Source organism: Erigeron canadensis, chromosome 1 (genome assembly GCF_010389155.1).
Source record: "Erigeron canadensis isolate Cc75 chromosome 1, C_canadensis_v1, whole genome shotgun sequence".
NCBI classification, from domain to species: domain Eukaryota; kingdom Viridiplantae; phylum Streptophyta; class Magnoliopsida; order Asterales; family Asteraceae; genus Erigeron; species Erigeron canadensis.
In genome coordinates, this window is record NC_057761.1 from 42,827,884 (window position 1) to 42,972,062 (window position 144,179).

Consider the following 144,179-nt stretch of genomic DNA (forward strand, 5'->3'; position numbering starts at 1 on the left):
CTTATTAAGTAGATAATTATATTTAAAACTATACCATAAATCTTTTTTTATCGAAATAAAACTTTTTATAATTTGAAAGGTAGATAATATCCTTAAAACTCTCCTAATATAAATCTAAATTATTATATATACAACCTTAATTTTTATTTATCATTCTCATTCATATTATTACTAACCTTCCTATCTTTAAAAAATCAAGTTCGCTAAATTTCTCACAAAAACCCTTAAAACTATTTTTAACCCTAAAACTCTCTCCTAATTACTTGAAAGCTTTTTTTCTTTTATATATATTTTTTATTTGCTTATTAAATAGATAATTATATTTAAAGTTCTATCATAAATCTTTTTTATATCAATTTTTTTAAATTTTAAAGATATATAATATCTTTGAAACTCACACAATATAAATTTAAATTATTATATATACAACCTAAATTTTTATTAATCATTCACATTTATATTATTACTCTCCTTCTTATCCTTAATAAACAAATCAAGTTCTGTAAATTTTTAAACAAAAAAAAAACATACAGTTTATTTATAACACGATAATTTTATTTTTGGTATTTTGTTCGAGTTTGATTATTATTTGATATTGAATTGTTAGGTTATTGTTATTTTTCATCTCTTTTAATTTAGTTTATTGTCATTTGTAGTTTGATTATGACTTATTTTACTACTACAAAAGGATTTATTATTTTAAATCTGTTTTGTTATTATTATTTTAATATATATTGTTGATATATATATAAGTGTCCGTCTATCGAACGAGTCTAAAGATTAGTATTATTATTATTATAAATAAATAAATAAAAAGGAATCAATACACAGTACTAGAATTAATATTAATATACAGTACTAAAGCAGCATGGTTGGATCAGTAGTAAACATCCTTGTCTCTGGAGAAAAAGGTCATGGATTCGATCCTCATCCCATGCAAAGGTTGGAGGGCCTATTCTACCAATAGGTAGAAACTGGAAGCAGCCTCTCTACTTAGCTAGAGGTAAGGTATGCCTACATCTTAACCTCACCCGTACACCGTCGAAGTATTGGGGCTCAAAAACCCGCAGTAGATGACACTGAGCAGTTACTTACTCTAATACTAATCAAGATGATTAAGAAGAGATAATTGGCCCACTAAAGCTTTCCGTATAAAATTAGAATGCAATTATGGAAAAATGAAACAAACGAAAGTGGAGCCCATGTACGCCCGGAGCATCGCACGCCTGCTCAGTAGACCGGGACCCACCTGACCCATGAAACTACGCCTGGGCGTGGAATTTTATGCCCCTGTTCTTTTGGTCTCCAACTCACTCCTTATTTTGTTTCATCTTCTCCAAGCTTATTTTGGTTTTGGGCTAGAATCGAATGGATATGATGGTTGACATCATTCACACAAATATCTTACAATAATCGATTAATTAACTCGAAATTAATCACTATTAATCTTACAAAAGAAATATAATGAGGCCGGACTAAGTATCCCTAAAGACATGCTTATTTGTAGGTACTTTTAAATCATATATATAGTTAATGTGTTATATAACATGAAGATACAGCTTTTTGTGCATTGCAGCATATATACATGCATGCACACACATATATAGAGAGAATTGTTCCTAGTCTACAAATATATATTATTCCACTCTATTATTCCTACTAAATAATAATAATGGTATGATAAGCTAGCTTTATTGTATTAATAAATTAGCATATATATATAAAATCTGATCACAAATTACAAACTACAATAAGAACGTGCAAGGCATATTTGGCTATTTATAATTTTTAAATAAAGAAAAAGAAACTGGAAAGCTGGAACACTTTTAATTGAGGTGAAAAGTAATCTTTATTGAGTAAGCTTCAAATTTCCTATTTTTCCTCTATATGCTTGCTTGGCCTTTTTGATGATCTTTTTGTAGTTTCCAATTGAAATTGTCGATGCCTTTATAATCAACCAATCATAATCATAATTTTATATGCATGGGTACATGGTTTGAATTGAAGGCCAACTTCATATTTATTTATTTAAGTTGAATAAAATAATTTGCATTTTTTTTTTACTTATATAAAAAAAATAAGTATATATATATCTCAAATATTTATTTATATGAGTTAACTGTTTAAATGGCTTGAAGTTAAATAAATCAATATTTACTTTACATATGAATGAAACAAAACTAGCTTAGAGATATCTTACATGAGTATGTACATATCTTAAACATGTCTCATATCTTTCCATATATGATACTAGTCACTCTAAATTATTGATAATAATTAAGAAAAAGGAAGAAAGAGGCCATGCATGATTTTTCATTTTTAGTTAGCAGAAGACTGAAAGTGGTGTTATGATTTTGTTCATTCCTATACTCCTCCGATCCAATCCATGCCCATTTTTAATGTATTGATGATCATCATCATGATTGCTTGTAGTATAGTATATATTGCCTTAATTTCTGCATAAGTGTGTATTGTTGCTGCCCCTACCTATATATAGCTACCTACATCCACATTCACACTCGATTTATGCATATATATATATATATATTGCCAGTCATTAATTAATCCAATCAATTGGGATATATACATACATTGATACATATATATGGTGCCCCATTATCCAAGGCCACTATAAACAATGATCAACTACTGTTTAGTCAAGTCTTTGTGCTTGAGCCATGATGATATATAGATGCATATTGTTTCCAATTCCATGCAATGTAAAAATTTATCAGTATGATAAATAGCAAATTATTTCATCTACCTCGATCATGTTAATATGGTACTACTAGTAATTAGCATGTACTCAGCATATTCAATCATATAACATAATTTTTCGTGTTATTATTAATTTTTAAAAAATGACACATAAACTTCTTTATTTAACTCTTACGTGACCGATCTGAAATGATATACGAGTAACATATATATATATATATAAACTCGTTTGGGATTGATTGATGATCGAGATCAACTCATTTCAATTCAATCAATTTAATTTGACCCACTAAAAATAAGATATATACAATCCTATAGAAAGAAACTTGGTTTTTACAAAAATGGGTATAGCATTTTGTCATATCCTTAAAGACTGTGATATATTGTCCATATTCATATAGTAAAACTTAAGATATTTGAAGGACATAATGTTAGATTGGATACAGTAGAACCAGAGAACATCCCCTGTCCTATATATGTATATCTACTTTCATGTCTGACAAAACTCCATATAACATGTAACACGCCATGCATCAACTACACCAGATTGATATATACTAGTAATTATTATTTTTTGTGACTGACATGCCATTCCCATGGATACTCATTATACCCCCACAACCCCACATGCCATGCATTCCCTCTCCACTCTTTCAATTCAACTCCTTTTATTTATATATTATTATCTATTTTTATTATATTAATTCTTAATTAATAGTAAAAAGTTAAACTCTAGCTAACTAGTCATTAATGTATATTATTTAATTAGTTAGTGAGTCGAATGATTTTGATGGATTGATTGAAGTTATTATATGCGATCATCATAATCATCATGCTACCATCATCTTCACACCAACACTAATTGACTAAAGACGTTTTATGGTTTTTCATCCTCACCATTATTGTATAATTCAACCTAATTTATACATAAAAAATTCAATCTAACTATAGAACGATGAAATGTGAAATAATTAATAAACAAGATTAATTTTGCAAAAAAGAGTTAACGGTATTCATGTGTCAAATCTTAAGATATTTTGTTGATTTTTAAACACATATATAATTAATTAAGTTGATTGATATTTTTTCCTATTGTATGCAATGATATATATATATGTAATGATATATATAATCTAGAGCTTTTAAGTATTAACTCAAGATGTTTACAAAAGCTCTTAGACGTGTAGGCGAGTTAGTTGAGTATGCAGTCTCATTACGAGACATCCTAATTAACAAAATACGAATATGGTATCCGCGCAATGCGAAAACGGTAACGGCGACGACGGTTTAGCGGTGTTGGTGACAGATGGTGATGACATCAGCAATTGGTGTCTAGTGATATAAATTGATGTAAAGATAATAGTGGAAATATATTATAAAATAAGGACTTATAATATTTCCATTATTATCGTATGTAATTATTGTGTAACACTTTATATTTTTAGAGGGTGGATAATCTTTATAAAGGAGTATAGATAAAGGTGTGGTGTTCGATCCTTATGGACTGTTATATATGGTCGACAATCCTGTATTCGTTGACTGCTCCCGATTTACCTCTCACACGCACGTTGATAATGGTACGGTCTAGCTTGAGTGGCCCAAGATTATTTAGCTCAATGATAACATTTTAACCAGATGTTTATTTTTTTTAGAACAACAATATATTAAATAAAATGACATCAAGCAAATCACTAGATGTCCGGAAGAGTACAACAAAATAATACAATTACAATTATAATACACCGTGCTTAAAAGAGCAAAGGGCATTGAAGCCACTCCAACCGCGAAATCCGCTTTTGCTTGCATTTAGTAGCAGAATACCACTGATAGGATTGTGCAATGATAATTAAGTTCAGTAATGAATATACATTACATAATGAATATTATACCACTGATATAATGATTATATGAGCAAACGGCAATATATTGATGCTTATACATTACATAAGAATATAGATAAAAAAAAAGAAAAGGGCACTATTCTAAAAATTCCACCTGTATCTCTATTCCTATTCATAAATTAATATAGTTTAATTTAATGTGATGCGTGTGTGTATGTGAAAGAGGATGTGCTGACCAAAAGAGAGATGCATAACTTTCTACGATGGAAAATTATGCACCGTTCGTAAACGCTATCATTAACATCATTAGGTGGGTCACTCGTAGGATTTTCTTGTTTACTAATTAACAAAAAGAAGAAAACTTGATTAGCAGTGATTTTTTTACGGAGAAATCATTACGTACATAGAAGATTTAAACATATATATCCTAAATTAAAAAGTTTATTGATTTCTTTTGGGGATTTGATTCTAAAATATACGATCAATTTTTGTATATAAATGCTTTTATACGTACACAATTATGAAAAGGGCAAATTAATGTGTAATTTCGGAAATCTTGACCAGCCAACGTCAAAACATCCAGACCTAACACGTAAAAGGTAAATCGAGCTGATTGAGCGACAAGACGTATTAATCGGTGATGAGTACGTAGTTAAAGAAGTTAGATAGTCATTTATAATAAGTCGATCAATATAATCAATACGTATCCTTTCAATTTAAGTGATTATGTATACCCTAATTTAGTTGTCGGGACGTTTGACAGACTATTAAAGCCTTAGGGGTTTTGATGTAATCTTTGTGATGACAACGGTCCCAAAATGAGCGTATGAACCTTTGGGAATGAACGGCTCCACTATCAAATTTTCAAAAATATATATTGGGTTTATGATTTGATACAACCAAAAAAAAAAAAAAAAGATTAGTAGAGCATTATGAGACATGTCGTTGAAGGATGGAAGATGCCTTTATAGCATATAAGTCAATTGAAATTCATGTCCAAGTTCATGCCCATGCAGTTGCACTGTCACCAATGCTCACGCCTACAAACCCCCCCTCGTACTTTTTTTTTCCTCCAAACACTAGCTCATCATTATTTTATTCATTCATCTCTAAATTTGTCGTACATATTCTGATATTGATAGGCAAAAAGAAATACTATATAAACAAACAAACAAAATGATAGTTTGAAGGTGAAGTCAGTCAGTCAAGGCATGGTCTGACTGGTCTCCCCCCACTCCTTCCACTGTTTAGTTACATACAATATAGTTATGGTTATGGTTCAACCACGAGCCACTCCTACAAAAACTTAGATATACATATATATATAGTATATATAAATAAAATATAATTTAATATAGTTCTACGATGCTAGATACTTATATAATTAACTACTCGTATAAATGAATACATATAATGCTTATTGAAACAAATATAGATCCGTAAGAAACCGGAATATTTGTTTCTTGATGTAATCTATTTTTGTTTTTAAAGACTTGTTAATAAGGGATACAAATTAATACAACAAATTAAAGTTATATGCGTTTGCGTTGCATAAAGTGTTTATGCTGACAATATATAATCCAACAAGTTATAAGAATTCCCAACTTTAACATATACGAGTAATAATTTTTTGTTGAAATGTCGGAATGAGAAAATATGAAATTACATGTAGAAAGATATTACAAATGCGGGGCCACAACTTCAATGACTTTTATATCAGAATCTTTGTGTGAAATTCAACCATAACTTTTATATAGTGATGTCTCATTTTCTTAAATGCACATCTTACTTTACAATTTATAGTACTACTCTATTCTGCAGGAGTTCCACTGTCGTTAGCACGTTTTTATAGTAGCTCTTGGGCTAAATTTCCTTTTGTTTTCGCCCTTTTTAATTAGTACATTAATTAAGCTTAGAATTACGTACGTTTATTTGCCAATATGATTTACAAATATTATCGTCTGTTACAGCCGTTAATGGATCGAGAAGGAGTGAAGGACACATGTTTTTAAGGGTAAGGCAGGGTACGTTAAGTTAAACAGATTTGATGTTACCTTAGCTTTTCACTATGGTCATGGAAGTTTTGATATATATACAAAGTATATAAGTATTTATATTTATCCATTAAATATCCTTTCAGAAAAAATTGATCCAATAAGATACACAACATTGCAGTTTATAATACTAGCCATTTGTAACATGTACAGTTAAGCTTTAGATGTACGTGCAAGTGTCTTGTTACATCGTATTAATACGTTAACATTTGAAATGTTACACAAAACATACTATCAATAATGGACAAAGATTCTTTAAAATCAGGGACAACTTTATTGAAAGTAAAAATGTAATACACATCTACGAATATGACTGATAATGGGTTCGAGTTGGGTTGACTGTTTGAAAATCTTTAACATTTACTCAACCTACTAAAATTTTAGGTAAGCAACAACCCTGACCGATGTCCTGACCCAAACCCAACCCCACCAGTCTGAAAAAGTCAAGTTGGCGGGTTGACAGGTCGAGTTTTGGGTCAGCGGGTCAAATGAGTCGTGGGTTGATGGGTTGGCAGGTTAATTTCAAGTCAAACAAATCACATGGGTTGTGAGTTGACAGGTTAGTGGGTAGATTTCAGGTCAAATGGATCATGGGTTGGTGGGTCGACCTATTCAAAAAAATTTTATATAAACTTAAATTATTTTCAGGTTGACGTATCGACCTGTTAACCCAAAGAGTAAATCCCAACCCAACCCGAAAAAATGAGATTAGTGGGTTAACAGGTCCAGATTCCACAACCCTAAATTTATTTTTTTTCGGGTTGGCCAGGTTAAGATTGACAATCCTATCTATAAAATTTTTCCAAACAATCGTATACTGTTTGTTGACCCATGTGTAAGTATACATCAAAAGCATCGAGAGCGCAACCATGCGCCATTTCGTGCATGAGGGAAGTCCACTTTTGAAAATGTTAAAACTTGGTAAACAAGTGTAGTTATCACTTTGATGAAAGTAAGTAAAATATGGAGGTTGTGGTAGTTGGGTGTCTGAATTTATACCTTTACATGTATAGAGAAACATTTTTTGTTCGCATTCGATACAATTCGGCACATTAATAACCCCACAAACGATCGGTGGCCACAAAGGATTTCATCTAAATAGTTAAGATTTAATAATGAGCATTGTATCTAGGGATGTGCAAATGTCCCGACTCGCGAAAACCTGGCCCAACCCGTGATGGTTCGGTTCGGGTCGGTTCAGGCGAGTCGTGGGCGGGTCACGGGTTTCCTTCACCTTTTCCGGGTTTTTGGCTTGACCCGACCCGACCGACCCGCGCAACCCGTGACCAGAAAATGCAACAAAAGCTTGACCCGTGACCCGGCCCGTTAGCCCTTCGGGCGGGTCGGGTCGGGCCGATTCTGGGTCGGGTCACGAGTTTCGGTTTTTTTCTCATCCCTACTTGTATCTAATCAAAAGTCATCGTCACCGCCAATCGGACTTGTAAGTGAAATCATCAACACTAAATATATTTGTAGTTGTGAAAGTGCGAAGACAAATGGTATGTGTATTTTTGGGGTTAAAATGTTTTAAAAAAACTAATAAGAAATAGAATATAAACACATTACTGTCATGAAAATAACTTTTTTTTTACTAGCCACGGTTCTGAAGGACCCACTTGCTTCGTCTCCACCTTGTCACCAAATCCCTGGAGCACCAAACTGACACCCTTAAGTTACTAGCCAGTTGAGAGTGGTTTAAAAAATCGTTTAGAAGAATTGAAGTTATCCGTTGAGTCGTTGAAGATGATATTGAAATACCTCTAAACTTCATTAAATCTTTTCAACCAAAATTAGCTTAGATTTACTCATATTAATTATCGTGCCTTCAGGCATAGGGGTTTTTTTTTCTAGTAGGTATGAGTGAGGGGATTTTCTAGCGTGGATCCAGTTAAGACAATATGGTCTAAATATCCTATTGTGATATTTAATCTGTACCTTAGAAAAATAAAAAGAGTGAACGTGTTTCATTCATGAACTTAAAAAAATAGTAAATTTTTGTTGATTATGGATATGCATGATAAGTAAGGGAGTATTACAAACTACTTACAAAGTATTACTTGACTTTTTCTTTTATAATATTCTTCAATATAAAATAAAAATAAAGATTTTTTTGTCCAATTTATATGAACAGTACAAATTTATTTACAAGCAATCAATCCATTTATAACTTGGCACCTAGTTCATAAATTTGATTGATTTAATTATAGCTAGCCAATTATAGTGAGGTCATGCCCTCCTAAAGCCTTTGTGAGATTGTTTAGCACATTGGTTGTTAGCTTTACATGCTTGAAAGCAAAGGACATAGATACCCGGCCACTAGTCCTGCAGAAATATTTCAAACCAAAAAGTTTTGAAAACGGAAAGGTCAGACATGTGTGTATGTTTGCTTGCAAATAGTAAATCAATACAAAAGAATTTAGACTAATAATGATACATGAGGTGTGGTAAATTAAAGAGACTATTTTTCTTCTAAATGTTTGGAATAACGATAAACAAATAAGTTAAAAGTATATCCGAACTTTGGTTAGTCATTTTTATAGTCAAAAACGATTATAACACCCTGTCCTGTTGGGTTGTTGAATCAATAAATAATTTTTGTTTACTTTTTAAATCAATACAATAGTTTAATTAAGAGAATTTAAATATTCGTAGTTTATTACAAGTTACTTTTAAAGAGCTTGTATAATTAGTCGTCTTCATGATAAATGTTTTTAGTTAATTAATTTGACTGGGTTTTTCATATATGTTTAAAAACGAGTGATTGACCGCCTCTAATATATGAGTAACATTTAGACAGAATTAATGAAGAATTATATAACATTAACAATTATCTAAATATAAATTAAATTAATAAAAATACAGACCACCCATCCATTTTATCATTTTCAAGAATATAACAAGGAACTTTCTCGTGGTCCATCATCTCATCTCCTAATAGAAGAAAACAATTATAAAAATAAAGAAGAAAACACAAGAGAACAAATAGAAGCAAACTAGCTAGTAATATAAGATCTTGCTACAATTCTTATTCTCTTTTTTTGTCCTCCTATCTCTCTCAAAACCTCACCATATCCAAAAAAATCTTATTCATCGTCAATGCGTTTGTTTCCAAATTCGTTCTTTCTTAATGCTTAAACCCTTAATCTAAGATTTCCAAGACATCTCTTTTTATATGTATGGATTTCTTTCATATCTTGAGTGTTCATAGATCAATAGTATCCATCTACTACAAGGGAAGTCAGTTTCAAAGATTGATTATCACAATATGATCATGTTTCCTACTCAATTATCATCATCCTCAAAGTACATAAATAATGGCGGTTTTTCGGAAGGTGGGTATGACTGTTTTATTAGTTTAGGAAAAGGGTTTTCAGATCTAATGGCAGAAGATGAATCAAGAACCGAAACTAGTATAAATAACAACGAAGAAGCTGGATCAACCGAAATGAATACACACGAGGATTATGATCATGGTACATGGCTTCAATTAAGTTTAGGTGGTGGACGCATGCAGTCCACCACCACCGGTATTACCACGAGCCATGGTCCCCATGTACCGTTGGCTCGTCCTTTAGTTGACCTGGATTTATTGCCAGGTGGCGGTGGTGGTAGCTCGTCAAGACAGATACAGCGACAACTACCACCACCACCCCAGCTTGTTTTTCAAGTACCCGAATTTCGGGGTCATTTCCCGACATCGAATACTTTCTTTTTGCATCCGCAACAAGGGGCCGGTTCTATTAATTCTGTGCCAACCATGACTTTACAACAACAGCAACAACAACAACAAGAGATTAATTATAATTATTTGCAACTAATTAGGCCTTTTCCGTCAAACATGATGACACAAGTTCTTAACCCTCCGGTTTCTTCTTCCTCTTCTTTATCGGGTTCATCGGAGCAACACGGACGTCATCAGCATCATATTCACCGGCGACTAAATATAGCGAGAGTTGTGAACCCGCCAAGAAGACCTCATTCGGGTGTATGGTTTATGCTCCAAGCCTCTCAAAACCAGTTAGTATTCCCAAAACCCTATTTTTTTTTTTTTAATTTTATCTTTTAACTTGCAATTTTGGAAAAAGTATATATATAGACCCCATTCATCATTGCTTATTTGCATGGGACTTATGAATTTAATCTTTCTATTTTTACTTTTGTGATGATTTTTAATGCAGAGCTAAGGAACCATTTTTGCCACAAATACCAAAGAGCTATCTAAGAATCAAGTAATACTTTTAATTAATTATTGTTACTCTTTACCATCTTTGTTGTCTTTAATTAACTAATTACGAATGTTTGTATTGTCTTTACCTTTTCTATACTAGTAGCTAGCTTATTACGTATTTTGAAATGTTTTGTCCTAGCTACATATTATTGATTTAAAGCTTATGTAACTTAATTTAATTATTACATAGGGACGGAAAGATGACTGTTGGATTGTTAATCAAGTATCTGGTTAATAAGCTTGAACTTGGAAGCGAATCCGAGGTATGTATGTTAAACTTTACATTACCTCCACCACCTTAATTAAAATTCTCGATATATATATATATATATGATTGTTATAATTTTAAGAAATGTAATTAGAGTAAAACCTACTACAATGCCATCTTTGTTACTTCCTTTGTAATTAGTTCATGATATATGTATCAAATGAGTACATAAATGAATGGATATGGGATTTTCCTACACTTTTCTCATTGGTTCAACATATACACATCAAATTATATATATATATACAACACTAATTAAGAGCAACTAAGCTTGAGTATGTATATACTCATATATGTACACATAGAGACATGCATATATATACATACCCATGTATGTACATGTGTTTTTAGGATTAATCTAAATATGGAAAAGCCCATCAAACATATGTAATAAAATGGTTGGTGAGAGTAATTGAAAGAAACGTTGGAGCAAACCACAATGTGGATTGAGGCTATTATATATTTCTATATATTCTTCACATCCTTAATTAATTAGCTTTGAGATATTTAGAATTAGGTGGATCGGAGCGAGCGTATACATGTAGGTACGTAGTTTTCATAATATGGTACGTAATTGTATATAACTAGTATTTGGTTATATCAAATCGGGTAGGGATATGACACCCACGTTATACATGGAGAAACACAAATTAAGCTTGAAAGATAAAATCATATGTAGGCCCCAAATGAAAGACAAACGTTGAAGGTAAACCCAGAAAACTACGTGCCACCATCATCCATATATATCCTCCTCAAGTTAACACAAAACAACACCTAGCCTTTCCTTGCTTCATGTGTTAGTTACCATATACATCAATGTAGGTATATGATACATACATATTACATAATAATTTAACACATATACAAAGAGTATCTATATCCATAAGATCACATCATGTTCCTAGCTAGCTAGGTCATCATCAATTAATCACTTCATTTGCTATTTACGAAAGCGGCGATAATTTGTTGTGGAAGCTAGTGTTCCTCGGTGTCTTTTACAAAATGAAGTTGGATGGCGAGTTTTTATCAACATTAATTTATATGAAGATAAGATCTAGCTAGCTTAATCCTGTTCAATTCCTAGCTTAGAATATCACCATTATCTGTGTTTGCGTACTAGCTAATAGCCTAATATATATAATATATGCTATAAGTTATGATTCATGAAAAAGTTACAAGGAAATATACTGAAAATACCTTTACATGCTAAATTGTCAATAAGCTTAGGGCATGAGTTTGCTTGTTTGATTGAAGATTTGCATTTTGTTGGTAATTAATATAGCCAATGGAAGCTTGATAAAGTTAAGAACCACATATATATTACATATATGTCCAAGTCGATGATCGATAAATACTTGATAACCTTTCAATTAGAAGCATCACGACCTCTAATTAATATGTATCTAGTTATCTAGCTAGTAATCATATACTCGTATATCATAAGATTGAATTTTAGCTGACATGACAATCATATAAGTTCCCATGCCATTTAAAACGCAATCAAGACCGTCACACTTGAGCTATCTACATGTTTTAAGAGTAAATAGCAAAAATCTTAAATATGATACGTTATACATACAATAGATGTTTCAAGATCAAGTTAGATATATCAAATATATAATAGGACGTGACGAGTGAAAAATATTTTTTCGTACAATTTTCCCCAAGAAACCAAAAAATAAAATCTATACTAATGTGACCAAAACACACATTTATTATATATGTACATATATTCGTTTGTTTATTTGCTATTGATCATGATGTTAAGCCAAGTTTCAAGTATATACAGTACATCTTTATTAGATACAAATTGAATATATAATTAAGCAGTGGAATCTCACATATAGGGACCTAGTGGCAACAACATGTAGCCTCGATCGTATGTTTTCTTTAGAAAGGCTTTCCATTTAACCAATATTTACAAAGCGGATTCCTAGAACTTCGGGAATCATGTCACGTCTTATTCTACTATTGTATAGCAAGTGTGTAAAGCTCATATATATGATCTTATGGAGTAATCATCATGAACATACGTACTTTTGGTACCTATCAGATATACAAACAATATTATTGCTAAAGCTGACCATGCATCGAACCCACCTTTTAGTACGTTAGCAAGAGTAGAGATACGGAGTAATTGATTAGCAATTAACACGAATTGGTTGAAATTGAAATAAACTACTTTTGCAATTTACAAGTATGGATAGGCGTATTAATTTTTGTCATCATAGATATAGAGTACATCTCAAATAACAAAATACGTACAGTGGTTTATGTGATTGTGCTATATATATGTTTTAAGAGTTGGATATAAAAAAATAACCGAACTTGACAACACTACAATATATTTCCGTACAATCCTCCCACCAATATAATGAATAAATTTTAACCAAAAATAAAATCTCTTTATATTAGAGTTACCTAAAAACACATGTATATGTAGTAATTTTTTTTCATTTGGTATTTATAATGTTATGCGAAGTTTCAAGTATTTTTGTTTATCTTAGACTTATATTTTAAGTAGCCGAACCCCGTATAGGGTTTTGGCATTAATATGTAGCCTCAGTATGCTAAAAAGCAACTCAACAATATATACAAATTCCCGACATGCATATTTAGAAAGTATCCGCAATGACTTGAACTCACAATCTTATATATACGTTGTCATCATACATTTTCACAAAACCTAAAACTTAAGGATGTCGCCTTGTATTGTCGTATGTTATATTGAGTTATATATATATATATATATATATATATATGGATTGAGATCTTCTAAAGTTATTATTAACTTTATAGGTAAAGTTGATGATTTTGACCTTTGTATTAAAATTAATGGTCAAGATTCAAATATCAACTTTGAATATTAACCTTTGATTTTAATTTAAAGGTCAAAATTCTCTCAACTTCACCTATGAAGTTAATAATAATTTTAAGAAATTTTAATCCTATATATATACATTTATACTTACCGTATGGTGGGGTTTAAACATCCATCATTCGAGGACTATCTATACATTAATACTTTATGTATGGTACGTTGACTTTTTTTTTTTATCAAAGTGAGTATACTTTCCATATAAGAGCACACTCGCGTATAGTGAGTATTTATGACGAATTGGTAGGTGTATATAGAGGTTCCCTAAATAAATATACATACTATTGTTACCTATATATAAGCAGATATACAATATTATTGTTAAAGCTGATGACCATCGAAACTAACGTATAGTACGTTAGCAATAGATCGAGTTTACTAATTAGCAACATGATATTCGTTGAAATTGTAAAACAACTTTTTGCATTGCACTGGTATGGATATGCGTATTTTTGCCATCATAAAATAACAAGCAAAACAGAGGTTTGCATATGTGATTGTGCTATCCATGACATATTAATTGATGATCATCAAATCAAAGATACATACATATATATATTTATATATTTATAATTATAATAATATTAATATAGATAAACTAAAGTGTTTTATATTATAAGGTAGATATATATATTCAACTCCTTAATTACACTAAACACATTATTATTATTATAAAAGTATAAACATACACGTCAAGTAACTACTATTATTATCGTATTTTAAACTCTTAGTTCATACATATATGCCACGAACTTAAATAGATTGTCAACGTAATTATTCTATACTCCTTTCATGAGCTACCGTATCTTGTGGAATAATTAAGAATAAAAGATCTTAACATGCAACTAACTACCAAGAATATCCCTGTCTAAAATATGTATATATTATGTAGCCGAAAGAGTGATATGCGTGGTTGTTGGGTTTATAAACATTCTGTTTTGTATAAAGAACTAATTATGTAACAGCATATAGCATATCGAAGGTCAACCTTATGTGCATATATGTAAGTATTTGCTCTTGGAAATCATTGATAATGCCAGCTACTAATTTATTTAGCTATATATATATTTAGTTTGCTTTTACGTGAAGAAATCAAATATCCCATGTCATTCCCACCCATGCTACAAAACCAAAACTTACTATCCAATCATTTGCTTATTCCTTAATTACAAGCTAGGTACCTTAACTTACACTATTCCACAATCCACATCATGTATATGTTTTATGCTCTCTTTTCCTCTATAATAAATGCACCATTACATGTACGCATGTGTCTAAATGTGTTAGCTAGGAGAATTGGATATGTGACACGTTATATTTACAAATGTTTACAAACAGACTTGGTATATGCAATAATTTGGAAGAAAAATAGAAAAATACTTTTAAACGGTAATAATATGTATTTAATTTGTGGTAGATATTATAGACGTAACATTTCTCCAAATCTTATGGAGCATGTTCTTAAACAAGTTTCTTGTCGGTATACAAATCAGAAGAGGATATGTGTATATATGTATGTGTACGTGTATATATGTATATATGTAGTAGGCTTTTTTGACATTTGGCAATAAGATTGACGTGAAGCATAGAACATGGTCCTTCAAATCCCATTACCATATTCGGAGTTTTATCATGCATGATGATTTTGTCATGCTTTCGCATGCTTCAACTCAATTCAACAAAATATATATATATATATATTATTGCATATATTGATTTATTTATATATAGGTATGGAGGTGGCATCATGGCTCTCTCCTATCAGGGTCCACTACTCTTTTTGTTTAAAAGCGGTTCTCTATCATAATACGTTGTATATAAGTGCTCCACTTACATGAAGTAAAGAAATATATGGTGACATGTTGGAGTTCATTTCAAATCAAAATTTTAGTCAAAAATAAAGCTTAAAATCGAAAAAAGCTAGTATATTTTTACTTTGAAAGAAAGCAATGCATGCATATGATGAAAATCTAGAGGAAATTAATCATGAGTCGGTAAAAAGAAATCAATCCCTATACATATATTGTGTTTGCATACATTTAGAAATGATGATACGTGAAAATTATTAGCACGACGATAAATGATAGATTTGTGTATATACTTTTAGTGTTAGATATTAAAGGTAAATTGTATCATGGGTTTGGCTTGATAGCAAAGATTGTGGTGGGGCTAAATAAGTCATAATTAAAGGGGTATTGTTTTCTTCCAATCGTGCAATCTCTTTAACCTCATGCTTGTATGTATAGTATATAGCAATTTATAGCTTTCATGGGATTAAAACTTCCATTTACATAGCCCTACTAATGATGACATGTTTACTCTAGTGTTACGTACTCTTTGTTATAGCATATATATGAAAAACTAGACCTTATATGTATTCAATTACATGTATGTATATCCATCACTCTATAATATGTACACTTGATATTTAATTTGTCAATTACTGAAATATATCTTACTAATATTGATTTTGTTAATGATTGATATGAAAAACAGATAGAGATAACATGTAAAGGACATCAACTGTTGTCATTATCGACGCTACAACATGTAAGAGATACGATATGGAATAACCCGAGAAATGATGTTGGATTAACTTTGGTTCCTCAGTCTTCAGCGACTATCAATCATTTGATGGTGCTAAACTATGGTAGGATCGCGTAAAAAATTCATAAAGATGAAGAAATTTGTTGATGAAATTGTTTCCATCTACTTGACCCGCACGCCTGCCTGCCTGCCTTGGATGATCTTAAGTTAATTAATGGGAAATTTTTATCCCCTTATGTTATTGTTTCCCTTCCAACATATGTGGGTTTGGGTTAATTCTTTTGGTTCTTTAATTGTGACTTAATTTGATATGGAAACAGAAACTAATTATTTTGTTTGTGTACAATCATTAATTGTAATTTAACTTCAGGGTAGATTACAATTTACATGCAATAGTTATATCATTTCCAGCTTGTAATTTTTAACCATTTAGCTTTTAGCGTGGGTGCGTGTTTGGAACTATTATGGAACTCAATCTTGTTCATGTCGATGCAATATATGAAAAGGGTCAATTTTGGGCGGGTCCATATTTATACTTATACTGGTTCTAATACTGGTTCTAATACTCGTATGGTGTACGGTAGTTATATAAATTCTATCATAAAGAAATTTGAATATACCTCGTAAATGATTTGTGAGATTGAAATAAAATTATGGTTAAAATAAACCAATGATCAAAACTAAGTTATACTCCATCCATCCCATATTAAATGTTCAATTTCGACTTGTCAAGTCTTTTGCTTGTAACTTTGACCATAAATATAATTTTTTGTGTTATATAATAGTTGGCGAAAGTTATATCATTGAAAACTCAATCGGTCCATATATTTTATATGAACTGTTATATAATATAGACAAATATTTTCACGGTCAAAATTTAAAGTAGAAGACTTAAAAAGTCAAAATTAGACATTTAATATTGGACGAAGAGAGTAATAAACATTAATGATAAATATAATATATGTTTAGTTAAAGATTTGGATTTACCTTATATTTTAACAATCACATCAAAATCGGAACTTGTAAGAATAATGAATGACGACAAATAGCCTTGTGATTTCGGATCGTAAACTCAAAATTTTGAAGTCTTAATGTTAATAAAATATTATAATTAATATAAGTAATAAGAATTGACGAATTAAAAAAAAAGAAACAATTTTATTAATAAAAACGATTAATCAAATAATGTTATAATATATTTTGTATTTATAAGCCAAGAGTTAGAGTTTAATTCTAAGTCTAATAAGGAAATTGAATTTCTATATACAACTAAAAAAACAAATTTAATAAAATTAATTAATTAAAAGGACACGTGTCGATCAAGGATTATGATAGTGTCGTTTCAAGAATATCTCAATCATGCTTTAGTTTAGTGGTAGATAGTCTTGATTTCCAATCTTTAATATGTATTAAGTTGGATTTGAACACAAGTTTTCGACTAGAGTTGGTGGACCACATATACTCGTATATCCTTAGAAAGTGAAGCTTAATTAACGAATCGATAATCTGCCTGTTGCCTATATATATATGTTACACGTAAATTGTGATTTTGGAGTTGTGAAAGTTACTATTCTAATTTTAATAGTTATTAAATGTTTCTTATACCAAATGAATGAATGATTCTCTTTCTTTTAATGGAACGTTATACTGTAGAAGCAAACGGGCTAAAACTCCAGCGTTATCCATGCCTTCTCATGAAGGGGTTCCTTCCTGTTAACGCATGTTCGAATCTTGGAGGGAGCAAAGGTTTTCTCTCAATTAAGTGTAGTGCCCTTGGGCTGCTTGGTTGGGGATTTTTCCTCCCCCGTGGTTTTCTGACGCACAGTCGCTGTTCCTTGAGCACATCCTATCCGGTGGGTGTAGAGACCACATATACGGTCTAATAGGCTCTGAGGTTTAAAGGCAACCGTCCCATTAACGTAAAAAAAAGAAGCAAATAGAGTATCATGCCTCTAAAATAGCACCTTGGACAAAACAAGTCCAAACTTTAAACGAACAAAATAAGCCTGTATACTATAACATCAAAAATTAGAATAGTAAATTATACTTACAATTAACGTCGCTAACTCTATTCAAGTTAACTTTATTACGAATAAGTCAAGTCCTAGATACAAATGTAAATATATGTTTGTTATTACGTTTGATAATTATTTATATCTATATCTATACTATATTAGTATAAAAGGAATAGCACTTTATTATTAGAAGTGTTAAAAAATATATAATATTTTCACTTAGCACATTTTAAAAAAAAATCACTTACACCACTCCTTAACATTAATGATTAAATTACACTATCAATCATTTATCTTTTAATATGCCCATCAACTATTTACACCACTCGACGCTTGATCTACCACCAACATTCTCCCCCACCACAACATCATCACCGTCACGACCACCGCCGCATTACGTGGGTAACATGCTGGTAATTTAAAAATATTGTTGTTGGGTTTCCTATTGTTATACATGCTAATTAAATGGGCTCAAAAGTGAATAAAAAAGCCCAACTTTCACTAGTAAACGTATGGGCTTGATAAAAGCCCATGTGGGCTGCCATGAAACTCTAGGGTTTTTACGAGATTTCTTTCAGCCGTGAACCTCTCTATATAATACGGAGTAACTCATATCTTTCGTCTATGCGCAAGCGCGCAGCTTTCATGTTGAGGCTGGTAACCTGTAACAATACTCTTTGAATTCTTGTATTATTTTGATAGATTTAACATATTTTTAAGCTTATTTGAGTTTGACTTATTTTTAACTAATCTCATTTTTTTAAAGACCGAACATCACTTGTAATTGCTGTTGAATCATTTCGACTTTTCAGATATAGCAGTATAATTAATGTTATAAATATTTTCATATATTCAAAGATATGTAATTTAACTTTTGAGTTTAAACTTGTTTAATGGGGTTGCAGATGATGAAAAAATCAACAAATTTTTGGGCTGATTTAAACCATGAGGCACCAAAATCGAGCTTTTTAAAACTGATGCTTTCCCCTTTAATTCCCTTTTGTTTCTTTTTTTTTTTTTTATATATAAATATGTATATTTTTAATATTTCTTCAACTCGAATCCCTTTTTTGGATTTTTGTTTTTACTCAGTCAAGAATGTTTTGCCTACTCGAAAAGAGTAAATGAAACCTTCTGCCCAACATAAAAAAAATTGTAATACTTTTTTCCGTGATATTAATTAAGTGGCTCTTTGGAAATTTCTAGATCCTCTTCCTGAGTAATACGAGTATATGGTAACTGCCGCTTGTGAGATCATCTGGGTACTTGAATTTTATTATGATCTTAATACATCAAATTCTTTACCCATAAAGTTGTTTTCTGATAGTAAATTATCAATTCAATTTGCGGCAAATTCAGTTTTTCATGAAAAAACCAAACACATTGCATTTTATTAGAGATTTTCTACAGGTGTTTTACAGTATATCAAATATAATTTTGCAGAAAATGTTTTAGATATATTTATGAAAAGTCTTGCAAGTACCCAGCATAGTTGTATCCATAGTAATTTTGAAGTACGTGTTTAATTTATGTGGTTGATTTAAACTTTTAAGTTTAAACAAGAGTATCAGCGCGTAGGGTGGAAAGATGGTGAGGATCATAGGTAGGTGATATGTGATAGGTTATAGGAGGTGATATGTGATAGAGTGTCATAGGCAAATGTCTGTATGGGCTCCGCCCTTAGATTTAAAAATTCGTCGAAAGTATATCAAATGACATCTCTAATGAAAGAGCATGAAATTTTAAAAACACTCATATAATTTTTATAATTTATTGATTACGGTTTTTGAAATAAAAGATTTTTAAAAGGTTGAAGAATAAAATCATTTATGGGGAGAGAGAGTTTTAGGCTATGATGTATGGTACATCATGCATTATCGTTTGTACATTGTTAGAAATTGAAAAATTGAAAGTTGAAACTCTATTTGCTTTATAATATAGTATAGATAAATACTTGTTTTTTGAAGAATTGAAAATGTTTTAACTATATTCGAATCTTTTATCGTATTTTTAGTTTCGGGTTTACCGAATCAAATATTACGTAAATAATCCGATATGAGTCTACTTCTTTTGAACGGGATCCATGGGAGCCTTTAAATTGTGATACTTGAATTGCAAACCCAAACCGGAAAGAAGCGCGGATCATGTGACTGTGTTATTTAAAATGTTTTTAAATCTATTCCAAGTTGAGATAGGGATTATGTTTAGACAGACCATTATTATTTCAGTAAGCCAATTATAAGTCTTTAAATTTGAAAATTATTCAACCTTTGAATGGATTTAGATTATCTTGGGTTAAAATTAAAATAAAGTTAGGAAACACGCGTTTTATGTGTTATGATCAAAATCTTTGAAACTAAACACAATTCATCGAACCCAATTGGTGTTTTTTGTCTTTAGTTTGCGAATGGGATCGTCGAACTAAAAACGAATATCATGGGGTTAAGAACTATAGAGGACTAGAATATAAAATAATGGACTATATAACATCAATTTAGGGCAGTGAGTGAATGTATGGAAACCTAAATTAATCTTATTTAGTGTATTTTATAACAGACTGTAAATAAAAACCAAACTACAACTTAAAAATAAAGTTAAACTAATATTAAGGAACACGAATTATTACTAGTTGATATCATATATGTGAAAACTAGTTGATATTATTACTAGTTGAAAACTAATAAATATATTAGTTTTTATTATATAGTCATTGATAAAAAAAAAAAAGTATAATTAAGATTGATGTATTCATAAGAAGACATTTATGATTAAAACGAGTAATTAATTTTATTAATAGATGATTTTTACACGTAATACATGAGAAAAACATATTAACTTTCATAATAACATAGTTAGTAGTCCTAGACGGAACTACGTTGAAAGTATGGATAGGCTAGGCTACGAGATCGATAAATTGATAAAGTGTAAGTTTTTCGATAAATAATGTATTCTTTATTAATGCTACGGGTCAAAGTAATTCGGGATACCGGTCAATCTAACTAACTGTAAACTTTTAAAAGATTTTCATCACAACCAATCTTATAAAGATGAATGTGTGCAACTAAATGAAAAATAGAAACAACCAAATGCCAAAAAACCCTTTAAAATCGTTAAAAATAGCCAAAAATTTAGTAAATGTTAAAAATTCTAACAAATCTAATCGGTATCGTTACTTAAAGTCGATACAAAAGTTAGTGATAAAAGAATTTGTGCTACGGGTCACTTCGAATCTTGCTTCACCATTGTTAGTACTTATTGTTGTTAATGCTATAGCCCTACGGGTTTCTTAATCTTAATAAGGAAACCGACATAACATCAATTGACCAATAACAATTCTTAATTTTTTAAAATTAATTAAATTAACACATGTCTAAATTAATTTACACTTTTTGGTTTTCCATAATTAATTTACACTTTAAAATCTTTTTCTGAAAATAATATATTTATTAAAATAATATGGATGAAATATAAATGGGGAAAATATACGTATTACGTGTATTACCTAACATAGGCAGTGCTACTCTCACAGACCGACGACTTAATATGTACAATTTATAAATTTCAGGCGGCAAAATAGCTTATTTTTTCTTCACAATGTTGTAGTACCTATCATTTTACAAATATAAATCTCATGTTTATCCCAAATATTCAACTAACTTAATAATAAAAAATACCTTTTATATTAACAATAAATTAACAATAAAAGAACTTTGGTGACAACATGGTTGAAGTTTCATTTTAATCTAATGAAGCACAAGCTGATGTAGGACGTTTGTTGCCAAAAATCGGACTTATAATACTAAAGGTTAGACGAGTTTTTGTTAATCTGGTTTTCCGAAATGGTCAAATATTTCGTTAACTGAGAAATGTTTTAACTTTTAACAACTGAGTTTAACGTTTGCAATTATAACATACTTGCTTTCAGATGGGCCAATCTAACAACTGAGTTCAAGAACTATGTATAGTAAGGCCAATCTGTTCAACTATAAGATACTTGCTTTCAGATGGGCCAAAAGGCCCAAAACAGATGACATTCTTTAGTTAGATATCATGTTAGGATAACATAAGTAATTTCAAATTCATTTCCATCATTTTCTTACAATATTTGAACCAAATGACCCCTTAGTGGTCAAATCATGATAAGATGTCTCAGTGTTTAAACTTTTAATATGCTATATGCATGTTTACCCGTTTATTGTGACTATTCAATTTCAATCTATAAGAAAGAAGATACAATATAGCTTGTATTTTCATTACATTAACACTAAACAAAACGGAAAAGTTAAGAGATACTGTAACTCATTCTAGCTTGCATATAAACCAAGTTCGTTCATCAACTCTTAACTCGTATATAGGGCATCTAAGTTGATAGCGTATGATGCTTAATGGATCATCACTCGAGCAACTATTTCGTTGTCTTAACAAGATTATGCATTGTCGTTTAGTTTATCCAAATAAAGTATATTTAACATCTTTTTCTCTTAGCTTTCACGATGCGCATTGATTCATCCGTAAGATGTTATATTCATAAACCAATACAAAGACTTTGTCTTTTATTTGACATTCATAAATTCAATCATCATTGGACACTCTTTTAGAGTCCATTAATATTCAAATCATCAAAATACATGAAACTTATCTCGTATTCATATCCGGATTTCTTTATAAGTTTCAACCACAATAATTTCATTGACAAACAATATATTCTCGAGAAATTTTCACACGTGTTTCAATCATTTTAAATCACGAGACATGCTTCATGCATTTTATATCCCTCATGGAATCTCAATATCAAATGAGCTCTTTCCATTTCTATAGACGCAAACCAAGACTTTCTCATTTTGCCAGACTTTTAATTTAATTGCTTCCACCTTATAGTTTCTGTAATTTCAAGTGCTTGGTCTTCATATCCCAAACTATTAGCGTCTTTTCATCTTTGGACAATCATCCATATCATATCATATCAATATTATGTGCATGCATGCTTTCAAGATCCTCACAATTATACATATTTTTAGCGTATATTCAATCAATTTCGAAGTTGTTTTTATTTATTTTTTGATTCCACAAGTATCTACACATGTCCACAAATCCTTGAGATCTCATTATTTTTTAGTTACCCGGGGTTTTTCAAGAACCTTCATGTCTAGATTTTCATCATCAATCTCTTATGGGGTCTTTATACCTCGACTTTGACCATCTTAACTTTATGCTCCTTTTCATTCGAGGCTTTTTATTTGAAATCGACTTTTCTACCACTTTCAAATGTGCGTACACTTATTACCAACAAGAGGATTAGCAACTTTTTTAGTCAGTTTACATTGTTGGCAATTACTAAATCATGTGAATGAATTATCCAACAAACTTTAAGTTTATATTCATTGATGTGATAATCTTTGATAATTCAGTTTTACTTATTTCAACACCTGCTTTCCATTTTCCCTTAATGTTGGGAACATCTCCACCTAATGTTGGGAAAACTACATGTCAATGAGAAACTTAAGCCACAAACAAATCTTCCAATGATGGCTATGTTGAATATGTACACCTCTTCCATGTATTAACTTATACCCAAAACAGTCATACTAGTGTCTAGTCTAATCAGACAGTTTTGAACTGAATCAGAGCATAAGCCTATACACTTCCAAGATACGTCTATTTTCCCAACATTATTTTCAACATTTTTTGAAGTCTCATCTTTGTGCATTGTAGTGGACAACTTAATCATATATTGCACATTCAAAACTCTTATTAGACATATGTGGTTTCTGACCATAAACTAATTTCAATGGGGAGGAACCCTATTGGCATGATGCGAGTTCATATTATTGCATGTTAAATAACATGGTCCAAAATCATATTCATTTTGCTCTAAATAATCATTATCAAATTAATCATTATTGCCAATACAATATGGAACATGCTCCCAAGCTTATAAGAAGAGCAATTAATTACGCAAACATCATGTTGTGACTTTGATTACCTATTTAGATGATGCATCGATTTTAAACACTAAATGGTCTTTTGATAGATGTATAGGCCTATATACATTTCTTTCTAAAATGTTCCATATAATTAAGGAATTTTAATCCTTACCATACTTGGCAATTTGACATATACATTCTTATAAAGCAAATCACCTCAATTTTAAATAACCACCTTGAAGAATCTCTTGACGATCTTCTATACATTTCGCATCATCATTGATCCGGGATAGTCTAACCGATCATGCCAATTAACCTTGAAGTCTATAAACTTCTTGTTTATTACCATGTATTTTGATACAAGCCACATAATTCAAAAGATATTAGTGCATAATCACTTCAAACCTTTATTCTTTATTGTAACATTATATGAGCTTTCTTAACCCAACGATATGTCCATCAAGATAGCATTGAAAGTAAGAAACATCTTATGCTAATATTTATTTGGGTCATCAACTATACATGCATACACCGTCTTTTTTTCCGTTCTTATGAAGATACATAATAAACTTATTCACTTACACATCTTGTACAACCATTTATAGAAGAACGACAATGCATAATTAAGTCATCACTAAAACAGCAGAGGCCAAATGAAAATCAAATCGAAATTAACAATAGGGGACATATATGATTAATTAATCATAAAAAAAAAATAAAAACAATTTCATTGAAATAAAAAACCAATCCTAATGGTAGTAGCTTAGTAACCATCTTAGCCTTCTTTTGTTTTCAGTTTTTTAGTTCACCAAACTCATCCTGCAAAACCATAAACCACAATATTTTTTTTGTTTATATGTCCTGTTTTACTTTCACTTAAATAAACTTACTTACAGAGTTCTTATGGGACCTGCTGTGTCGTGGCCTCAAAATGGGTCATGTAAGGGAATTTCTTGCTTTTTGACCAAAGAATCATTATTGTAGCCTATATCTTATTTGTACCATTATTATTATGTAAAACTTTCTTTTTCTAGATATAGTTCTTTTGTAATACTAAAACATGGGTTTATGACCAAACATTCTTATCCCTTATATGACATAAAGCAAGAAAGAGAAAGAAATTAAAAGAGCAAAACACAGTACCTCCCTTTGCGTTTCTTTAAGAACCTCTGTAGTGACTTCTTGCGTGCGATGGGTAAGTCCGTACATGAATCATCAAACTCTAGCTTCTCTTCGTAGCCAAATAAACGAACGCCTTATTATATATTGTATAACAACCGTACGTATTAACCTTTCTTAATTAAAGTTTAAGGAATTACTACTAAGTTATAAAACAAAGTAGGAGATCGAACAAATAAATAAATAATACCTTGGTCAAGTGTATGGAGTTTTTGAGATGTCAGTCCTTCTCCAAGTGCAAATTTCATCACGGTCTCTGCCTGATGAAATTTTAACGTGTCTATAAATTCATCACATAATAAAAACTATGTATATGTAAAATTATAACGTATAATTAATACTACGAGTATAATTAAACCGTATATAGCTAGATACCTCAGATGGAGAAACATCAAAAGTCGATACCATCCCATCGTAAAAGATAGTTAAAGGGGCTGTTGCAGGCATACTACTTTCACCATATATATATATAATTGCACGATTAATTAAAACCCATTATTACACTTTGTATAAAAAACTATAGTAAATATATATGAAAGTGTAAAGTACCTCAAGGGAAGAGAAGGCGAACGCAAGCCAAGTTGTAAAACACTACTGGAAGTGAGTGGTCGTTTTCCTGATTCGATCACAGTCTTCACAACCTTCGGGTTCATCTTTGAAATAGCACCTTGTATATCTTCACACACACACACACACATAAATGCACTTATAATATTAGAAAAAAAAGAAGTTAACTTGTTGGTTCATAGTAACGTGGAACGTACGTACCTTTGAAGCTTTGACGTCGATCAAAGAACTTCTTGGTCGGGGGAGGATGATCGAGGTCCAATGCCGACGACATGGTTCATATGATGTGTTATTGAGAACGATCGATCGAGCCAAGAATTGAATTGAAGGTGAATTGAAAATGAAATAATGAATAGATAGATAGAGGTGGCCGGTGATATAAAAGAGTAGAGCTAGCTAGGATAGTACAACTACTCAAATTTAACGTCTTTCACGGGTTTCTACCTTCCTTTAGTAAGCACACACATAAATCGTGCTCAACTTTATTTATACATAAAGATATAACCTATCAATAATCATCAACTACTCTACTAATTATTACTCGTATATAATAAGTATGAGTCACTCAATTATGTTATGAAATAAACCTGTTGTGATGGTTTTGTTTTTTGTTTTTACGCTAGTGAGCAGTATATGTATGCAGTATGCTAAACAACCAATCTAGTATATGGTCGCGTGCGTAAAATCTATTGGATAAATAAAAATTTTTTTTTTTTGCTTTCATCATTATTTATAAAAAAAAACTTAGTTCGTATTTTTAAAAAATTTCTTATAACTTTTTCCTTTTTCACTTAAATGATTTATGACATCATCTATTAGTTTAATTTTTGATTTTTATTTCTTCACTAATATACAAGAAATTGGATATAACTAATTAGTATATGCATTATTCACAAATGTTTTATTATTGCAATACATGACATATAACAAACATTTTTCAACATATCAAAATAAAATTTTCTTGATTTGTCATTGTAATACGCGAGTTACTCAGCTAGTAATTAAAAAAAAAAAAAAGCATTTATACTATACTAAAAACTTATATGAATGTACAAGTAAATTATGAGCAGAATGTACAAATTCGTATAGCACATAATAAATTTTTACCATATTTCATTTTTAACCTTCTAAACTTTCTATCTTTTAAATTTTGCCTCACATTAAAGTTTTTATTTTTATTTTTTTGACACTAAATTTTTGAGTTCTCATGTATTTATCAAATAATTTTTACCTGTCATTTTGTTTGTTATTTAAATCTAGCATGTGTTTGCTATTATGAATATGAATTTGTATACAATAATAAAGCATTTTGTTTGTTATAATAGTTCCGTGAACACGCTTTTTTGGTCCCACAACAAGTCTTTTATGTTCCACCCAACCACAAAAAATCAATTCATTCCTTCACCCTTATGTTAAACGTTTTAAATTTAAAGACAAAATATAAATATCTTGCCAAGTATCCCGTTTGTCACTTTTATTATAATAATATTTTAGGGCTATATACCATATTCCAAAAATGAATTTATTTATTTCAATCTAATATATGTATAAAATAAAAGTTTAATAATGGATCTAAAATGTAGCTAAGCGAACAGGTGTCCTCTTTTTATTTTATTTTATTTTTTTTAAAGGTGAATTTTACTAGAATTTTCTTGTCGTAATTTGACAGCGACAGACTAGCACATGTTGTCTTAACCGAGTCCATGCTAGATAGATCCTGAGTATAAATGACTATTTCAAATATCCAATGGGGAAAATCCCTTATTAATCCGCTCGAAGACACGACGATTAATAAGCTAAACTCTGTCCCTCAGATTTGAACCCGGGTTTACCCAAGCTAAATACTCATAAAGGGACTTTCTATGTCCTCTACAAGGCTTGAACATAATACTTCTTGAATGGGAGATGGTCTTTCAATCATTGAGCTAATGTTCAGGGACTGTTCTTTTTATTTCATTATAATAATAAAAATATGAGTTGTAATCATTTGAAAAAATAAAATTTATGTAAAAACAAAAAAACTGATCAAAACACATTGTAATCTAAATTTAAAAACACTGTGTATGAAATTTCAAGTCACAAGGAATCTGACCAGTTTTTTCCACACGTGGTAACAAAAATAATGATTTGAAATTTAACAATGTGTTTTCTTTAGAAAATCAAATCTGAAAGCCCAAATAACAGGCCGATACACAATCAAGGCCAAGTTACATATATAAATCAACACAGGACATACACGGATTGACCTTTCACATGACTTGAAATATATATATATATATATATATATACACACACATTAGGTTTTTGACCCGCGCGATGCGCGAGCTGTATAAAAAACTATATAATACACTTTATATATGAAGAAACGATAGCGAACATACTCCCTCCGTCCCATTTTAGTTGTCATGTTGACTAACTTTGACCGTAAATAACTTTGTGTCATGTAACATTTGATATAAAATATATGAACGGATTGGGTTTTTAATGTATTTTTTGTTCATATAAGTTTCATCAACTACTATATAGTACAAACAAAGTTTTTTACGGTCAAAGTTAGTCAACATGACAACTAAAATGGGACGGAGGGAGTATTTCATTAGAATTACGTGATGTGAATTATATAAATAGTTTAGTAACATATAAACATATGGTTGAACAGAAATAGATTCAACCAAAAGCTTGACAAAATATAAACTTAAAGAGATAGAAGGACTTAAGCTATTAAGCTATACTTTAAATTATCATTAAGAATTTAGTAATATGTTTTTCTTATAGTAATTCTAGTAATTTGCCTTTTGTTGCCACTAAATGATCTACATCTAGAACATGTATCATGTAGTTGTCTTGTTACAACAGAACTCAAAGACATACAATTTGATCCTTAATGTAGAGTGATAATTCCATTACATTTCTCTCCAAAAAAGTTATAAGTCACATGAAAAATTACAATTGACTGGATATATAATTTAAAGAGGATAGAAAGAAAAGAAAAGAAAAGAAAGGGAAAAAAGTTAATGAAAAACTAATTGGATAGTGTTATTAAGATAGAAAGAAAAGAAAAGAAAGGGAAAAAAGTTATAATTTTACAATTATGTCTTTTTTTCTATAAAGTTGTTATTATAAGGATAAATTAGTAATTATACACATAACTTAAAAGTTTTCCATCCAAATCTTCCCAAAAATTGGAGAAAAGTTTTTACATCAAAAACACCCTTGTTTTCTTTTCTTTCCTTTTTCTTTCTTGTAAAAAAAAAACTCCTGAATGCAAAATAGAGAAATTTTCTAAACCTTTCTTTTCCTATCTTTTAAAAAAAAACTTGAAAATGCACTCTTAGGAAAACATCTCACCTTCCTTTCCTTTTCCTAATCCTATTTAGTTTAGGAAACCCTCCCACCTTCCTTTTCCTAATCAAAAACTAATTAAAGTTTAGGAAACCCTCTAGCCTTTCTTTTCCTAATCAAAAACTAATTAAAGTCGATTTAATGATTTTTATCTATTTGTGTTAGATCTAATTTTTTTTATTAGCGAAACTCGGATTCACCCGATACATACGAAAGCGATTCACCAATATGGATCTTCACTACACCACGGTGAAACTACTACGACTTTGATTCTTTCTTGTTTTATATTTATGATGTTTATGTATATATTTATTAACTTTATTCATATTTATTTGAACATTTTGTTTCGATTTGGCTTTATAATAATTAAATAACGTTTCATGTTCTTTGTCTATTGTTAGATCTTGAATGATAGTGCAGATGGAAGATTCAAAAAAAGTTGCCCTTTGTATGAAATACGAAGTGAAGATGAGATTAGACGAGAATTAACATGTACTAGTGAGAGAGACCAGTAGTCATAGAGAGTCTCTAAAGTCTAAATAACTGGTCTCCATAGTGGAAATTTGTACTAGTGAATATTTATTGAGAAATGATTAATCTTCCAAACTAAATAGTCTAAAAATCTTCTTAATCATTAGATGCTAACATGTAGAAAAATCATGAGTAAGATAATACCACATTTCACCTTTTTATAGTTTTAAGAATATTTTTAAGCTTATCTTTAAAAGGATTTATCATTTTCTATATTTATGACATATCTAACCAAGCTAGTTAAACTTTTAAAACAAAATATCTATAACTAATCAAAAGTGAAGTGGTAAGATTAATAACTATTTAGTTATTTTTCCTTCGAGGACATCTGATAAAAGTTGAAACGAAACAAAAAAAATTAACATGATCCTCTCATAATTTGAGAAATAGTTAATAAACAATATAACTTAATTGATAAGTGATAGAATTAAACAATGCATGACCCAATATGTAATTACATAATTTCGAAACTTTTTGTCTTGTAACAGTTATCTTTTATGTTGCACACAACCTTTAAACCATGAAGATGAACAAGCAACCAACCACCGGTGTTGTAATTACAAATTACTAAATAGTAACCATCTTTATGTCTAGATTTGTTTCATACAATATCCTGGGATTTTGTTCTTTTATCAAGATGTTAAGTACCCTGTTGATAATCATTTTGCTTTTTGTTTGGTTTGGTTTCCTATTGATTCAGTTAATGACTTAATGTTTTACTCTTGTTGACCCCCCTATTGGCATATGAAAACGCCCTTTTGGCATATACTTTCATGACCAGTTTCTGTCAATTACTTTTTACCATTGGGTAATGTTTCCACTTATTGTTTTTCAAAAGTACATGTTTATTGTTTGTTATATGTATGTCTCTATTAGGCTTTTGATTTCTGATAGTTCTCGGTGGGAAGGCAGAGCATGAGGGGCTCTAGTGTTTGTTCGACACAGTATTATTGCTGCATTCTCCTAGCGAGGCAGTGACTAACCTCTCCACTATCTTCAAATTTTGTGGTTATAAATATGGGTTCCTGAAATCCTGGTTTCCTTTTCCAGTAGGTATGGGTTTTGTTATTGTATTCATTTTTGCTATCTGTTGTATTGCTGCCATCTGGGCCCTATTCTTGACCACAACGTTGTTTTAAACAGTGGAATGTGTAGCGCCATGTTACTTCCCATATTGGTATTTACTATCGTCAATATTGTTTCTAGGTGTTAAACAGAATATTGCTTATCTGGATTTTTGTTATTAGATTTCCCATGAGTCCATGACCCTTGCTGCTATCTGCATTTTTCTCTCTCTTTTGGCTTGTAGTTTTCTTGCGTTATAATCTCCATCGGCCGCCGCTGATTGCGCCATTGAACAGGCAAGGATTGGCCTTTATATGGTAGATATAGCTAGTTGGGTTATAGTCTTCGCTGCAGATTGGCAAGCCGTCTGTTATGGTGGCAATATGCGGGGTATGGATGCATTACGTGCTAACTAGATGGTTAACCAGGTATTTGGTAATAAAGGGTATGGATGCATTACGTGCTAACTAGATGTTCCGTGTATTTCTATTACAGGCTGTTCAGAACCTCGGTTTGGTTACCGATCGAGACCTTTTATTTTTCCTATCTGTGTTTACCTTGAAAGGTTGTTGGCACATGCGATATGCCGATATTACTTCATGACCAGTTTATATCAATTGCTGCATGCACACTTTTGAATAATGCTTGCTTTTGCTGATGTAGTAACTTCACTTAGTAGTCCATACGCATTGACATCTTGTCACACTTTTTCTTTGTTTGGAGGTGATCTTGACATCTCTTGTTGGGTTTAAGGTTTGTTGGTTTTATTTCCAACAACATCTGTACTTGATTTTTACCTTGGGGTTGCTGGTTTAGCAAGAAGTCTGTTTTGTGCAGTTTGTTAATCTTCAAATTAGCAGTTAAGCAACAACTAAATAATTGCTTTCTTGTCATCATTTATGTGTCATGATTAGCAGTTAGTTTTGTAGGCTATATAGAGACATGTGTGCAGATAGTGTCATTTTTGAACTCTTTGTGTGCTTCCACCTCTTCTTTCTCATGACGCTTCTAATTTCTCCTTTGTTTGTTCATGTAATGTTATTATCTAATTAATTGTGTTATTATTGGTGGTAATGGATTGGTAGAATTATAGTTGGTAATTTTGGTAATTCAGCTTTGTTTAATGGAAACGGGGTGCATGTGCTTCTTTTTCCTAGAGCCTTGTTTTTGTAGTCTGGGTATTAGTCATGGCTTATATGATACATAGTTTAGATGACTTGGCTGGATTGTAACTTCTTTGGGTTATATAATGATCGGGTTTCTGGTATCTTTTTGAGAGGCAACAACCATATCAAGTCGATCCCTGGTAGGGTGATTGACTGGAGGTATGATGTTGTTATTATAAGTTTCTAGCTTTTTCACTTTTACAAATTGCCCCCTCAAATCTACCTATAAATCTATATTCTGTAGTTCACATAATACAGCCTACCTATGTGCAGTTTCTCTTATGATTTTAAATAGACGATTAAATTCGATTCATCTTTGTGACGCATAGATTCAGCATATTAGTATCAGTGTTTTGAGTGCAACTTTCTTTTTTGTTTTGTCATGTTAATGGGATTGCAAATGATGAAAAAAATCAACATATTTTGGGCTGATTTAAACTATGAGGCACCAAAATCGAGCTTTTTAAAACGGATGCTTTCCCCTTTCTCGTATACATTTTTTTTTATCCTGCTGTCAAATGTTTTGATATTTGTTTTATTAAATTAGTTAAATGTATTGAGATTGTTGTAATTTTAAATTAGTGTTTATGGCATACAAATGTAACCACCTATGACCAAATGATTATATAATGTAGTGACTTATTCATGTGGCTATGTAATGTATGCACTTATGTTTTATTGACTATACTATGTAAAATATGTACGGACTTTACATAATATAGCAAAAAAAAATATATAGGTTCTTACATTGATTGACCCAAATAAAAAGAACCTTACATAGTATAGCCAAGAAAATATAAGTGCATACATTACATAACCACCTGAATAAGTCACTACATTACATAACCATTTGGTCATAAGTGCTTGCATTCATATGCCATTATCCCTTTAAATTAAGTTAAAAGTCTTTATTACATTTTATCTGCTTTAGTTAGAGGCATTTGTTGGATATGGATTTAATAAATGAACTGATTCATGGATTGAACACGAGTTGGTGTGTCAATTTGTTTACAACCTTGGGCTGCTGATTTTGAACTTAATCATTTCGATATTTAAGTTTATTATTGATTCGACTTGCTTTCTGTTTTTGAATTTTACCTCAATTTTTAAAACGTAACATTGCTTTCCGATTCGGTTGGTTTTTAATTGATCTATTTGATGTGATGGTGTGACAAAAATATACAAAGCTATATAGTCCCATGGGGCTTGTATCGTATATACTTTCAAGGATCAAAGGGATATTAAGCATTTGTTGGACACCAACTTTTATTAGGTTTATCTGAAGTTGATCTTGAAGTTGCATCTAACAGCCCGGGATAATTTTGCGATAAAGAAAATTGCACACGAGATATAGGATGATAACTTGTTTGTAAGCTACACCACCTAAAGATTCTTAGATTGTATCAACAAAGCAATGTATAATGCTATGATCCATAGGCAAACATTTTAAGAGAACTATATACAAAAGTGCGTACATACATTTGGAAACAAGAGTAGCCATAACTTAGCACAGCAGTTTTTTCTTATTATACATCCAGCTGAAGTACATAACATGATACGAGTTTATTAGCTCTACCAATTGTGGAACTAGAACAATCAGTAGCGGTTGCACAAGCCGCAACAACAAAGGGCTGCCAAACTGCACCAACAATGATAAAAGTTATCACTTCCATAATTCGGTTCAAAAATATCAAACTCAATTAAAATAACTTTCTTTCAATCCATAATTCCACAAATAAGTAGTAAATCCAGTAATCCAGTAAACTACACATATCTAAACTTGGAAAAAAAACACCTAATAATAATTTTGTCGGTTTGTCCTTACTTCTAAATAGGTTCTCTAATTGGGAATGATATTGTTACAAGAACATTTAGCCATTTACAATAATACTTTATACAGTTGTACACTTTACAATAAAAAATTTCCTCTGTTATGTTGTAGCAATATAACTACCCGTCTCTAATAAGGATACAATGATATAACAATCATTTAAGTTCTCTAATACATTTACACTGCGCTAATATGACATAACTGAAGATAAGCATATTAAATAGATTAATAAGTATAGCCTTACGCTTATGTTTATGTCTAATTAAAAAAGTTATTGTTAAGGTTAAGTTTATTTTTAGATACGACATTTTAAGCCGTGTTATAACTATTCGAAATTCTTAAATAACCGAATACGTAAACAAAACAAAAGGTAAGCCTCGTTAAAAGAAAAAAAAAAAGTTAACTGTGACAATTACATTATTTCTTTGAAAATACAAGAAACATACCATGCAGCAAGCAGGGGAGGACAACCAGAATTATGATAAGGCTGGTCGTAATAAGGCCGAGGTGGCGGTATCAACGGCGGCTGAGGGTTGAAGTAACCTTGATACGGCCGAGGCGGCGGTGGAGGGATGTGATGATGTTGGACATGTTGTGGCGGTGGTGGTGGTTGATGATGAAAATGAGGCGGTCCCATTGCCATTGGATTTGGTGGTCCCATATGTCCTAGTAAAACCATTAATTAATTAATTAATAACTACACTTTAAACTATAATCAAAATTCAAAACCACACAAATCTGATTCAGAAATTTAAATTCGCAACCTAAGAATATACTTATAGTCGTACCTTTATTTTTAACGGAATTGAATATTGTTATAAACTTGTAACTGTTAATAATATACACATAGTCTGATATTACTTACCTGGAGGATGATGTTCATGACGGTAACTCATAGCTACTTCAGTTTTAGTCAAATTCTGAAAGAAAAAAAAAAAGGAATATATAAATTTCGATGAGGTGTGTCGTGTGAAGTTGATGATGACTAGAGTTTGAGAAAATTGGATTTACCTGTTTTTCTAAAATTCTAGTCGGTGTGTGCAGGAAAGAATCTCAAGACTACTGTTAATGGGCTGGGCTGGGCTGATCAAGTTGAGTTTATCACTTTATCCGGGCCTGAGCAATCATCGTATAATTTGTTACACAATCTTGAATTCTTGATGTTTTAACAATTGACAAAATATTTTTTTTTTAAGAATTCGGGTTTCAACTTCGCTAGGTAAGAATACTAGCTAGAAATTTATATTTTCTCGATAACTTCTTTTCCTTGGGGGTGGAAATGCAAAAAAAAAGTATTATGTAAAAAAGTAAATAATATTTGTGCCGAGTATGAACATTTGATTTTGACACAATTTTATAGTTTTGGTCATGTTAATGATCTATAACTGGAAGAGAAATGATTTATTCTCGATCAACAAGGACATATGGGGTTAATCATGAGAGGAAGAGGATACAAAAAATTAGGGTCGTCAAACACCCATACGTGTAGCCAGCCATTTCTACAAAATGAAAAGATGACTTTTGAAACGAGCATCGTCCGCACCGTCAAAGTACTCTAGTCTAAGAACACATGATAAGTAAACTCTCACCCCGACCCCTTACGTATGGATCAAGAAGTTTTGTCATTTATGGTTCATTTGGATTCGTACCCTTTTAGAACTTTGCGGATCGAGAGTTAATAGGATTCACTTCTTTTGAATCTACTTGCATTAGGAAGTGAGAGGCTTTTCTAGTTCAAGGATTCCTTATAATCTTAATGATTTGCATTTCCTTTTATGGGTTCAATCAACATTGGCAATCTAATGAAAATCTTTGATAGGCAGAGGTGCTCACACCCTTGGAATCTAGCAAAAATAGCATAGTAGATATACAAACGTTGTCTACTTCGACCACTAGTCAGCATCCATACACAATACAAATTTTCTTTACAGTAAAATGAAACTAGTGAGTAGTGATGCCAAAGTGTAACTTGATCAAAACTCAAAGTAGCATAAAACTTTTGACATTACCAAATTGTTGGTGGATGTCTTTCTTTATCCATTGTAGCCAGTTTGATTCCTTGCTATTTTAATAATGCCCCTGTTTCTATATTGACTCTGCATTTTACACTGCATATAGACACACAAATTTTTGATGCGCACTGTAGAGTTATAAACTGAGTCCTCATGTGGACAAAGTTATTCATGAATACTGTGACGAAACCTTATGGCTATAACACCACCAAATCTGGGAATGGCTCAAACTTCAGCAGCATTGGTGCGGTTTCAATACTCTGCGTGTGTATGTTTGCAACCAATCAGCAGCTCAGTGTAGCCATTAGTAGAGTCAATAACGTGTTATTCTGATGTAAAACTCTTGCTAGAAAGCATAGTCTAGATACTTGTATTTCCAAAAGTAGCATCAGAATCATGTAACCAACTAAAAGTATATAAGAACTTTGATAACTAATTGCTATGTCTATATATCACCAACGTTTAAGGCCTTAAGGCTCGGTTTAACAAACGCAAAAATTTAGTTTCACAATAACTTATCAAAAGGAATCTCATAGCTTATTTCAATACCCATAAAAAGCAGCTAAACTTGCATCATCAGCATAAGGATAATGACGAATCTCCGCCTTCCTTAAACTCTTGCACCCATTGAACACATAGTGAAGGCCCGCATCACTTTCATCTCCATTGAGCACAGAAAGCTCTTCCAATCTTTCTGCATACATTCCAATATAAAGAAAAACATCATTGGTTACAAGTCCCGAGAGTCCCAACTTCTTGAGGTTCTTGCATGATTGTACTATTGCCCTAAAACCGTGATCAAATGCTTGAAGAGTCATGTGGTCTGGCATTTTGGAAGTAGAAATAATTAATTTGAAGCAGGTAACATTTGGACTATTCTTGGCAAAAGTTATTAGGGCATCATTCGTCATTCGATTGCAAAATAGGATTAAAGATTTAAGCTTTTGACACCCTCTGGATATCGCAATCAAACCCACTTCTGACACACCAGTAATTTCTGTATCATGGTATACCTTCAACTCTTCCAAGTTTTCACAGCTATTGACCACAGATTTAATACCTATATCTCCAATACAACCTCGTACCTGAAACTCAAATTAAGTTATGACCACTGGTATAAGCAACAATTAAAAAAAGTAATGAGCTTTAGGTACAAATGCAAACTTACAGATAAACGTCTAAGATTGGGGCATTTTGAAATAAACTTGACTTGCTCGTTAGGAGTCACTGCAGAATACCTCAAATTCACAGCAACCAGATTTGGGCAAATTGGATAAAAGGCATGCATTAACTTAGTGGGAATCAGGTAGAAAAACGAGAGGCTTTGAATGAATTGACATTTGCCTAATGCTAACGATAGCAGAAAATAAGGTAGAAGAATCTCCAAGTTTTGATTAGCAGATCCAACACCCAAGTGCACAAATCGTGAGTATTGACTCAAGATTCTTTGAATAGTGTTAGCGTACACTGTTTTGTTTAACAACAGAGTCGTCAACTTTGGACATCTAGCAACTAACCGCTCAAGATCTATCGGATTCACTAATCCTTTAACGCAAGATATATTCAACGATTTAAGTGAAGTCAAAGTCTCTGGAAAGCTACTAAGCAACCGGCTGGTGTTATCCATAACATTACATCTGTCCACTTCAAATTCCTCAAGAATCCTACACATATTATAATGGTAGTACAGATAACATCAATAAAACTACTTTTTATCACTATAACACAAAAAGATGATACATACATATACCCATATTGCGATATAAGCTTTAAAATTACCAACATTTAGAAAAAATTTTCCCTAAAACGTAATCAGAGTCAACTTTTAATATCCCCCTGGCCCAAAAAAAAAAAACACAAAGAAGGTTGTGATCCTTTGCAATTGACTCATTCTTTATTAATATATTAATCACATTCCTATATCAATGCCTGACGTTTATAAATTTAATACATCATGAAAACGTGAGATAAAGGTTGTGGTGATTGGTATTTGGTAACAATATTATTATGATTTGTAACAAAACACAAGAACTATAGTACTCTGTACTTTACAATAATAAATTTCCTATAATATTAGTATGATCAGTAAAGGATCTTGTTATAACAAGGGGGAAACAGGAAATTCTACATCCAAGTATATCCAAGTTACTACTCTAATGCATCGTGTGACTTCTAGATAACTATACAGGATACATACAAGTATATTCAAGTTACAACACTAATGTATTCGTTCCCGCTGAACAGGGTAGCACCCAAAGACTGCCCGGTGGAGGCGTGGAGCTGGTCCTTGGGATATGATCCGAAGGACCACAAAATAAAAGTTTCTCCGTCCTTTTTCCAAGATAACATATCACTAATTGAACAACCTACTTTGTACTATTATATCACACTAATGGGTAACTTAATTTCCTCAAATGATTGTAACCTAAGCTTATCCGGCTAAAATCACATAAACCTTATTCTAAAAGATTTTTAAAGTCACATAAACCATATTCCAAGATAACAACTAACAAAAAACCGAAAAGAGTAAGAGAGTTTACGAGCAACTGGAAGCAATAGCCGAAAGACCAACAACACTAAATCCACTGCACCAATTCAACCTCAACGACTTAAACTTAGCAAACCGAATCGATATCATAACAAGACTCTGATCAGAAACACGCGCCCTCTTCAACCAAAGTCTCTCCAACAACGGACAGTTATTACACAAAACATCAACCCATGGATCAAACGATGGATCGTGATCAGGGACTAAAATCGGTGGATACGACAAAACCCCACGTTTGTGTTTCAAGGTAAGTGATCGGAGGTTTGGAAACCTGTCTATCACTCTTTGTGGCGATATCGCGTTACAATTCGATACGTATACAACGCGACGACTGTATCTATCGACCGAGTACCATGTTTTGTTCACTAAGGATGCCGAATTGCGGTCGCTGTTGGTTGTTAGGTTGTTTATGATCGTTTCTACGACTGTTTCTGGCAGATGAACCATTTTTATGTTTTGGGAAATCGAGTGATTTTGGTGTTTGACGAATGTTTTAGGGTTATGGTCTTCGGAATTTGATATTTTTGGTTTGTGGAAAAATACCTGACAAAGATTATTTCGTTGAAATTGAGGATTTCGAATGTTTCTTTATTATTATTTCATGATGATTGCGTCAGTAGGTGGTAAATCAAAATTTACCTGTACGGATGAAGAAAATTTGTAAATGGAGGAGGTTAAATTATCGGCCATTTTCAAACCCTAACGAGGCCATCGATCGATCACAACAATATTGATGGGTAGGGATTCGATTTTGAGACATTTTTGCTACATCGATAACCACCAGGGACGTGGGTTGATTATCGATTTACGTCTTAGTTAATTTTAATTTTTATCTATGTTTGTATTGTATGGGCCGGGTTTTAATTTGATTGGGCTAGCTATCTCCTATGAAAAATTTGTTAAAGAGTTGATGTATATGTGTACATTTATATTGAATTAGAAATGTGTAAAAAAATTATCCATACAAAAAATGTGAGATTTTATTCTTGTGACAATGTGAAATTTGTGCCACAAATATGAAGTGTGGACGAAAGTTGTGTGAGAGACTAAATATGAGTTCACACTAAAAATTGTAGATTTTTAAAATTCTAACACTTTTTTTAATGGATAAAAGCGTGACAAATTTTTATAAATTATTCATCTTGATAAAAAATATGGATGGTTAAAATATTATTTATATTGATTTAATATTTTCCTAAAGTTGAGTTACGTAAAACACAACTAACCTGAATTTGTCAGTGAGATTGAGTTTATTTTGAGTTATTGTTAGTAATAATCACAAACTAGTTTTTAAGTTATTTAACTTGATTGAGTCTGATCGATTCTATATGATGGGGGATAAATTTTTCTATGACATAAAAATATGATAAATCCATATATGAAAGATATTTTAAAATACTCATAACTTATCATTTTCTAGAGTATGATCATTTGGAAAACTAAAATTTGTGTGAACGCACAAAATTGGACAAATACACTATAATTTGAAATTAACACAATGTATTTATAGCTGCCCACCACAACCACCATCATTGCCGAAAAATTTGGATACGTGATAGTTAATCAAACGATTGTGTCGTTTTGGGGGCTTCGCGCTTCTCGATAGCCTACCTCGAGGCATTTTTAAAGGGGTTGAAAGTCAAACACATATGAGAATGGTGTGGATTTGATGGGCGACAATCCAATATACAAAGTGGGGGATTGATAAGGTACGGGCGTTGCCCTTATTGCCATAGCTCTGGCATGGCGTCACCGAATGAGAGTGAGCATAGAGAGAGATGATGGTGGTGGTGGTGTGCAACTATAAACACATTGTTTTAAGTTTCAAATCATAGTGTGTTTGGTCCTTTTTTTGTTTTCACGTAAGTTTTAGTTTTAAAATGAACATTTTACTCATTTTTTTAACGTGCGCCCTGGATGTGTCTCTAGATTTTCTTCTTTCTCTATATGGTAATTACTCAGCATACTATTTATGATAGGATTCGAACCCATGTATCATTGATGGAGATGGTAAGAGTACCTTGACTACTGTTGAACGAATGGATTGTCATGAGTTATTGAAGGAAAAATATTTGAGTACTCCTTTGCATTGATGCTACTTGAAAACAGAAAGGCATGTTTCTACCTCAAAAGGAAATATGTGTTGCTATTTTAAAACATGCTCACATTATTATTTACAAAGCTTGAATTCTAGCTTTTTGAAAGGGAATTGGTACAAGTACCACAAAATTCGATTAATATACAACATTTGTAAAAGCAGATTATGCCTAGTTATGGTATATTAATCAAATCATGCGTTACATTTATCAGATTCTTTTTGAAATGGTTGGTTTTTCCAAGCTATTTGCCAAAGCTTGAACCAAAATAAGACTAAAAACAATCGTATAGCCTGGGAGTCTGGGACGAATCCGAGTTTTGACTTTGACCCACTTTAAACTGAGTTTGACAAATCCAAATTTTGACCTGGACCCTCTTTAAGCTCGAGTTTTGCAATAGACATTTGGACTACATGTTCTCCTGCAATCAAAGAGTGCTAATCTCATAAGTACGAGTAATACATAAATTTATCAGTCCAATGGACTTTACCCATCTTGCATCTTGTATTATAAATAAAGTTCAGCTTGGATAAAAATAAACAGGGAATTCTTCTTCGTCTTTAACCCCCTCTCTCAATCTTGGAGATCCTAAAAATCACACATGCATGTTTATATGTCAAAAGGATTATAGAATGTTCTTAAGAAAGTTTGTCTACTTGATTCTTAATCATTTTGTGGATCAAATTATGTGTTATTCGTATTTTAAGACCGGTATATTACAAGTTTCACACATATGCTAAGTTTAATTTGCTGACTAATTTTATTGAAATTATATACTCCGTATATATAGAACTAATTTACTGAAATTATATATATTTTGTAAAAATGAAAGCGCATTAACATTGGGATTTATATTATGGTCATCATCCAACTAAAGATTTGCAGGGTAATTAAGCTTGTTTTTTTGGAAAGGGGGTAATTAAGCTTGTTCATCAAATAGAATTTAGAATTGAATATATAGCACAGTGAAACAACAAAAGAAACATTCTAGAATTTGGTGGATACTTTGAATGAACAAATAGTATAGTATCAAACACTATAGTTAAAACCAGAAGCGCTGTTCAATACCCAGAGTAGACATGCACCAATAATTGACATGACACAACTTCAAGAATCATCCTGCCAACCATCACACCAATTCTTTCCCGGCCTTTTGCTTTTCTATATCGACACAAAGAACACGTCTGAATATTATGGAATTTTTTTTTTTTTTTGAACAGCTGAAGTTTTATTAAAACAAAATTTTGGCAAGGTGCCAAAGTACAAAAGGAAAAGTTACCATTACAGTACAAAATATGGACTCATCGCCCAAGTTGACCATGACATACTAGATTTATTATCACCAGTGGAAATCCAAAAATAAGCTAGAGATACGATAGACTGGAACACATCGTTGCTCGATTCTTCACTTGCTTGGTGAATGACATGGTTTCGATGTTTCCAAAGTGACCACCAACACACAAAACAAGTAGCTTCCAGGAGACGTGCGAAATTAATTGATATTTTGTTATTTATTATCAAATAATATATGTTGTTGTGATGCCTTCTCCTTAGAGAGAATTACACTGAAATATGAGGCTCCTTCATCCATGTATATATATATATATATATATTTAGATTCGGCAGAAGCATATATAGTAGACTGTAGACGTTACGCCATTTTCAAAAATATGTACTACAAAAATTAGTACCCAAACAAGACTTCAACTACAACGATCTGAAACTATCGCATATATACTTCCGTTAAAACCAACTCTCTTTTTTATTTCTTTCATGTATCAGAGAAATCTTGTGTCTTGTATATTTAATTACAAGTTCTGATTCCATTAACTAACTGATTGTATTAATGAATGAATAAACAGATAGCTAGCTAGATAGACTCATCGATCAGTGTTCAAAAAAATAAAAGATATATAGACTCATCAGTGGTTCATAAATACCCATCTAAGATGACGAGGACGACTTTACCGATCTAACTAATAGTTTATAAGTCCGTACCAATATATCCACTAGCCAGAGGTGTTCACAAATACATATGAGTAGTACTCCATGTCTTTTACTATACCATATGACAATTCTGGAATAGTATAGCTATTAGACTGGTGTTGTTTAACAACAAGATAATTACTGTAGTTAATTACACATGACAAAATCAAAATATATGACGATGAAAGAGAATTATATGATTACATGTATCATAAATTGTAACCTTATAAGGATTACTCGTATTAATTAAGAGGATATGCATGCTAATTAGAGGATTTATCATTTACATTGTTTCATCAGTGCCAATGTTTACACTTTTCTTCAACGTTTCGTACATTAACCCTTTTTTATGCATTCTCCTACCCACACAATAAACCTTAATTTGTATTTAATTATATTTTGGAGTAGTAATGTAGTATGTGTCAAATGTCAATTATACTTAAGTTTTTCGGGTTATAGATGCTCTTAAGTTGGAGTTCTCCATATTAGTCATGTTGAACCATGATTAATGCATGTTTTAAGGTGTTTGATTGTCTCTTAACTGTTTGGTTCATAAGCACGCGTCGGATTTGGTCAGGGAATGGAGCGTTTGATATCTGTAATTTGAGACCTCGAATTGAATTAAATAGCAAAAATGGTGAGATAATCCGAATTTCAAGAGTCAGCCGTGGTGTTTTCATTGAAGATCAGCTTGGAAGGTGTTCACATCGTGCGACAAAACATTTTGGTAAAGATCATTCCATTGAGCATTTTTTTTTTTTTTGAAAGGCGAATTTCGCTTGAAAACTTCGTGTCGCGATTCGACAGCGGGAGGTCTAGCATACGTTGTCTTAACCGGGTCCACGATAGAGAGCTCCCTTGAAGTAGAAATGCCTATTTCAAATACCCGATGGGGGAAAACCCCCTACTAATCCGCCCGAAGGCACGACTATCAATAGAGGTAAACCTTGCCCCCTCAGACTTGAACATGAGTATACCCAAGCCAAGCCTTCATAGGAAGACTTCCTATGTACATCCCAAGTCTTGAACCCAAGACCTCTTGCTTATAAGGCAAGTGCTCAACCATAGGAAGTACATTCCATTGAGCATATATTAAGCTTTTCTAGACAATCACATTACTGCTTTTATCAGCCAATTACTAACTGGAACAGCTGATGCTTGAACCTAGCTTTATGATTAGTAAAATTTAGACACTAATTATTTCTTGAATTTAATTTGCATGGGAACAATTAAATCAATGAATGGTCCAAACTATATATAACTAGGTATATAGCTAATGATAGGTCGTCCTTCAAACAATGACAATATATCATATAACTTCATTATTCAAATAATACATATAAGTACAATAATTCTTTTTATACAACACAGCTTGATGAAATCAAAGTTTTTCATACAAAGGAAAAAAGAATATAAAGGTTTTGACCAAGTGATAAAGAGATGGTTATAAAAATGAAAAAAAAGAGAACCTTTCACAAACAGCCAAAGAGGAAGGAATCTATGCAGAGAAAGGCTTGTACGGTACTACTGCAACTCCATCACTGTTGGATAGAGATTGATGCTGTGTTTTTGGTGCTGTCCCCAGTACTTACATAACAAACACAAACAACACCCCTATTCCCTCTCCCTCTCCTCTCCTTTTTTTATTCCTTCCCATTATCACTTAATTATGTTGTTGATTTGTATATAAACTACCTAAATCAAATGTCAAATGACTTACTTGCAAATCAATCATGTTTTTATCTTCTTCTTTTTCTTCTTTTCTTACCATATATATAAATTCTTACTATATCTATACTATCATATCATATAATTATCATGTTTTTAGCTTCATATCAATTTAAGTAAAATATTGATTTAACCAAATAAGATCTTATCTTTACTTTGAAATGTTCAAAACTTAAAAATTAGGGAAATGATAAATGAATAACGTGCATAAAAAAACTTGTACCTTTCATATTAAAAGCTCACCTTAAATTTTATGGTAAATATACAAATAATAATTTATGCACCTTAAATACAGCCCTAAAGGTTGTATTTAACAAACCCCTAAAAATTAATACTTATTTCAAAACAATGAAAATAACAATGTGAATAAATATTATGATGATATGCACTAATCATATAATAATAAAATGAAAAACAACATTAAAAAAAATGGTTAATAAAAGTTGGCATGTCTCTATCATTACTCTTAAATGATTAAATTTGTATTTATTAGGGTGTTGACTTTGATATCACATATTAATCTCTAGATACACTTGATCATTGAAACTTAAATGACAATTAACACAAATAATATACAATTAAAAGCCATCACAAGGTTTGTTAAACTAATAGAAGAAGCAAAACTCATGAATGCACAAAAGAATTAGTACCATAAATTAATCTCATTTAAAAATCCACACAAGAAACCTCGATCCATAAGAAAACACCCAAATAAGATGATTGATATTCATCTTTAATTTTTTTTTTTTTCTTTTTCATTATCCCTCCACCAACCAAAAACAATGAAAAGAAAAAAAAAAAACACAAAACAAAAAACAAAGATTAGTTATCATCGGATCGGTCAAAATGTAGTAGTTGACCACAACATTTAGGACAATCCTCAACTTGTTTTGGCACCATGAAGTACATGAAACATCCCTTACATCCAGCCACTACTAACACATTGTTCCCACCTATCCTACTACTTTCGTCTTCCTCATTTTCTTTTTGTTTTCGTGACGATGAAGCAGCGGGTGAGGACTCAACCGATGACTCCTCCTCGCTTCCATCGTATGAGCTTTCCTCATCTGCTGCTTCATCGTCGTCATCATCATCGCTATAAAAATAGCCCGAAAAGCCGTCATCAACCGTTCTTGGATCATCCTTTGTTTTCATCCCGGTTCTCCAATTTATGTAATACACTTCTCCTGTCTGTTTAGTATATTTTACCCTTGGTCAATATTTACAAAGTTTAATTATACCAAAAAAAATAAGTACATTATAAAAAACTTAGCTATCACGGGTACCTATAAAAAGTTTTTAGCCTTTTGCTTTTTTACCTCAAATGTGCTCTTTTTTAGGGTTTCAAAGTTTTTAGCTTGTTTTGAATTATGGGACACATAGACTATTTTAACAAATTTGGGACGTTAAAGTTAACCACTTTTTTCCTAGAAAGTAACAAACATAAAGTAATTGGAAATTATGCCAAGATCTATGTTTCAAAATTTTCTATCTAGATTGTAATCCATAGATTGATAATTATTATACTATTTCTATTGTTGTCACACATTCAATATAGACTCAAATTTAACGTGTACACAACAAAATTTAATCATAATTGTAGTATATTTTATGTAATTATTATACATTGTGCAAAATTCCATCAATATTTGTTCTATATAATTTAAATATTAATTATTCTGTACATGTAAAAAGCACTAAATAAATAACATGTTACTAAATATGCCCTTATCACTAAATTATACTCAATTATATATAAAAAAAAAAAAAAAAAAAGAATCATAAATTCATAAGGAATTAAAGCAAACCTTTAAATCGAGGCATTGTTCCCAATGGTAAGGCAATGTAATATTAGAATTGAGTTCCAGCGTGGCATCGTCGGAATTCGAAGAGCGGTGGCAATGGGTGGTCGGAGAATCTTGGCTGGCGGCGCCACTTGTGGTGATGATGGTGCTATGATGGTTTAAAGAAAAACTTTGAAGAGACCTTTCAAGAGATGCAGTGATCGCCGCCATGTTTGGTGCTGTCATTCTTTGATTTATGACACACACCAAAAAGAAAAAAGCAACAAACAAACTTTTGATGGATAAAATTTAAAGAGAGAAAAACCAAAAGAAAGAGAAAGATTTGATAAAGGAAACTTTGTTTTAATAAAGAAAAGAGAGATATAGAGAAAGAAAGAAAGAGTAAAAAACTGTAAAGTATGTTAAGGATTTTTGATGATGAGTTTGTGCAAATAAGAATACTTGCTTCCTTCAAACCACATAAAATAGACCGGATTACAGAAGTGGTCCCTTTATTTTTCATGCCAATGTTCTTTTCATCCTCCCACTTTTGATTTTACAATAACGATCTTTATATGGAAGTCTATGACTATGGCCTATCATCAAGTATCATAGTCATGTTCATCGAATCTAATTTCCATGTGTCTTAAAACATATTAGACAACAGTTTAAAAGGTATCATAGTTTACACTTATCATATAGTTGGGATTTTAAGGTTTTGGGCTCGGTACTAGAAAAATGTTACAAGACTAAAAATAAGGGTTATATCTCAAATAATCAAATTTCTTTGAATTGGAGTTGGGTATATAAAGTTATATTGTCGTTGTGTTCAAATTTGCTAGTAAAAAAAAAAAATTTGTATATACTTTGAGACCGAATCTGGTTTATATGTTCATGTGAGTTACAATGGCTACTTATTAATGAGGGTTTTTCCTTTATGTCAGTTGATGTATTTTTTATGATCCCTTGAGATGTGGTTATATTATCATTAACTTTGCTGATTTTTTTTCTTTTAAATGTTTTGTCATAATACTTATAACGGCTCGTGCTCAACATCTCGTTGTCTAGGGTACGTGCAAGATTTCACTATTATACGATGAGGTTTCCCCGATGTCGTATAACGACTGAATGTTCGAAAAAAAATGTTTTGCCTTACGGAAAAAAAACATACATATATTATTATCATTTTTGTACATTTAATTCGAGTATATAGAAAAAGTTTTTTTATGTAACGCTAGTTTGATTCTACTTTAGTACGTTAGTTATGCACTTTAGGACAACATTGATAATTTGATATTCAACTCGGAATATCGAGTCTAAGCATGTCCTTTATGATAAATGAATTCGTCAATGTCATTTTACATTATTGTACCACTATATGTACTCTACTACTCTCCACGTCAACATTGTATAATCTTTTAGACACGAGGTTGATCTCTATCTATGGATATGACTTCAATTAATTAAACTTGCATCTCTATTTTCTTCTAAAGATGTTCACGAACTAAATTTGGAATTTCTCAACAACTTAGACTTTCGAATTATATTGTTATTTAAAGAATATGTGATATGATTTGGGGAATATATAACACAAGAGGTTATAAACTAAAGAGCCTTGTATGATGGAAGGCATGTTCCTTGAAAAGAATAAATACAATAAACAAATATATGTTGACAATGCATATAAATACAAATGGTAGGTTGATAATGTACAAACTAATATGTAATTGTTGCATGATTGTCCTATCATATATATCAGTTAATAAATAATATAACATTTTTATTTAATTAATCAAACTATTTACCCAAAACCAAATGGATTTTTGAGTTTTTGAGGTAACAAATGGAGTAGAGAAACATAACGAAAGAGACAGAAAATCGGATAAAATTAATGATATGAATATAATATAGTTGTGTAGTAGTGATAGAAGAAGAAGAAGGAAACAAGAATTGGGGAATCTAATTCTAAGATGGACAGAAGAGCTGGCCAAAGTTTGTCTCGCATGACATGACAACAACATTACCCAGCACCACCTTTTGGGTTTTGAGTGGGCACATGCAAGCCACGTGACCATTTCCCCATAAGTTCTAAAAAATATGCAACCGGCCCCTATAGCTAAGCTTCTTCTGGCCTTTGGCCTTGAGACTACCAAGAAGAATGTGGAAAATTTTTCCCTCCACTTGTTTTAAACAAAGACATTTTTTAAGTTTAACAAAGTTTGAATGATAACGCACACAAGGAATGTTTAATTAAATGATAACATACACAAGGAATGTCTTCATTTAGTTGCACACACACCACCGTCGTCGATGAGAATGTGCTGCATTTTTATAAATAAAAATATATATATATATAAGTAAAAACGAAAAACAAATTAAAAATTGAAGTGTTGAAATTAAGTTTGTCCTTAAACTTTGACCAACATTTTAAGCCCTCATTTTGATTCTTGCACAAAATCCCCAACGTACACTAGTATGGTAGTATTTCATAAGAGTATAAAATACATACTCTTAGATCACAAGCACCTTGACCAATATAGCCATTGGTCATTGGGTGAATGTGCTTGATATATCAATGTACATAAAAACTTTAACATGACTATTAGGGTACACGGAGTCGAGAGGTGAGGGAGCCGGTACCGGTGTGCACACTGCTCCGACCTCCCGGTACCGGTGGGGAGGGGACGCGTCTGGGCACTGTGGTGCCGGTTCTCGTGTCGCTGTTTTTGACCGTTAGAAAAAAAAGAGGGGGGCCCACAAAGTAACGTCTCTCTCCTTCCTTCCTTCTTCTTTCTCTCTTCTTTCTTTCTTTCCTCTCCTTTTCTTTTGCACCGATCTGTTTCTTTTTTTTTTCTTCTTTCAACACAAAATTCACACACACAAATAACACACATATATATATCTATATTTTCGAAATCATGAACCCTTTCTTCAACAATCCTTTATTTCTTGACAATCACGAAGATCTTAAGATGGATCTCATTGACCATATTCATCGCACATTCATCCCGGGCATCGATCGCTAGTTTATTTATGTATTGTGTTGTCGTTTCGTTTTAATATTGTAGTTTGATGTTTGGATTTGTTGTTTTATTTTGTTGTTTGTTTTATTTTTAATATTGTAGTAGTTTTAAATTATTAAATAAAATGTTTTAGTTTTAAAAATAAATAGAAATGAAATTAAATAGAAAAGGGTGGCGAGGGGATGAGAGGGGTGGCGAAGTGCTCCTAGCAAAAGGGGAGGGGAGGGGAGGAGTTGGCAAGCTCTCCCCCACCCTTATGTCAAAAACTTATGCTCACGTTTTTTTATTGTCAACATTAATAAAAAGTCTGATAATCTCATCATTTTGTTCCCCCGTAGCCTAAAATTAATAGTTTTCAAAAAAGTTTAAGTTATATTTTTGTTCCATTATATCTAAAGCTAATTGGTTGCTCGTGTTTTATCCTCGTTATTATAAGATGGATTTTTTAAGTTTTTATGATCGATATACTTTAGATTGGATATAGATACATGTCCAATTCATGGAGTGTATGGATTATGATTCATTTCATTTTTTCTATTTTCATCATCTTATAGATCTTAACATGTCGTTAATCATTTTAGGTTTATTTGAAGCACACCAATCAAACCTATAATGTTTGTTTCAATTTGGTGAGGTGGGGAGATAACAAGCCTAAAAAGATATGTGTTATTTTTTCCTTTTTATTTCATATCATTCATGCTTTTCAAGTCGAGGAAAATGGTATGAATGTATCATATCAAATTGTGTAATGGATCTAAAGGTGGGGGAGTACCTCCCCACATTTTATTCTATCCTCCCCGTCATTTTCCTATGAAATACCTTCCCACTCCTCTCCACTCGACAACAAAAAATTATAAAAAAAATTGTTTTTTTAAAATACAAGGGTGAAGACGGAACCAGGAACAACCCACCCCACCCTCCTCCTTGCCTATTAGGTACCGGTACCACGAAGCGGTGTTACGTCCGGTAACCGACCAATACCGGTTTGGTCACCGGCATACTCCTTCCACCCTAAGTGTCTCATCATAACTTTGACATATGTCAAAAATTGACGTACTCTAATTAGATTCCTAGTTATATGAATTGAGAAGGCTGGTCATCATTTTTGATATAATATAATACTCTTTCTATCCTATTAAATTTGTCTAATTTTAAAATTTTAACGTCAAATTTATCAACTGTAACTATTAATATTTTTGTTTGTGTTATATAATAATTGATAAAAGTTATATTATTGAAACATACATTTAAAACACAATCAATTCATATGACTATAATCTATTCATATGACTTTCATCAAATATTATATAATACAAACAAAAATATTTATGGTCAAAATTCATAAAATTTGACTTTGCAATTTCAAAAGTGGACTAGTTTAATGGAACGGGAGAGTAATTAGATTATTATTATAATTATATATGAATCTCTGAATTCTACATTTCACTTATACATATATTTATTTTATCGTATAGCAAAAATTTAGTTTAGTAAGGTTTACATATTATATCATTTTTCTCTTCAAAAAAGTTACATATATGAGTATATATTATATCAATTAGGTTGATTTAATTATCCTATATAAAATTCAAAAATTAACTTTTTTTTGTTCTTTTAAAACAATTGTGTAAGCCTCATTTATTTATTTGAAAAAAGTAAAATATGTATAAAGGTAGATTTGAAGCGATATGCCGGGGGGAATGAGTGAGTTGAGGTCTTCCAAATCCTTTAATGGCGGAGGCTCCGATCCAATACAATCTCTCTCCCTCCCAACCCCTAGTATGTATTTTATTCATTCTAATCTATCTGTACCCTAGTATAATAGATTGTGACTGCCCATGCAATCAAAGTCTTCCACATATCAACTTCTTTATTATTTTTAGAAACATGAAATTGATTGTTGGTAAAATAAAAAATAAAAAACATAAAAAAATTTAAAAATCACATTATCGGTATACACATCTTAAAGGTGAGATAAGGTTAATAATTATAGATTGAGATCCTCTAAAATTATAATTAACTTTATAGGTAAAGTTGATGATTTTGACATTTAGATTAAAATTAAGGTCAAAATTCATATATCAAATTTGAATCTTAATCAAATAATTATAAGGCTTTGAATTTAAATCTCACAAAAAAATCTCCAAATGAATTTAAATCTCACAAAAAAATCTCCAAAAAAATAGGATTTGAATAGACACTTAATTTTAAGAAATGGTTAGAGGACTATTTTTTTTTTAAAGTTAGCACTTCAAAACAGCACATTAACATTCAAAGAAGTGGGATTAAAAACTTGGTAGATTTCTCCAACGTCTAAGACCTTACCAATGAGCCAGTAACCTATTGATTTATATATGACTACTACATAATTCATATTACATTTTTAACATTTTTTCTTTCACAAACTTATGAAGATCCAACTTTGTAATAGGGTAATTAAATAAAAAAATGATAAACTTATATGTTAATTATGAAGATAGATATTTAATAAAAGATGAAATAAAATAGAGATGTAGACATTAATATGAAACGGATGTAATAAGCAATACTCTCTATGACCCTAGTAGCTGTCATTAGCAAAACTCATCATGTATTATGACATTTGTTTTGTACACATTCTTTTTTATATATTCATCGAATATGTTATCACATTTTTATAAAATTAAATAAATATTTGGAGGGATTTATACATGTATGTTTAATTAAGCCTAGATATAAGACAGTAAAGTGTAGATATATAAACTACATAATCGTGATAAATTCTCTCTATTCTATTTTGACTGGTCAAATATTTTTATTCCGACTTTGACCGTAAATATCTTTGTTTGTGTGATATATTAGTTGATGAAAGTTATATCAATGAAAATTACATTTAAAACTCAATCGATTCATATATTTTATACCAAGTGTTATATAACACAAGCAAAAATATTTATGGTCAAAGTTGAAAGAAAAGTATTCAAAAAGTCAATTAGGACACTTAAAATGAGACGGAGGGAGTAATAGTTAATAATTACTAAGACTATTAATGTTCAACCTAACTCGGAACCATACCTGAAAAACCGAATTAGTGTTGTGAAATCTTGATCTCCCAACCTACTAACATGATTCTTTTCAGGTTGGGTTTGAGTTGCCCTTTATAACTTTTTTTTAATAGGCCAACCCACTAAACAATTTGACCTGACAACTCACGACTCATTTGACTTAAAATCAACTCATTCACCCACAACCTATATGGCATGTTTGACCCGATATCAATCCGTTAACCTGATTTTTTCGGGTTGGTGAGTTGGGTTCAGATTGACAGGTTGCAGGCTAGAGTTGAAATTCCTGATCTAAAACTTTTAGTGAGTCAGGTAAGACCAAGAGATTTTTGACTAGACACCCCAAACCGATTCACAGAGCTAATATTTACGTACTCACAGATTTTGATTACAAATTAATAATTAGTATCTCCTGATGTAATAATTAAACGTTAATGTTTTGATATGACAAATTAAAGCCTCTTAGCTCCCATCTTAAACTAATTTTAATGAACCATAAACTCCATCTTAAACTTATATTGATGAACCATAAACACATTGGTTCTAAATGGTTAATTTAGTAGCTAGTAAAATCATGTTAGAAAAAGACGAGAATAAAAGAGGTGGGGAAGGCGGTTGTGGGGAAAAGTAAATTCGACAAGACGAATGCGTAGGGGAGCGTGCAGAGAGCAGTGAAAGAATATATAGATACAAAAGGATGTATGTATAGTTAAAGAGAGATGGGTATATATTCGGAGAGGCAGGAGAGGCAGAGGGTTCACGAGAGGGAGTGGCAAGAAAAAGTATCAACATGTCTGTATGATTGGTGTGCCTTTCTCTGATGTGGGAATCTCATCTGACCTCTTTTCCTTCCAGCTTCTATACACACACCAAACCACATTCCTTCTTTCTATTTTTTTCTCTCGCACATACAACCGTATGTACATTTTTTTTTCCTTTGAAAGGTAAATAACGGGAAAAAGCTCAACTAATCCGCGCGAAAGTACGTCGATTGGTAAAGATAAACTCTGTCCCTTCATACTTATCTAAGTCAAGCCCTACAAATAATTGGATAAATAGGGATTTAAACATGAGACTTATAAGTCACTATAGGAACTCCAAACCATTATATCAACTCATCATTGATATCAACCGTACATATATTCAACCCATATACATAAATCTCTCTTTAAACCATCTTTAACAACCCGATGATAAAGGTTATAATATAATATAGATTATTATATATATAATACTATCTATATTATATTATAAAAAGAATAACATTTTATTTTTGAAAGTGTTAAAAATATGTAATATTTTTATTTAGCACCCCTTAAAATATTTTCACATACACTATACCTTTAACTATAATGATCAAATTAAAATCTTTACTTTTTAGAATATACATATTAACCTTTTACATTAATTACTTTTTAATCAATTATCTACACTACTTGACGCCGTCTCCACCATTAACAGTCATCCTCACCACCACACCTTTGTCGTAACGACCACCGCCGCATTGCGCGGGTACCATGCTATAATAGTATACAAGTATTTGTGAAAATATATATAGTATTATTATATGTTAATAAATTTAACTAAAAACAAAGTATTATTGATTTAAAATCAAAATTTAAAGTATATATATATATAGGTTTAAGAAAATTTAATTAAATAAATTATTTTTTACTCATGAGTCGAGATGTGACTCGTTTCGCTTCGGAGTAAGACACATTATAAAACAACGGTACCAAATCAATTTCTTTGTATGAACTAGTAATACTTTATTATGCATGGTTAAAAATTGTAAATCTTAACTAATAAATGTCAAATTAAGACAATATATTGATTCGCTTAATACATTTGCTAGTTATCTACCAATATATATATAACAAGGTGATAAATTCATTCCTAAAAAACAAGAACCTTTAGATGGATTTCATCTTTGATTTAGAGTCATTAGATCAAATTTAATTATTTTATCTTTCTTAAATGACAATATTAATACTTATACTTTTATGATTATACAAAAAATACCTCTTTAAATTTAATTTACACTTTTTGATTTTCCATCACAAATTTACACTTTTTACCCAATAATTTTAATCAAGAAATCAAAAATAGTAGTTAACATATATATATATACCCCTTTAACTTTAATTTACACTTTTTGGTTTTCCATCACAAATTTACACCTTTTATCCAATAATTTTAATCAAAAATCAAAAATAGTAGCTAATATTTATATATCTAATAGAATAATTGTTAATATTATTATTTTAATATATTATTATATTATATATATTTAATGACATTTTAAATTTTATAATATCATAAGTTGACAAATTTTAACCAGGTACGAATTAAAGCACTAGAAAACATGAAGTTATATTAGTCGTCGATTAGATTCCTCTTTACAGTGACCAGACACTTTTGTAATAAACCTTAGTCATTGTTTCTCATATATATTTATGTGTTATTTAACCACACTTTTGAAAAAAGAGATACATCATCTATCAGAGGTCTCGCTAAGTAAAATTTTTCTTTTTTTTGGATAACTTCTATTCATCCGGATATGTCTGCATTGTCATTGCACTTGTGTTTTAACGTTTTGCTCGAATAGTTTAGTTATACACTAAAATTTCTAAGCAATTTAATTGTCAATCTATATATTCCAATAAAATAATAGTCAGCATATTTTAATTGAAATATTTGAGATATGTTTCGTTTAAAATATATAGATCAACTTTCTATAAAAATAATAAGCTACTCCCCCCGTCCCATCAAAAGTGTCCACTTTTGAATTTTTAAAGTCTTTGTCTCGCAACTTTGACCTTAAATATTTTTATTTACAATGTATAATATTTGATGAAAGTTATATGAGTTGATAGAGATTTCAATATGTTTTTATTGAGTATAAGTTATCAAATATCATATAATGCAATAAAAAAATATTTGTAGTCAAAGATACAAAAGAAAGACTTTGACAAAATAAAATTGGACACTTTTAATGGGATGGAGGGAGTATATTTTAAACCATGAAAAGGTAAAATTGAATATTAATAATGTTGTAACACCCTGTATCTACAATATTATATATATATAATGTCTGGTTTAGACAAATTATCAACGGCAGTGTTTAGAGGGCCGAGTTTAGCTTAGGTGAGTGACAACTTTGAGAACATCAACTTTTAACATTGATCTGCAATTTTGGAGCATGTGGTGACAGAGAAGTTGCACTCTATTAAACAAAATAAAATAAATTATCAAAATTAATGATATATAATTTAGTTTGTAAATATGCGTGACTATTGTGATTAATATTATAAAAGAATTTGAAAAAAAATATAACGTTTTTATCAACAACTAGATCATCAATGTATAGTACATTCACCCAAACAAAAAATAAATAAATTTCCAACCTGTTTTTTTTTCCTATTCTATTAAAAATCAAAACAACTTAAAAATTTTGCTCTACCAATAGAGAGGTTTATCTCAAGACTATTGTTTCCAACCAAGTGATGTACTACTTTAAAGAAAAGACTTATGACAACAAAGTCAACGTTTGTATGTATTCTTTATTTATTAATATTTTGCAGGAACAAAATTACAAATATACCCTTAAAAAAGTTTAATTGTACAAAAATTGGAGTCGGACTACACCCATGGTTATATTTCATAAATTTTGCAAAGTTATTATACAATAAAATCTAAACTCAATACTAATGCGTTGTCTATGATGGATTCTAACTCGGCAATTCAAAATATTTATGATATATTATTTTTCTTTATTTCGATTGATAAAGATCACAATTTCATTTTTTTTGTGGAAGGGATAAGGGAGGAGGGGGAGGGGGGGTCGAACTCGGAAAATGAAATGTAATGGATCTACTGGAAGACAATTGTCAGGTTAAAAAGTGAGTGGTTTAGATTTTGGTGGTCTAGATACTCTTAATTTAGCATTGATCATGTGGTTCAAAATCTGAATTACGTTAGATTTAAAATCATCAATGTCATTCATGGTTCTGAGAGTCTGCGTTCTTGTATAAAACAAATGGTAATAATATATGAGCAAATATATGTTCCTCATTCTCTGAGACACCCTCGATTGCTAGCCCCCTTAATATGTTATTAAAAAACAGTTGGGAGTGAAAATAAGACAAGATTCACCAAGTTGGAGTGGGACTCCATCCAAGGTTATATTTCAAAAATTTTACAAAGTTATTATAGAATAAAATCTAAACTCAATACTAATGTGTTGTCTATGATATATTCTAACTCGATAATTCAAAGTATTTAGGATATATTATTTTTCTCTCTTTCGATTGATAAAGATCACAACTCCATTTTTTTGGTGGATGGGGTAAGGGAGGAAGGGGGGGTCGAACTCGGAAAAGGTAATGGATCTACTAGAAGGCAATTGTCAGGTAAAAAAGTGGGTGGTTTAGGTTTTAGTGGTCTGGACACTCTGAATTTAGCATTGATATGTACAAATGAATATGACATGTGGTTTAAAATCTGAATTATGCGAGGTTTAAAATCATCAATGTGATTTGATGTTCTGAGTCTGCGTTCCCGTGTAAACAAATGGTAATAATATATGGAAAAATATATGTTCCTCATTCTCTGAGACACCCCCGATTGCTAGCCCCCTTAGGATGTTATTAAAGAACAGTTGGGAGTGAAAATAAAACAAGATTTTGGAATGTTCATTGGCTTGATGGTGGCAATCATGCAACTCGGTTTAGAAGATTGTATGCCTTGGCACCATATAAAGAATGTGTCATGTGTGATATTTTTTATGATTTGAAATGAAACTTCGAATGACATTGAGATATTTGTGATGACATGGATAAGCAATAACTTTTGGCATTGAATAATTTATTTAATCAGTAAGACTTAATGAGCAACACAATAAGTGTTTGTGAAATTATCAAGGTAAAAAAAAAATGTTAATAAAGTAAAATTGAATATTTTAATTTGTTAACTATTAATTAAGAAAATAATATTTTACATATATATAAGTATAAAAATATATTTACTCGCGTATTACGCGGGACAATAATCTAGTCTAGTATATATATATAACAAGGTGTTAAATTCATCCATAAACAAATAAAAACCCTTGGATGAAATCTATCTTTGATTTATAACCATTTGATCAAATTTAAGTATTTCATCTTTGTTAAATGACAATATTAATACTTATATTTTATATAGTTTGTCAAAAAAAATACCCTGCTTAATTATTATAATATACCATACCATAAATAATATAAAAATAATATAACTATTATTCGAAGTCATTAAGATGTTGTTTGTCGTAAATAAATTAGATTGTGATGTTATCACAAAATTGTCAAATTTATTGTTTTTCTAATTAACGATTTAGTCATTCAACGAAGGTTTTTTTATTTTATTTCTATTTAAACTTTTTAAATAATTAACGATTTAGTCAATCAACCAAGGTTTTTTATTTTATTTCTATTTAAACTTTTTAAATATTTAATCAACTTTAACTAAATTTTATATCCGTGTCAAATATACGGATTTTACAACATTATCAATATAAGAATTAACATATAATTAAAAGAAATACGAATACGTTAATATGTAAAAATATACTTAAGAAATAATTAAAATATTCAAATATAAATACTGAATTTTAAATCATATATCAAATTAGCCTAAGTCATTTGACATATTTTTATCTTACTGGGGTGTCTTGCCAGAATATTTAGTAACACTTTCGGTTGAACAAATATAACTTATTTAAAATTGATAACATTGTCATTTTAACATCTCTTATTTATATTTATCAAAATATTTGTTTATCACATATTAACATTTAAGTAGAATTATAAGTATTGCTCGCGTATTACGCGGGAATATAATCTAGTTTGCATATATTTTAAGGTGATTTTGAGTGTTAAGTGAAAGCGATGATCGATGGCTTTTATTATTTGGAATGGGTTGTGCACTTGTGTGAACTAAAATGGGGAGGGTAAAAATATTTCACTATTGATATCGTGTTATTTGTAGTGGAGCATATAATATTCTCTGAGATATGGTATGCCCATAAAACATAAATCAGTCAATTTTACAGTAATAATATGTCATATTTTTCTCGTTTAGTTTTGTCGTGTAGATTTTATATTGTTGCAGTTTATTCTTTGTCCACTGTTTGGGTAGTTATTCCTCTTTTCCCTTTCTTACTACCAGAGTACCAGCTTTTACTACGAGTATTATCTAACTAGGGTAAATTCTTTTGATTTTATTTCGACATGCAAATATCTTTTTATACTTTTGTGTAATGACGTGAAAATTTTGTGTGTTAATTATTATGTTACATTTGATGTAATTAAGAGAGAGGGATAGATAGGCTATATTATCAATCAGTGCAATGGTGTATTGCAATGAAATGTGATATTTGAGTATTATCATCAATAAGTATAACAGTGATAGTTTTTCATGATTGCTTTAAACCAAAACTATCATTTTAAACCATTTACACTACTGCCTATGAATGATAACAGTGGTTTGCATATGAAACTATGAATGATAAACTAATAAGAAGACCATGTTAAGGACACTATGAATAGGACGGTTAATACTCAACCTAACCTAAAATTGACCCGGAAAAAATCGGATTACAGTTGTGAAATCTTGACTCATCAACCTAATAACCTGATTTTTTTTTTCTTGGTTTGGTTCCGATTGACCATATAGGTTAACAAGGAGAGCCGCCAACCCTAAAATAATTTAAGTTTATATAACCTTATTAATGGTTGTTCTACCAACCCATTTGACCTGCCAACCCATGACCCATTTGACCAGAAATCAACTCATTTGACTCTCCAACCCAAACTTGACCCGTCAACCCATTTGACCAACATACCCAATCTTTTTCAGCTTGGTGGGTTAGGATCGGGTTGAAAGGTTGTGATTCATGATTGAAATTTGTAACATGAAACTTTTAATAGGTCAGATTATGATGAAATATTTTTTGACCTATCAACTCGTCAACCTACCTAAACTCGAATCCATTAAGAGCCCCAACTATGAGTACTTTACAAATCTTAAACTTTAAAGATAAAATTTATGATTCAGAATTAACCATAAAAGATACTTTTTGTAGTTTACTCAGCAACGAATGCAAAATTCAAAACGAGTAAAATCATGTAATCATCTCTAAAGATTTTCACAAATTTTCATATTAAAGATGAACAAAAGGGAAGCCATGAAAAGATGGGAGTTTTCCGCTCCTGTAAATTCTAGCCCACAATAAATGGAAAAACCTCAAGGCCCAGAAAGTAAAGCCCATATTGTGCCAGGTTTTAATTTTTAAACCGGTATTATACTATCTTTATCTTTATCTTTATATATAATAAAGAAAAATTGTTTTCTAAGATTATTTATAGAAAAAGTATTATGTGGCAAATCTATATTTTTCTTCAAAATAGTTTTATTTTATTTATGATGTCATATGTCATATTTAATATTGTAATATATTTAAAAATAAATAGCTAATTTACTAAATGTTTATTTTAAATTCTTACTTTTTGATTGTGAATTCCTTTTTTATGTTCTGTTAATGCAATAAATACTCATACATATGAGTATATATTATATTAGCCAACTTAATATCTCCAAACCAAGTTATGATATACCAGTTACAAAAACTACATATATTTTTTAACTTTTTTTACGATATTATACTGTTATTCTTTATTCATTTGTTACGTTAACGTTAATTTTTAATTATATCCCAGTCATCATTTAATTGTTAATGATTATTACTTTTGGACTGTATGTCTAAAGGTTCGAATGGATGATGCATAGATATCATACTAGATTTTTGACATGTGTATTATATACTGGGCTTACAGACTTATCAATATTTGATGTTAATTTATTATAGTTTAAAATTTAATATACTATTTTGAGTAATCAAAAGTTGATCAATATATCAAAACTTTGAGTTTTATATTGAAATTTTTTCTAAAAATATTTTCATCGTAATTGTTTACCTGACATGTTTAACGATCTTGAATATTACAAAATATAATATGTTCATCAAAGTTGTAAACTGTGACATACTTAGCGATATTTGACCATTAAAAAAAATCATAATAGGTCACTATTTTTTTATTTGCTTTATTGTTATATATGGTGTATTACATTCTTATTTTACACTATTAGAAATAATATTTTATCTTTAGATGAAAGATATCTTAAATATTTCAATTAGAATATGATAATGGTATATGTTTTTTCCTATAATGAATTATATTTTTATATGTTTTTTTTATATGCGTCGTGACAATTACTAAACACTTTAATAGAAAATAATAATATAGTTATTAATATATTTACATTAAATTTCATCTATTTTGAATTAATTATTTTTTATTGGATATATATCAGTTATTATTCTATCGGATACTTATAAGCTATTATTGTATCGTATATATATTAACTATTATTATTTACTTATTATATTAAAATTGTTGGGTAAAAAGTGTAAATTTGTGATGTAAAACAAAAAAGTGTAAATTAAAGTCAAAATTGAAAGCAAAAGTCAAATTTAAGAAATCGAGAGTTGTGATTGGTTGATAAGTTATTAGAGCAACTGTGTTTTAATATAATAAAAGATTATCATCTTAATAAAAAATTTGTTTTGAGGTTTCTAGAATGAACGGTTTCTTGGAGGATTTCAAATTTGATAACTTACTAAACAATAGCAAATTAGCAATGCAAATGGGCTAGATATAGTTGGTGTTATAAATCTATTCAATAACACCTATTAGAAGCTTAATTTACTTAGTCTTTTACTCATCCACATATATATTCCCCAATCCCCATACTCATAAGTCATAACTAGTAATTTTTTCGCCCCGTGTTGCGAGGCCTCAATCATCTTATTGAAACGGTTAAGTTATTTTTAATGTTGAACATTCAACCGCCTCATAAAAAATCATTTTGTCATAGATATGTTTGTTTAAAAATGTACAAAAGGTTCAATGATGTGGACGAATTTTAACTCGGCCAAGTTTTATAAAATTGTGTAAGAAACCAAGAAGTAACTCATAGTTAGAAAATCCGAATGCGTTGTGATTTGACAAATCCTCAATATATATCAATTGAGAATTCAAGCGGGATGCAATGGAGCAAAATGAGAATAGTGGTATAGGGTGTGTCACAAAAAGATTGGATGAACGAAAAGGAAATATGTGTAAAAAACCAAAAGATAACCCGTAATAGAAAAAACTCGAACGGAATACAATGCGGTAAAATCCGAATAGTGATACATGTTATAACGTGAGCCAATAATAACGCATCACGTGGGCGGTTACTATACACATTCCTTTATTTTAATGAAGTGTATATATATATATATATATATATAATATTGGTCTTGACTTTGTTAACCATGGAGTGTGTGCGTGAATGAAAGTGAAAATGAATGAAAATTAGTTTGGATTACGTGTTAGCTATACTTATACATTAAATACTAAGGAAGTACTACAAGAAATTCACACAATACGATGATTGTGGTGGAGGCCGCAGAGTAAAAGTATTTGTAGTGAGTACTCTAACTAATTGATTAAAGGTGGATAATGTTAAGTGAGTAGTCTTCGTAAAAATATATTAACGGTGCTAAATGAAAATCTTACATCTTTTCAATATTTTTAAAAATTAAAAGTCATCTAATCTTAATATTGGATCATAAAGCTGGGGGTATATCAAAAGATTATCAGATGGCTTAAATATATCCTTAGACCAGCAGTAACAAGATAAAGTTTTGTATAACGAGATGCTAAATATAGATTAATGGAAGTTTTTATTTTATTTTACATTAACCCAATTGTATAATTTATCTTAAAGGTTAGGGCTTCTCTAAATATAATTGCCTAATATATTACGTCATGTATCGATCAATAATATAAAAAATGCATGTAGTTTCATCATTCAATATTGTACATAAAATCACTAGGTAATATCTTAGTGGCCACTAGCCGTCACTTTTTAGGAGAGGTCATGGGTTTGAGTTTTGCCAAAAACAAATTTGAGATAATCAAGAGATTATTAAATGGTTGAGATTCACCTGGACACTAGCCGAGTTGAAGAATTAATAGGTACCAATGGTATATAGGATCAGGGTGTTTCCATCCAATTACCCTTCAATATTGTACATAACCTCCTAATCTTTTAAACAATATTTTCAGCTTCGTATATATGTATTTTTTCAACATTGGACCATAACTAAGTAACTAGCCCGGTCAAAGTGTTAAACAACATCTTGGAGAGGTTTCCCACCAGGCCACCATCTCGAGCCTCCTCTTCAAGACGGATTGAGATCCTTTAAAGTTAAAACTCAACTTTATTGGTGAAGTTGATATCATGACCATTGGATTAAAATCAAAGGCCAAGATTCAAAAATCATATTCTAATCTGAACTTTAATTTAAATCCAAAGGTCAAGATGTGCTCAACTTTATCTATAAAGTTGAAAACAACTTTAGAGAATCTTCATCCCTTCAAGACACACTACTAAAACTAATTTACAATCGATCATTAAATCGGATATACTACTACACGTAGCCATAGGTGATTTTCAAGGACAACTCCTTGCGTCAACTCAAACACGAATCGATCTCTCGAAATTTTTCTTTATTCTAATAAAATTTATGTCATCACGTACAATTCCTCTTTTTTTAAATATTTAATATAGAGATAGAGATATGTAAGATAAGTCTTTGAATATTTTTTTACGTGTTAAACTGTTAATCACGTGAGTGTTATCACCAGCTTTCTTTTATTCAGTTGAGTAATTAACCTTCCTATCAAAATCAAAATATAATTTAACCTAGTCTTGTTTAATTATTGATCTTATTAAACTAGATTTTAGACCCGTGTCAAATACACGGGTTTTACAATATTATAAATATAAGAATTATTTTATTTTCGTTAGCCATGGTTGTTAAGAACAATAAAAATAGCGGCTGGTTCGTGATGTTTTCAAAGTTTTTATATGTTGTAATTTCATATGTTCAGTTTATATAAGGAGAATTTGTATCATAAATATAGTATGATTTCAATTATTGATAACAACAATGATTATCTTTTACAACAATATTTTAGTTTGATTATAATTAATAATATAAAATAAAATATTGATATAAATATTAATTTGTATTAATCCACCTATTGTAATTTCTCTATCTTTTAGCTATATTATGTCATTAGATAGACATTATGCAATAAAGTATTAATTATTTTTGGATTGAGTTAAAGTGTAAATTGGTGATGAAAAAACAAAAAGTATAAATTAATTATTTTTAAATTGAGTTAAAGTATAAATTAGTGATGGGAAATCAAAAAGTGTAAATTAATTATTCTAAATTGGGTTAAAAGTAGTGTAAATTGGTGATAGAAAGCTCAAAAGTGTAAATTAATTTAAACACGTGTTGATTTAATTAATTTTGAGAAATTGAGAGCTGTGATTGGTCAATTAAGGTTAGGTCAGTTGTCTTTTAGTATATACTAAATTTTAGACCCGTGTCCAACAATGGATACGGGGAATACGATATTATCAATATTAGATTTCCATACATTTAAATCATAAAAGCTTATAATTTTGAATATATACGCTTCTAAGTATTATACTTCGCAAGTTGTAGTATAATAATCACAGGTTCGTCACTGTCATTATTAGCTGAGACATATTGATGAATATATTTGTCATAGTGATACCACAAGGCACATACTACAATAGTTAATCTATTATGGAATTTTTAAACCAGTTTTACTAATAATGTGATATTATTATGAAAGATAATTAAGAATTAAAATCATCTCAAATTGATGAGGAAAAATATATATAAATTAAGTATTTAGGGGTAAAAAATATAAATTATTGTTGGAAAACAAAAAAGTGTAAATTAATGAGAGTTTTTCTACAAATTAATATAAATACTAATATAATACTCATAATATATTTGGATAATGATTATTAGGATTTTTTTATTTATAGTTAATCTAAATGATGACATAAGCGATAGTCAATTTGATTAAATTGAGCGATTTGATTGGTTAATAAGTCATTAGTTCAACTGTCTTATACTCGTAATATATATTAAGATTAAGATTAAGATAAAATTAAGATTAAGATTAAAATTAATAAGATTAAGATTAATATTATGTCGATACTGATACTCTTTCTATTATATTCCCTAGCCAAACAATAAGTCGTATCATTAGTCGACTACTATTTTCCTCACTTCAATCTTTTATTTTAGTTTACTAAACTAGTGTGTACACGATAATCTATAATATAACTAAAAAAGAAGGTTGGGGTTACATTTGACATCCCTATTTTTTTTCCCTTTAGTCTAATTCTTCTTCTTAATTAATCTTTTATTTTTTCTATATGTTTTTTAAATTAAAACTTTGCTAGGCCGACCCATTAATTAATAAAAAGTAAGAAACAAAATATTTTTATCCTTAAATTCTCTCAAAAATTTTTATATATGAAAAAAGAAACCCTGGTATATTCTCAAAGAAAAAAAAAACTACGACTATGCTCCACTAAAAAAAAGTTAGACTACAAAAATGTTTTTTTTTTTAAATATATTTTTGTTTATGTTTAATCATTATTATTTGATATTGAATGTTTATATTATTATTATTATTATTATTATTATTATTATTATTATTATTATTATTATTACGAGGGTTAAAGACCCGTGCTACGCACGTCGTGTTTTAAATATATTGTTCGCATATATTTTGTTGTCGGTTTTTAAAAAGGTATTAGTAATAGTTTCATGAAATTATATTATTCATCGACTTGTAAATAAAAAAGCATAATAATAAGTAGAAAAGAAATTTCAGAAGTCCCTAAAATTAAGATAATGAAGTATTTTAATTATTCTAAATCCATTAGGATTCAAAATAATTCATTAGGCAAGATCCCTACTGCTAAATTTGTGTTTTGTTTTATCCCACATGTGGTACTTTTGAAAAGTTCCAACGATATCACAATACCGCTATGTGTGGTTCTACCTCACGGCAGAAGCAATTATCCTATATCGACACATGAGTGATTCGATGCAAGTAAGTTTGATTTAATATAGTCACATATAATTATATTATTCATAACATAAAGACTTACATTGAACATTGAATAACGAAATAGCATAAATAGTATTAGTAATTAATACACTCAGATTATCGAAATTAGTTCTAAAAGAAGTATATAATTTTTTACTCGTGTAATGTAGACTTGTATAAGAATTTATTGTTCTAACATGGTTGCTCTTTTTGAATCTTATCCAGCTTGCATTTGTTTTCATAACATTGAATTTACTAAAAGGAGATGCTAGAGTTTTTCCATCTTCAATTTTCCCATTCTTTTTCAACCCAAAACTAATTAATTTCTCAATCCGGCTTGTAGGTTTCAGGCTCCACTAAATTCACTCAAACAATGACCCACTTGATAAATCACAACCTGACTTGACCCGTACTGGATACATACACAAACCTGAACCATCAAGATTAGTTCCAACATTTCAACCCTTTGAACTTGATCTCTGCACTTTGCCACATGCCTTGCTCTACGAATCACCTGTTTCTTGTTTATAGACAATCTATTTCCTATCAATTATGAATTCTAAGAGCCTCTCGCATATTAGTTATAAAAAGAAGTGCAAAATAGACGGGTTGGGTAATGGGTCAAAATTAGCCATATTTTGTAAAGTCAGGTATGAATGGGTCGAACCAAAACACAGCTTTGTCTAAAAAAAGTTAGTGTCCAAATATAAGTACCAAAGTTGTAATTAAGTTTAAAAAATGACGTGGGATGTTCTATGCATCAAAAATACACTACGAAAAGAAACCTACCCATTTGACATGTTTCAGGAACAGGTGACATAGCCAAGATCAACTTCACAAAATCAAATTAACTCTTTTATGAAGTCATAGTTATAATCTCTAACTCTAAAGATGCTCCAAATATATTATCCGAATAATTGTCAAGCTTAACAGAGTCATTACTCTCATATATATCAAACCATGAATCATATAAAATCTACGCTTGCATTTGTTATGTGTCAGCATGTTTAGGCATGAGTATCAGAACAAACTGAATACAAAATAGCCTTTGCGCTATTTACCTCTATCTCAAGTTTCTCCATGTTTGGGAACTCTTCATCAAAAGATCAATACTTGGCAACCCATATTTGTGAATGAGACTTGTATCCTCTATAAATAAGTATTTTAGGTGGATCAATGTAGTCAGAAGCTCTTCTGGAAATCTCTATTCAGCAAAACACTTGAACCATAGCGATATAACGCATAAAGATGCAACAAATACCTTGCGTGTACGTATTCTGGAAATCTTATTCATAATGAATATGTGTACAAAGGGCATGAGATGCCTAGAAACTGTACCTGTTAGATCATTGCTTTCATTACTGAGTTCAATTGTAATATAGGTGTCACTAACTATGGACTTGTTTCCGATTCTATTTCGATATAAAAATGTTGCTTGCAGCCTTTAAGACATATCTATATAAACCACTACTCTTTTTTTTTGCCTTCCCAAGTCTGCTAACTATTCCACCACATACATACCTCACTTGTAGAAAGTAGACCTCTGACTCACAGCCATCGCACCTGGAGTTGCGGTCTCTGCGTGAAATCCCCTTTCTGACTTTCCAGTGGTGCATGTAGACAATTACCAACCATTTTTAGTTCAGACATCAATAATCTCTACCTTATACCTAAAAGTTACTACCTGCAAATTGTAAACAAACCAAGTCAGGAAACGAAAACAGTAAAGGATCCAATAGATGATGTGGAAAGCCAGGTTTTTGTCACATCAATCGCTGCTTAACTTGGATCACATTTACTACAATAGCTCCACATATAATTTAGGGGTGTTAGCTTATTCCACATCATGGTGCGTCACGAAGTTTTTGAAAACTGGATAAAATGTAAATATAGGCTGGAGAGGTCAATGCAACTGGCGTATGCTATAAAAAAATTATAAATTATTTTATTTATGATTCATTAAATAAAACACAATAAAAGGAAACAAAGAAAGTGAATAGCAAGTTGGCCCGACTCAGTCAACTTTAACCCACACCCAATTTGACCCATTTGGCCTAACCCACGCTTCTATTAACCTTGAGTATAGGGATCTTTCACCTTTTGTTGTGATACTTACTTTGTGAAATTCTAGAGTCTCCCCTCTAAATCTGTCAAGCACAGGCTTGGTCACATCTTCAAGAATGATTGCAGCCTGCCTATACTCTCCCGGTTCAAACTTACAACCATTACGCTTGAAAGGTCTCACACTTAGCTAAACATCGTCAACCTATTCTAATTCTTCACCATAAATTATTATCCAAAACACCATAAAGACAAAACTAAATTATAACATGGAAAGGATTACCATTAGGTTTCGCTATTTGTTTCTTATTCAATTTAGATAGTCGGTGTGTTGATAGCTTCCTCGCCATGATTATTTTATATCGTTGGCAATCTACTTTAAAAAACCTATCTGAACAAATAATCATGGCAATGTTTTTTAATAGCAATCTACTTTATAACAGATAGGTTTTTTAAAGTAGAAAAATGGATATTTGAAGATCTGTAATTACCACCTAGTCACTCATGGCGTTTTAACAATGTAAACGCTATTAAAATAATATATGCATACAAAAGACACCATAAAAGGGATTAACTTTATTCATGGTTAGGCCTGCAATTTGCATTTCACTAACCATCAACCGCAAGTTGTTTGTTATTTTTATAGTAAAACAATAGGCTTCCAATATAAATAACACAAACATACATAACCGGCAAAAACCCTTCACCACTCTGCAAATTATGCTAACTGGCAAGCCATACACATACCTCGCCCCTGAAAAGAACACCCCTGTTTCACTGCCATCACACCAGAAATTGTCATCCTTCCGTGAAACCCTTTTCCTGCACTTGCGAGTTGTGAAAGTAAAGTTGTACCAACTATTTTTATTTTGCACATAAACAATCTCAATGTTACACCTGAATGTCACAACCCGACGATAGGTCAGAAAGTGTTGCCATAACGGTTTCAGCCGATGAACCTGAATCTTTCTTAGTATTCTATTCTACATTTTCAGCTCAAACATGGTGTCAAGGTTCGAGCCATCCAATCCAACAGACATAATCTCACTAATATAAAGTTTAAGCGTATGGAATCGATAAGATCAAATCTTTATAGCAAAATAGTTCATTATTTAGTGTTTGGACTACGATATAATCTACTATATCCCAAATTAGTTCTTAACTTTCATATCTTACTATCCTAGAGTTAAAATGTGATATGCATATCACCAATATCAAATTGAAAATCAAATTAATTATCTCAAAAAACTTTGAGAAAGTTATGCTTTTTCAATACAAAATGCTTGCTACTTTTGCTCTATTTCAGAGAGAAAATAATGTATTCTATAGGCACCAACGTTATTTCACACGTAAAAAGACAGTTTATAATATCCAATCCTAAACACCTCCATGATTGAATAATAGATTGTCACACAGGTTACCAACAAATGTAATCAGTAACTGCATCATACATACACCATTTTTATTCGCTAGCATATCAACATTTAGGATCATAATCGCTCGTACAGTCGTACACGTAAACAAACAATCACAATATAAGGTTGCAACTAAAAACAAATAAAAGAATTAACTATATACAAAGTTAAGCAAACAAATTACCTCATGTTCCTCAAAGACTCATACAGCTCAAGTGAATAAATATTATCGTCATCTGCAAAATTCACAATGGCATCAAGCTTATGATGTTCAATATGTTTCAAGTGCTCTATTCAAAACAAAAATTAGAGACAAAGAATGTTGTCTACCCATTTTCTACCAAATACAAAGTTCTCATCAAACATGTAGTCTGCATAAAATAAATGATGTTTACAAAGCAAACATGTAGGAAGAAAATTACTATTGGAAATAGAAAGGAGCTAATCGAGAAGATAACAAACTTGGGGTTTATAAACAAATACTATAACGTCATATAATAACAGAATTGCCCGTTGAATATTAGCTCTTTTCTGCAACACCTATAAATCTCGGCCATCAACAAACTCCTCAAAAAAAGAAAAAAAGAACACACTCTTGAAAATAAACAAAACTTTGAAATAAATCTCGGTAATCAGAATTTGTTATCCAAACATTAAAATCAGAAAATTGAATAATTTTCAGATATATAGATACAATTGTTATAGATATAATTTCTTTTATAGATACAAATGTGTGTGTCTATATATATGGAGAGATGGAGAAAAGGATGGACATTAGTAACTCAAAACATGAAGAAATACTATATTTGGAGGATAAAATAAGTGGTTTAAGAGGAAGGAATACAAAAGATTTAATCAGGTGCATCTTGATTAACCATGTCTTCTCCACATGATGGTTTTATCATTATCATCAATCAATGTATTAACAACCTAGCCCAATTTAATTAAAAATCAACCGTAAATGGCTTCTCAACCTTTTCAACCCCCCACCAAAATTCAAGACATTAATTCTAAATATATCACAAAAATATTAATGATATCAGCTGAACCAGATATATGAACGGAGGAAACTCAAGGGGCGCACCTCATTCAATCCATTGACAGACTAATCAATTCATTCATATATACACTTCGATTAACCTAATTACCACACAAATAAAAGCCAAACATTAAGAGAAGATTAATCTATAGGCCAAGTAAAATCATAATTACCAGTAAATTATTTTAAACCACAATTAATCCTTCAGCATTGATTCTACTCTTACAACTTTAGATATATATATATAAGATTATTATTATTATTATTATTCATCTCTTTCAATTTAATTTGTTGTTTATTATCGCTTCTTCTTCAACTATAAAAAATAAGACCACATTAGTTTATATTGTAGATCTTAACCTAACACATGTTAACTAGCATCTACGACTCTGTCTTGGAGATCAAAACATTCGAAATGGTCTTTGTTGATGAATTGATATGTATTTTTATAATTTTTTAAAAGTTTATACTATACTTTCATATTTGTTTTTGGACTTTTTTCTAAACATGTTGTATATTCGTTTTTGACCTTCTTTTATTTCTTTGGACACACATATAAATATATAACCTAAGAAAAAGGGGTAAGAATTTGTATTTGGTTACAACTTCATCATCTAACACTTTTTCTTCTTTCTTTTTTCACACTGCAAATTTTTTATTTAATTAATTATTACAAATTAATAAACAAAATTAACGAATTTGTCAATAAAAAAAAGTTGAAAAAATGAGTTAACTGAAATCAACATTGATATGGAATTAAAATTCATATGTAACGTTCTTTAATTTATACTTTATCTATTTGAATTTTATTTACTTTTAATTTAACATATTTTTATTCTTTTTAAAAAAATTTGATTTATATATTTTAAGACTACCTGTCAAATGGGCGGATAGTCTGAAGACTAGTTAATTATATATATATTTTGTTTTGTTAGGAAACTAGAGTCCAAAATGCACATGTATTTTGGATTGGGAATATGGGATTCTATAAACAGCACCACACACAAATAAAACACGGGGAAAAAACCTTAAAAACACGATTTACATGTCGGTGTAATGTACTCGCTTTAATCTACGACCACTGAAAATTTATTCTATTAATCACGAGTCACGAACTTGATTAAGGCTTATGCTCCTAAGACTAGTCACAAATCTCAACTATAAAATGATCGTAATCACATACAACATGTCTATATATTGTTTTCGCAAGATAACCCGTTTTTTAACTATTATGGAGTAATTATTATCAACCCATCTTGAAAGTTAACGTGAACCTAAAGCTTATTTTTTCTTATTTAATGACACTATTATTTCATTTCACCCAAACAATTATTTGACTCAGAAAACCGATTTTTTATATCAATTTTTATACATTTAAGTTAATACTATTTTTTAATACTCTACACAAAAAACATAGGGCCCAATTATTTGTTCAAAATATTAAAATATTAGCACTTTTTACCCAATTTAAGTGTAATAGTTTCATAATCAATTTTTCCTTTTTTTTTCATACATGTTATAAAAAAGAAAGCTCTTTTTATTACACGATTTTTAAAAAGATGAGCTAACAGATATATCATTATTCATTTTTATTCTTATGTATTAGGGATATATCTTAAATTAATAAAATCCTTTCTACTTAAATTATATATATATATATACGAGTATATATACCACTGGTAGAAGAGAGACAAAAAATAAATCTAACTTTCGATCTGGGCCATTCAAATTCATAAACAAATATATCTTGACCATTAAAACTAAAAGTCAAATTTTGACTATTTAAATATGGTAACTCTCTTATTTTATTTATTATATACTTTTGTAATCATGGTAACTAATTTGATACATGATAATTACTAGCAAAACCATATTTAATTTTACGGTAATAAAATTTTACATTGAATGTTTCTCTTGGATACCACATGTCCATAACCACTTGGTCAAATTATATATGGATTAGTTTGTGTGACTGTGTCTATCAGTTACAACACATGCAAAACCGGATTTTTAATGGTAGTGGTGGATCTTGAAAATTTTAGTGGTGGCGGCCAAAAATTTTTTTCCTCCGGTATCGTTATGTTTCGGGTATTATATTAGGGTTATGCAATGCATAAAATCGGGTCGGATCAAACAAAAATATCACTAATTATCTAAGTTTTCCATTCAAATTACCAATACATAGTTTCTAACCAACTAAACTACAAAGATTTATGAAAATATCAAGAGAAATGGTGTGGATTGTGGGAGAAAAACATTGTTACGTAAATTGTGGATTGTGGGTTAAAACATAGAATTATGAATGGACTAAGTGAATCGCAGGTTATAAAAATTAAAAATGTAAATTTTATTTTTTTCTGGAGCCTAGAACTCAAAAAAGGGAAGAAGTCCTTGTCACGTGGATTGTGAATTGTGGGCTAAAACATAGAATTATATGTGGGCTATAAAAACTATTTATTAAACATATCAAAAATTCTTTAAAAAAAAATCCATTGAGGCCGACTTAATAGATATAAAATCTTTTGAACGAAATACGCATATATTAGTACTACTAAAGTACTAAGTGAAAAAACGGCGGTGGCCCATGTCCCCACTGGCCCCAAAAGAGAACCGTCCTTGCTTAATGGTAATCAAATCTTAAATAAATAGTATATGGTTACGAAAGTAAAAAATGCATAGTTAAAATTATATCTTGTGTAGATAATTTACACTATATCAATATATAAACACAAATATGTTATTCCATTAAAAATAAGTTAATTAAAATTAATATGTAACACTTTATGTGTTTTAAGTTTCATAAAATCCATTTATTTTTATAATGTATCTTTCATTTAATTTCATAGTTGAAATTAAGAAAATATAATTTACACCAAATAAGTTAATAATATTTTGGACTGATTGTATAAAGAAAATACTAGACGCGTACTCGTGCAACACGACGACAATGGTGGTAAAATGGGTTGGTGAATTAATTTTACTTCAAACAGGTCATATGGGTTGGTGGGTTTGTAGGTTGACAGATTGATTTCAGTTCAAACGGGTTATAGTTTTGTGGGTCATATGGGTTGATGGGCCGACCTATTTAAAAAATATATATATAAGTTTAAAATATTTTTTGGGATTGACGTGTCGATTTGTTAATCCGAAAGGTCAACCCGAGTCGAAAGAACCAGCTTGGCGAGTCAGGGGTCAAACCTGGTTTTTCACGTTGGTTTTGGGTTGGATTTAATATTGATAGCCTTAGTATGTTATAATAAAAATTATGTAAGTGTTAAAAGTTTATAATAATATTATGCTCGATTTTATACTAAAATTCATCTTTATATATTACAAGACTTATTCTTTTTTCAATTTGTGATGTAAGTATAAGGTTATTTCTAACCTGGTTATATTAATTTAGTTGTATTTAAAGGAAAAAAAAAATTGATCAGAGTTAAGTATAAAAAAGAGTTAAGTATAAAAAAGAGTAAAGAAGTGATATGATTGAATACGAAGATTTCAATTCTAACACTCCAATGAAACGAAATCAAAACCCTTCCCAATGAGGAAACCCACAATCCTACATACCCTTTTTAATTAATATTTTTTTCCTTCAACACACCATTGACTTTCTAAAAATAATTCATGGCAACCACCCCCAACGCCAACACCAACAATAATGGAAACGACGTCGTTACACTTCCTTGTGATTACTGCAACCACCAGACAGCCGTCATATTCTGCCGTGCTGACTCAGCTAAGCTCTGTCTATTCTGTGACCAACATGTTCACGCCGCCAATGCTCTTTCAGGCAAACACTCACGTTCCCAGATCTGTGACGGCTGTCGGTCCGCTCCTGCCTCTGTCCTCTGTTCCACCGACAGCCTCGTACTCTGTCGGGACTGTGACTCGGATGCCCATGGCAACTGTGCTGCTGTGTCGGCTACACATGACCGTACGCCTATAAATGGTTACACTGGCTGTCCATCACCATTGGATCTTGCATCCAACTGGGGTTTGGATATTTTGATGAAGAATCAAAAAAGGAAAAGACCCGTTAAGGATTCGGGTCGGGTAGATACGGGTATTTGGGCAAACCCGTTTTCCGACCCGAATTCTTGGATGCAAGATCTTATGGTTGTCCCTGAAGAAGAAATATCAGATTTTGAGGAATCTGATGATATGAAAAAGTTGACATTGACTTGTAATGTTGGGAAGCAAAAAAATGTGATTTTGAAACAGTTGAGTGAGATTTATAATAGAAATTTGTTGTTGGTTAATGATGATGGTGGTGGTGGTGGAAGTGGGGTGAGTGATGTGCCACGTCAGCAGGAGGAGGATGAGGTGGAGGGGGAAAGGGTGGAGTATAGACATCAGCCTTTTACGACTCTTTTGATGATGCAAGGGCCGGTGGGGATCGAGGCGGTGAATGATGGGAATTTGGAGTATAATCCGGTTTGGGAGGCTAAGCCAAAAGAGCATAGAGGGACTCAGGTTATGTTTTTTTGTTTGTATGCGTGTATACAAATTGTGTTTTGAAGGTTATATTGTGGATATATTGTGCATACGAAAGAATGTTTCATGTTGATGGTTTTAGGGTGTTTGGTATTGCTTTGTTTATAGTGCTTATCTGCCTATTGCGTTTTTAAGACATAGGTGAGGAGTTTGGAATAGGTGAATTGGGAAAATTTGTTGATGCTTATATGTTTATTTTAGAGTCAAATAAGTCGTTTTTATCAAGGGAGTGTTTGGCTTAGCTTATTAAGAAGCTTTATTGGCTTATTAAGAGTATTAGAAGCTTTTTTTTACTTTATCCAAACAACTTATTAGCACATCTATTTATTAGCCTTAATTAGCTGATTCATAAAAGCCAGAGATGTATAGTTTTTCAGATTGGCTTATTAGCATAAGCCTTTTGCAAATAAGCATAAACTCAACAAAATAAGCTAACACAAACATCCTTGGTATTGAAGAATTTAAACTATCACATGCTTGAATAATGAGTGAGCTAACGCAAATCATACCACGACTTTGATGAGATTGGGTAAGCAACAAAATGGTTGATGAGATTAGCCGTTTAGCTCCTCGATCAAAATCTTAATAAGTGAATCTGTAAGTTGTTGAAACTTAGCGAATTAGCTTCTTCTTTTTTTATAATTAAATTAGTTTGATACTTTGATAACCATCTAAGTGGGTTGCAAATATGATATTGACTTCATTGTCCAAAGATCCATTGTACTAGGTTTCTGATTTTGGATTTCCCTAATTCTCTGGGGCTTTTCACTGTTATCTCGTTTTTTCCAATGTAAGTCGTGTAAATCGGAAATTTTCATCTATCACATGCTATCTTAGGTAGAAAATATTAGTTACTCGTATTTAGATGCATTTTCTAAAGTTTGTGTTTTTAGTTTTGTGGACTATTCTCGTGAGTCATCTAGCGGTTAGCCGGTTACATTTACTCTTAATATCCGGAAAATACTTCTCTCCAAATTATATCTTGCCTATCCATTTTAGAGTAAGTTAAATATTTAATCCAAAAGATTGATGTTCAAGATTGTTAAATCCTTGTTTACTCCAAAGAAGTTAGATATCTGGGATCTCTTAGGGTACAACCACTTATCTCATCGTGTATTTTAGATGGAGTTTGGGCAAGAAACTAGATATTTTATCTTATCTTACTTGTTTTAGAGTGAAATAAGTAGTTTTAGTTAAGTTCCCCTGGTCTCGAAGAATTTGGATTAATTACATGATATGATATTCGTGATGCTTGAATAATGATAATCGGCATATCAAAGCCACAAAATTGTTGATGAAATTAACCTTTTTGCTTTGTTCATTGAAAATTTAATGGTGTTTTCTAGCTAGGTGACACTTTGTTGATTGGTTAATTTTATAAGTTAGGTTTAGTATTGAACTGTCTATCGTTTCTAAGTGCGATAAATACAGCTGTGATATTAATTCATAGTTCCATTGTTCCAGGGCTCTCATTTTGAACTTACCCTATTTTTCAATATGTTTCCTTTTTGGTTCTGTTTGTTTCTTGTGTCAGTCGTGTGAATTGGGAATTTCCCTCTATCACATGCTATCTTGGGTAGGAAGTTTTTGTTATGTGGATATGTTATCTGAAGGTTATATATTACCCCTTTTGTGGACTTGTATCCCGTGTTGACTAGTGGTTTTAACTCTTATCATATGCCGAGCAATACTTAACTTTAAATAGGTCACTGTCAATCCTTTTAGAGATATTAAAACAGTAAATTAAAACATTGATGTTCAAGATTTGCTTACTTCTCCATATGAGATAGAAGTTTGGTATATGGGGACCTTTTAGAATAAATTAACCACTTACCTCTTATTTTATGCAACAAAAAAATGGCACAAAACTGCATGGGATATCATGTGTATATAATAGGTAGCAATGTGTGTGTGTGTGTGTGCTTTCATAAACATTAATTTTTTGTATATCTTGGCATCTTGCAGATATGGGATTTTAATATGGGCCGATTGGCAAGACCAGAAGAATCTGATGCAGTAGACTCTGCAGGGTATGGTACAAACAATGAAGGATTCATGATGAAAACATTTAGTGAAATTTTAAGTGAAGCATCAATGGCAAATAAGACTGGGTTAGAAGATATATACGGGTTAAATTACTCCACTTCACATACTGATATTACAGCTTTAAATGTAAATGTAAACCACTTTTCACTTTTATGCTGTTATGTCTTTATGGTATACCATATACAGTATTAGGGATGGATATACTTACCAAATGTTGACTTTCTTAGTTCAAAATTCAGAACAACTCGAATGACAGAAAATCCACATCAACTTTCGGAACATCAAATGGATATGGCGCAACTGATATCCAGTTCACAGAGCTAAATGTTACGGCGGGTGAAAAACTGGCAACGCCATCAACTAAAGCTGATATAGAACTTTTGGCAAAGAATAGAGGTGATGCAATGCTGCGTTACAAGGAGAAGAAGAAAACACGAAGGTAAGCTTTTGCTTCTTTACATTTAAAGGTGGCAAGATTGGTAGCTTGGGTAATGCGTCAAAATGGGTTATAATAAAAATCTAATTTGTTGGCACCTGTCGAAATGCCACCACTTTTCTCAATATGCCACCAGTTTGTGCTTTAAGATGTTTTATGTGAATGTGATGGTGTAAAGTATGACTTGATTATGTATCACCTCCCAATGCATATCATCAGTTTGTGTTGACCCGAAACACTGTTTGTCCAGATTTAATAATTTTTTGGAAATAGCTAGTGTCAAATATGATTACAAAAATAGTTATTACAAAAAGATGCATAGTTTCATTAATTAATGATACAGGAAGTCTTGAGTGTTGTGTAGAGGTGGAACAGTTGACTATTCAGGTCAAAACATTTAAAAAAAGTCATTTATATGAGTCAGACAGTTAGGTTGGGTTGGCCCAGAACATATCTTGTCCAAAAAGTAGTATGCCGCTGTATAAAACTAGTGTGTGATGTGATCACTGAAGTTATATTATGCCAACAGTAATCTATTGTTTTTGATTTAATGATTTAGGATGTTTATCGCCCAAATATACAATTTGGGCATTTTTCACCCTTTTCATTTGTAGCCATTTTTTGAATTGATCTGTTGGAGATAAAACATTACCTGGATCAGCCTAATTGTAAGTACATAGGTCGACATATCCACCTTTCGTGAGTGTAGCAGAAAATACTTGAGTAAATTTTGATGATAACATATGTATGTAGATATGACAAGCACATTCGATATGAGTCGAGGAAAGCAAGAGCTGATACTAGAAAGCGAGTGAAGGGTCGATTTGTGAAGGCTAATACCGAAGATGGGGCAACTTGACATGCTGTTCGGAGAAAGTGTTGTGTATTTATGTAGTTCATTAAAATGGTTAAAACATTTAGGTGTAGATGTTGTAGGTGTTTGGCAGAAAAAGTAGAGGTACGAGTGGATTTAGAGGGGTCCTTGACCATGTACTAAATTGCATTCTTTCGTTTCCTAAGAAATGTAACATTTTGCTTGTGATTCTCGTAGCTACGGGTCAATATGAAGAATTACGTCCTCAAATTCGTGTCTAGTGAAAATAAACATCAAATGGAAATTAATATTGGTTTGGAACAGTCTGCAAGTGAAGTGTTACTTTTGTCTTATTTATAACTTTATTTTAAATAGTTGTAGCTATCTCTGCTATCTATTTTGAAAGAGTTTCATATAAATACATGGAATTGAACTCGTGACACTAAAGTCATAAGTGACTTTCGAATCGCCAATGACCCAAGAGGGTTGGTATCTATCTACTTTGAAAGGTTCTTATAGGTGTTGGGTAAAAAGAAATGTTAGGCCACCTGTTGTCTGATTGATGTACTGATCCCTGATTGGTTTGGCTTGTGGCTGGTTTCCTCTATTTTCAGCTGTAGTTTTGACTTTTGAGTACTGTGGTAAACTAGAGCTTGCTTGTGCTGTCTGTCTGAGTTTTGTTTCGGGTCTCATTTGGGCTGGGTCAACGTTGTTCATACTTCACAGGTTTTCGAGTTGAAAGTTTCTGCACGGAAGCCAGGCTCTGATGTAGTCAAAACGAGATTATAACTTTCCAGTATCATATACCTTTTTGCTTCTTTGCTATTTTGTATTGAAACTCGATTTAGAACTCATTAAACTCACAAACTAGCCACATTTAGCAAAGCCATTTCCTCAAAAGCAAAATGTTAGATACAAATTGAATTATACAGATGGTGGAGGTTTTCCTTTTTCAAGTTATCTGGTGATGATGAGGTCTTTTTGACCTAGGTTCATGCGGCCTAACTGGGCACCTAACCACCAGATCATGGTAATTAATGGTTTTTGAAATGTTACTGCATTCTATAAAGGGTTTAGTATCTAGGAGTGAAAGAAACTTTTATACTTTTACTATTATATGAATGTAACTTATATTTGGTGCATTTTAGGAAGAAACTTTCGAAAATTGTTCAAATAATGTAAAATTGTATACGTGGCAAAAGATATGAGCTGCCACGTGTAAGTTTCTGATTGGTGCATATAAAAATGTTACATAATTTGAACATTTTTACAAATTTTCTTCCTACAATGCACCAAATGTAAGTTTAAATGTGTAAAAGTTCCTTACACTTTCGGATACTAAACGCTTCTATAAATCTTATTTTCCTTGCGAATTTTTGAGGCAGAAAGAGGGTCCCCAGCCATGCAAACTTGCCCTCTATAACTTTATTGACCAAATACAGATTTGTCTTAAAAACATGAAATAAATATATGTGATAAACTAATAATGATGTGCACATGAACATAAATAAACCTTTATATGATGATGCTCCTGGCCGGACCCTAGACCAACAACTAAAAAGAGGTCAATACTTGCCTTTTTCATCATCATAAATCAATCTTTTGCTTTACTGTATGGCAGGTCTGTTATTACTTAGTAATTTAGTATGCCCCCTTTGATTTCTCACACCACTCACTTTGAAAAGCAAAATAAAAGAGTCGAAGACCCATGACGACGACAATGCAGTGCCAAGATGACAGAAAAAACCGTTGTTTCTTTTAAGGAGAAGCCAATCATTGTTCTTATATGTGTCCGAGTTTGCCGCCAAAACTTGGCTAAGCATTTTATAGTTTGAACTTCAAATTGAAATTCGTTGTTCTTTATTAGGGCGTTAATCATATCAGTTTAGCTTTTTCAGTTAAATGACAAACCGAGGGGCATGAAAAACCAAACAAAATAGCTGACCCCTTTGTCACTCATGGATAATAGAAAGAAAGACTTGTTGCGGATTATGTCTTAATTGGTACGTTGGTGAGAACTTATTTTCGAAAATTAATGGACTTTTGATCAAAAGCTACATAAACTATCTCGAGCTTTATGAGTTGCAGAGGCTCTTTAAACCTAAAGAGCCAACGCCCTAATTTAATTATACAAGGAACATGGATGTTTTAAAACTTAAGCTAAATGGTAGACTATGTATCTAAAACCTGTTTTGTTTTCTTATAGATCACATATTCACATCCTCATACAATTAACGCATCCTTAATCTAGTTTTAGTCTTACTCGACTACACACAATGCCACACTATGCAAACATTATTTTACAGACTAACATCAATTTAAAACCAAAATTATTCCTTGCAAAAGTATATCATTTAAAAAAAAAAATAACAGATTCGTTTTAGTACCAATTTGGACGGCCATTGTATTGGGTATATAACAAAATGCACATATATTGTACTTTATATTTGTTGGGTAAACTTAGCTTTTGGTCTCCATAAATTCCCACCGCACTCAAACATCTTCCATTTAAGTTGACAGTACACCATCCACAACTAGCACTTCATTTTCTAATGTTGCTAAATATGGTGATACGCATTCCTACTTTTTCTCTGTTTCTTCTTCTACTATCCATATCTGCATATGCAAACATTGAAGGTATGTCACCATTTTCCATGCTAAACTAAACTCGTATTCAGAGGCGGAGCTAGCTAGAATTTGAGCCAAACATCCTCGAGCGACATACTAGCTCCGCCTCTGCTTATATTAACATCCATTTATTTTTATTTTTATATTATATATACAAGTAAGTATATAAATGTTACTTAGTAACGTACGTTTACTATATGTATGAAAAATATATATAGGGGATGCTTTGTATGCTTTAAGGAGAGCAGTGAAAGATCCAAGAAATGTTCTGCAAAGCTGGGATCCTACTTTAGTTGATCCATGTACTTGGTTTCATGTTACTTGTGATTCCGAAAACCGGGTCACTCGACTGTATGTACTCTACTTGTTTAATATTTTCTTCAAACTAATGCATTATTTTCTTGATGGTTATTGAGTAACCATAGAGAATGAGTTTTTTTTTTTTGGATTTGGAACCATGCCTTTTTGCACCAAAGTGAAGTGCATATGGAAGGAATACATTTATTTCCGTCTAGTACAAAATATATATGTTATAAGATCACTTTTTTTTTGGTTTTTTGCATTATGTTATAATATCATTAACTTTTTGTTTTTTTTTGTATTATGTTGAATGTAGTGATCTTGGAAATGCGAAGCTGTCAGGTAATCTTGTACCTGAGTTGGGGAAGCTTGAGCGTCTTGAGTACTTGTAAGTGTAATGTTTTGTAGCTAGCTTATTTTCTGGCTTATATGTCTATTTTTCAGTCTTAAGTCATGATAAGCCATCTAATAAGCCAAAAAGAGCTTATGGAGAATAAACGCCATAAGCTAGGCCAAACACCCCAGTAGAATAGAAGATGGATCGTACTATGTGTGTGTATGCATCTACTCCATTTTAATAAATTTTACTAATTTATAAGTAAATTGCTGATTTGCGAATATGGATCATTTAAGTAACAGGAGTCCTATACAAACGACTTTGCGTCATAAGTCTTGGACCAGCCTGTTTGTGTTATATACTTGTATCCATAGACCGTTCCAGACTCTGTATTGAAAGTTCTGTTCGTTTGAAGTTTTCACGTGTTTCTATGCACTTTCCATGCTCTGCTAGGCGCGGCCACATTAATGTTTCTGTTCAGCTATCATTTTGCTAGCATATACGGGTCCCAGGATTTTAGTTGAAGCAGTAATTTCAAGATTAAAGTCCATATTACAAACCTTTAAATACTTGGTACCATATAAGCAGTCATAATGCTTTGATCATTAAATGGATCCAAATAAATATGTCATGTGATGTGTTTGTTTGCATAATTGTGCAGGGAACTGTACATGAACAATTTTGAGGGGAAAATACCACCTCAGCTTGGAGGACTAAAGAATCTTATAAGCTTAGATCTTTTCCATAATAATCTAACCGGTTTCATTCCACCTTCGCTTTCCAGGCTTTCTAATATCAGATTCTTGTATGTTTCCTCGCTCCTCTATGTATCTACAATTTTCCTTCAAAAGTGTATCTTAGAGGTGCCAAAATGGGAGGACTAGTTGGGTTGTGTAACGGGTCAAAACACAGACTTTTGCATGCACGTGTACTTTGGGTTGACCCGCAAACAGTTATTTTGTCCATATAGAAATTACTTCTGTTGATGTTTTGATGTTGTTAAATATCGTTACAAAAACTATTTCTAAAAAATAATGTTTGTGACGTTTTGATCCATTCAACTTGTTTCCTTCAAACCAATATAAGTTTGGCCCATTTCGGATAAAACCTAACCGAAGTTAACCAGTTCATAAATAAATGGATCAAAAATAACATCTTATTTATTTGTGTGCATTATCAAAGGAAACATCAAAGACAATTTAAATGAAAATAATCCGCAAATCATAAATGCAGGCGACTCAATGGCAACAAATTGACAGGAAGAATTCCAAGATCTCTTACCAAGCTTCATAACCTCAAGATTTTGTGAGCTCACATTCCTCTTGTTATGTTAAGATTCTATTCGGTTTGTATTTAATGTTTTTGTCCTCAATATTTGTAGGGATGTGTCTAATAACGATTTATGTGGCACCTTTCCTACTTGGGGTTCCTTCTCTAGCTTGACAGAAGAAAGGTTAGTTTCCTTAATGTTACTCACATCTTCATTAATTATCTTTTTGGAAGTATAATGAAGTGACATAAAGTGGTTTTTCTGAATGCAGTTTCATGAATAATCCGAGATTGGAAGGACCAGAACTTATGGGTTCCGTGAAGTACGATGATAGTGATGGCAACTAAATATATTTTGAGGGGTAATGGCAATTGGAATTAGGGTTGAAATAGCTTCTAGTTTGGTTGCAAAAAATAGGTAATGCTTATGAAGTACTACTAGTACTTATGTATTCTGACAGTGTGGTGTGCTGTGATACTATGTAGTTTTTGCCGTGTGTAATGTTTATATATATATTTATGACAAAATCTTAAAAGATCAAAATAAAGGATTTGATGTTAGACCTGTATCTAAACTATAAATTTTGTATGTGATAGGCATATTAGATGGGTGTAACATGAATGAATTTTAGAGCAAACGGTATGGAAAGTTGGAAACTCTCACTCCATGACATACACGGGTTATGAGTGAGCCCAGAGTGATTCATAACGTAATGGGCGTGATGCTCACGAGCAAGGGCAAAGTGAGCTGGGTTGTGCAGGTGAGTGATAGAAGAAAAACCAAGTTAGGGTGTGACTGTGTGAGGAGGTCATACTGAGGGAGTGGCTTTTTATGATGTGACGACGTGAGAGCGTCTCCATATCGTTTAATCTCATAGATGTGTATAGATATGAATGGAGTCATCTAGACTCTAGAGAATATAGTCTGTCCCTGTCTTTTTGTGCCTGTTTCTGAATTTGCAGGCTTTTCCTATGCCCAGTCTTGCTATCTAGCTCTATAACCAGCCATATTCAAGCACACAGAGTGCTGCTTAGGCTGGGTGTCTACCGTGTTAGGGCCGGATATCAAACCGAGCTTCCCACTCCACCCTCAGTGTGATGAGCTTTTTTCAAACCCAAAGTCAGAAAACTACACTAACTGTATGCGTGGTTTTGTGGGGATTGTAGACTAAAAGAGTTGATTAGAAGATCTTGATTGGACTAAAGCATGCACTTATGAAATAGCATTTAAGTGTGGAATTTAACGGTTGCATGTCTATAATGTGTGCCACAAGGTAGAAATTATGAACCGTCTTGGATACTTGTTCTTTCATGGTACGCACACGAGAAAATCATAATGAATGCATTATGGCATGTCGCTCACAAAGCTGCAAATGAAATGATCTTATGAGGTTTACTTGGTCTATAGCTGATACGAAAAAGTTCATATCCTCTTGAAAAGGTTTCAGGATATAAGCCTGCATCCTATTTAAAGACTAGTATGTGTCCCGTGTAACATTTACAGAACACAAAATATCGAGGAAACCACGTGCCAACAAAAATGCCCTGCACGTAACCGCGAGATTTTCCATTTTTGATTGTGTTAAATTTTCATGTCGGATCACGTGCACTTTTGTCGTGTTGCTGTCTATCAGGAAATCAATTAGCACCTCATTAGACATTATTGCACTTGAAACAAGTCAACTGTCACTAATGATATAATTCTTCATCTTCTAATCTGCAGTTAAGTATCCCTTTAGCATTTCACTAGTTGATTAGTACCTTTATTTTACTAGTCACAGCTGGTTTTCAAATCTATATATTCACAAAGTTCGGCATTGGAATCAGAATTATGCAACCGAACCTACTCCTCTGCCTCAGCTAACACTGGACCAGTAGGAGAAGACTTACAAGTAAACACAACACATTTAAAAGATTTTATGTTACAAAGGCGGTGTTATCTTTCGCTTCATACTTTAGACACACGAAGTTTTCAAGATAGACTCGACACATTAGATTTTGACAGAGGTAGTCAAAAAGTTAGACCAACTTGAAATGCTTTTTCTGTGTGGTTTGTTTTAAGATGATGGTTTTCAAATACATATAAGAGTTTATCTAAACGTCATTTGAAGGGAAAATCTTTACACTGTCTTAGGTTGTTGGGCTAACAAGTTAAGTGGGGAAATCTGACAAATAACAAAACTAAAATCACAAAAAAAGCCAATGTTATTACTTTTTAGTGGAATATGAAATATAATCACCAAGACATCATGCCAGAAATGAGGTTTAAATTCACAAGGATTCTACAACAAGGTCACATGATACATGAGATGTCACCAACGTCACATTTTTTTCATTCAGCAATGTGTATATTTACTCTCTATATATAACTGGTTATGTGAACTAAAAACTTGTGTTTGCATGTGACTAAAATGGTTCAAGAATTGAGAATCCAAAGAGAATTGCAAAACGTTGTGTCCGATGAAAGCTTGGTAGGCATAACCTTACAGAGAGAGGAAAATGATATTCACCACCTCACGGCCACCATCATTGGCCCCGAATCCACCCCTTATGAGGGCGGGCTCTTTAGACTCGACATTAATTTACCTGGTCTACGCTCTTCCTTTCTCTTCTCATTGTTATTTTGTCAATATGTTATACTGATTATTTTATCTAACATACGCAGTTAACTATCCGTTTGCACCTCCTGTGGTCAGATTCGTCACAAAAACTTGGTAATTAAGATAAAGTTTATATATTATTAATCACTTACGCATTGCATAATTTGACAGATCATTTTCTATACATTTTAAAGTGACAAGTCTTGATCTATGATTGTTTATGTTAATAGGCATCCTAACATAAGTAACCAGAATGGAGACGTATCTATGAATACTTTAAAGGGCGATTGGAGTCCAGGGATGAACCTCAAAACGGTTCTGATTTCAATCCAAGCTCTACTCTCTAGCCCGGAGCTTAGTGAGGCACAGAACGCTGAGGTGGCTTTGCAGGTTTCATACCTCGCTCGATCTATACTTCCTTTTTATCATTTTATGTATATATGTGATACTAATAAAATGACATTGATCTTTTTGTTTGTGCAGTATCTTAGAAATCATTCTACATTCATCCGTAATGCTTGGCGTTGGACTCAGATTTACGCAACCAACATTATGCCTCCTCCTCATCTAACAAACAGGACTGCAGCAGGGAGAAGAATGTCAAGAAAACCGGCACGTTTTGATGACTTTTTGTTATAAATGTATTATCGGTCATCAGTATGAAAGAGCATTAATCATCTATTAATCAAGTTATGCTTTTGTGGAACACTCTAATTACGAATTATGAATTTAATATATCTTGCAATGATAATAAATTTTAATCAATGAAGGATTTTGAGCCTATCTAAAAAGGTAAACAAGTAATTGCCAGTCTTTAATGAAGGAAAATGCATTGACTAGATTGAAAAAAACCTTATATAATTACCTAAAAATGAAGATTTCATATCTGTGGAATGAATGATTTAAGGCGATTTGTTGAATTAATTTATACAAAAAGGTATTTTTACAGGGACTCAACTAATGTACGCTTGAATAAGCTGCGTATTGAAGGAAAACTTTTTCCCGTAAACTGAAAGAAAATAATGAACACGTCCGAGCTGATTAAGAAGCTACATACATACATTCAATAAATCGCCGAATACTCCAAACAGATCCATAAATAATGCATACAAACTGAGCAAACTTAAAAAACAAGCTTAAATTGAAATACTCCAGACAGGAAATGCTTTAACAGATCGAGGTTGTTAAAAAGGATACAGATGCTTTTTACTATATTGGACTTTTTAACTTCACAAGTGAGAAAGCATGACGACTGATATAAGCCAAATCAAAAGTTACCTCCCAACAACAAACGATCGTTGGAAGACAAGGGTAGTAAATATTAATATATTCCTCAACGCTTTTGCTCTAGACAACTAATAGTTAAGCTTCTAATCTATTACTTGAACAAAGATCTAGTTTACACGTATGGAAACACTTTACTTGACTCTCTATATATACAAAAGTTTTACGAGTTTTAAGCGTGCTCATAATAATAGGCACAACCGCACAAGCTAGCGAAAGAGAGAGCCAAATTTTAACTGTCTAATTTAATGTTTTGATGACAGTTTCAATTCTAGCTCTTGTGATTTGATAGTAGTACTTTGTCAAAGAAAATGTGATGTTGTAATGATAAAGATCATCGAATAACATTTCAAATTTCTCTCAAGTTCCAGTGTTTGTAGGATCAGACCCCTCTTATAACACTCACAAACTATATATATGTATGTAGTATAATATGCAGTGAAGAAAGAATATGAAAAAAGACTTTTTACTAATTGAAAGAGGTTACACGACATACTACTACTACTATGCTATTTATAATAGCAAAAACTAAACTGCCAATAGACCCACGTTCACTACTTTGCCACTTTTACTTTTTCTAACCACTAAAACATGACTAAAACATACTAAATAACTTGCAAATTAACTGCCTAGACAAACTGGAATTTCATACGAGACATACTAATTAAAATGTCATTTTCACTTGTTGACCCGAAATCAAAATTAACCCAACAGTGTTTACAATCTAAATGTACCTTTTTTTTAAAAGGCAAATATACACAACCCTTAAATGATTGCCGGCCTGCCACCAACCATATATGCATACATGCCCTCAAAAAAGGTTTAACTTCTATAACACAGACAACCTTTCGACACTATATATATACATTGATTTATCACAGACTATACGCACACTTGCAAGTTTTTGAACATATATATATTTATTCATTCTTATAACACAGACATAAAACTACAAAATAATATAAATTGATTCTATCTACCTTTATTATTTCCTTGGCAGTCCATGCAGATGCGACAACGCCGACAGGTAGCTGTCTGATCATCCGAACTATTTTCAACATTGTATTTTCTAATTTTAACCTTTGCAGCAGGTGCCTGATTCAAGACCCTCTTTCTTCATTACTAAACTATAGCCAACCTTTTAATCTACTATATATAATTTTGTTATTATATACTCGTGTTGTTTTTAATTTCATGAAAGATAACAATCCATATATATATATATATACACTTATTATTATTATTATGCACCATGCATATACTTTAGGAAAATGTTAACGTGTATAAAAAAATTTATATTACATCTTTTATTCCATTAATTTGGATCTTCGTATTATTTAACTAATTGAGTTCTGTACGCTTGTATAAACAACACGTGTCCAACATCAAACTAGCAGAGGTCAAGAGGGTTGAGCCCCGTTGCAGGCCGGGTCTAGGGTCGTGTCTCTTTTGGAGGTCTTAATTGCTAGCCCCTTTTTGGTTTTTTTATAACAAAAATCATGATGCTCGATCAAACTATATTAAGACTCAGAGATTGATGGTTCAGATAAACTTTAATGAAATGAGAACTTAAAAGATCAAAGATTGCCATGACTTGTATTACAGTAACTCAACGAATGTACACTTCAATAAGCTGCGTATTGAAGGTAAACTACTATCTCCCAAAAATTTATAGATAATATATAGTGAACACATCCGAGCTAAGAACCTACATATATACATACATTCAACAAACCGTGGAATACTAACAGCTTCTACATATTGCATACAAACTGAACAAACTTGAAGAAGAAAAAAAGAAATCGATGTTGTTAAAAAAGGATAGAGATGCTTTTACTACGACTTCAACTGTGTACGTATATAAATCGAATCATAAGTTACCTCCCGGCAACAAAGGTTGGAAGGCAAAAGCTACCAAATTGGAAGATCTAAGACTCTAGAGTCCGCTTCAGTAGTTACAAGAGTAATTAATGAGTTCCAAAAATTCTTCAACGCGCGTCTACTCTAGGCAACTAGAGTAATAGTTAACCTTCAAATCTACTACTTTAAGGGAGATCCAATTAATAAGATAGACTTTACCTCTATGCTAAAATTTTACAAGTTTTCTAGCACGCTCATAATAATAGGCACAACTGCACTGCACAAGCTAGCAAGAGGTCGAGAAAGCCTAGCTAACTTTAACTGTCTAATTTAATGTTTTTGATGTCAGTTTCAATTCTAATTCTTGTGTTGTTGCTATGATGGTAGCCTAGTTAGGGGTTCAATTCTCAGCGCGCCCCATGTCACTTTAAGCATAGTGTTACGTAATTAATTATCTATGTCCTCCACAATGGACTACCATCGTGCATGGCAAATTAAATCAATAATGATATAAACGTCAAGTTAAAAATCATGTAAATCCATGGGTGCCATGTAGAGATACCTAACTAACAAAAACAGACTACGAGTATAAGTTACAGACAAATTTAAGATTTAGCCTAGCTAATTACACAACTTAAATGATTTTCTGCCACCGAACATGTATAAATCTCCTTAAAAAAGGTTTAGCTTCTTTAGGCGCTCCTCGTGCTTTGGATCTAGCTTCGCTGGGGTGTAACAACCGTGAAGATCCTCTATTACATACTCCTGTCAGAGTCAAGGAAAACACTAATGCTTAACGAGGAAAAAGGTCGGTATCAACAATCTTTTCCAAGACGATGTACGTCTCAAGTTTCTATGGGACCGGCTAAAGCAAAACTTAGGCATATTATTTACTTACTTACACTTATGTATTTCATAGTTGATGGGCCATCTCACAGTAAATCATTAGGCTAGAAGCCCTTTGGTTTGATTCCCGTGAGAATTCCATGTGTGTGATTTGGGGAACTAACTAGCTAGCTACATTATATGAAAATCTATATATATTATTAGGGATAAGTACTATCCTAGAATGTAACAGACTTTGAACGAATATCTATAATGTGAAATAACCAAAGTTGTGTTCATTGTATGTAATCATCTTTAAATAATGTTTATTATATGTAAGAAAATGTATCCGACCAATCAAAAACCAACAAGTGACAACTATATATGGTTGTCATGTATGCCTTTTTACATACAATAAACATAATTTAAAAATGGTTACATACAAGGAACACAACTTTAGTTATTTCACACTATAGACATTCGTCCAAAATTTGGTACATTTCAAGATACTTATTCCCATATTATTACCTGTGTAAGTTGTTCTCTCATGGAGAGGATGTGGGAGGGTGTCTGAAAAGTAATCCTGCGGATAGCCATGATGTAAGCAAAGAAGCTAGACCAAAAGACAAGTATCAGTATTAGCCACAGCATGTCTATCTATATATGTAGACACTGCAACAGCATCAGTGTGGACCGTCGTCATTGCGTGAAAAGCGATTTAATTACTAGTATGAACGTACCAAACGATCGCAATCAACATCTGGAAGATCATAATGCCCCCTGTAATAGCTAGCAAGCAATGACAACAAATCACACTTCCAGCCGGCCCGAGTTGGCTAATTAAGTAAATAGATATATGTATCTATCTGTATATGTTGCAAATACGTACAGGTGCTTGATAGTACATACTCCTTTATATATAGTTGTCAATGATGAGTATAAAAGAAGATTATATATATATAGCAAGCAAAATCATACTTTATTTATACTAGTACTGGAGCTAGCAGACATATATATACTTAAACCATAACATTTGTTAATTAGTTTTCTACTAATTAAATAATTAACCAGATCGATTAGGTTTGTCAAACATACTCAATAATTAGCAAAAGCAAAGGCAACAGGTAATTGCTTACCAAACTAGTAAGTCCTAGATGTTACCAACACTGACTGCTGGGTTTTTTTTTTTTTTTTAATTTTCTGTTGTATGTTGTAATTAAGTTACAAAGAGTAGGCCGGATAGAAAACTTAATACTATTAATTAATTACCTATACAATAATAGTAGATCGTGTGCCTTGACAACATATCATCCTCCTTATCATCAATAAAACTATTCTTGAGCAGACATATTGGGACTGCAATGATCACCTATATTTAACCACTTAGAAGTCAGAAAACGAATAATTTAATTAAAATATGGTAATTTTAAAGATAATATATATAGTTCATTCATTCTCCATTACTACTTAAAAGTCAGAAAATGCATAAACTAAATCAATGAGATGAATTGGCAGCTAGCTAATCCGGCCGGTACAGATATTAACAGGAACTAGTAGCTAGCTATAGAAGAAGACTCAACTAACTCTGTGAAGAAGATCACAGCGGCGAGATCAACCAATAGTCCGAATATATTTTTGGTCCACCTAGCTCGAAGATGGAACTGGGCTTTGCAGGTTGTGCAATGTGAAAACGCGTTACCTGCTTCCTGTACGTACTATACGTTCTTAATTAATCATATCAATAATAAATTACCCGAGTAGTAATTAACATATATCAAATACATATATATATTATCATCTATATTAGGATTTATTATATTATCATCTATATAAATAAATAAATATATATGAGATCGAAACAATAATATATATGAGCGGATGGACCTTGAAAGATCGCCATTGAACGATGCACAAACTGCTGTGTCCCTTTGCACATGCATGGAGATATCAATACATCATCTGCATTTCATTCGTATATAATTAATTAAAACAATAACACACAATTACTAATTAATTATTACGAAAAAGAGTACGTAGTAATCAAATAATATATGCCAACAATTAATTATTATCAAACAGTCAGATCGACTTCTTCGAAAAGTAACAATTAACCTCCTAGCTAGCTAGCTAGCTTGATCCATATTCAATTAATTTAAAAAAGAAGAAATAAGTTAACAACCCTAGCTTCCCGAATGTATATATATTACATTAATTTATCACACCTAAGTACACTTGCGCCCAAGTTTTTGAGCACATATATATATATTTATTCATTCGTAATTGTAACAAACATAAAAATACTGAAAATCAATCAATCAATATATATTACTATGAGTCTATGATAGAGTTAACTACAAATTAATATTAAAAATCTATTCAACCTTTATTTTTTCCTTGGGAGTCCATGCAAAGGCGACAAGTATTTTCAACATCTTTTTCAATAGTTTTAACTTCCTTTATATTGGGAGTCCATGGAATTGCGAAAAGTAGCTGCTGCTGCTTCATCCGAACTACTCGTCGTATTTTCAACATCTTTTTTTTTAATTAATTTAACCTCGATCAGCCGGGTGCTTCAAAACCCTACAATCTTCTACCTCGATCTATTATTTCGTTCTTTTCTTCATATATTAATTACGAGTACTAATTAAACGTCTAAACTATACCCAACTTTATAATCAACATATACTCATCCTGTGGATATCTTATTACGTATTATATATATGGATTATATTAATATTAAATATTATTATTGTTATTATTAGATATTAGATTATATGGATAGAGATGAAAAGTAAAGGTTTGCTTATATGTTTTTTTAGTTTTTTTTTCTTTTTAGGTAAGTCATTTCAAATAAAAAAAATTTAAAAAATTTTCTTTTCAAAGAGCTTAACCCATAAGCTAAGATGACCCCGTCAGTCTATGACAGAGCCCATAGATAGATCACACCATCACCGATCACCTTTTATGACCTTTGAATCCCAACTACTCTTTATAAAAACCCTTAAAAGTGAAAACTGTATCACTCCATTATATATAAGTTTATGTGATATGTTTAACATGCAACCAAAATATGTCACAAAGTCAAACATATCATATGGGTTTATGTTCATTACGGATTAAATATTGTTAATCCTAGTTCAGTTGAAGGTTTAAATAATAAAGCATTAACTTGACTAAAATCGAGTGATCTTACCCTTTTGAATAAAAATTAAGTGGTTAAAATGATTATGTTTTTAAAATTAGGTAATTAAAGCATTCGAAATAAAAATTAAATGGTTAAAACTATTATTGTTTCAAAATTTAAGATTATATCATTTTAAAAAATAAGTGATTAGCCCGATAATTGAACGAAAGTTAGATAACTAAAACATTATTGACCAAAAATAAATCCGAAGTTCAATATTACATGATTATTTGAGATAGTTAACTATAATTATAAGCGGTCCACCGTAAAAGCATAAAGCTTTAATTATGGTCACACGCATTGCATCACTCCATCTATTTAATTTGTACACTCCAGAATTTAGTGTCTAAAATTCAACGTACGCTACTAATATAGCTGATAATCACAGCGGAGAAGCATTGAAAATGGTATAAGGTATGAACGAGAGACAAATAACATTCACTACCAGAATGCCTGAATTGCTTATCGTGTCTCCACCCTTTATTACCCTAGGTGGCCAAAAACCATACACAATTTACTGCTTCAAGCCAACTTTTTAAGTGTAAATCTTCTGATATATGAAAATAAAATTTCAGAAGAAAACATAAACCTGAGATATCTTGTATTGCATCCAACCTTATTAGATAAAAATAAAAAATTTCTTGTGTAAAGAGAGAATTCTATGGCTTCTGCCCCACTGACAAAGTTAATTCACACAATGCACAATTAAAAATTTGGAGCTTCCCAGCTTAGACACCCCTCAAGAATCAAGACATGACTTCTCAAAACATCCCTAAGAAAAGGAGTCAGTGTTAACATCAAGCACTTGCAGCCATGGGGACTGATCTGTAGCATACTCTCTTGGCAGCACGAACAATATCCTCGATCTGTAGAAAACTCTAATTAACTTAGCTCAAACTCCAAAAGTTGGTAATCTAAAGCATATAAACTAGTAAAGAAATTTGACCTGAGGAAATGCCATTCTCTCAAGATTAGCAGCATAAGGTGTGGGTACATCAGCCCCGGCAATTCTCTCCACTGGGGCATCAAGATAGCCAAAGCTATCTTCTACAACCGAAGCACTGCACAAAAAGAATCCCATTGAGAGACTATTTGTTGCCATTTCTATTGAAAAAAAAAGTGTAAAATGAAATATGATATATACGCCATAAAAGAGAATAACTGGCTTACTGGCTTCTTATAATTGAGATGACAATTTTGACTCACTTTTGAATGTGTTGATTGGGATTGAAATTAATTCTATGGGGTCAAACAGTTAAATTAAGCTAAAAGTTGTTTAGAAAGAAATAGCAATTGGTCCAATGGTTGAATGTCGCCCCATATTTGAATTTTAAGGAATAAAAATCCTCATAAATCTTGTTATTAAAAGAAAGTTGACACTTACTGAAATAATTATATACGTTCTATAACCTTATTTAACACAATCATTATTTATGCTAAAATGAAGCACAAAAACTGTTTCAAGTCAACCCGTCTCCACCCACAGTACATGTTTCCACTTTCCACCAGTTACTCAATATGAACGTTTCCACCTATATTCTTCTTTTGGATAAAGTTTTCCACCTATATTCTTTGCTAAATCTCAAAAGATAACTAAAAAGTTGCAAATACCAGATTTCAGCACCAATGCCATGTTGAGGAAACCCTTCCTCGACAGTGACCAGCCTGTTAGTTTTCCTGACTGAAGCATTAATTGTAGCTCTATCTAGGGGTCGAATGGACCGCAGGTTTATAATCTGTAAAAAGGGTTCTGGTTATCAATCAAACTAGGATATGCATAATACAGCTTATTCCACGTATAAATACTTTGGCTCTTTGGTAATATACAACGTACCTCCGCACTTATTCCATCCTTCTCAAGTATTTCAGCCGCCTAAAATACACAACCATTACATCAGATTTGCAGAAAATGATATTAGAGAATTTAATAGTTTCGCAATTCTGGTGTGCTTCACTAAAATGTGTCAACATGGGTAAGACTTCATCACAAATAGGTATAATACTTATAACTTGGTTAAGCTTCAAATAGGTCAAATGGGTCAGGTGCACAAAGTGTGCTCAAACGGATCCATACTGAAAGCTTGTTGGTTTTCTGCTGAAAGCATTTTCACCTGTTGACTAGGTAACTCTATTTTCCATCTCTAGCAGCAAAAAGTATGCTATCTGATATCAACCTTAAAAGTTGATTCTTAAGAATATAATAAAGAGGCAAATCTTATTTTTCAATTTGCCAACTAGAGTTTATCTTTGTCCTAATTGTGATATAGAACTTCACATTTGGAGACTTGAAGCAAAAAAAAAAAAAATCCATATAGATTAGACTAAGTATTCCAACAAACCTTAAGAGCATAGCCAACCATCTTGGAGAAAGCCGTGATCGTGATATCTTTCCCTTCTCTTTCAATCTATGGCCAGTGAGCGTAAAAGACCATGGTAAGCCAGATCCGATAGATTCACAACAAACTTAAATGAAAATACAAAGGTTAGCCAACGAACCTTTGCTTTTCCTATAGGGAGACAGAAACTTGAATCAAGGGCTTCGGCGGATACTGGGAAAGATTCACCATATCTAAGAAATTTCATTTTTTTTTTCAGAGGATTAGTGGCGAACGTATTGAGCAGTAATGATAATGAGATAGCAATACTAATTGAGTCAAGCAAATTGGTTCACAGGTCAAAACACATAATTTTGTGAGTCAGGTTGACCTAGGTTTACCCAACACAATATTTGCTTTTTTATAAAAATAGGACTTCTTACAAAAATTAGTGTCAAACATTATCTATATACTATATTATAAAGCAGATTCCCCTTGTCTAAATTTTAAGTTTCAACATTTACTTTCCTAAAATGCCCCTTCTATCTATTCAATATTTATCTAAAATAACTATATTACCCTTTCTCTCTCATCAAATATCAACCAATCATATTATTTCTCTCTCCTCTATAAATCATTTATTCCTTCAATTCATTCAAAAAAAATTTATCTTAAAAACCGTAAATCGATAAATTATAAAAATTATATGGGTGCTCATAAAATTTCGTGCTCTTTCATTAGAGATGTCATTCGATATACTTTCGACGAATTTTTAAATATGAGGGTGGAGCCCATACGGCTAAGACATTTGGCTATGACTCTCTATAACCTATCACACTCTATGACCTATCACCCCACCATCTTACCGCCGCAACGCGCGGGTACTTGCTCTCGTTTTCTAAATATGTATCAATGTTCAAATTTATTAATGAAATAATATAGAAGGTTTTTAATGCAACACAAATACGTTTGGACCAACTTTTGACACGTTCAACAGATTTGGAACAATTCCTTCACAGCTAATCTTTGCTCTCTAGAACTTCCACTCTATTGGAAAAAAACAGATAACACATGTCGCCTCGTGAATAACTAAATGGGCCAAATTAACGAGTGACAATTTACTTACAACAACTCATTCTCAAGAAAAACAACAGGGTCAGGGTCCCTGATAGCAGCTTTTAGAAGTCCACGGGCATCTTCAGAAGAGTATGGTACAAGTACTTTCAAACCAGGTACAGCGCCATACCATGCGCCATAACACTGCACCACATTACAAATATATGAGCAACAAATTCTAGTGGTCACTGGTAACAAAGATTGTTTATGCAAGATGCACAGTGAAGAACTTATCATTACCCATGAATACATGACAACCAATTACTAGGTTAAATTCTGAGCACCAATAATCACACTGACATGTGGAACCAAAATTATTTTATGCCAAAGATATTAATATTTATTTTCCCTTCATATCACATAGTGGCAACGGCAACGGTACCCAATCCGGCAACAACCGGGTTTGGGGGAGGTATGATGTAGAGAGTCTTACCCCTTCATATCACATAGCATAGTTGCTAATTATGTTTTCAAATTCTCTTTGATGCCTTCTGCAACTTCATCAATATGGTCAATAGAGTAGTGTATGAACCTAGACCTTTTAATCGTTACTTTCTTCACACCAATACTCACACTGAAATGTTGAGCCGAAATTATTTTATGCCAAAGAAATTAATATTTTTTTCCCCGTCATATCACATAGCATAATTGCTAATTATGTTTATAAATTCTAGTTGATGCTTTCTGCAATTTCGTCAATATGTCCCATAGAATATTATATGAACCTAGACCTTGAGTCACTAAAAGCCAGAAAACATGAAAATTACAAACTGATAACAATAGGCCAAATCCTTCGCCAAAACCAATTAGCATTGTGGTAAATGTAAACAATCATAAAGAAAAATCAAATCCATATACATCACTACATGCTATATGTATCTCATTTATTTTATTTCCTTTTAATATGGAGAGAGTTACAACAGAAACCATGATTGCTTTATACAATAGCCATAAATACTACTCAACCTACTCGACCATATATAATAACCTCCATGATGCATATATCAGTTAATGAGAAATCAAAAAAAGAAAATAAAGGAAAAAATAACTGTCTCAAAAGAATCTAACCTGGGAATGCTGAGCACCAACACCAGCTGCAGGACCGTTTGGACCCCTAAACACAATAGGCACATTGATCTGCCCAGCAGACATGTAATTTGACTTTGCTGCAGAATTGATAATATGATCAATTGCCTGAAAAAACACCAAATTTATATCTAAGTTCATTATGCCTGCAACTGGAAGAAAATATAAATATTTCAGGTTGTTATTATTTAAGAAATCAATGTAATTCAGTAGCTAGTGTTGTAGCACCAAATATCAATTACATGAAGAAAGATATGCAAGCTTACTGAAATTTGAAGTTTGTACTAAGTTTTTGAATTAGGCTATTATGAGGTATAAATGCTACTATCATATCCATAAATCAATTAAATTGTAAATTCATTAAAATCAGAACATTCAAATGTAAAGGCACAACTTGAAATACTAGGCCAACGGAATGGGGATTCTCACCTGCATAGAGAAGTTGAAAGTCATGAACTCTATCACGGGTCTCAGACCATGATATGCGGAACCAACTCCAATCCCAGCAAACCCAGCCTGGGAATAAAACAAGTAACTTCAAATCCGGAAACACTGGGAAAGGATAAAGTATCTACTCACATAGACAAGAATAACTTAAAAACCTCTGTGATAGGGGTATCAACAACCCTTTCAGGACCATATTTGTCCAATAATCCCTTTGTTATCTAGCAAAGCATAAAAAGAAATCCTTTATATTGAGAACAAAAGAAATATAAAGATTATGTTTTCTCTTTCGTAAATCTGAAAAGCATAAAACTCTAACCTTGTATGCACCCTGGTACTCTCCTACCTGCACACAAAAGAAAGATAAGCACGGAAGAAATGAATTCAGATCATCTCAAAAATTTAAAAATAAAGTACCTCTTCACCCATAACAAAAACATTAGGATCAGCTGCCATTTCCTCGTCAAGAGCAGAATTTAGAGCATCTCGTACTGTCATCTGTAACTTGAGAAGTAAGTCGAAAAGCCATCTTTTTTTAAGTAACACTTCGAATAAGCTTACTTTCAACTAAATATTAATGCCAATCAATACAGTGCTTAACAAATATAATATTTGGATGTATCTACAATTGCAGAAACTTTTCCCAGTGAACTCACGAGCTTAAGTAGTTTATTTATCTTAATGGGACATCTTAGTCACTTCAAATCGTCTATCAAAGGTCAAAGCGAGTTAACATGTGAAGCTCTAGTTCGATATGTACATACAATAAAAAAAACCAAACGACTCCTGAGAAAACATAAAAATTTAATTATGAAAGGGCAGTGGTGCAATTCCATACATTTTAAAAAATGGGGATTGTTTAAGAACATGTATTGCATAATCTAGCACCCTGCACAGATTTTTCTTTCAGACCTCGAACAACTGGTGATGAGTATATAACGCAGCTTGACTACAGTCCCATGCTATAAATGCATAAGCAGGTAAAGAATACATGTGTTGAGCTACTAAAAAGTAATAACCCCTAAAGAAGCTAGAGCAAGGCCTAATTGAAAATGAATCAAATTTTTAATTGTGTCATACAGGCCCTTATGCGCCCGTATACAATTCTTTTAGGGGTGGGGTACAACACACATCAATCAAAACAGCTAATTAATGATCACGAAACTGAAGTTAGATTACACAATACTGAGTTAACCCTTGTTAAAAACTCACCGTCATCTTTTAATTTCCATAAAAGATTAAATATGTATAGCAATATCTCCTTCGTTCTTTCCATATTCCGCGTATATGATTATTAAAAATATAAGTTTTGTTACATCCTCTATAGGCACTTTCACTAAAATACTATTCTAAACATTTTCTTTCACAATTTCTAGTCACAAGTATAAATTTTTCTTAGCAACAATCTAATATCCTCTACAGCAGTCATATAACAAAAAAACACAAACTTCAGAAATAAACAAAACATGAAGAAATCGGAAACTCGAAACGTCACCTCTTTCGCTCCAGACGAGTAATGTCTCATAGCTGATGCTACAGGCCTTAACCTCGTCATATTATTCCCCAAACCCTAACACACAAATTAAAAAAACTTTATATATACAAATATACACTTTTAACAGTTAAATTATATTAATCTGCAATATATTACTAATCATTATCATTTCATTATAATATATATACATATAACAAGTCATCTGATATACCTGAGAAGCAGCACCAATATTAAGCCTTAAAGCCCCCAACATCTTTTCTATTTTATGAAAATCAACACCTTTAAAATACACAGGGAAAAAAAGAAGTTAAAAGAAAAAACACAGGAATAAAGTGAGCAAAACGACGTCGGATCTGTAATCGGAAAGTAAAAACCCTGACTACTAATACTATTATTACAGATCGAATAAAAAATGAAAAATAATTAAGTGATGATAGATATAGATATAGAAATGAATCAGATGGATGAAAATGGTAGGTGTGTGTGCTCACTGTATCGATTGTTTGATATTCTGATCACCGGGGCGGGTGGCTGTTGGAGAAAGAGAAGGGATGTTTTATTATTATTATTATTATATCACAGAAGAATCAAAGAGAGCGTTTTGTTGAGAGATGATATGATATTTGTAAATGATATGATAAATACATGTATATTTTTTTTATTTAATTTTTGGTTGGTGGACAAGGGAATTGAATTGTAGAGTTTACTTGTGTTTTGTTGACGGCGGCCCAATTCCATTTTTTGCAATTATGGATTGGGTTTGGTTTGCTTATGATGACAATGAATGCAAATGAATTTTCAACTTTGCTTTCCACTAACATGATACCCGTGTAATACAGCGATAAGCCGATAATAATGGTGGTGTGATGGTGGCGACGAATGGTGATGGTGGTGGCGGGAATAATTGGTGTAAGTAAATGTATTTTATTTAAAGGGGGTTAATAGAGATATTGTATAATATGATGGACTAATAATGTAATTTAATATTGATGATTGATGGTGATTTAATTCATTAAGGGTAGTTTGATTAATTCACATGTTCCATTTTTTTAAAACTTTTAACATGAGTTTATAGTTTTTATATAGTAGTATAGATGCTGAATAGTTTCAATGGACCTGTTTTGGTAGAGTTTCATAAGTCAAAAAAATGTAAAATGAGTAACATCACTTAAATGAACCAAGCACCATGTTTCGATTATATGATGCAAATATATAAAATTCACCTGTCACTTCTTTAGGCTGCATTCTTGAGTTTTTTTTTCCAAAGGAAAAGAAAAGGAAAGATAAGAAAAATCACCTTTTTTGCATTCTTGAGTTTTTTTTCCAAAAGAAAAGAAAGTGAAGGGAAGGAAAAATCAATGTTTTCCCCCCAAAAGTTTTCTGGCCATTTTGGCCTAATTTGGAAGGAAACTGATGGAAGTGGTGGTTGCAGGTGGTAGTTGCAGGTTTTCGGTGGTGGTTGCGTTGCAGGGGTGGTTGCAGGCGGTGTTTGCAGGTTTCCGGTGGTTGTTGCAGGTGGTGGTTGCAGGTTTCCGGTGGTGGTTGCGTGGAAGGGGTGGTTGCAGGTGGAAAGGGTGGTTTCCGGCAGTGGTTGGAGGTTTCCGGCGGTGGTTGCAGGTTTCCGGCGATTGTTCCGATTATTTTTCTTTCACTTTCCTTTTAAACTCAAGAATGGCTTTTATAAATCTAAACTTCTATCCTTTCTTCCCCTATCTAATCTTTAAAAAAAAAATTCAAGAATACACTCTTAGAGTGGTGTCTAAGTTAATAAAAATGTTTCTGACTTTATATAGATTCTTTTGACTTTAAAATAAAACCACCCTTTCACTTGTTCCAAAAGCTATGCATCTCTTTATTTCAAATACCAACCATGCAGCATGCACAATCCCCTCTGGCTGGAATTATATCACTAATATCAATTTTTAGCTAATCACTTTTGATTAGATAGTAATTAATCTCTTTTTTTTTAATAAATAATTTGTATATTTTAAACAAACTAAATTCTAGAATAAAGTCATATGAAACTTTGTACAGATTTTATTTTTATGAATTCATAGTTTCAGATAAACCATCAAAGCTCAAATAAATTAACAAAGGGAATCACAAGACATATATGGTTTGTCACTTTTAGATCACCTGGTGTAACACTGTAATGCTAGAATCAACTCATATATACACATATCCCTATGACCCTATAGCGCTTAATATGGAATCTCCTTCGATCTATAAACGTAACTTTTATTGGGTTAACGTTGCTAATAGCTTTGCCGGGAGCATTTCAGAGACCTGTCAATTTTATTACTTGTGCTATGCTTCGATGTCTTGGTTGATGGAGGGGATCGATTTTATTGGCTTTTGTTATGGGTTCATGTTATTGTGCCATTTCCATGTTTAGCATCGCATAAAAAACACAACAAGGTGAAAACCGATAGTTCGGCTTCTGTGGGTGGGACGTGGGAGTTTTTCTTTTAATTGGCTCTATTTTTTTTTACCGCTTTTGCGGTCACCGTGATTAATGTCTCGAGTAGGATATAGAATAATAGGAAGCTTCGTTACATTCTAGTGTTGTAATTCGCTAATAGTATAATTGACATCTAGCGCCTTGCTAGTTACTATTACTATTTGTTAATATAACATATTTTTGCTGTTCAAAAAAATTTGATGATATTAAATGGTAGTTGATTGGAGTACCCTCCCTCAACCAATCTACAGGTACAGGACCACCGAATTTTAGCAATTTGAGACCACGTAATACAAGAGAAAAAGATGTTTACTCTTTTTCTATCTTTCATCTATATTTACGTGCAAACACATACATCTGTAGAGAATGACATATGCACACAAGAAGCTAATAACATGTTTTTCAAACCCAATTACAAATGTTATTATATTTAGAACCCATAAACAAAATCTTATTATTCATTTCATCTCCATCACCACCACCACCGATCTATAACCGACCACCAGAATTTAGTAAAAATATAACGATGACAAAAGAAAATTAAATAAGGTTACATAAAATAATATACTAGTCGGATTATATACCCCATACTAAACAACCTTTGAATACAAATCGAATCTTTAATTCGAGTTGGAACTGGAGGCGAGATATGAAAGTGATGGAGTGTGTGGTTGCGATGAAAAGACCTGACACTGGTATTGCAATGGGAAAGGCGAAAGGCGATAGTGGTGATGCATTTAATAGAGAATAATTTAGAGTAGGAATTTGTACAAAAAGATTAACGATTGGAAAGAAAGAGAATTTGAAAATTGAGAAAATAAAAAAAGAAAGATGCAAAAAGATCATGATAGTGTGATACTCTGGTTTCTTCAATTTGAAAAGAAATGGTAAAAAAAAAAATTATTATTATTCTTTTTTGTTAATAATAAGTTGGAGTGTAGTCCCCTATAATATGTCGTAATTATATGCAAATTTTTTGTTTGTTCAGGACCACTCTAGTTTTATACAATGGAGGGGTACATGAAGCTTTTCCCTATTAAATTTACAACAATCTTACTATTTTTTATTTTTTTTTTGGTAATAAATTAATAATGGATTCGAACAGACTAAAGAAAATTCTTCTTTTAGACATATGGATTTGCTTTGGAAAAATGAAATGAAAGACATGCCAACAGCCAACAGGATTGAAATACTGGTAAAGCCCAAATTATGAACTTCAATTAACAATCTCAATTTGGGCCGGAAACTCAATACACCGCCAGAACTTGGAGTTTTAGCCCATTTCATTTATAGGCATTATTTCATATTCAAAATCTGCCAAACCTAAACCACAACAAGGATGTCCATAGGAAATTTGTGATGATATGGAGGGTGTTTGTAGAGAGACTATTGATGTGGGTGATAACATGGAGGATGTCCATCCATGGTTGTTTGTAGAGAAAGATGGAAAGGATGAGGAGAGATAAAGGTAAAAGACAAAAGTTATTTACGAGTTTATTTGGTTGTTCGTAAGAAGGATGGATATATTATTGTTGTGTGTAAAAAGTGTTTGTGGGAAAGATGGATGAAAAGCTGACGTAACATGTTGATCAGGATGTTTGTTAAAAGGATATCTTGAACTGATACGGATAACTATTTATCGTTTTGCTAGTATGTGTGTTTATTCTAAATTATTTTTCACTTAGAGAGTGAAATTTGTGAATTTTTTTATTCCAGTGGTAGTACGGATACAACATGTTGACAAAATATTTGGAATTATTTCATTATCATTTGAACACATTGCAATTTAAAAATCATATATTTTAAAAGAAATTTACACTTTCATAAAAAATAAAAATATATCATGTTGGTTCGCATACACCCTGTCACTGCTTTACTACTGGATAGTGTCTTGGTTTCATGTCTATCATATATGAATCATATATTACCAGTGACATTGCCACATTGGGTTTGCAACTTAACTAGCCATGCAGAGTGGTAAATAAGTCGAGCCTTAATTAAGTGGTTACTTGACTTTGGGATTGTTTAGGTCAATTTCGAGCATAATTATTTTGGAGCTGAACTGTACACAAGCCAAGTTTAAAAACGTAATTATTTTGAGTCGAACAAGATAGTCAAGCACTCAAGCTTGACTAGCTAGTCAAACGAGCATAGTTAGGATGATGGCAATGGGGCTAGGCATGAGCTAGGCATGGTCATGCGTAGCGGCAAACACCGCCGCTACGCTTTAGGCATCGGCTAGGCATGGAGGTTTTAGGCAAACATTGCCACTTAGGCATGGAAGAGAAAGAGAGATATATTTAATTATTTAAGGAGGGACAGGAGAGAAAATAGATATGATTAGAGGAAAATTGTAAAAGGATGGTGAGGCATGGAGAGACATAGTTGCTATGGATTAGGCATGGTTAAGTATGATTTAGGCATAGAATGATGTGGATGTGTGTTATTGGTGGATAGCTAAATATGACTAGCCATGGATATGACCATTGCCATCATTCTGGCCGGTATTGTGAGATTTAATTTTGAGCTCTAAAAACAAGATCATGTATAATCATAAATAAAGGTCATTGTATATCACAAGTTTGAGCCGAGTCATTTATATAGAAGTCTGGTATATCACACTGTTAGTGGAGTGGACGAGTGGTATCGTTATGTGACCACCTGGATTCACAGATGAAGGTTGCATGTCACAGGTTTAAAATTTGCCAAAGGCAAGTAGCAAAATTATATCTTGTGATCCATGTGTACGGATGGTGATTTACCAGGCATAAATTCTATACGATATGCACTCTGGATATCAAGACGATACGTGGGGTTAAAGAGTTCTCACCCATTTATCATTTTGGAAGAATACATCCTTAATTTGCATCCACATGGAACCAAGAAATTAAAAAGTATACCTATTCTTAATCTATGAATAGTCAACGATTGAAGTATTGAACAACACCAACCCCAAATACTGTATACTTTATGCATATTTATTTTCGGAAGACCATAGTGTTGCGAAATTCCCAGAGACGTCATGAGGAAATAATCGGGGGATGATAACAACTATTTGTTACTATATGGGAAAAAACAACCGCTGGTTTTTGAATCTTATTCAAATCACTCATATATATTTAGTCATAAGGAAAAATTTATGCCTAAAGTCTAAAATATCATCCATTAAACAAAATATATCATATATAATTAAGGCCTTGTAGCTAACGTTTCTTTTTAACGATGTTAGCTGCAAGGCCTTAATTAGTTATGATATATATTGTCATCAAGATGTTATCATAATCTATGCTTCCAAGATTATTTGAATCAGGGTCAAATTAACTCATGCATTTGTTTATCGTTCACTCCTATCTTTTTTTTTTTTTTTAGAACAGCTCATTCACCCCTATAACAAGATAATTAAGCCTGCAGCTTCCTATATCGCATTTTCTATATACTTAAGTCTATACCAAAACATGGAACATTATAGCAATGAGAACTACATTATAGATGATAGTAGCTCTGATCGAAAAGAAAGATAAGATAAAATTAAGCTTGTTGGACACAAAAATGGACGATAACAACTAAATATTTTTGCAAGGATGCAAACCTGTAAAACATACTTCATCTAAAGACCAAGGACGAATAGCAACATCCCCAAACGTAGATCAGTAATAAAGTTGCTCCAACAAATTGTTCTACAAGTTTGGGCACAAGTGCATGGCAGAAGACTCAATCAAAGTGGATTGCGTAAATTATCTCTCTCGGAACTCTTTTACAATCTGTGTATGAGATTAATATCAATATTAACACGCTCCGCCAAATACCATTTGTAAGTTGTATATACCCGAGACGAGTCAAAACTAACAGGTTGGGTAACGGGTCAAATTGGATAATGCATATGTACAAGTCAAAACAGGTTGGGTTGGGCTAAAAGCTCAACATCTATTTTGTCCTGCGTTTACGTGATTTGTAGATTTCTGACATCGATTGTTTCGTTTACATTTACTAAGATTGGACGTACATAATCAACACCTAGATCTATATATATATATATAGGCTAGCGACTTCTGACTATTTCAACCCGTTTCACTTTATGCTCATTTTCAACATTTGCCTGTCCCATTTAGAGTGAAATACAGCCCAAATTAAGTACTTGAAATCGCCACCTAGTGTACGTATATCAATATCAATACATACAATAATGAAACTATAAAGCCCACAACAAGAAATGTAGCATAACAACATCAACCCATCGACTAACAGCTGTATGTTTAACATTTTGAAGCCAATAGAAGGCATTTGTAATTAAGCTTAATACGAAAAAAAATAATAATCCATGACAGTTGAACTTTGATTTCTATACATCTTCTTTTGCTTTCTTTCTATTTCTCTTTAAAATCTCTCAACCCCACCCATTCGAGGAAGGAAATTTTGATCCTTGTTAAGCTGATTAAAGATAATAGTCATACACAAACCTTGTCTTCCTAAGTTTAAAATAGATACATACGAAAAACTCTTGTGTAACTTTTTTTTTTGAACGGCAAAAACTCTTGTGTAACTTGATAGATACAAAGAACAGAATGAGGTAGTATGTTCAAACCACACCGAGCTTAGGGAGATAGAAAAATGCTTTTCAACAATTTGATCTTAAATTTCTTCATGATGTTTTTGGGAAGACTTCTTACTTTTTAATATAGTATTTTATGTAATTGTAGGCCTTAGTATTAAGACTATCTAACTTGGCTGTTTTGCTTATAGTGATATTTACTTGTTTGTTTGCATTCAATACAGATTTAATTATGAGTTATGTTTATCCAAGTATTAGTATTTCAAGGATCTTCCCAGATTTTGTATATGTAACATCAACTATTAAGTCACTTTCATTTTCAATGTTAATACCCCACATTATGCTTGATTTTTCATAGCTTTTAAACTTTGCTTTTGCTTCTCCAACATTATTGGTTTCATACTATTCTAAAAAGGATATCATGACATTAATTTATTAATTATCTCTCGATCTTAAACTTCATCTCATGTCTAAATTGCGTTACTAGCTAGTTGATCCATTCATTTGAAACAAAACACATGAAATCCCTGTGTTCGGTTCAAAGCAAACATAACACATATTTTTGGCGGAATTTTTTCTGGAATAGGTCTATATATCAGACGTCAAAGGCATGATTGTCTACGTACATGACAACATATCGCCTTTGACCAACCTCATAGTCTCATACCTTTTTGACAGGATTGGATGATGTTGTTGTTGTTTTTGGTTCAAACCGAACATATAAACATGTCCCAACTTCTAAAATGTTGATTCAACTACATCAACACGAGAAATTTCAACCTGAGAAGATCTCAATCCAATCTTTTAAAAGTATTAAGCCCTTGACATATTGTCAACATTGCTTATCTATTATCCTTAACCGTATAATTAATTAGTACGTATCCTGTCACTAGCGGCATCAACAAACACTCAAATAGTAATGTAATATACATGTCATATTCATATATATATATATATATGTCATTGTTCACAAATTGCTTTTGTATGTTATAGATTTTAATTGGTGTGTAAGCTGTAGATTGGGTGAGACGTCATTATATTCATTGAATGCCTCTCTGTTAAGATAAATCAGAGGTTTCTTAAAAACTACAAAATGGATCGATGTGATTCTGAATCTCTAAAAAGATAATGAAGATCCGTCTTTCGGATTTTGTTGGATTATAGCACAACAAGTATGGACACGATTAGTTGCCCAAAGGCGAAAATTCCTCCACTTCTCTACTGAATAGACTTGTTGGACCAATAAATTCGACGTTGATATATCAAGTGAATACGGATGATATAAGCCCTTTTTTCCTCATTTTGTGAAAGTTGATTTGAAGTGATGGAATGCTTCGTAACTCTTTTAATCCACTTATTCCTTATTTTGCTTTTGCTAGCTTCTATATGACTATATGCCCCCCAAGTGGGAGAGTTCTTGAGGTCCCCCCCTTTCCCCTTAATTGTCATAAAACTTACGTACTAAAATTGTCCATCTCTATTACTACTAGTTGGAATACTAATCAAACCCATATATGGCCGGTTTCTTGACTTATATTGTTTGTTGCTTGTCGCTCCCCTACATACAAACTACCGATGATGCGTAATCTATGCAGGTTTGTTAATCGTCAAGGAGGCAAGCGATATATATGCATATAACGGGTCAAAATACAGGTCTCCAGTTAAAAACATATATCACTTTTAATACAGGTCTAAAACAGATTGAGTTGGATTGACCCATAAACTTTGTCTTATATTTACTTTCTTTCATCCGATCCTTTCATAAAAAAAGAAAAGAAAAAAAAAAAGTTTACTCCTATTACATTATTATAATATTTTGAGTAAAATAATTAGTATGGATATCGCATTCTGGCAGCGAACTAGGCATGAGACATGCTAATTACTGAATTACGAGCTGAAGTATATGGTAACGATTATATGGTAAAACTAATATGTTATTTTTGAAGTAGATATTTATTTTTGAGTCGAATTATTGATAATTATTTTAGATGAAAAGTTATTATATATTTGTTCCCAGTTCCTACTACAAAGATTGTTATTACACCACAACGAGTTAGAAGATTGTATGTAACATAACATGGCAACCGAATGTGAAAGAAATTTTAATAATTTAACCAAGTATTTTTTATTTGAACCGTGTCTCATATGTAAAACAAAACATAATAATCTGACTTATTTTATAAGTCGATTAGTCGATATCGAAACTCTAGCAAGTATATCATGTTGCTTCTATTAATAGAATTTGTTCTTTTTCAAAGTGTTGATTTTCTGTGATTATTTGAAAGGAGTAATATATACCATATATATGGGATATGCTAAGGATATATAGGATGAATTATAATGTAACACTTGGTGTAGTTACTTCAAATCAAATGAATTGAAGTTGGGGCATGTGACAGGTTGGTGATAATGGGTGGTCGTGATACCGACAAATATCCGGGTCCTACCAACGACCGATATTATTTTAGGTAAAATGTTTGTTTTCTCCGGAGAAACAAATCTCAACCCCGAACATGCTATTATCACTTGTATTTCATGTATCTAAAGTTGTATACTTTTACGAGCTAGATTTGTCATTTTTATATTCTTTGAATAGGGACAACGTTACTATACTTTTATTATCAAAGACCCCATATTGTTTGAATTAAGTATAGAAATTGCGTAAGGTCGCTGTTGCAGAGATTATAAGCAATCTATGTATCTATCTTCTTAAAACTCAAATATATATATATGTCCCAAATAAATAGGCATTTAAGGTGGTTGGTTTTCGAATTGTAGACTTATGTATGATTGATGTCCCTTTTTTCTATGTTTTAAAATCATTTTCATATTTTATTTTCTGTGTTTACGTGAACATATGCTTTGCACACATCACCTTTGTTTGCATTTCTGGTTCAAAGTCCATGAATTATGTATCCTATTTTTGATAAATAAGTTACTTTCATTATTATAGTAGAATAAGTTTATCTTTTTCAAAAAATATATGATCAGTTTAATTATAACCAGATTAAAGACTTGGTTGTTTTTTTTAATTTCATGCTCCACGTCTCAGTTTAAGATCACTCGATACATTATAAATAATGTTGCATTTGTTCACACTTTTAGTTAACGTGAATAAATTGGAAATTTTATGAAGAATAAAAGTGTGTAGAAATTAATCCACACGTAAAATTGAGGAATTTTAAAGTTCACACTTTTAGTGTGGATTTTCATGTTTACTTTCTAACACCACATTTGTCTATACTAACTAAATATGTGGTTGGGACAAATGTTGTGTGACAAATTAAACATGAAAGTCCACACTAAGAAGTGTGAACTTTTAAAATTTCACATTTTTAAGTGTGGATTAATTTCTATACACTTTTATTTCTTCATATTTATATAGACATAAAAGCGTGACAGATTTTTTAGTTTGATCACGTTAACAAAAAGTGTGGACAAATAAAATATTATTTGTAGTGATATCTCATTTATCTCATTACATCCCTTTTCGTACGTTGCAATGCTCTCATTTAGGATAATGCGTGGTTGGTTCCTTTTTTTACTCACTAAGTGTTGAATGTATTAAGTGACTGAATGTATAAATAATATATTTATGTATGAAGTAAATAATAAGTAATTGACGGTTATTTTTATATATTAAGTAAAATAAAAACATGAAATTTGACTAAATGCATTAAGGGTCCGTTTCTTTTTTCAGTATTAAGTGCTGAGTGTCGTATTAAGTGGCTGAATGCATAAATAATGTCTGCATGTATTAAGTAAAATACAGATAATTGACGGTTATTTTGTTTATTTAGTGAAAAAGAAACATGAAATTTGACTGAATGAATAAGTTCTTAATCATTAAGTTTATTAAGTAAAAAAAAACTTACTAATATAACGTTCATACATAGTTTTTGAACATAAGTGATTAGGATTTATTTTGTACTTATATAGTGGTTGTCGTACTTATCAAGAGGCTAATTATAACTTGTCAAGGGTCAAAGAGTGAAAGATTAGGTAATTAGAATAGATAGCTAGGAGGTTAACTTGTATAACTTGTAACTAAGCTTTCATCCGATATATGATCCTCCCACTCAAATTTCTCTCTCAATAAACTCATTACATTATAACTTTTCACACACTCAAGCTAATATACTTCCTGATTTTACTTAATCATAATGAATTCGTGATCCCATCAACATTTAAGAGTACGTACTTTAATTCGTGTCCAAATGTGGTAAAAGATCATTCTTTCACCAAAATTTCCAACAATCTCTTTTTATGCGTGTCATCATATAGTATGCTGGAAAGAATAAAAAAAAAAATAAAGAGTAAGTGAGTAGAAAGTCTTTAGTTCTATGTATTGTCATCGTACCCATAACGTACATCGCATAGATTCATACCCGGTGATTACGCACAATCCTCACACATGGACCACAAAATATAGGTTCATTACTTGCCTTTGGCAATTAGTTTCAAATATGTGACATACAACGTTCATCTGTGAACCTATCTGATACATGGTAATTATATAGGTAAAAGGGTACATGATTACATAATGAGTGAGTAGCGAAAAGATTCTAACACATTTGGAGATTGTGAATAAAGATGGGAGTCAGTAGATTTGGAATGTTCAGGCAACTTTGATGATGGATGGTTGTTAGGAGATTGTGGAGGGAACAAAGTTTGTTAGAACTTGACTAGTAGGCAAGAATGATAGATGATGAAGTTAATTAGTTAGCTATAAAAACTAAATGACTTAAGAGCCCTTGTGGGATAACATTTTGACATTTTGTAGCTCAATTCATCAACCTACTTTCCAACTTCCAAAAGTATGCTTAGGCACTTACGCAGTGCCGATTTGTACTTTGAAAGTGATCCTCTATTTGTTTTATTGGCATGATTTAGTGAGGAAGTAAAGAATTGAAATCATCCATTCCATCTCATCATGTTCGGTTAATCTTCAAAAATTAAATGATCATTTAAGTATAGATACTATAAGTATTTGGTATGATTTTATATGTTTTGATAATCTAGAACAAGCGGAGGAAGAAACCAGTTATCGCCACTGTTCCCGTTTGACACATGTATCGAATAAAGTTTACGAGTTTTATGCAATGATTATTTATTTTTAATCTATCCATCGTATTGAGCAAATAAACTTATAAAGTTCTAAAATAATAACATTTTTTTAAGTATAATTATAATCTTCCATCATAAATAACCATTCGCCGTATCACATGGGGGCAAAGAGGGTCAATGTCCTCAACAAAATTTAAAATTTGTCATGGATTTTAAAAATTTTCATGGATTTTTTAAAATTATCCCATAGGTTTTTAATATTTTGACCCTTTTTTTATTTATTTTTTACGGATTTTTAATTTTGTCTCATCTGGAGAAAAATTTCTGATACAATCTCTGTAAATAACTTATATGCATTATTAATTAATCAACAACAACAAAAAAAATTTTTGTTACATTTAAAAGAAAAACCCGACTTAATTTCTCAGGGCCTCCAATAACATGCAAAGACATCAACGGGTTTCTAAACAATTACCACTTTTTTATGGGAGCTGATTTTTACACGGAGTCTTTTTATTCACGTACGGAAATTTAAACGATTTGACTTTTATACCCCTATCTAGCTTTTCCCTAATTTACTGTTTACATTTACAGACTTTTTATTTTACTTTTCCTTCCCCATTAACATCTCCATTTGAATAAAAATTCCATTGCAACCCTTCTTTTCTTCTTTTCCTTGCCAACTATGAAGCTCCATTCACCTCCTTTTCATTGTTTTATCTAGCTTTCACTTTAAGACCTATGTTGGAGTAAAGAAAAATAGGTTGAAAGTGTCGCTGTGAAGTGACGCTGTAGCGGTAGTCTTTAGAACGGTTGCCGGAATTTTTGTTGATGTGAGAGATATGGCTGGTGATATAGATGGCACTTTCAATATAATGAAAGATCGACTTGTATAGCTGTATTTGTGGAGGAAGATGGTGGTTCGTTGACCAGAAAAATGAAGAGGGAGATCTTGTATTTTTGATCTTACATATCTTGTATTGAAAGGGATAAATACATCATTGTTTTTCATTTTTGATATAAATATATAGATCTCATCAAAATGTGTGTGAATCAAATCAAAAATTTATATCTTTACAGTAGTGAATCATAATTAAAAAAAAAAAACTAATTTGAATATCAAAAAGTAGTAGCAACTTCTTGTGAAAAGAAATGATATTCAATGGTGATGTTTGAGAATAGATCGTGAAAAGGATAAGGATATGAAGCCATTTGAAGTTTTAAAAATCTGGTCAACCCCATTAGTATATAAATAAATAAAACTGGTAAAATAAAAATTGAGGGTATATAATTCAATTAACTTAAATTTTCGTGTGTCAAACAAAACTTTCAGTGTAAATTTCACCTCCCTTTTTTATTCCTCAAAATTTGTCCAACAAAGCATACAACTTTTTCTTAAATCACCAATCCTTTCATTCGTTCCATGATCCTGTAATGACAAACAGTACATATCCTATTACGGTATTTTATTTATATTAGCAAAATATTGGAGGATCGAGTGTATGTACAACATTTGGTGGCGTGGTGGGGTTGTTATTTCGTAAAAGTATTGCGTGTTTGACCTAATTTATAAGGCGAGGTCGTATTTCCAAAGGTGTATATGTATACTTTTGTATATTCTGGCCGGGTCCATCAAAATCCATCACACTCACAAATTAAGGGCTCACCCATGTGATCGAAAAATACTCCCTAAAATATAAGTCACCATACAAACTCCGTCCAATCCCACAATCGTTTGGATAAGCTTAATTACCTCAACAATCTCGAGTTTTTTCAAGACCAAATGACCTTTGGCTGATGACTAATGACTAATGGTATCAAAGTTATTCGCACAACTGAAAGGTTATAGACTCAAGTCTTGTTGCTAACAAATGTATTCCTAATTTCTTGTTATAAACTCAAGCCTAGTGACGAATTTTGAATTTTAAGTTTCAGTTTGTTACCAATCATCAATAAATATATTGGTATATGGTGGAGCCTAAGACTGAGAGATTTTGGGTTCAAAATTTTGATGTGAACAAAATGTTCTCAGAAATAGAGACAGAGGTTTTCTCATTATGATTTTCTTCTGAAATTGGAATTGGATATATATGAAAAGGCATACCATTGAATCCACGTTTGTTGTTAAAAAAAAAAGGTTTCTGTTAGGCAATTTACATGATACTAGTGTATAAAATATATTAATAATGTTAAATTGAGCTAAATGAGTATATATCAAAAATATTTTACAAATATATAATTAAAACTAATATTGTAAGTTTATAAGCAAACGAAAACAAGTTGACGACGTACACTAAATATTAGGTGTCGTGAAAATTCGTCCATAAGTTATAAATTCCATGCCATTTTTTAATTACCATTATTTATAGTATAAAAGAAGACGGGAAAAAAAAAACCATAACATTTCCTTTTCAAACGTCTATATCTTTGTGCAAAAAGAAAAGTGGATTAGCCACAAAAATAAGATACGAGTATATGAATTGAAGAGTGTGTGACGTGAAAAACTCCATATGCAATTTTTAAATGTATAAGAAACTCTGGTCGGCAATATCACTCTAAGTAATTCATAAACACTCAATCTTTCACTTATCAGTCTATTATATATATATACACCCTGCTCAAATCTTAATCAAAAACTACATTAATTAATTAAATTAGGTTAAACATTTTTGGCCTAAATTATTCATTAAGAATGGTGATATTCGTATCACACTTTTTAACACATTTACCACAATGTACAACATATACAGCACACTGTATAAGTTATTAAAACAACATTGTGGTAGATTTATCATAAAGTGTGGTACGAATATCACTGTCCATTCCTAAAGCCAATTTGACCTCTAGCTACGTTTGTACAAATTAAATTCCACCCCTTTATTTTCGTAAATGGTTACACAAAAATTAGTTTGGAGATGACTCAATTACTTTTAATGAATCTTTTCTTTTAAAAATTAAAGATATATAAGAAATTACTTAATTTACTTCTAATAAACTAACTAGCTAAGTAACCCGGGTATTCTAAACAAGTTTCTTAAATACATGTCTATTATTAGAATGAGGCATAAAAAACCGTAATGTGAAAATGTCTATATTTTTAGTGACAAGTTATCAATGTTGTTATAATGAAAAGAGAAGATTCAACCTTTACTACATTATAAAAATAATGTTATTATACATTAGGTTTATTTTACATTAGGCTGGATAGTTTTAAAAACTTTCAAATGAAAGGACTAAAATTTAAAATTCAAAAGATGATGTCATAAATTAATTAGATAAAAATAAACAATTAATAAGAAAAAAACCAAATAAGATTTTGTTAAAAAATACAGGTGTCATCACCATTTTTTTTTTATTTATATAAGAGAAGAGATGTACATCGTCAACCCTTATTTTACTAATTTACAACCTAAACATTTATCTTTTAAATAATCTCCGCTATCACTTTTACATCCCGTTACATTTACACTAACCTACACCACTCAACGCCGCAACCACATCCAATGGTTACCGCCACCACCGCCGTTGCCACAACCGCCGCATTGCGCATGTAACGTGCCAGTAAAACGGAAAAACAAATGTTGCATAAAACATGAATCAAAATCATCAACGAACACTAATTCGCCTTAAACGGGAAAAGAACCTTTAGGTTTGAGCTCTTGTGGTGTGTGACCTATTAACTTAAAATATTATGAGTTTTAGCCTCGTGGTACTCACTTTGTTATTGGTATGAATTTGTTTAGCTGATTTTTGGCAAAAGATTTTTCTTTGTATAGCATGATAGCAATGAGCCTAATGTATCACAACCCGAGACCGGTTGAGACCCAATTGAGCTCCCCCTGGTCCAGAGGCCAGCTTATTGTTTGGTTCTCGGTTCATAAGTTTACCACATGTTTGGGTCGGACCAGTTCAGGCCACAAACCGAAAGATCCTGGTTCACCTTCAAGCAAATGTACCTTATGTTATCTTATGGCCAGGAACACTATGTATTATGGTTTTTTAGATGTTCTCATATATATATATATATATAAAGGTAGCGGAGTTGGTAGTGATATCATTGAGCAATACTACCAACATCGGATGTTAAAAAATTGATCCGATACAAGTGCATGTATAAGTCATGGCTATCGAGCTCTAATCTCTTACCCTATTTTCATTAACACATATGTTATCCATAGTTACAACGTCTCAACAACACTTAAACATCGGTACAAAGCGATTAGAACAGACCCAGACCCGGGGCCAGCCCGATCCTGCCCCAACCCAATATGGGTCAGGTCCTCGGGTGTTTTTTTTTTTTTTTTTTTTTTCTGTTTTCTCGGTCTCCAGGTTAGACCGGTTTTGTCTGGCTTTAGACTTCATATCGGCATTAAGTTCCACGATCATCAATATGATTGTACTTGTCATTTGAATGATCTATCATTTGATTTGTTGATACATTTTATATTGAATATGATGATTCCTTTTGTGATGGATCAAATACAACACAATCATATTAACAATGCGAAAAAAATATGTACCTTGCACCATGTGCGCTTTAGATTTTTAACTACAAGTATATACCTTCCTTCATCATTTGAAAGACTTCTTTATAGACGAAATTTGTTGCAGTGTTTTTTTGTCTTCTCATCTTTATCACATATTAACACCTGAAAGCCCCTTCTTGACTTAATTCGAGATACTGCAATGTATAATTGTTCGTGTGTAAAAACTGGACTTTGTAGATAGAAACCAGTTTTAATAACATTGTAAAAATAATTATTTTAGTTATTTGTTTTTTATTAATTAAATAAAATTATTTAAAAAACTAAATGATGACATCAGCGAGTGTCATTTTGATAAAATCGAGCGATATAATTGGTTAATAAGTCATTAGTTCAATTGTCTTTTAATATATATTAAAATAGTACGATTACTACTAAAATCTTAACATATTTACATTAAATTTAATTTATTTTATATAATTAATTATATATATGATAGAACATATTATTGGATATATATTAGTTATTATTTATTGGATAAATATTAAATATTATTCTATTGGATATATATAAGCTATTATTATTTATTTATTCTATTAAAATTATTGGGTAAAAAGTGTAAATTTGTGATGGAAAACAAAAAAGTGTAAATTAAAGTCAAAGTTGAAAACAAAAGTCAACATTAAGCTTTCGTAATTTTATATATATGATAGAACATATTATTGGATATATATTAGTTATTATGTTATTTGATATATATTAGCTATTATTTTATTGGATATATATAAACTATTATTATTTATTTATTATATTAAAACTATTGGGTAAAAAGTATAAATTTGTTCTGGAAAAAAAAAAGTATAAATTAAAGTCAAAATTGAAAACAAAAGTCAACATTAAAAAATCAAGAGCTATAATTGATCGATAAATTATTAGAACAACTATGCTTTAGTATAATAAAAATACATAACTTTAGCAATAACATAAAGATAAAACCATGAATCATCACTTTACTTTAGATGACTTGTACGACTAACAAACTCATGTGTGTTCTCAAGATCTTTTTACATCTATAATGGGTAAATATGTATACGGAGATTGTTGTTTTTGAATGATTAAACGGGATGATTTTTTCTGTCTAGGTTAATTTAACTAGATTTACGCGATTTAATTGAGATATCTTGTTGTTATTAAGCAACAACCATCGTTGCTAAACGTCCTGGCCTCTGCAGATAGAGGTCATGTGTTCGATTCTCATCTCATGCAAAGTTTGGGGGACCTTTTCTTTACCATTTAGGTAGAAGATGGAAGCAGTCTCTTTACTTAGGTAGAAGTAAGGTCTGCCTACATCTTAACCTTCCCCATACACTGTCGAGATATTGGGTCTCAAAACTCGTGGAAGGCGGCAGTGAGCAATTTTTTTTCTTTTTTTTTTCTTTATCTAGTGATTATTAAACAAACCTTTACCTAGTCACCCCAATATTATATCTATTAAAATTTAAACACAAGAACTCTTATACAAATCGTAAGACATTTTTGATTATTTATCAATGCTAAATATGTTATAAGCAATAACAATGTTGACAAAACATGTGTTAAATTAAGAAAATAAGTTAGGTAGTGGTGAAACTCTTCTCTTTGTCCCTGGAATTTCTTTTTAAAAGGGGATTTTCAAATCCTTGAGAAGGAATATATGTATGACTTTTAGGAATCCATGGCCTATCAATAGTTGCATTTTTCCAACATTAAGAACTGTATATTTACCAGCTAATCTTCTCTTCACACTAATATGTTGGTATTCATACCCATTTTAAATTCCTCAATATTGTGCCTCTTTCACTTGAGCCATATGCTTTAATGATGTTAGCATTCTAGAAACATATAAAACAACAAAATTTGAACTAGTCAATATGTTGGCCCTTTTTATTAGAGTTAATTCTGCTTGATATACGTCTCAATCTCAACATGCGACAATGCATATCGCACAAAAGTCTCGGGGAATAATGTAACAATATTAGTCCTTTTGAATATAGTTAATGGCCACTTGATAATTGATATACATCTCAATATGCAACAATGGATATCACAGAGAACTGACAGAAGTCTTAATGAGATCCACTATCAATTTTCAAATAAGGTATTTTTGGGCTGTCATTATTTATCAACGTCCCTAAAGAATTTGAATATACAATTTAACCCCTTCTCTACCATCTCCAATGGTAACATCAATATACTGAAAAATACAGATCACTATGTCAGCAACCTGTTTCAACATAATGAACCAACATATTAAATATATTTTGTTCTTAACTTCACTAAAGTTACTATCATACCATATAATACGGAGTAATCCAATTCTACACTCATACACACATATATGTTAAATACAATAAAAAGAAAGAAAACGAACTAACCCCATTCTTAGTATGCACACAAAATGCTCTTACATAAATCGGAGTAGCATTTTGATAGGCACACCCAACCCCGCCACACCGAAAAATATATGGACATTTTTGATGGGCATAGTGCCATTTTTTATGGACCTAGACACCTAGTGCAGATCTTGAGTTACTTATCTTCCAATTTAATTCCTTGAGGTGTTTCATGTCAAGATCTTTACGTAAGTCATTATCAAGTAGAATACAATTTAATGTTATTGACGATTAAATAACATAACTGTTTATAAATTACTAGTCATATGCCCGCAGGATGCGGTCATATGGTGATGGAGGCAGTGGCAACTACGAGTGGTGGCGTTGATCGATGGTGGTGGGGCGACGGTTGTGGTGGTAGTGGTGTGGTAATTAATGTAAAAGTAATTGATGTAATAGGTGATAGTGTAGTTATTTTAAAGATTAAAGGATGTATGTTTGGAGCCCATATTTGTACTGCTTATTTTTATTAATGTACCACACTGTATGAGTAATATAGCAAACAATACAAGTATATGATGCATAGTAGTGATAGATTGATCAAAAAGTGCACTTATCATTTTCACATGTTTTAAATTTAATTAAGGGTGTTGTATGCATTTCAAGTGAAATGTTTAAATAATGAATAAAAGTGAGTCATTTTAGGATTATCAACTATTTATTTTAAAAACTTGAAAAGAACAAATGTTTTATACTCCGTAATACATTAGTATTATGCTCGCGTGATGCGGTGGTGTAGTGGCAGCAACGGTGGTGGTGGCGAAAGGTTGTGACGATGGCAGTAGCGAACTAGCGATGGTGGCGTCGATGATCTTTTAAAGTTAGCAACTATTTAGTTATAAAAGTTGGAAAAAACAAATACTTTATAACGTGGTATGAATTTATAAATTATAACGACGTGTGTCTCTAAACAAGAAACAAACCTCTCTATAACATTATTTCCATTTTTAGTACGGGTATAAATGGCCAAAGTTGTATTACGTTGTTAAATAATATCTAGCCCAACTGGTCAGAGACGCTCCTGGTTATATTTAAGGTCTTGAGTTTGATCCTTACGGATGACAAAACATATGGTTTTTTCCTTCTGAATACTTATAACAGCCTATGATCAATATCTTATTGTTTATGTTACGTTTAATGCTTCACCATTATATACAGACCAATTCTGAGTAATCTTTATTAGATAGATGGTTGTCAAAACTCCTACTAGACCTGAAATAGGCCTTGAATTTGGATCGCATCAACAGTGGCGGCCCTGAGAATTTTAACACCCCAGCCGAGCAAAGAAAATTATGCCCCTAACTTCAACCGAATTCAAATATATAAATAACTTTTTTATAAGCGATAACTAGTATTATAACAAAAAAATATATATGCATAATAAGATCACAATTTTAGAATTACATATCATAGTAGTTACTTATTTACCCGATGATCCATGAAGCTTTCCTGACATTCATAGCAAATTAGTTAATTAGCTCTTCACAATTTATGTTCTCTAAGATTTCGTTCTCGATAGCTATCATGGCCAATCCTATCAACAATATTCTGTATGCAATGATTTCATTTGGAAAATAACCAAGCTCTTTCAAACGCTTTAAAACATCTATAGGGTTGTGAAATTCATCAATTTGTAACGTGTCAAATAACTTCAACTCTATATAAAGTTCATCAGCATCAATATCCGATCTTTCTTCAAACCTGAGTGCATTTTCAAGAAGGTGGCATGACAACTTAAGCTCTTTATCTTCAATTCCCTTCAAGTTATGTGGAAACAAAAATCAAAATAATTTCTCGTACTCTTTGAATTGCTCAAATCTTGTCTCAAGCGAAAAACGATCTTGATCAACGATGTATAAGAAATAATTGACTCTAAAGTTCTCTTCGGGTGTAAATGAAGTTTCTTGGCTACTTGAATTCTCACCGAACTGTTTTTATAATATATATATATATATATATATATAATAGGGAAAATTACGTTAGTAAACAAAAAAAAGGGACCATTTTACGAATTAGACAAGGTTTTCAAAAACTCCCAAACTAAACAATATACCCGTGTCTAAAAGGTATAAATCCCACGATGAATCATTAGCCAGTTAAAAAGAGACATCTGGTTACTCCCGTGATGACTTGGCAAATCCCCACCTACCCTATCTTCTTCTCCCTTTTTCTCTATCTCCAGTCTTCCCCTCCCCTAAATACATCAAACGACCAACCAAAATCACCACATCCTTCAATTCAATCAATTAAACAACACTACTAATAAGTTTATTGAGTATGAAGTGTATATATATATATATATACTTCATATATTCCGGAAAACGTATGTAAATCCGTACAACGTTGTTGTTTAACGATGATATATGGAGTTTGAGGTTTATTACTGATAGATCCAATTGGAGCCTTCTTTTAATGATAACAATTCAAAGTGGCTAGCGACTGACTTAGATAATTTCAATGGCTTCAACTGATGTGATAATATCGGTATAGGGAAAGCATTTATTATTAAATTTTATTAAGGTTCATGGTTAGTGTAAAAGAAGATGAACTTTTTTTATATTTGTTTTAATATATGTATTCTTCACAATTTCTTAAAAAGAAAACTAGACTGTGGGATCGACTTATATTACTCATATTATTGTAATAATCAATGTTGAAAGATTTCATCAACATGTGAAAGAAAGGTCGGACGAACCTACTTACGAGACTTCAGACTTTGCAACTTTGATAAACCTCTGATAAATACGTAGGGAGTTGGAACTGATAGATTAAACAACATTAATTAACTCCAAGCCTTGATAATCACTTGTTCATTCATATTGAAAGGAGGAGGTGGTCGGTGTTTTGGGTTAAACTGTTAAAAGAATGGAAAAGTGGAAGATGGGGGTATTGGTGCACCCAGGTATTGGAATATTATTGGTTGGAACAATCTGTGAGATTTATACTCGAACACACGGGTATATTGTTTGTTTTGGATAGTTTTGAAAAAGGTGTCTAATTCATAAAATACCTTTTTTTTGTGTTTACTTACGTAATTATCCCTATATAATATGTATCATGTTATAATATATATTTATATTATAATACATCTTTTGACATATTATACATTTTATATATAATATATATACAAAAAAATTTTAAAAACTTATGCCCCCTCAAAATTTATGTTTTGTCCGAAAATCAAGTTTGCACACCCTCTAGGCCTCCCCTGCTCGCCCATGCATCATGTGGGTATCCGTATAGCATGAAGCAAAACTAAAAACATATAAGCTATTTGTATCTAAATAGGTTCGGTTTACTATATATACACTAGGTAATTGTTCATTTGAATCCTTAATTTTTCATGAATCCCAAGGACCAAATCCTAGCCATTTGATCATCTCAATCAATGGCTAGGATTGAAACTTATGCCTTAATTTAAAAAAAAAAACACAGAGGGGCATGTATGTAAATTTGCTTAACAAATTTTTTCCCCCTTTCCTCCTCCTGATAGAAACACACACACACACACACTCTCTCTCTCTCTCTCTTCTCCTCCTTGGACAGTGACCACCACCATATCCGACCACCGCCACCACAATCCGGATCTTCATCTCAAACACTAGCAACAACAACAACAAGTGAAAGATGATGTTTAAGATGTTATTAGAGTGATATTTTATGTAGTTTATGTTTTTTATATAAAAAATGGATAAACAAACCATTTTTATCTATGATTTGTAGGTTTTTCTCTTATTTTTGTTTTTTATATGATAAGAAGTTGTATCTTTGGTTGTTATTGTTTAAAATTTTTATAATGAGTTTTGCCCACAAAGTGTTTGATGAAATGTCTAAACCAAAATGTATGTACTAAATCAAATTTGATTATATACGTATTTAGTGATTGTACAACCAATCATACTTGATTGTACATTATTCTAAATTTTGAATTTGTTAAATTTGTGTTTTGTAACTTTGTTTGTGCAATCAAATTTGATTATGTATTGAGTTTTTAGTTATTTGTGTGTTTGTGACTATATGTCTATAATCAAATTTGATTATGTGTTGATATTTTAGTGATTTCTATTTTTGCAACTTAATGTCTAGAATCAAATTTGATTATGTATAAAGATTTTAGAGATTTTGATTTTGTAACTTTGTTTGTACAATCAGATTTGATTTTGTATTGAGTTTATAGTTACCTGTGTGTTTGTGACTATATGCCTACAATCAAATTTGATTATGTATTTATGTGTTGATATTTTTAGTAATTTCAGTTTTTACAACTTTATGTATAAAGAATTTAGACAAAACAAATAGTTCCATATCAAAAAACTATTCAAAATCAAATTTGATTTATGCATATGGTGTCAAACTTATACAAAATCAAATTTGATTTTGTGTACACATTGAGACAAAACAAATGAGTAAAAATCAATAATGATTTTAGCTTATAGTGTAAAAAGCTATACAAAATCAAATTTGATTTTATGCATACATTTTGACAAAACAAATGAGTTCCATACCAAGAAACCTACACAAAATCAAATTTGATTTTACCCATACGGTTTCAAAAACCTATACAAAATGTCAAAATCATATTTGATTATGTACAAAATCATTTAGTCAAAATCATTTATGATTTTGTGTAGCACATTGAGTCAAACCAAATGGCTTCAATATAAAGAAATTTATTCAAAATCATTTTTGATTTTACTCATAAAGTTTGAAAACCTATTCAAAATCAACTATTCAAAATCAAAAATGATTTTACGCATACATTGGGGAAAAGCTATACAAAATCATATATGATTTTTTATAGCACATTGAGAGAAAACCAAATGAGTTCCATACAAAGAAAACCATTTAAAATCAAAAAATGATTTTAAGAATATAGTGTGAAAAAGCTATACAAAATCATATATGATTTTATTCTTACATCTAGACAAAAAAAAGTGAGTTCGATATCTATAAGCCTATTCAAAATCATACATGATTTAATATCAAATAACATTTGATTGAGTATTGCATAAGGTGTTTGATGAAATGTCTAAATCAATGTTTGATTATATGATTTAATCAACTTTATGATTTTGAATTAAATTTTTTGGTGTATAGGTCTGTGAATATAAACTCCATTTGTTTTGTAGAAATGTATGAGTAACATCAAATTCGATTTGTTATCTGTTATTGTTTACTTTTATGTACGTTCATCATCATATTTGATTATGTATAGAGATTATATAGATTTCTGTTTTTCAAACTGTATGTGTAAAATCATATTTGATTTTGTATATAATTTTATAAATTTGTGTTTTGTAACTTTGTTTTGTACAATCAAGTTTGATTTTGTATTGAGGTTTTAGTTACTTGTGTTTTTATACCTAGAATTATATTTGATTTTACTCTTACAGTATGAAAATCCTATATATAATGAACTATTCAAAATCAAAAATGATTTTACGCATACATTGTGAAAAACCTATTCAAAATCGAAAATGATTTTACGCATACATTGAAGAAAACCTATATAAAATCATATATGATTTTTTATAACACATTGAGACAAAACCAAATGAGTTCCATACAAAGAAAACCATTTAAAATCAAAAATAATTTTGCATAGATTTTCCGGGGTTTTTACATGGTAGCTTAGGGTTTATGGTTTGAAGTTGTAGGGTTAGCGCTAACCCTACGACTTCAAACCCTAAACCCTTAAGCGTACCGTATACATCCATTCCCCAACTGTAGGCTTTAGCATTTTAGGGTTTAGCATTTAGGTTTTTAGAATGCAACTTTTCTAAAATGTATGCATAAAATCAAAAATGATTTTGCATAGATTTTCTCGGGTTTTTACATGGTAGCTAACCCTACGGCTTCAAACCCTAAACCCTTAAGCGTACCGTATACATCCATCCCCCTACTATAGGCTTTAGCATTTTAGGGTTTAGCATTTAGGGTTTTAGAATGCAATTTTTCTAAAATGTATGCATAAAATCAAAGTGATTTTGCATAGATTTTTAACATTATACATGTAAAATCATTTTTGATTAGAAATTAAGCTTTAGTTTAGGGTTTGAACGGCTAACCCTACGACTTCAAACCCTAAACTAAAGCGCGAGGCCGAAGGCCCTCGTGATCACACTTTCCCCCCGGATTTGATTTTGAATAGGTTTAGTGAAATTCCATATATCTACACAAACAAATGAAATTCCATCAAGTTTGATTTTGAATAGGTTTAATGATACTTAACTCATTTCTTTTGACTAGATGTATGAATAAAATCAAATATGATTTCGTATGGGTATTTCATAACGTATGCTTAAAATCATTTTTGATTTTAAATGAGTTTCTTGGTATGTAACTCATTTTGTTTTGTCTCAACGTGCTATACAAAATCGTATATGATTTTGTATAGCTTTTCCCCAATGTATGCGTAAAATCATTTTTGATTTTGAATAGGTTTCAGATTTTATGAGTAAAATCAATAATGATTTTGAATAACTTCTTTTAAAGGAAGCCATTTGGTTTGACTCAATGTGCTACACAAATATATTTTCTTGACAATGTATGCGTAAAATCATATATGATTTTGTATAATATTTCACACTGTATGCGTAAACTCAAAATTGATTTTAAATAGGTTTATTTGTATAGAACTCATTTGCCTTGTCTCAAATTTATACGTAGAATCATATATGATTTTGAATAAATTTTTCATAATGTATGCTTAAAATCGATTTTGATTTTGAATAAGTTTATTTGTACGAAAGCATATGCAAAATCATATATGATTTTGAATATGTTTAATGATACCGAACTCACTTTTTTTGTCTAGATGTATGAATAAAGTCATATATGATTTTGTATAGGGTTTTGACACTCTATGGATAAAATCATTTTTGATTTTAAATGGTTTCGTTTGTATGGAACTCATTTGGTTTTGTCTCAATGTGTTATAAAAAATCATATATAATTTTGTATAGGTTTTCCCCAATATATGCGTAAAATCATTTTTGATTTTGAATAGTTGATTTTAAATAGGTTTTTCACAATTTATGCGTAAAATCATTTTTGATTTTGAATAATTCATTATACATAGGATTTTCACACCGTAAGAGTAAAATCAAATATGATTCTAAGCATAAGAACACAAGTAACTAAAATCTCAATACAAAATCAAATTTGATTGTACAAAACAAAGTTACAAAACACAAATCTATAAAATCTATATACAAAATCAAATATGATTTTACACATACAGTTATAAAAACAGAAATCTCTATAACCTCAATCAGATGTGATTTTACACATACAGTTACAAACAAATGAGTTTTATATCAACAAACCTATACACAATCAAATTTGATTCAGAATCATAAAGGTTATTGTAACACCCCACCGTTGGCGGAAACATGAGGTGTCATGAAAAGTACAGCACGACATGGAATTACATAGATACTGCTATATGAAATAGAATATAATGAATATATTCCCAAAACATGAGTTCAAAGTCATGACAATGCTAGGAAAGCTTATTACAAGTACATCCATAAAAGGAATAAACCAAGGCATGCATCCTTAAAGTCTGACAAAAGTAAAGGAGCTCTAGTCTCCAAAGTCCAGTCCTAGCATGAAAGTCCTTATCCCTGAATAGCCCGAGTACCTGAAAAGTATACTAAAACTTGTCAACACAAAGGTTGGTGAGTTCGTAGGTTTTAGTTAAAAAGTACATTAATAAATAAGTCTTATGTCGATTTTTTAGAAACAAAATAGGTAGATGTTCAATATATGGTGAGCAGAGCTACGCCATAGTCCAAGTACTCAAAGTGTGGCCTTATGGTACCTGCCTTAGATAATGATATGTGGCCTTACAGTTCAATAACTTGCCTTGGTGGCCTTACAGTTCAACAACTTGCCATGGTGGCCTTACAGTTCAACAACTTGCCTTAATATAAGTCTCCAATGCACACAATAAGTACGTCTCAATAAGCACAATCATTAAGCACATAATCACACATACAAACAAAAACAAGCACGTCACATGGCATCAGTAACTCTATAAGAACCAGCTCTATATTGAACATAAATAAATATCGACAAACTGTTTTAAAAAGTAGTAGTATACTTTCCACCCCAAAGCACGTAAAAAAAAGAGGGGCTACGAAACTCACCTGAAAAGTGTTATGACAGTATAATGAAAGAGCACGACAAGCACAATCAAAGTCCACGACAATCAACACCTACCAATAATACATGACAAGTCACAATGAAAGTCTTTGGTCTTTGGTCTTAAGTCTTAGCCTATTAGAAATGCCTTTAAGTGCACATGTCTTTATTTAACTTCTAAAACGATGTTTGACAAAATTCGAATAAACCAAACAAGAGTCTGGATTTGACACCAACGACCTTTCTTAAGTTTAAAATACATTATTTTATCAATACAACCTGATTTGAAATCATTACATACCCCAAAATAAGTTTTACTCGAATTTAATCAAAACTAGACGAAACCAAAGATTTTAACCGAAAAGCTTATGAAACTGAAACGAGTAGAGGTTGAGCTCAACCTAATGGTTGAACTCGACCAACTAAAGCCCAAATATGTTATTTTAAAATCTTTTAATCATACATTAGCCAATTGAACCAAAACTACATCTTTTGATAAAACTAGTCAAGTTTAAGAACCGAATAAGCGCGTATGGACACGATAGGCTAATGAAATCGACTATATGAGTAGGGAAGTGGTTGAACTCGACCATGGCAGGTCTAGTTCGATCTGGACAGAGGTCAAGATGATTCTTTTCCAAGTCTTAAAGGTCCGAGAGTTAAAACAAGTCATTTCGGGTCAAACTAGGAACCTTACGAGCCGTTTAAGCGACAAAAGTCAACAAAGGGTCAACCTAGACCACCAGAGGTCGAGCTAGACCAGGTAGAGTTCGAGCTAGACCTGGCCGGGGTCGGATTCTTACGCGATTTGAGCAAAAACGAACGATTTTGAGGCGATTTTGTTAAAATAACGAGATCTAAGGCTAGCCAATTCATACCCATGAGTCTTGATTGCACAAAAGTGTCACAAATCAGTATAAAAAGGGTGAAGTTCGACCGATTTCATACATCATGTGATCGACAAATGCACAACCTTAATCTTGGATACGGAATTGACTAGTTTTAGAGTCTTTTAGCCAAGTAAAGGATATCTTCAATTTTTGTAGTTGCACAAAATCCAAATTACATGAGTGCATAATGTATCAAATTAAAGCCTTAATCAAGGTTCAATTCGTTTCTTACACAATTGTAACCGAAATTGCACAATCAACAATCAAAGACATGATTCGCTTAGCTTTTGATAAGAACCGAAAGAGTAAACATATATATACATATAAAAACGAATTGGAGAGATTAAGAGCAGAACTTACACAAGTTTTTGATGAAGAGAATGATAATATTCACTTGTTTCTTCATCAAAGATTGAATCCTTGATTGATTTGCAAGCGTTTAGAACCGAAATCGAGAGAATGATTTAAGAGAAGATTTGAAAGACAAACTCTTTTCTCTTATTGTCTATGAAATTTGAATTTTTTTTTGTGAAGAAAGGGGTGTTTTTCAAAGAAAACTTTAGAGAGAAATCTTATGTGTGTAAACCCTTTTGATGGAATGAAAGATCAAGTTTATATAGGCATGTATATGGTTGAGTTCAACCATGGTCGAACTCAACCAGGTCGAACTCAACCAGGTCGACCTCGACCAAGTCGACCTCAACCAGGTCAAGCTCGACCAAATTATGGAAAATAGACTCTTTTACGAAAACGTGGCCGCTTGAATCATCAAAAACGGAGTTACGGTTTGAAAGTTATGACCAAAACAAAATCAATACGTTTTTCTGTTGTCGACTCGTTTAATTAATTAAAACGACGCCATATACGGCAAAGGTAAATGATATCCGTTGATTCGCTTAATGTTTTGAAAGTTTATTTTAACTTTATTTGGCATTTTTATGAGGCAACTAGTCTACTTCAATCATTTGCTCCAAGTCTTAAAAAGTTAAAGGCACTAGTACTCAATAAACATGTCTTGCCTTGTTCATACTCTAATCCATATAGCCACACGTCTAAAGACTTAAATTGATAGTTAATGACCTTCTACAAACGGAAAAGTATAGTCAGGAGAACGCTCAGGTGACGGTTGTCACAGTTATCAAACTTTGGTTTAGACATTTCATTAAATACCTTATATGCAATACTCAATCAGATGTGATTTGATATTAAATCATATATAACAAACTTTGGTTTAGATATTTTATCAAACACCTTGTATGCAATATTATACTAAACAACAAAGTCAATTGAATAACTAATAAAGTTTAACAAGTTCAAATGTTAGAATAGATCTAATCACATATTATCAAATTACGATTGATTATCACCTGAGAAAATTCGAATTTACATAACAAAAAGTCGTAATATTTCGTATTCAATACATCCTTCATTGTTATTAACATCTTCAAAATCTATTGATGATGACGAAGACAAAGGGAATATGGTTGTGCCATTGAAGGTGGTGGTGGTGGCCGCAGGACGCGAAGGAGAGAGAGAGAGAAAGAAAATTGATGTGTGTGTTTTACTGTGTGTGTGTGTGTTTTGGATCCGAGAAGACGAAGAGTGAGAGGGAGGAGTGTGTATATAAAATCTATGCATTATTATAATGTGTGAAATTACCAAAGTGTCCTTCCATGTTATTCTTTTTTAGATCTCAGCTGTGGATCTGTCTTGATCCAGAGGCTGAGATGCAGCCCTTGGGTTTCACCAATTTATAAAGATCCGTCTGATTACAACTCATATACACTAATTAAGTAATTATCAACTACAAGATTCACTTAATACTTTCTTTAAGGCGTAGAAATTGAATCTTGAAAGATGGGTGAATTAGGCTCTCCGTGGAATTGTCTCCTACTTTTGGCCAAAAGGAACCTCAAACAAGATTTTACAAAAATATGCACATGAACACAACCAACCTTTTACCTTCTCCTGACCCTTTCACTCTCAAGCCATGTGACAAAAGCTTCCCCATTTATATAAAGTTGATTTCACATTAACTCATTCTTTGTACGTCCAAAAGCATTACTTTAATTAATGTCATAGACTCGTAGATTTTAATATTGCAACAAAACACATAATCTTTGCGTCAAGTTGTATTTGGAGCGATTTCTTTTCTTTTTCTTCATATTTTTAAAGACAAATTAACTGTACTGTATTTATTCATACAAAATACATACATTACTCAATATAAAATTTAAGGATTAAGATCCATTAAAGTTAATTCTGTTTTCACTAGTAAAATTGGAGACATCTTGATTTTTAAATTAAAATAAATAATCAAGATTTAAAAAATATTTTTAAATTTTTAAGATTGATTTTAATCCAAAAGTCAAAACCTCAATTTTACTAGTAAAGTTAGTTTTAACTTTAGAAAATCTTAATCAAAAGGTGGAACTTGAATATCACCACATGATGGGTTAAATCTTTTCTAAATATGATACACATAGTATATATCTTAAATTTTTTGGGGTAAATGTTACATCAATTTTATTTTCCACCATAAAATATTAAATAATTACTAATTCTATCCCAAAATTCTGGAGGGACCATAATCCTTTTGGTCTTACTGATCTTCCGCCACTGCATCAAAGATTTAAACTCATAAGTGTTTCAATGAACAACGTCTTAGCAAAAAACTGAAAAAGATTTGTTGTTACGAGTTACAAAACCCAAAGACAATTAGTTATAGATTCATAGCTGTAAAAGTTTCTTATTAGTTTTTCTAATACCAGATGTCACACAATTCTCCTAACTTATACCATTTCTTCCAAAAAAATCAAAAACATAGTATTACAGAACACTCAAATGTATATTACTTTTTAGCTACATGGTTTGCATTTTTTTATATGATTCCCATTATTAGTTTTGCAAATTTGATTGAGGATCATAGATAACATATTATTTATTCATCTCATCTAAATTTATAAAGATAGACAATGGGTTTTTTGTATGGGAATCTTGAAAATGAAAGGATACAAGAACCAACTTATGAACCCACTAGTAAATTAAATTAAATTGAAGATAACTAAATCAAAAATACAAAGACTAATAATTTTATGAAGACTGTTTTTTTCTCAAAACATCATCCTTAGTACTACTATTTTCTTCAAGCTCATCACAAGAACAAGCATCATCTGTGATCCCACTAGAACCCGAATATGATGAAACCGGTTTCAAATTCAAATCGGTTCTCCTTCTCTTATTCGCAGCCATGAAGTCGTAAAAAACTGGCTTCGGTTTAACTTCATTGCAATGACTAACATCCCCAATACTTGTTATGGCATTCTCATCGAAATTCTTGGTAGCATTGCTCCCTCTTTTTTTCAAGAAAATCCTACATATGACCCAATTTTCATTACCCTGTAACAAATGTCATTAAAAACACATGAGTAACCAAATGGGGTCTTTTTATTTCTATCAAAATATTATGGGTTCGACTCGAAATGAACCTGGGCCGGGCTAGTAAGTTGTGGGGTTGCGAGTCTATATTCATGCATGATCCAATCGGTTCGTGATCCACTTGGTGGTTTTCCTTTGTAAAACACAAGCGTTTTTTTCATACCAACAACTTGGTTGTTCTTTGAAGTAACAATTTGCTTATCTAACCCGGTTGCTTTCCAATATCCGGATAGTGTGGCCCGATTTGACCTGTTTCCATTCGGGTATTTGACTTCTTTTGTGCTAAAAAAGAATCTTTCTTGCTCACAATCACCTAAATTAGACAGATAAAATAAAGAAGCTTATTATATTGAATCACCTTTCTAAAAATAGTTAATTCCCTCCTTAGTTTTAGTACCATTATAAATAACTTTATACAAAGATACTAATATAAAGCTAAATAAAACATTAACCAAACGGTAAATGATAAATAGTAAAACTGTCATTTTCGTAAAAAAATGAAAATGACAATTATATTAGGATTACGAGGTATAATAAACCTTTTTTCTACCAATTAATTAAAAGGGCAAAATATAATTATTAATAATGAAGGTTAATAGGTTATCATAATTTCTTCCCCCAAAATATTGGAGTTGAAGTTAATTATTAATTTGCACACATCACAGTAAAATTGGCATTCTATAAGTTAGAAACTGATATAAATGTACATATATCTTATATGTCTGAGTAACAAAATGAACTTTCCATATTAGCCCTTAAATAGATTACTCCATCAATTTAGAATTAATACAATACTAAAACAAAAATAGTAAGAAATTAAATTCCAGTAGTCACCTGGTAATTGCCAAGGATCAGACTTGCAAACATCAACTTCAGGGATGATGGAGGCAGGCAAAGGAAAAGAGTGTACCTTGCGCTTCAAATATTGTACAACAAGTTCTTCATCAGTTGGGTGAAACCTAAAACCAGGAGGCAATCTCAACACACCATTTTTCACAAAATTCATTTTGTCCATTTCCCAATTAATTAATTTTTTTTTCAAACCAGCACTTTGTTTTTGCACAAGATTTGATTAATTAAAGGGAAATGAAACAAAATTAAGATTGACCCAGTTCAAATTAGATAGAATCTTGAAGAACCCATGTTTCAAAATGGAATCTTGATGATGAAATGATATAATATATGTGTATATATATATATATGTTATATATATGTGTATTAATTAAGAAGAAGAGGAAACAAAAGAAAGAAATGGTGCGTGGAGGGAAGAAGGGAAAATGAGGGTGTCTTTATAGTAGTAATGGCAGGGGGGGAGAAGAAGCAGAAGACCATAATAAGGACGAAAAGTGTGTTTGGCGTAAACCATACTCAACCTCCTTCTCCCCTTTGACGCCATATATTTTATTTTAATTTTTTATACTCGTATATATTTTTATACAAAAACAGGCTCCTTCATCTCCCAAACCAACCCAACTATTTGTTTATTCCTACAACAAATGCAACACATTTATCATTTCTTTACATGTTGATCCATTAAAATTGGCAATTTTTTAGTTTTGATCAAGACTAGATTAAATTAGATTAGTGGCTGATGTTTATACAATAGGTTGTGGCTTTGTACTTCTTTCTTGTAAACCTCTAATGATTATTTTTCATGTGTTAGGAGGAGTTAGCTAGCGTAGGTAGTAAGTAATTAGTAAACAAGAGAAAATTTAAGGAGAGATTGGCGGTGGGGTTTGTTTCATTTTGGTTTTAGTTTTACAAAACTCAAACACCAACTAACCAATCAATCATTCCTATTCATTTAACTCCCTTACACTACTTCTGCAGTTTTTTCAATTCTAACATTATAGTCAATAGTGAAGTTCAGTGGGGGTTGGGATCTAAATTTATTTTCCCTTAACGTTAAAATGGAGGGTCGAAACCAATAATATCAAAATTTTTACACACGAAAACAATGTACCTCATACATAAGTTGTGCCCTTGATTACATTACCATCTTAAAATTGATGCATCTTTTACTAACAACACCGCATTCAGCTTAACTAATTGTTCATTGTATCCCTGTTTTTTCTTAGCTTTTGGATTTGATTTTTTGTGGTGACAAGTTTATGTATTTTTTTTTCTTGAATCATTTGTAACAGGTTCATGGTCTAAATTTTGTAGTCTAAAGTATGTGCAGAACTTCACCATTATATGATGAGTCATCATCTAATTTCAAATATCGACTAACGGTTGAAAAAACATCACCTTACTTCTTTCATCACTTTAACTGTTTTTTTTATATCATTAATTAGTTAAACGATTTTAGAATAAAAGCAACAGTCGGATTGGTCACGAGACCTACACTACGTTTTTCCGTTTGACGCTTCTTCATCGGCTGAAACCGACGAGACGAGCCTTACGGGCCTTTTAATTCTTAATCTTTCCCTTAAACATTTGATACGTTATGTAATACTAGTACCTCATATTGGGTCTCTTTTTCATCATTTATATGAACATGTATTATTTTATTATATCAAATATTCAAATTGTATTTTGTTATTGATATCGGATATATTAATAATTATTATTAATAATGAGCCTAATTTGCAAAGTCGAAAGAAGTATATATATATATATATATATATAGCTAAATGATACGTGTCAACTTCCTATCGAAAAAGTTGAACAGAAAAGATATACATACGAAAGCATGCATTGAACCTAAAGATAACATGGAGTTACAATGATGTTAATTTCTATCGATTTATTACGTCTCCAAAAGAGAAACATGTCAATTTTAGTTATACAAACATCACCCTCGTATTTCACAAGGTACACTACTAGTCCATATATTATTGCAAATGTATTAAATCTCAAGTGAATTTTAACATTTAAACGTACCGTCACTTAATCTAATGATTAGTGTTTTAATAATGTCATCACCAAGTGTATACTTTTGAGGTAAACATGAATCATTAGAAAAATTATTTGAAAATAATTGAGACATTTTAATCATATCGTATACATCTGGGTTAAATTCCACTTTGCTAAAATTACCTCAGTAGGGGAAGCTTTCGAAGTTTACCTATTTATTTTACGCAAATCATCATTCTTTTCAAAACTAAATTTAAGATTGATGACTTACCCACCTAGACCATCAGTACACAGGAAGACGCTAAACGATGATTATACGCAAGATACTACGCGCAGACTGCACGGAGCTTTAGCTTAAAGGATAATCTAATAATCCTTTCCAAAATAATGGGATTTTTGCCAAGAATACAGAAGATCTCCACCAGCAATATGAGATTCATCCCATTTCTTCTCTTCCAAGCCAAGCTCACGCTATAAAAAGGGAGGAAACCAAGTAAAAGAGGCATGATCAACCACAAACATGATATACATAAACCTAATACATCAACGATTTATGGCGTACAAGAGATAACACCTCGCCTGAAAGGAAATTGTCAAAGAATTCCAAAACACCCCACAAAACCCCATTTAATTTCTATCTATCTAATTCTCCTCGATTAGTTGTACAAACAAAGACCATCAGTTTTCTATTGTAAAGTTGCATCTTTAAATACAAATATAAATGGATATATACTTCGTATTCATATCTTAATATATACTATAAGACAGTTTTACTAATGACTAATTAACCAATCAAATTGCTTAATTTTATCAAATTGATTCTCGCTTATGTCATCATTTAGATTAACTACAAATTAAAATTCGTAATAATCATGATCAAAATATATTATTATATAAGTATTTGTAGAAAAAATCTCATTAATTTACACTTTTTTTTGTTTTTCATTAATAATTTACACTTTTTACCCCCTGAATACTTTATTTATTTATTTTTAGCCATTAAGTAGAAAAGATTTTTTTTTAATTTTCAATCATTTAACAAATAAAAAAATTTCAACATATGAAATATTATCTACAAAATTATTTTTCAAAAGATGAAATAGAATATATGTGTTCAATGTTCTAGAAGTGTATTCTTTTTTCATTTGTTTTTACTTACATCTTTTACATTTAAATTTAAATTTTCTCCCTTTATATATATATATATATATTAGTTTTACGTATTAACGTTTAAAGTTATAATTCACTCAAGTTAAGAGTCCTAATTGTTATCAAAGAATATGAAAGCAATCCTAATTGTTATCTAATTATCAAAGGACAGGTGATTGAAAATAAACTTTTTCGTGTTATGGGTCCGCATCATGATTAAAGACATATACTTGAATGTCAAGTACATGATCACAAGTATGTTTATATTTCAATTGTTAATTATCTTTCATAATGATATTTTATTATGAATACAACTGGGTACAAAAAGTTATATAATGGATAAATTATTATAGCATGTGTCTTGTGGAAAAAACAATTTCGTCAATATGTCTTAGTTTATAATGATAGTGATAAACCTGTGATTATTGCATAACAACTTGCAAAGTATAATCCTTTGAACCATATATTATCAAAAAAAATTATAAGCTTTAATGAATTAAATATATAAAGATCTAATATTAATAATATTGTAAATACCGTGTTCAGTGTTGGACACGGGTCTAAAATCTAGTATATTAGTATATTACACACAAAACTTTATAACAAACTATTCATGAATCGAGCCTTTTAAAAGTTGATTAAAATCGAAAGTTAAATACCTCAGTAGGGGCCGGAACATCAAAGTATACTTATAAGAATAATATTTTAATATTATCACTTTGTATTTAGCACAAGTTTTATTAAATTGGTCTTTATAAATCTGTGTAAAAGCAAAGGAAAATGTAAAGTCATATAATTACACAAAACAATTATATATGCTTTAAAACTTTACAACTTTTTATTTATAGATGAAGAGAGTCTTTTAGGATCTCAATCTCAATCTCTTTTAGGATCAACTCGTGGTTGGTGGTAATGGACTAATGGTAGTGGTGCATAACCCACACTATAGATTATAGAATAGAAATTGAAAAGCTATATATGGACTAAGGCAAGGTTATATTAGGAAATTCAAGCTCTAAAAGGTTTACACTTTACAAAACAAAAAGGAGAAATTGAACGAAAAAGATCAATTTCATCCATTTATGAGATCAAGATACGTCATGCTAATTCCCCCCTTGGGCAGGCTCATATTCATATAAAAGATTACGGAAACGACATCATTTCTTTTCAGTGTACTCAAAAATATGGTTTTTTTTTTCTTATGAAAGCTACTAAAATCTTACAACATTTTTATTATTTGGATTTCTATGTGTATCTTTTTTAACGATGAATCTGGATCACTAATAGTCCATTAACTCATCCGATCATTTTTACTTTGCAGAGAAAAAAATCCACTATGAAAGAGACTTAACTTTTTTGTCACATGTGATCATTGAAACCTTCACATTTTTAAAGTCATTGGGTATCTCATCTCAACTATTTAAATGGTAAGTTTTTGTTTTTAGCATTATGATAAAAAGAAAATTACGAATGTGTCTTTTTAGTTCTAGCACGTATACAGAAGTGGATACGGAAGTTGATACGGATATTAGATGTAGAAATTCATAAGAAAAAAAAACAACAAAAAGGTTGAGATGGTTTATGGTAATGGGGATTACTATGGATGGCAATGTCGTAGCGTCTCTTCTCATTGGGATTCAATGCACATCATGAAATCTTTAGTTGAGTTGGGAATTAAGAGTGCACCATTTCCAGCCTTTAGTTTGTTTAAAAGATACAAATTTCTATATAACCTTTTTCTGGAAAGAAGTTTAATTCCATCTCAAATCCATTTCTAAAGCAATATGATATCCCCTTTTTGGTTAATTTAATTCGAAAGTGTTGAACACAGAACGTTGTTCATTTTATAGAATGAACGATGTGCATATGCAACGTTAGAGATATTGCTGGCAAAGACATCGTGATACGCTTATATGTGCATTTTGTACCTATAACGTATATACCGCTCTATGTTTCTAATTACACGTCGGTACTTAGTTCTTTATATACTTAGCTTCACCAAATTTACGCATAGTAAAGGCAACACAAACCTAAAGATAAACCATTTTCAACAACTCTACTAAAACTTATCAGCACAAACATGTTTCGATCGAATTTGAGAATTCTGGTTAAGGTGCCGCTTAAGTTGAAGGCAAGTGCAAATAAGAAACAACAATGTCATTTTACAATAGAGAAAAAAAATATATAAGCAATGAATTAACACATATGAAAGGTAATAGGTAGCTAGGAATGAGCACGGATCAAAACCCGGCCTGACCAGTCAAAATTCGGCCAACCCAAAACCCGAAATGTCAAAAAATGGGGACCCGAGAACCGGCCCGTATAGATCTTGGGCGGGCCATCCCGGGTCGTTTTCAGGCATTATTGGGTCGGGTCTTGGGGTTGCGGGCTTAAATTTTATGCCTAGTAATAGGTAGCTAGCCAAAAAGATGAATCAAGTATAGATAAATCTACCAACCTGAATATCTCATATTACATGCCAAAAATGTTCAAACTTATTATATATGGTTAGTGGTTCTGTTTCAAAAAAGATGAAGTCCATACGTAACCCTTTACCATTTTCAACTCCAATCAAATGTCCATTAACAAAAACTTTTCAAACAATTTATTTGGCTCACAATTATATCAATAAATATTACAAACTAAATTAAACCTGCACGTTGTGCGAGATTAACTGATAACATAAGTAAAAAAATACAATAACGGATAGTTACATTATTATTTATAATATTAAAATATGTCCGATTATGACTAATTCAAATAATAAAATTATAGTTTATGAATATATGATATACGTCAAATATGTTTATATTTTTTAACGACAAATATAATACACTGCTAAATTACACAATTGTCAATGATTGAACCTTGATCTATACTCCAAGAGGCAAGAGTCTCTACCACCCCAACTAAATGGTAATAACTACGTCAAATACGTAGTATAACTATATCAACAAACAAATTACAAACAAAACTATACAAACTTAGGTGTCACCAATAGAACATGGTGAGTGAAACATAAAAAAAAAAATTTAATTTAATTGGTGCATCTCATATGACAAGTGAGTCTTTATAATTTTGTTTGTAATTTGTTTGTCAATTTAGAATTTCCCATTTATAAATCATAAAAAATTGTATATCTTTATGAAAAAGAAATTCATCCATTAAGTTTTAAGAAATATACATGAAATAAAATAAAAATTTTATTTTATACACTTTGCCGTCTTATTTTATTTTTAACTTTTTTTTATTATTACTTTATTAATGATGATGATTAGGCTAAAGTATAATTTTTAAATTGTGCTTTAATGGTGATTAGGCTAAAGTGTAATTTTTTAAAAATATGCTTAAAATTAGGAATTTAGTGTAAGTATGACACTTAGGAAAAAATCATACATGGCATGGTTTCATAATTGCCACATAATCAAAAACTTATCCTCTCTTAGTTATATAGAGGGAGTACTGGCTCATCATATATATATATATATATATATATATATATATATATATATATATTATAAATAATATTAAGAAGTTCATTTTGGATACTAAATGTTTTATCGGTAAAAACCATCGGCTAATCGGCTACACTATAGCATCTCTATCGGCTTGTATCGACAAGTTTAATCGGCTAGTTTTGGCTATACATATCGGCATGTTTTGGCCGATCTTTATGAACGTTGGGAGTGTGTACTTGTGACCGTTTTTTTTTGTTCTTGTGCCAATCTTCTTCGACATTGCCGGAAACCTAAAACTTTTTTTGGGGGTTTTCGATTTGAGGCTAGATCTATGTTTTTCTTGGCTCCTATTGTCGGAATACGTGCCGATAAAACTTGCCAATGCTCCTAACGTTATATAGCACCCTTTTCTGGTGAGACTCGAAACCCCTTTTGGGGTTTCCGATCATTGCCAGCCAAAAACGTTCACTTTCATTAGGCCAAAACATATTTTGGGTTGTGCAAGGGTATAGTTGGCTATTGACCACTTGAAACTCGGTTTTCCGACGACCCCTTTTTGGGGGTTTCCGGTTTAATCGATATACTATTGCTTTGTTGGTTGGTTCGGTTTTCCGGCGAGCCCTTTCTTGGGTTTTCCGGTGAGACTGATGCTGGTCCTTTTACTGCTGCTACGGTGGCTGTGGTTTTTCGGTGAGCCCTTTCTTGGGTTTTCTGTTAACTGCTGTTGCTCCTTTTACGGCGGTTAGTTTTCCGACGACCCTTTTCTTGGATTTTCCGGTACTGCTATTGCTGTATATTTATGTATATTTATCTTTTTACATTGCCGTTAATTGCTTGTCTGTGATTAGCTTGGTAGTGTTAGCGGTAACGTTGCCGGATTTTTCCTTGGTAGCGTTACCGGATTTTGTTCCATTAAAGCAATAGGTAGCCGGAAAAAGTAGTTTTTAGCCAATGATGATATCGTTGAACAGTTTTTTAGGTTAACGGTTAAATGGCCGATGATGATACAAATGTTCGTAAAAATGGGACTCGGACGATCTGAGGCGTATCTTGGCGGGGTAAACCCTTTGGGTTAGCAGCCATGGTGTCTCCGACTTCCGAAATTCCTGACCCCCAAATTCTGAGCCCAAGTTTCATTTTATAAAAAAAAGGTCACTTTTTTAGTTTTCCGACAAGTTTGATTATAATTCCGGTTACCTTTATTATGTTATCAAATTGGTTAAATTGGCAAGTTTTTTATCACTACACCACCACTTTTGTCAAGTTTTGGCTTGTTTTTGCCTAGTTTTTTGCAACGACACGTGACGGCTTGTGATTCATCGATAATTTGTCAATTTAACCAATTTGTCAATCTTTTGGCACTACACCCTTGCCCCTTAGGTTGTAACTTATTTTTTCCCCCAAATTAATGAATACTAAAATGTTGATTTTCCGGACATCAAGAAGGCTTACACAGTTACACCATATGGTTTAGATTGGATATGATACCAGGAAGCATTCCCATTCCCATTTCCATTAATTTGCTGATTAATTAAACGAATACCCATGCTCAATCAATTACTCCAAACGACAAATGGAATACCATGTAATCTTGTCTTTGACTTTATTTTATAAACTTAATAATAAAAGTATTAAGTATTACTGTAAGTATCAATTTTTTAAAAAAAAGTCTTGAAGATATGAATCTGGCCACAAATGCTCTATTTCAGAGTATGTTTACATTACGTGTTAGAATGCATATATGAGTATTAAAAAAAAATATATTTTTAATTAGAATAATCAAAACCACTAAGTCGTACAAGTATAAATAGGAACAACACTCATGTTATAGATACTCAAAAACTAATAATATAATCATGTCATTAGATGATTGGAGAGATGGTCAATATAAGAAAAGGATATTAATATATGGATATTATAGGATTCCACAAGCATCATGGCACTTTCTATTTTACCATCACAACTCTCTAACCATCAACATAGTTCATCTGTTCATGTATTTCACCGATAAATGTCCCCAGCTTTCCCAATTATCTCAAATGCTCAACTTACACTATATATGTGTGTGTCAAAAGATGTTAGTATACAAAGACCATACGCACACTTTGAATGGTACTTTTATATTCGACAATTTAATCCCGGGGTAATAATTAATGATTTAAACATAATAACTTAATTAATTTTTTAGTAGTATATTTTTGACATTTTACCTTTTTATGATGCCATTCCTACTTATCTGAATTTGTTTGCAAGAGGGATAGACATTGATACTTTTCGCTGCCTTTATTGTGTAAGTGGGATCGAAACGTCGTTGCATGTGTTCAAAAACTGTAAGCTAGTGATTGAGACGGGAAATAAAGTGAGGCAGTGGGTTAAATTGAATTTTCCGATGATGTCACCAAAGGCTGTTCTTGACTGGGTGGAGGCACTCCAACTGCCTTCCAAAATAGACTCTAGATTGAAAGGTATATTATTCGTCTGGTGTTGGTTTATATGGAAAGCTATGAATAATTTTATCCATAATAACATCCGGGAGAAAAGCGATGAAGTTTTTAATGCCGTTGTAGCGACTTCTTTTTTGTGGATTACGAATAGAAGCAACAAACATAACAGTTCTTGGATGGATTGGATAGCGAGCCCATTAACTATTGATTGAAGACTCGAGTGCAGGTTTTTGATCGAGCAAGTTAGTTTTTCATTATCTTATATACTCTTTCTTTTATTGGTGATTTTATTGTAATTGTACTTTTGTTTTGATGTCTAGCAACTTGCTAGACGGTTACTTTTATTTAATATATATTTCCGTCGTTCCAGAAAATTTTTTACCTTTTTATGTTTCATTTAACAAACGAACTTTTAAAATTTCTCTCTGTTAGACCATCGCGTAACTCAAATACGTACCGAAAATGAGAGTAAATTTTTTGGTAAGTATATATGATATCTTATACTTTAGCATGTAACTCGTGACAAGAATAGGGGGTAATTAAATGAGTGGTACGTAGCCATTTGGTTTTATGTACCGTTTGGGTATTAAGAGCAATCACTGCATAGAACTTACGTCTGATAACTCATCATTCTCACAAATGGATCACAAGATTTAGTTTATTCACTTACCTTTGAAAAGATTTGAACTTGTAACTTGCAGCTTCATCTATAAACCTATAAGCACATGATGACGGTACCAATTAATCTATGATCAATTGGTATAATGTCAAGATTCTCAACACCATAATGATATGTCTTGAGAATCCAAATGCAAAGTCGTTTTGAGAACCCAAAATTGTATATCAAACTTACAATTAATGTCGTTTAAAAGTTATAGTTGAATGTTGTTTGGTTGAACCATTGAAGTAGGAAAATGAAAAACTATTCAAGTATTTTAACTCGTGGCTCTCCGTGTAGTAGTTAATTTGCTATCTTGAATATCATTGGGTCTTTGATGTATATACAAGGTAGCATAAGTAATTATAAACTTTTGCTTGTGGTTAAATAGATTGATGGTTTCATGGAGTTTAAACAACCTTTGATTTTTACTTTTACCGACAACATTACCATCAAATCATGGTCTTACAAACATGGCACTTTTAGAAGATAATTTCAAGGTATGCACTACTCTTTGTAAATGCCCAAATTCACATACTATAATGAGTGATGATGAACTAAGAGATAATTAAAAAACACATTAACACTGCATTGGGTAAAAACTTTAGTAGAAGATACGTCATTTCAAAATATTGGTATAGGGCCCACATAACATTGGCACCGCTGCTTATTGTAATTTTAAAACAACAAAGTTAAAAACACAAGGAAAACTCCAATCAAGAGTAGGGCTATAAATGAATTGAAAATTTCATGAACCGTTCGGCGGTAAGTTTGTTCGTTTAGTTAAATGAACGAACATGAACACAAAAATTTGTTCGCTTAGTTAAATAAATGAACAAGCACAAAACTCCCGTTCGTTCACTTATGTTCATGAACGTTTGATAATATGTTCGTGAACAATGGTAGTAAACATCCGTTCATTTATGTTCATGAACATCCGTTCGTTTATGTTCGTGAACATTTCATTTTCCAATATATGGGGAAAGTGAGTATGAGGTTGTCCCCCATCTAAGCTTAGATGGGGAACCCCTCACATTTGTTTTTATGATCATAAAAATCATGGGAGGCCATGTATTTATTTAAAATTCAAACAAATATTAAACTATTTGTATGTGAGGGGTTCCCCATACCCACTTTTCCCTATATATATATATATATTAATATTAACATTAATATCTAATCCTTTATATACTTAAAAAGAAAATTAAATACAAATTATAAAGATAAATTCTAATTTAATATTTGTAACATCTCGAACTTTTTAATTAACGGTTGACTTAAGTCGTTAAGTCAACACAACGTGTCGGTTAATTCTCTAGGAGATTTAATGTTTATGTGTGATTAATGTGCATTATGTGTAAGGTTTTAAAGCCTTAATGATATATGATTCATGTGTTAATGTGTTTAAGATGATTACATGTGATTAAAGTGTTAGTAAGTATTCCGGTTAAGTCGTTTAAGCCTTAGATGTGAAGATGTAAAGTTGAGGGGCTTAAGTGTAAGCCTTAGAAAGTTGGTCCAGCTGATTAGGGTTCCTTTAGCCCTAATCATAATCAAAAATATCAGTTATTGGCCTCTCCAAACCGTTCCCCCTCCTCTCCATTCGATTCTTTTGCAAAATCTTTCAAAACGTGTGATTTCGGGTGTGTTTGATCAAGTTTTTCGCATCCTTCTTGCAATCTACAAGTAGTAAAGGTATAACAACATTGATTCTATAGCATTTCAATCATATAATCAGATCCATAACTGATCTAGGTCATTAGAGGATCAATTGATGTCATAAACGAGTGTTTTGATCAATTCGGTAACCTAAAATGTTTGTTATTGTGATGCAAATAAAGTAGGGGTTAATCAATGATTTCATTGCATCATTATGGTCTTAAATAAGTGAATTTTAATGTACAAAAGTCGTTCATAAGGTTAGGGATCGTTTGGGATGTATTTGGTTAAGTTTTGGAGGTTAAACAAGGTGATTTGTGCAGAAACTGCGCTTGATGCGCCGCAGTCACTAAACTGTGACACAGTTTTGCCCAACTACAAAGCATTAGCGACAGAATTTTTAAATGGCCGTAACTTTTGAACTGTAACTCCGTTTTTAACAAATAAGCTATCCACGGAATCGTGGGAGAGTCTACTTTCTAATGGTAATGTCTTTAAAAGATGTTTGTGATGTCAATTTTCCCGAAAGGTTATTTTAGTGAGTGAATGCCGAGTTCCGTCAAGTTATGTAAGCTCTAAAGTATTTAACGAACCTCTAATGCATCAAGTCTTGTCTTGGGTCATGTTTATAGGTATCTTGACTTGAGTCATGACCATAAGTAGCAGGTAATTGATAGCTCATTATGTCGTTTAATGATTATAGGTAGTCGGAAATACTTGCAAAGCTCGGTAACTTACGTTATCATTTGTTGTACGCTTCTACGAGGTAAGATATACTACTTTGACACGCTGAGGATTCAACAAAAAACATGGTTTTCATATAATAACTTCCTAATTGATATCTTGTTTACTTATGGTTAATCGGGATTACACGGGAGGTGATATAAGCTATGTATATGCATATTGAAGCCTGAAATGATACCCCAAAGATATGTGGCATTATGATATGATGTGAAATGATATGAAATGCTTTGAGTTGTTATGAAATACGATATGTAATGAACTATGTTATGCAATGATATGAGGCGTAATGAAATGCTATGAAATGTTATGTAATGTCTTGGGATGAATTGAAATGTGATATATGTTGATGATATGTGAAATGTGCATGATTACATAGCTTGTTCATCTAGTTTACTAGACTTATTAAGTTGCCATGACACGTGCACATTTAAGGGCCCAAACGTAAAAGATGAATATGTGATGATGTTTACGTAACGTAGACACCTAAATTATATGTGATGTAAATCGATCTCGTAAATGATGTGAGAAGTGTTAAGCTTAACTCGTACATGCCTTTGCCAGGGTTGTGCGTTGATGTGGTTGCTTGGGTGGCTTCTTGCAACGAGGTACAACGTGGAGAGTAATACGAGAGGTATTACCAACCCCACTTGTCTTGTACATACGGATTATTCAGGGATTGGCTTGTCATTCCTTAACGACATCGATGGATAGTCGTAAGGTTTAACCATCTAGTCGGGAGGGACTTATGTCACCACTATAATGATGTGTTAATGTGAGATGTAAAGATGTTACAGATGTATAGACACATTTAGGATGATCTACCTTATATGAAATATGTTGAATGCAATGATGCAATGTTGTGAGATGATATGTGCCTTAATGATGTAATACGACTCTTATATAATGTTTTAATTGGACAAAGGTTTTATAAATGAGATGTTATCTTACTTAACTAATTCGTTAGCTAACACTTGTTTCTTGAAATATGTTGTCCCCTCAGGTGTAGCAAGCTTGAGCTAGATGATGATTAAAGTGCGAGGCATGGGTAGATTACATTTGAGGATGGCTATAGTTTACCCATAGTGGCTGCTCATTTTAGACATATGTTTTATGTTAAGATGTTTTGTCTTGAATTGGTATTGTGAATGGTTGTTTAATGTTGGGCAACCGATAGGTTTCCAATTGAACTTATTTTGATGATATGGCTGGTAAA

General features: G+C 31.6%; 10 protein-coding genes, 2 long non-coding RNA genes and 2 other non-coding genes across 20 annotated transcripts; 6 read left to right on the forward strand and 8 right to left on the reverse strand.

Moving 5' to 3' along the window:
- Positions 1–9,671: 9,671 nt before the first annotated feature.
- Positions 9,672–16,952, forward strand: LOC122585832. Its single transcript, XM_043757956.1, has 4 exons — positions 9,672–10,630; positions 10,792–10,842; positions 11,032–11,104; positions 16,484–16,952. Exons 1-4 carry the CDS (start codon positions 9,879–9,881, stop codon positions 16,649–16,651), a joined length of 1,044 nt encoding a protein of 347 aa, XP_043613891.1. The 5' UTR covers positions 9,672–9,878; the 3' UTR covers positions 16,652–16,952.
- Positions 16,953–19,448: 2,496 nt separating this feature from the next.
- On the forward strand, positions 19,449–19,533 carry LOC122586208. Its single transcript, XR_006321914.1, has one exon. It is a non-coding gene; the product is annotated as a small nucleolar RNA SNORD36 (small nucleolar RNA).
- A 5,587-nt stretch (positions 19,534–25,120) lies between these two features.
- Positions 25,121–26,725, reverse strand: LOC122585496 (protein TIFY 9-like). Of its 2 annotated transcripts, none has more exons than XM_043757622.1 (6): positions 26,421–26,725; positions 26,202–26,328; positions 26,028–26,100; positions 25,843–25,912; positions 25,617–25,728; positions 25,121–25,292 (listed from the first exon to the last, which is right to left on the reverse strand). In XM_043757622.1, exons 1-6 carry the CDS (start codon positions 26,491–26,493, stop codon positions 25,274–25,276), a joined length of 474 nt encoding a protein of 157 aa, XP_043613557.1. In that variant the 5' UTR covers positions 26,494–26,725; the 3' UTR covers positions 25,121–25,273. The 2 variants fall into 2 exon arrangements, with proteins under 2 accessions (XP_043613557.1, XP_043613558.1); XM_043757623.1 differs by having other exon boundaries at positions 25,617–25,704; positions 26,421–26,711.
- Positions 26,726–32,717: 5,992 nt separating this feature from the next.
- LOC122586209 lies at positions 32,718–32,802 on the forward strand. The gene has a single exon (XR_006321915.1). It is a non-coding gene; the product is annotated as a small nucleolar RNA SNORD36 (small nucleolar RNA).
- A 1,023-nt stretch (positions 32,803–33,825) lies between these two features.
- Positions 33,826–35,123, reverse strand: LOC122597372 (extensin-like). Its single transcript, XM_043769975.1, has 3 exons — positions 35,020–35,123; positions 34,601–34,820; positions 33,826–33,962 (listed from the first exon to the last, which is right to left on the reverse strand). The coding sequence occupies exons 1-3, from the start codon at positions 35,048–35,050 to the stop codon at positions 33,920–33,922; spliced, it is 294 nt and encodes a 97-aa protein (XP_043625910.1). The 5' UTR covers positions 35,051–35,123; the 3' UTR covers positions 33,826–33,919.
- Positions 35,124–36,583: 1,460 nt separating this feature from the next.
- LOC122581290 (transport inhibitor response 1-like protein Os04g0395600) lies at positions 36,584–39,277 on the reverse strand. Its single transcript, XM_043753494.1, has 3 exons — positions 38,707–39,277; positions 37,335–37,830; positions 36,584–37,251 (listed from the first exon to the last, which is right to left on the reverse strand). The coding sequence occupies exons 1-3, from the start codon at positions 39,159–39,161 to the stop codon at positions 36,709–36,711; spliced, it is 1,494 nt and encodes a 497-aa protein (XP_043609429.1). The 5' UTR covers positions 39,162–39,277; the 3' UTR covers positions 36,584–36,708.
- A 5,878-nt stretch (positions 39,278–45,155) lies between these two features.
- Positions 45,156–46,729, reverse strand: LOC122584978. The gene is made up of 2 exons (XM_043757072.1): positions 46,333–46,729; positions 45,156–45,715 (listed from the first exon to the last, which is right to left on the reverse strand). Exons 1-2 carry the CDS (start codon positions 46,552–46,554, stop codon positions 45,347–45,349), a joined length of 591 nt encoding a protein of 196 aa, XP_043613007.1. The 5' UTR covers positions 46,555–46,729; the 3' UTR covers positions 45,156–45,346.
- Positions 46,730–66,308: 19,579 nt separating this feature from the next.
- Positions 66,309–70,206, reverse strand: LOC122579920. Of its 3 annotated transcripts, XR_006320716.1 has the most exons (4): positions 70,164–70,206; positions 69,136–69,187; positions 68,284–68,433; positions 66,309–67,159 (listed from the first exon to the last, which is right to left on the reverse strand). It is a non-coding gene; the product is annotated as an uncharacterized LOC122579920 (long non-coding RNA). The 3 variants fall into 3 exon arrangements; XR_006320715.1 differs by lacking the exons at positions 69,136–69,187; positions 70,164–70,206 and having other exon boundaries at positions 66,309–66,813; positions 66,997–67,159; positions 68,284–68,936; XR_006320714.1 differs by lacking the exons at positions 69,136–69,187; positions 70,164–70,206 and having other exon boundaries at positions 68,284–69,129.
- A 3,259-nt stretch (positions 70,207–73,465) lies between these two features.
- LOC122603492 (zinc finger protein CONSTANS-LIKE 15-like) lies at positions 73,466–78,106 on the forward strand. Of its 4 annotated transcripts, none has more exons than XM_043776210.1 (4): positions 73,466–74,466; positions 76,453–76,665; positions 76,761–76,972; positions 77,723–78,106. In XM_043776210.1, the coding sequence occupies exons 1-4, from the start codon at positions 73,618–73,620 to the stop codon at positions 77,826–77,828; spliced, it is 1,380 nt and encodes a 459-aa protein (XP_043632145.1). In that variant the 5' UTR covers positions 73,466–73,617; the 3' UTR covers positions 77,829–78,106. The 4 variants fall into 4 exon arrangements, with proteins under 4 accessions (XP_043632145.1, XP_043632161.1, XP_043632170.1 ...); XM_043776226.1 differs by having other exon boundaries at positions 76,773–76,972; XM_043776235.1 differs by having other exon boundaries at positions 76,453–76,659; positions 76,773–76,972.
- Positions 78,107–80,251: 2,145 nt separating this feature from the next.
- On the forward strand, positions 80,252–82,886 carry LOC122585127 (leucine-rich repeat protein 1-like). Its single transcript, XM_043757227.1, has 7 exons — positions 80,252–80,420; positions 80,630–80,762; positions 81,028–81,099; positions 81,710–81,853; positions 82,282–82,353; positions 82,430–82,501; positions 82,590–82,886. The coding sequence occupies exons 1-7, from the start codon at positions 80,336–80,338 to the stop codon at positions 82,663–82,665; spliced, it is 654 nt and encodes a 217-aa protein (XP_043613162.1). The 5' UTR covers positions 80,252–80,335; the 3' UTR covers positions 82,666–82,886.
- A 1,842-nt stretch (positions 82,887–84,728) lies between these two features.
- On the forward strand, positions 84,729–85,556 carry LOC122592901 (ubiquitin-conjugating enzyme E2 27-like). The gene is made up of 4 exons (XM_043765230.1): positions 84,729–84,906; positions 84,983–85,031; positions 85,148–85,307; positions 85,401–85,556. The coding sequence occupies exons 1-4, from the start codon at positions 84,729–84,731 to the stop codon at positions 85,554–85,556; spliced, it is 543 nt and encodes a 180-aa protein (XP_043621165.1).
- Positions 85,557–92,639: 7,083 nt separating this feature from the next.
- On the reverse strand, positions 92,640–99,152 carry LOC122603796 (pyruvate dehydrogenase E1 component subunit beta-1, mitochondrial). Its single transcript, XM_043776606.1, has 15 exons — positions 99,018–99,152; positions 98,738–98,805; positions 98,527–98,601; positions 97,449–97,529; positions 97,351–97,377; positions 97,190–97,252; positions 97,017–97,103; positions 96,570–96,695; positions 95,512–95,645; positions 94,567–94,639; positions 94,410–94,475; positions 93,905–93,943; positions 93,682–93,806; positions 93,017–93,131; positions 92,640–92,936 (listed from the first exon to the last, which is right to left on the reverse strand). Exons 2-15 carry the CDS (start codon positions 98,777–98,779, stop codon positions 92,868–92,870), a joined length of 1,122 nt encoding a protein of 373 aa, XP_043632541.1. The 5' UTR covers positions 98,780–98,805; positions 99,018–99,152; the 3' UTR covers positions 92,640–92,867.
- Positions 99,153–118,842: 19,690 nt separating this feature from the next.
- On the reverse strand, positions 118,843–120,432 carry LOC122585849. Its single transcript, XR_006321795.1, has 3 exons — positions 120,215–120,432; positions 119,573–119,713; positions 118,843–119,447 (listed from the first exon to the last, which is right to left on the reverse strand). It is a non-coding gene; the product is annotated as an uncharacterized LOC122585849 (long non-coding RNA).
- A 9,150-nt stretch (positions 120,433–129,582) lies between these two features.
- Positions 129,583–131,223, reverse strand: LOC122604622 (NAC domain-containing protein 83-like). The gene is made up of 3 exons (XM_043777500.1): positions 130,830–131,223; positions 130,046–130,308; positions 129,583–129,956 (listed from the first exon to the last, which is right to left on the reverse strand). The coding sequence occupies exons 1-3, from the start codon at positions 131,008–131,010 to the stop codon at positions 129,651–129,653; spliced, it is 750 nt and encodes a 249-aa protein (XP_043633435.1). The 5' UTR covers positions 131,011–131,223; the 3' UTR covers positions 129,583–129,650.
- Between the last annotated feature and the right edge of the window lie 12,956 nt (positions 131,224–144,179).

What these genes read in the sequence shown, in the direction of transcription:
- LOC122585832 (XM_043757956.1), top strand. Translation starts at nt 9,879, where the DNA reads ATGATCATGTTTCCTACTCAATTATCATCATCCTCAAAGTACATAAAT. An exon ending in CTCCAAGCCTCTCAAAACCA is followed by an intron (nt 10,631 to 10,791) that starts GTTAGTATTCCC and finishes TTTTTAATGCAG; the next exon opens with AGCTAAGGAACCATTTTTGC. An exon ending in AAGAGCTATCTAAGAATCAA is followed by an intron (nt 10,843 to 11,031) that starts GTAATACTTTTA and finishes ATTATTACATAG; the next exon opens with GGACGGAAAGATGACTGTTG.
- LOC122585496 (XM_043757622.1), bottom strand. Translation starts at nt 26,493, where the DNA reads ATGTCGTCGGCATTGGACCTCGATCATCCTCCCCCGACCAAGAAGTTC. An exon ending in TCGCCTTCTCTTCCCTTGAG is followed by an intron (nt 26,101 to 26,201) that starts GTACTTTACACT and finishes TGGTGAAAGTAG; the next exon opens with TATGCCTGCAACAGCCCCTT. An exon ending in TTGATGTTTCTCCATCTGAG is followed by an intron (nt 25,913 to 26,027) that starts GTATCTAGCTAT and finishes AAATTTCATCAG; the next exon opens with GCAGAGACCGTGATGAAATT.
- LOC122597372 (XM_043769975.1), bottom strand. Translation starts at nt 35,050, where the DNA reads ATGAGTTACCGTCATGAACATCATCCTCCAG. An exon ending in TCATGAACATCATCCTCCAG is followed by an intron (nt 34,821 to 35,019) that starts GTAAGTAATATC and finishes TGGTTTTACTAG; the next exon opens with GACATATGGGACCACCAAAT. An exon ending in CCTCCCCTGCTTGCTGCATG is followed by an intron (nt 33,963 to 34,600) that starts GTATGTTTCTTG and finishes TTGTTGGTGCAG; the next exon opens with TTTGGCAGCCCTTTGTTGTT.
- LOC122581290 (XM_043753494.1), bottom strand. Translation starts at nt 39,161, where the DNA reads ATGGTTCATCTGCCAGAAACAGTCGTAGAAACGATCATAAACAACCTA. An exon ending in GCTATTGCTTCCAGTTGCTC is followed by an intron (nt 37,831 to 38,706) that starts GTAAACTCTCTT and finishes TAATATGTGTAG; the next exon opens with GATTCTTGAGGAATTTGAAG. An exon ending in CCAATCTTAGACGTTTATCT is followed by an intron (nt 37,252 to 37,334) that starts GTAAGTTTGCAT and finishes TTTGAGTTTCAG; the next exon opens with GTACGAGGTTGTATTGGAGA.
- LOC122584978 (XM_043757072.1), bottom strand. Translation starts at nt 46,554, where the DNA reads ATGACAGCACCAAACATGGCGGCGATCACTGCATCTCTTGAAAGGTCT. An exon ending in AACAATGCCTCGATTTAAAG is followed by an intron (nt 45,716 to 46,332) that starts GTTTGCTTTAAT and finishes TATACTAAACAG; the next exon opens with ACAGGAGAAGTGTATTACAT.
- LOC122603492 (XM_043776210.1), top strand. Translation starts at nt 73,618, where the DNA reads ATGGCAACCACCCCCAACGCCAACACCAACAATAATGGAAACGACGTC. An exon ending in TTACAGCTTTAAATGTAAAT is followed by an intron (nt 76,666 to 76,760) that starts GTAAACCACTTT and finishes TGACTTTCTTAG; the next exon opens with TTCAAAATTCAGAACAACTC. An exon ending in GAGAAGAAGAAAACACGAAG is followed by an intron (nt 76,973 to 77,722) that starts GTAAGCTTTTGC and finishes ATATGTATGTAG; the next exon opens with ATATGACAAGCACATTCGAT.
- LOC122585127 (XM_043757227.1), top strand. Translation starts at nt 80,336, where the DNA reads ATGTTGCTAAATATGGTGATACGCATTCCTACTTTTTCTCTGTTTCTT. An exon ending in TGCATATGCAAACATTGAAG is followed by an intron (nt 80,421 to 80,629) that starts GTATGTCACCAT and finishes AAATATATATAG; the next exon opens with GGGATGCTTTGTATGCTTTA. An exon ending in CTTCATAACCTCAAGATTTT is followed by an intron (nt 82,354 to 82,429) that starts GTGAGCTCACAT and finishes CAATATTTGTAG; the next exon opens with GGATGTGTCTAATAACGATT.
- LOC122592901 (XM_043765230.1), top strand. Translation starts at nt 84,729, where the DNA reads ATGGTTCAAGAATTGAGAATCCAAAGAGAATTGCAAAACGTTGTGTCC. An exon ending in ACTCGACATTAATTTACCTG is followed by an intron (nt 84,907 to 84,982) that starts GTCTACGCTCTT and finishes TAACATACGCAG; the next exon opens with TTAACTATCCGTTTGCACCT. An exon ending in AGATTCGTCACAAAAACTTG is followed by an intron (nt 85,032 to 85,147) that starts GTAATTAAGATA and finishes TTATGTTAATAG; the next exon opens with GCATCCTAACATAAGTAACC.
- LOC122603796 (XM_043776606.1), bottom strand. Translation starts at nt 98,779, where the DNA reads ATGTTGGGGGCTTTAAGGCTTAATATTGGTGCTGCTTCTCAG. An exon ending in ATATTGGTGCTGCTTCTCAG is followed by an intron (nt 98,602 to 98,737) that starts GTATATCAGATG and finishes TTTGTGTGTTAG; the next exon opens with GGTTTGGGGAATAATATGAC. An exon ending in TTTTTGTTATGGGTGAAGAG is followed by an intron (nt 97,378 to 97,448) that starts GTACTTTATTTT and finishes TTTTGTGTGCAG; the next exon opens with GTAGGAGAGTACCAGGGTGC.
- LOC122604622 (XM_043777500.1), bottom strand. Translation starts at nt 131,010, where the DNA reads ATGGACAAAATGAATTTTGTGAAAAATGGTGTGTTGAGATTGCCTCCT. An exon ending in TGATCCTTGGCAATTACCAG is followed by an intron (nt 130,309 to 130,829) that starts GTGACTACTGGA and finishes TGTCTAATTTAG; the next exon opens with GTGATTGTGAGCAAGAAAGA. An exon ending in AACTTACTAGCCCGGCCCAG is followed by an intron (nt 129,957 to 130,045) that starts GTTCATTTCGAG and finishes CATTTGTTACAG; the next exon opens with GGTAATGAAAATTGGGTCAT.